Below are 144,179 nucleotides of genomic sequence, written 5' to 3'. Positions count from 1 at the left end.
AGGAATGCAGAGAAATTCATAAAGAGTCCGTAAGGATTGTGTTGAAAATATGCCTTGATCTTATGGCATCATCTTTTAATTTACTCTTTATGATCCTCTTCTTAAATGGAAAGATTATAAGAAGACTGCTAATGACTCTTAGACTATTTACAGTTGATCAAACTAAGATCTTTTTTACTAAAGAGTTGATTAGAGTAAAGCAAAATACATAAAACATAAAAACAAAGGTAATAACTCTGGAAACTGCTAGTACTATGAAAATAGAAAATGCTATGAGTACTGGATTTTAAACTACCGGTTCTGGCCCACTTACTGAGATGTCTAGGCACTTCCTCAGTTTGAAGTTACAAACTAATCTTGAACATATCTGGGTGGAACACCAAAAACCTTGTGAAGCTTTACAAAAAAACTAGCGCAAAAACAATGTGAGCTAAAACACAACCGAATCTCTACAGGTTCATCAGTCTTGATTCTGACCCCGCTCTATTCTGTGCCCCGCAATCATCATAGTTGCCTAATAGTCACTCGCATGACAAAAACACAAGGTGTCACTGTTGAGGACATAATAAAAGAGAAGCAGAAGAAGAAGGATTACCAGAGACTTTAAACACAGTTAAACTTAAATTTGCATGATCGACATAATGTTTTAAAATCAGTATTCAAAGTGATGCTGTTGAGCTGCCTAACCCTAATATGAATGATGATAACGTTCTTTTTGTCTATCATTGAATGACCTTGCTAGTGTCAGCGCAGGCTTATTGTTGAATACAGAAATTAAACATTGATCTCAGTCTAACAGCTTGTATCTAAACCTGCAGGGAGAGTGACTGTGGAGGTTGTCTGGAGGTGTATTGGCAGACTGTGGGATCTTATTAAACATAGCTATAAATACAAAGAAGTGTAACGTCCTCCAGGAGGGAAAAGCCCTGTGATTTCTGCCCTCCTCCTGTCAGCAGTTTTCTGCAGGCGTGTATTAGCGTTGTCTCCTCTCTGTAAATAATGCGTCCTCATTCAGTCACAGTGAAGAGAAAGAGCATTTGACTACAATGGGCTATTATTGGCCATAATAAGGATGAAGCAGACTCTCAGGAGAGACTGGGAGTCCTGTGAACTGGAAATGTCTGCTGTTCATCACAGCATTTTACAGCCAACGTTTTCTGTGCAAGAGCAGCATCACTGCCCCAGGATAGTCTGCACTGATGCCTCACTTCATTTACACACAGCAGTTTTGCTTCTGCCTGACCAGAAACTGCTTTTGGGTGTTGGGGAAAAAAAAAAACTAGACAACACGATTAGAGTAGAGCACCCTCCACCCCCCCCCCAACATCTTCCAAGAAAGGAAGCATTTCTGCCTTCCTCAAAATTTGACCAATTCCTCTTTAATAATGAGGATCCTCATCTCTGTTCTTCCTCCAGCTGAATACTGTTGTTTGGGTTTCTCCACCGTTTACTCTCTTCTTCCCATGGAAGTGCATTGGAATGAAAACAATGCCGAAAAGGTAATTTATTTTATAAATTCATAAAAAAAACTCATTTATTATATAAATTCAATATACAGAGAGTAATATAATGTAGAAATTTATTAGATGATAATGGTTTACAGCTTCTGAAGACCCAAAATTTGGTTTCTCAGAAACTGTGAATACTATATAAGACCAATAAAAAAATGGAAATAGGACTGTTAAGTTTTATTATGACACAATAGAGAAGCTTGTTGATTTGACAGTCGTCCAGGAGACAGTCATTGATAATTTCCTAAAAGGTTATATTAAAAGATGCTGGTTAGCTCCAAACACAAGACGCAAACATAAAATGATAAGTTCAGTGGAAGGAAAAAGTGCTTCAAAAGGTGCACAGCAGGAACAGCGATAATTTTAGCCCTAAGAAGAGCATAAAGCAAATTCAGTTCAAGTGTTTTGATGCATTTTTCATTTCAAGGTCCCAGAGTGTGTCTGAAGACTGAACCGAGCAAAGGAAAAATAAATCCACATTGCTTCAGTTCTGTTGTAAAGTTTCCTAAGTCAGTCTTGATTGAGAGACCAGAGTCAACACAGCCTAATTTTAGGGCATTTCATGTTTCTGCTTCCAGTAGGCTGGCTGTCTGCATTATTTTTGTTATTTAATGTAATATCCTAACAGAAACATTTGCTTTAGATATATCACTGACTCACCTGTCACCTAAGTCTCCATATATGTGACATTTCTGTATGTATATACAAAGAAATGTATATATAAATATGTGTGTGTGTGTGTGTGTGTGTGTGTGCATGTGCGTGTGTGTGTGTGTGTGCGCATACTTTTACGCACAACACTCCACCACAGCACCCTCTTAAGTTACATCTTATATTTTATCTTCCCTGCTTCCTGCTTTGAAGAACCCCCCTCCAGCCCTCTATTCACCACAATCTCCCTCCTCTGTCTCCCCCCCACCCACCATACTGACCCTCCTCTCTCCACAGCCATGCCTGGACCCGTCTCTCTGGTGTGGGGCCTTAGCTGTCAGGCCCTCTCCTGTGAGCGCGGCTGCTGTGATTTCCTCTGGGCCATCAGGTGGGCTGCTGCTAACTAGCCAAGCCTGAGACAGGGTGACCTCAAGCCTCAACATGATGGGTCTGAATCAACAATGTGTTCGCCTAAACAGGGGAGGGAGAGACCAAACAACTTAGAGGGCTGCCTGCCAGCAAAGTAAATCAACATCGCTGCCTGTCAAACGTTTCCTCTTGCAAAAATGTTTACGTGCAAGTAAGCATTTAATTCCTTTTCCCTAAACGTTGCGACAGGGTCTAAATGATGCCTTTTAAATCCATACTAAACGCTTTCCATTTGGATGTGTTTACTGCAGTGGTGCCTCACAGAAGGTGTATTGTAAATCAACCGAATGCTGCATGAACTGTCATTATAGTGATCATTAACACTCGTGATATCATCAGCGCATGGCAGATACTTAATTATCGGATCCCTTCTTCTGTTTCAGGGGCCCTGGTGTATTCTAGTTTTTCAGAACAATTTCTGATGTCTGCAAAATCCATACAGGCTGTCTGATTAGAACAAGCTCGGCTTAATGAGTTTCTCCTGTGCCACCGTTTTCAGATGGATCTCATTAAGGGTAATCATACTGTAGTATGAGTTCTAGGAGGACTTTCTGCGCAGACCAAGGCTATCTAAATTGATTTTCCTTCTTCAAATCTGGTATTTAACAGGTGTGATGCAGTTGGTCACAGGAAAAAAAAAATTTGTCATTTTAGTCAGCAGACATGAGGTGTGATCAAGTAAATCTTTCTGTCAAACTCCACTGTGGTGTGACTGTACAGAGCATTTGCCAGCATTTAGGTAATAATCAAATTTAATGATGGCATTACTGAGTAGCTGAGGCTTGATGCAGTCTCTCTCGTCTCTCCTGGGTCCTCCTCAGCTCCTCAAAATGTTCCAAACTTTTCCTCTTCCACAATTCCCCAGAGCTAGCCTCCCATCATATCTGAAATGCGCTTACAGCAGTGGCCGTCTTTTGCTTGAGAGCTCTTTGCCTTATGCTTCCATCAGAGGAGACTGAGTCTCACAGATGCACTGCTTAACAATGCCATCCCCTGCTCCCATCAGAGGGGGGAAGGTTGCGGAGCTGCGCCCCGCAGAATAAGGGGGGCAGGTCCCCTGTGATTGGCGAGAGCTGAACATCGATGCCAGCTTCCATCTGTCATGATAGCCTATCTCTGAACCTTCAATCTGTCAAAAGCTTGCTGCCTAGTTGAAGGCTCCGGGAGATTTGGTGTGCTAAACAGATTTGACAACAGGCATTATCACTGCGAGGGGGCCAGCGAAAAACGCTATCAACGTGTTAATTGTGGCTGGAGATGTAAGCTGTCACTTCTCATCTTATTTAACACTTGCTTTGCCAATATCCTCTCACCTCATTTTCGTCAAGCCACTAAACATATGGATATGTTTACATGGACCCTCTCAGTTGTTGAACAGTGGTATCTGCTTCAAGAGTCCCGCAGCATAAGCCGGTATCTCTTGTGTAGCCTCGATGAGTACAAAGTGGGAGAAAAGGGTAACATTTAAAAGAGCAACTTTAATGATTTTATTTTTCCATCTGGCCTTCCTCACCCCATAGTGTTCAACGTTGCCTGAGAAGCACTAAATAAAGCCAGAAATAAATAAAACTAATAACCGCTCACTTTTGTGCCATTGTGTGAAAACACCAGCAAAAAGCTTAATTTCAACCACACATGTAAATTGACAGATACAGAAAAACAGCACAGTATGTCAAAAATATTATCAAAATGATCATTTTAAACTTTTAAAGAAAAGTTTTCCCCAGACTTCCATGTCAAATTTCCAAATCAAGTAATTTTAGGATTGATTCTGTTTTTACCATAGTAGATATTCAGGATGTACAGCTTTGGTGTCGTGCAATTAATGTGCAACACACTTTGCTCAGCTCACGCTTCTACCAACATTCTGAGATGTGGAAGTTGTTACTGAAGGGATAAAAGCAGTTGTTATCTTTCAGTGAAGAGTTTGAAATAAAGTCAGTGGAAGTTCACAGATAAATATAAACAGAATCTATTTTTTCTATGTTTTGAAACATTGTCTGGTTTGCTAAGGCTGCGAGAGAGCGAGAGAAAGCAAGACCACAAAGGAAGGGCTGAATGTAGCGCTGCAAAGTTCCTCTGTTTTATTTTTTTGCGTTTTAAGCCTCGGTCAGTTATGGATTTGGATAATTTGAAAGTCTTTTGGTAATCGTAGAGCTCCACAGTCTCTTGCGAATACACACAGAAACTGTCAACAGAAGATGTTGTCTTTGTTTTAAAATAGCAAAATCCTGTTTTTCATTGACTGCTCTCTCAATCAGACCCTGATCAAAAATTGCCATCAAAATTCTACATTTATTTATTATTTATTTCTTATTGAATTAAAGTAAATAAAAATATTTTATATTTTATCTTAATTATGTGGAATTTGATAAAAAAAAATAAAAATAGGCTACAACTATTAATAAAATGGATTTTCGTTTGTATTTTGCTTCTCTCTGAGATCTCAGAAAAGTCAAGCCTCCTCCTATCACCGCTAATTGATTATTCTCTATCAAAGCACCTAATTATTTGTGAGTTGTAGCGATCAGCCCTATTATTTGTGGGCTTTCCCCCTGACAGGCCTTTAATGGTGATGGTTGGTTTAACCCCCGGGCCTTGCTAATAGGATTTAGCAGCAGGTGACTGGTAACACAGACACACACACCCTCTCTAACCCCTTCACCCTGAGGAATATCAGACCCTCCCACTGCCTGTTCAGTGAAAGGGCGCACAAACACAGCTCTAATTCAGCCACGTCATTCATCGCATCTATATAAGCAGCAGGGCAGGACTGTGGTGTCACTGGTGGATCTCCTCCTTTTTATAAGCAAAAAAAGAAAAAAAAAAAAGGTTTCTGTGGAGTCAGGATATGTGAGGCAGCAACGTTTGCAAAAGCTGATGCAAATAAAGCTGCAGCAGACAAAACGCCATCTTGGAGATGACAGACGCCAGCCAGACGAAGAGGCCACAACCCTGACACCCTGGTTGCTTCCTGACATTGATTGTTGTTGCAAGCACAGTATGTTGCAGTCTCTTCTGTGCAGGATTATAGAGGTTGCTGACACTTTTTTTTTTTTTTTTTTTTTAAGTTGAATGTTTATGAAAGAATAGATCTAAATTACTACGCTGGATTAAACAGAAACCCGTTGTTTTTAGACATGTTCTCCTTTCTATCTGACTAACAGTGCTGTCAGAGCTGCTAGTTTATCCAGGTAAAGGCCTTGGTGTCATAATAATGCCCCTGTCCATCAGGATCACAGCTGCGAGCAGATTCAGGGTCACTCTCGCAGCTTTTATCACTTTATTTGGTGTCCATTCTTCCACTGCCTGCAGACAGCCACAAAGGCCATTCATTTTTACCCCTACGCCGATGGTGAGGAAGAGCAGCAGAAGCCCGGGAGGTGGAGTCCCTGGCTGGAGGAAGGGGGGGGGGGGGGGGGGGAGAAAGTAACGTGAGGAGAACAGGACAATGAGGAGCAGGGAGGGGTTGGGCCTGTTATCCTGGTAATTAAGGACAGAGTGGTTTCCACGCTGGGTGTGCGGACAGGATGTGGCAAATTACTGGAATCTTTGCGGAGAAAAGCTGCTCCCTTTCTACTCTGTCTGTTCTCAGGGGACCTCATCATCTTCTCTAACAGTCAGGATGGGATTTTGTACCCTGTATTCCCTCACCTTCTCCTTACCTCTTTCTGTCTCTCCTTTCTGTTCCTCTTTCCTTCCTCTGTCACCCTAAAATGTACCTCAGACTTTGTAAGTAATGTTGCAGCATAAGAAACAGGTGACATAGTAAAAAACCTTAGCGGATATTTGTGTAAATAGCTTTTTTTGTTGTTTTTTGTTTTTTACCGCATGCCTTCAACATAAACCACGCTGTCATGTTTGGAAAATGAGAGTGATTTCAGCTAGCAAATTAATCAAGCTGTAATTAGACAGATTTTGATAATTAACTGTATGCTTCTGAAGGTAATTCCCCTGATACAGAAAGCTGGAAAGAGAAACAGACAAACTGTAAACGACACATTTTTCTGTCTTTCAGAGAAGTGTTGGTTAGACTGTTTGGAATAGTCTGGTATGTTAGATTGGTTCAGATCGTACTTTGCAGCACAGGGGCTACTTTGTTGCTCTCAGACTTACATTGGCCATATAACAGAAAGAGTACATGTGAGGTTCCTCAAGGCTTTATTCTCGGGTCGGTGGAGGTAGCATTTAGTTTCTCTGGAGCCAACTACCTTAAAATCTACAATGTGCAGAAACCATTGGATCTAGATTGAAAATATTGTTCTGCTGCATCTTTCCAATGCTGAATTTCTGCATTACAACAGCACCATGTCAAATTTCTTGTACGTAAAAATTCTTGGTCAACAAATTTGATTCTGAATCTGATTCTATAAAGCATACAGATATTTTAATCTGTTCACCTTTATCAGGGCATAGTTTTATAGGCTTCTCTTAATGTGATGCTTAAATGTTGCTGGGATTTAAAAAAATATATATATGTTGATCTTTATTTTCTTTTTCTTGTTTCTTAATTTTCCAGTATCTTTGAATCACCTTGCCTATTATTTGAACTATGCAAATGAACTTGCCTTGCATTGAGACAGGGAGTGAAACGAAGACGTTGTGCATTTCCTTCTCTTGACATTTTGCTCCAGGCTACAGACCTCAGGTGGGGCAGAGGAAGCGGTCGCCCTCACAGCAACACAATCCGGCAGCCAGCAGCAGCCGCCGCATGGCAAAGACAGCTAGAGAACACTCTGGGGCTTAAAAGTACCCAAAGCATCCTGGGTAATTAGCCATTACAGCGCTGTCACAGAGGGTTCTGCAGTCAATACAGAGATAATTTGGGCAATGGTGAATGACAGTGCTGTCCAGGCTTTTGGGATGATCAAGGACAGATCCAGCTGCACCAGGCATCTGTCAGGCCCATGAATCACTCCTCCAGCCAGCAGCTGGGTGAGTGGAGCAGAGAGAATCATTGGAGAAGCATGTGCAGACACACAAATAAACATGTTCCCGCTCTCTCCTCTCGCCACACCGGGAAATGGCTATTAAAGGTCTGCCGTTACAGAGCACCGAGTGGAAAAGGCTTGTTACCTTCAGTGGCAAATGAATGACATTGGGAATAAGGTGAGGGATAAAAGTCGGACCGAGGGGACATTTTTCACAGTTATTTCAGCTGTATGGTGAAAAACAGAGGAATGCAGCTGGCATGCAAAATCCCATCATTTATTTTTTTCACATTTCACACTTTAGATATTCAGTAAACCTTACATGTTATCAGTATGTAGACATTTTATTCTGATGTCAGAAAACGGCACAGTAAGAGAACAGGAGACACTGATTACTACAACAGATTTGAGTTTGTCTGCCTCAGCATTTGTTTGGACACAGCAGCGTTCAGCAAATACTGAATATTTAATGCATTGTAAATTTCTGCTCAGTTCTGGTGATCAAATCCAATCAAACACATTATTTTTTATCTCCACATACCTCCACTCAAGAGAACAATCATTTTAATATGTTGTATGTTGGAGAATGCATTTACATTTTCTAATTAGATGCCAAAAATATTAATTTTGCTAAAAATAAATGTAATTCTTTCCCTGTTCCTACCAAAATAAGGCTCATGTCAATGAGATTGTTTGCTTTCATTTTGAAGCCTAATGTTTTTTTTTTCCATACCATAGTAAGTTTGTAATAAAGAAGTTTATTCACTTATTATACATAATACAAAATAAATATCAGAATCCTCCTGAACACGCTATTCAAAGATGTAAATAGTCTCTTCTTTGAAGGATGAATGTCTTTTTTAATTGTAGCAGTCAAAGAATTAATTTTATTTTCATTTACAGGAAGTAAATAAAAACACACATTTTCTATTTTAATGTATACAGTTAGCAGGTGATATCTGATTTTTTTAGAGTTTGATCTGCTGATTACCTGTCAAATGTAATCAAGTCAAAAATATCCAAATTTGATCACTGACTGATTAGTGCATTGCTATTTTAAACAGCAATAGTCATTTCATTGTATTTAGAATTTAGTGCAATAGTAGACTGAAAAGAAACAAGAATCATACTTTTAGCTCAGCTGTTTTCTTCAACCTCACATTGTGGTTAAATAATTAAATATTGTGGTTTTTCATCTGGCCATGTGTTGCCTTGTTTCTCATACTCCCGCCACATTATTACGAATCTGTTTTGAGTTTCAGTGACATGTGATGATGTGTGGCTTTAAGCACATAACCGTTCAGCGGTCGCCTTTTTATGCCTCCCATATCAAACCGCACAATTTGGTCTCCAGTTGCTGTCACACATTTTCAGGACCTGTAAATGGTTGTCAAAGCTTAACGACGCCATGTTTATCACACTACTGAGAAACTTATCTGGGTGCTAGTCAACTGTTACAGGAAAGATGTAACAAAAACATTCTGTGGTGTTACACTCTACACTATTCTGACACTTTGTTTACACTGATGAAGACTGCACAACTTAAAAATGCTTGGAGTGACTCCAACAGCCTTTTGATTAATACAGATAAATGTTTATTTTTATTTATTTTTTTTTTTTTACCAAAGAGGAACACACAAAGATATGCATAACCACTGAACCTTCACAATCATATAGATAGACCACTATCAAGCATAAAAAAAATTAAAATAAGCACAGATGTTGACCCTGTTGCAAAAAGTAACTTATTCTTTCAATACACCACACACTGGTTCCAATCTTATACCCTTTATCCCAACACACACAGACTATACAGAATACACAACACATATTGATTCATTTTCCACAAGATAATTACTGATTGTAATTATAATAATTTCATCTGTAACAATTGCTAATGCTAATTATTTTAATGAATAGATTTAAATGAAAATATTAACACTGGTTAAATTTAGTAGTAAGTGCTTAATGTATATGATAATAGCTGCTGCATTAACTAGCTTTCCTATCTGCTAGCCTGCATCCCACTGCTTAACATGCGTCGCACAAATTATCTTGTGTAGCTCGAAAACATTATCACACTAGTAAATGTGATGGGGGGGAGGGGGATGCTCGTTTGGTGTCCGTTTATGCTATTTATGTTTTTTGGGACTCAAAATATTTTGAACATGAAAATTAATTTGTCTTGCCTCTAAGCGAGTAACTAGTCTGCTTTCAGCACAGATAAAAGCTTCTAGGGACAGAAAACAGAAGTGCTGAAGGAGCAGTTACTTACTTTGGCATCTCATCGCAAAAACTTTATACCACAACGATGAACAACAACAGGTTAGCAGTTTTAAACCACAACTTTTAAAAACCTTGGCATACCTAGACTGAAGTCTGCCACTAATCTTATAGGATTGGATGTAATTCATACTGCATCATTCATGCTGGTCTTAACTTAATGCCATTCTCTCAAATGTGCAAATGTTAGGTAGATGAGTCTCTGTAATAAACATATAAATAAAGCATTATGACAATAGACAGTGGCGGCCCCCTGCATGAATGCAACCCTGGACAAGCACCTCCTTCTAACTAAGTCCACTAAGTTTTCCTTCAAAATACTGTCGAGATGTACAAAGGCTCCATGCTGGTGCTCTCACCTTCTCATGCCACCCTGGGCAACTGTCTATATTGCCCATATCAAAAATGATCCCTCATAGTAGGTCTTGGTTGAATATGTATTTCACAGAGTCAACATACACTCATTTCTTTTCAGCTGATTATATTAAATGCACAGAAAGTGTTTTAGAAAATGAAAGCCTCCTGACTTTAATGTAATCACTATGATTCATCCCAGACTGGAATTAACTTCATGATAGGCAGTGAATGTGCCTATCTATCTTTATATAGTGAATTCAAAGATGCACAACACTGACAGTCAATTAAAAATGAAAGATAGACCGCGCCGTCCTTCCAGGAATTTTCACTTCCACATGTGTACAATAAATGCCTGCCATGATTTTGCATCAGTTCTGCCATTTAATCTGTCTGTTCTGCCCCCCAACCCCCCCATGCAGGTAAAGATGACATCTGAACGCTTACCTGCTCCTTAGTAGTGCTAGCGGCTTCTTGTATGGCAACATTTTACTATTCCTGAGGGATCCGTTAGTGCATATGTGTCTATAAAGGGAATTTACAGAGAGCAAAGTGAAGATGTTATGTCGATCATTTGCCGCGCGAGGATGTTTTCCTTCAAACTGTTTTTTTAAATGCTGTGTTCCTCCCCATTATTTTTCCATTGAGAAAGATCTAAAAGCCCTTTAATTAGAGTGTCCTTTCTCTCCATCGATAGGCCACTGGTAATCACTCAGAGGACTAATGACTCCTAATTGAATTGCTTTTAAGTGGAACAGAATGGGTCCCGTCATCAACAACCCAAAACAAAACAAAACATTTGGGAGCAAATCCAAAACAAGGCTTATTTTTTGTGAAGCGTTTCTCTAATTGAAGTTACATATTTCCACAGAAGCAGATCTAACGGGCAGTGATGTCAGATCATATTCTTTTAATAGAGCCTTGGGAGGGAGGAACAAGATAGGGCCGGCTTGTGGATCATAAAAATCTCAGTAGATATTGATTTGATCTTTTCATATTGTCAAGGAGAAATCTAATCATAATAGAGCAACATAGCGTGATATCTCCCTCAAACGCTTTTTAACAGCGATTGCAGCTTATTATCCAGTTTGCCTGCATAAAACCCTCTGCAGCATGAAGTATTCCTGTTCTTTACCCTCACATGTCACCAGGGCTTTCTTCCCTGGTATGAACAATAAGCTCACTTGGTTTGCAGGATAGCTAAATATGGACCATAGTCAAGTACTTCTCTGATGGGTCAAGGTAGTAATTATGCAAAATATATCCACTAAAGAGAGTTAAAGTACCAACAGTGCATTGTAAAAAGTATTCTTAGAAGTTTATGCTTTGTGTCACATTGCAAGCACAAATTTTAATGTATTTTATTTTTAGGTATTTTATGTGAAAGTCTAAAAAAGATCATGCATAGCCATGAAGTGGAAGTTAAATTGCATGTACATGTATTTATACATCACCCCCTTCACTCTGATACCCATAAATAAAGTCCAGTTCTGCAAAAATGATGATCGCACCTAATAGAGATACTCCAGTGACTAACGTAATCTCTGTATAAATGCAGTTGTTCTGTGGAGGACTTTGATATTTATTAGAGAACATTAATGAACTAATTGTATCATAAACAAGGAACAACCAAACACATTCAAAAATGGAAAAAATAAAAATAAAAAAAGAAGAGCATGACTGTATCTCAAACCCAACATGGCTGTACAACTGAAATGAGAGCCCTGGTAAGGTAGAGTCTCAGCTACAAGGAACCTGGCAACTCTGGAGGAGCTGCAGAGATTTACAGCTCAGGAAGGAATATTCGTTAACAAGATTAGTATTAGTTATGCATTTCCCATTCATGCTAACAAGATCGCTGAAAGAAATCCACAAATCCTTTACATGGGACATGGCAGAGGCAGCATCATGTGCTGGTGTTGTTTTGCTTCCACGTTACTGTGGTGCACTATTTTATGTCGGTGTCTCACAAAAACCCCAACAAAATACATCCAAGTTTGTGGTCCCCATACAAAAAAGTCCAATGGTTATGACAACTTTCACAAGTCTGAGTGTTTCTCCGGCAGGTAAAGGTAGTAATTATGTAAAATAGGTCCACAGGTTGTTGTAAAGATAAAGTACCTACATTCTGACATCTTTCTCAAACAAAGGTAAGAGCTGCACCTTAAGTTAAGCAGAACTTGGGTGTAATGAAAAGAAAAGTTGTAATGAAACGAACGAATTTGGACGAGGAGAATCGTACAGATACACTGCACAGAGACTTCATATGGAACTTAATGATCCTATTTCCCGAAGAGTGTCATTGCAATCGCAGAAACTTTCTGTCCTAATTATCCATTTCAGCCTGTCTGTTTCACATCCCTGCAGTCCCTCATTATCCCCACAGCCACCTCGCAGTCTGCTCAATGTTACATTAGTAAAATTCAGCTTTTGATTTGTCCTCAGCAGCTTAGACGTTTGAAAAACAAGACGGGAGGGAAGTCAAACCTGAGACAGAGTAAAAGTCCGCCATGTTACTCTTGCGGTGGCCTTGAGTGTTGAATATATTGACCGTGTCACCCTCTGGTTTTAGAGGGAAAACTAAATTCATTGCCACACAAGGGATCTGATGCATCACAGACATAATAGGGTATATTTTGGTTTGCTCTCTGAAGTATGAGGAACATTTTTTTTCCCCCCTCCTGCTCAGATGTAGGAATCGCAAATTGCCAGAGGGCATTTGTAAAACAAAATACTTTACTTGACTGTGGAAACAATGAGTGCCCTCACCCCCCGTGGTTGTAATGATGCAGTGAAGACCAATTCTTTTCTCTTTTTTTTCTAAACAAAATTGGCCTTATCAAGAGACCCTCCTGCCCCCTTCATGCAAACATTACATTTTAACGTGCCGGCTTAAAGATATCTCGGGGTTCATATCTGCAACAATAGTGTGCAAGCTGCCAAGACATTGCACTGGAGTTGTTAAACCGCCATCACTACCTTGGCGGCCATGTTTGGGCACCGAAATGACAGCGATAAGAACCTGATCATGTCGGGTCACTCAGTTTGAAAGCCGATCTTGCCTCCGCTTCCCTTAATTAAACCCACACACTGCTCTTTTTGTCTTTGCATATTCTTCGGCTGGGACATTGATACTCATTATTTCCTTAGTCTAAACACCAAGACTGTGTCAAGAATGCATCCATCACCGACGGGCTGTTCGGAGTCAGCAGAATTTTTTTTATTTTTTTTCCACTCTGTCAGCAAATTTGGCAATTTGCAATTTTCTTTGTGCGCGGCTGTGACATGTTCTTAACGCCTAAGATGACTTTCAAATGCGGGGATCATGTGAATGCTGGCTTGTTAGTACTCTCCCCTGGTCCTTGGCTTTAATGACAGTAATTAACAGGGCCTCGTTGGAGGGAGAGACACCTCAGGAAAGCCTCTGAATGTTCATTTGCATTGATGCTAATGCAGCCTGTGGGAAAGACTCACCACAACGCGGCTCCGCCTGTCCGGCACACACCTCCTGTTCCTAACAGCGCCGGGGCCGGTTCTCCCATTCATTATGCGCCTAAAGCTTGAGTTATCCTCTCCTTGGTGCGGGGATGAATGTTATTAAAGGCAGAGCTAGCTGACACAAGTCTAATGAAAAATAGGATCTTTCTGAAGGTTATGTTGCCTCCGAGCTCGGAGACGCCTGCTTCATAGAGCAGTGTAATTCCCACCTCCTGATAGATATTTTTTCTATGTCCCTCTGTGCGAAAGACCCTTATCATAAAAAGACCTTTATTATGTGCTCCCCTCTTGCTGTAGATGCTCAACAAAGGGCGACTCTGGACTTTTTGGCAGACCGTGCAATTGTGAAAAACTATATCAGTGTTTTCTGAGGCAGTGGATGCTGCTGTGCGGCTCAAATTAAAAGCCACTGGTGTGTTTTCCATGCCTGGGTTTTCAGTTGTTGCTTAATGTTGTGTCCTGATTGGTTTTGTTGCTAATTGCACTTGAATAGAGCCAAGTGTTACAAACCTATAATATGGGAAGAGCTCGCCTTTTGGATGATGACAGTGAGAGACGACTGCTCGGGATCGGGGGTCAGATTGCACTTTTCAGAGCTCCGTCAAAGGTTGGCAGGTCACACTAAAGATGACCCAACTCTCCCACACCCCCACAACGACAGCCCCCAGCACTGGCCTCAAGTATAAATCCCCTCCATCCCCTCTCCTCTCACTCTCTGCTCTGTTCTGGCCTTACCAGTGCCTAACAGCCCGATCAGAGCCACGTGGGAGACCTCTAACAGACACATGTCTGTACCAGGGAGCTGCAGTTGAGCCCTGTATTCAAATGAAACGCTTCCTCTCAACACGGCTCTGCAGACATCCTTCATCACCGACGCTTGTTGGTGTTTTTTCACATGCAGAAAAAAAATTACTTTTGCAAAGTTTTTAGCATTAAAGTGAAGTTAGATTTAATCTATGAGGCTTTAATATGATTAGTTCAAAAGATTTCTGTGCAGCTGGTTTTCCTATTGTGTTGCATAGACTCCTAATAAAAGGGAGGAATATGAACAAATGTTAGCTTAACTATTACTGCTACTAAAAATAGTAATTACAATGAAATTATTATTATTATTATAAGTCAATAATAATTTACATTAATAATACCTCACAAAATATTTTAAAAGGCATAGAAATTTTAACTTTATTTATTGCTCTTTTTAACATAAACAGGAATGTCACATCCTTCACAAACCACTAAATGTGTTGTTTTCTTCACAAAGTTTAGACAAACAAACTAAAAACTTTTTGTGTGTGAAATTAACTGAAATTCAATTTATGCAAGAGAAATAGTCACGAGTCTGAATGTTGCTTAAAATAAGAAGATGCATCTATTTGAATGTCAAAACTCTAAAACTTCAACAACAAAAATTACTTCATATACGTTCAATTTATTTTTTTTATTAGCGTTGTTGTTCAAGTATTGTGAGATATTTTATAACTGACCATATCATTCTAAATCACATTCTTCCAAATTTGTAATTAACAATTTACAGATCCCTTGACACTAGTCTTTTTATTTGAATTTTAATTCATAATTTTAACCATTTTATTTTTAAATTAGTGTTATTATTTTAACATTATGCTGCCCTGAATTTATTAAACTACATTTTGTTATATTTGTTTTAAAAATGATATTGCAAGACATATCTTAATGAAATGTAGTTTTCAGTTTGAAGTGTAAATTGCAGTGATTTAGATCTCTATTAATATAAGGTGGACAGAATTATTTATAAATTTAATTAATTATGTATTGGAACTCTGCATTTTATAAAGTCATTTTACAACGTAAAAGAACAAAATCCAAATTGCCATTTAACATGAAATAATGAGACACCAGTCATTGTAAAATACATCCACAGGCATCCACGTTGGTTACTTTTGTTCCGAAACTCCGGTTTCTTTTTTCCGTCCTGCTACCTCGGTGTCTAATCATCAAGACATCCTAAATACAGATGTTTCATTGTCAACCAGCCAGACCTCTGACATTATGGTTTCACCACTCACTGTGTGTGAACCACAATCAAAGTCAGAGTCTCCCCCCCCCAAAAAAACTCGCTGGTACTTTGGTTCCCCGTCAAATAAAGGAATGAATGGTGGAGGCAGGTCGCTTTATTGCTCAACCTTTCCCACCTTCTGTTTTTTTTCTGTGCTGACCTCTGGTTGGCCTGTTAATACTAAATCCAAGGCAATTCAATATCAAATTTGCAGTGGAGTGTGTAAATTCACCCATCTAATGTCTTTTGTTGGACTTTGCGTTTCCCCTCCCCATTATATCTCGATCACCTGTGGAGCGTTAAAAAAAAAAAAAAACACACACGCACAGCCACTGTCACTGCCGTCTGGACCGGTGGTTTGTTAAGGCTGTTTTTGAAGCAGCGGCTGGCCGTGTCAGATTATGCCACATATCAATTTGACTTTCATAAGCTGTTTACGCTTCACAAATTGTGGCAAAGGCTTCTCTCCTGTGCAAAGGGCTTTTACATATGTTGTGTGTCTGGAAAATGCTGCCCCGGTTTATAACTATCATTCCCTTAAAGGAAAACGAAAACAACTTCAAAGTGTTAGTGCGACCGTGTCATCGTGTTTGCATCCTTGTCGCTGTTCAAACAAAGTGTGCGGAGATAATTCTCTGGACCTAAATGGGCTCTTGTTATTTCTGCTCCTCCATGGAAGAAGTGTGGTCTCCCGTTTCTTATTTTCCCCGGCTGTATTTATGTCTTTTGTTTAACACAAAGCTCACTAATAATGTGTTTAATGTGGACAATATTGCTTACACATGGGCTCTTATTAGTGAGAGCTAGTCTGGTCTCAGGATCAGTGGCAGTATCCTTCAGGGATGGCCTCTCTTAAGGGGGAAGGATGAAACAAGTGCATGTGAAAAAAAACCCAGCATGAGCCCTGTTCAAAGGCGCAGACGACTTCTGACTGGATTAACATTTATTGACCGCTCAAGCTGCTTTTTTCCCGCCTCTGCTTCTTTTTTTCTCCCCTCTTATTTTCCTTCTGGGCTTTTTTTTTTTTTTTTTTTTTTTTTTAGCTCCAGGACAAAGATTCAAACTTAATTGCAGTGGCTGTTCCACCAACTGATCACCAGTGTGCCAACAAAAGCCTCCCTAATAGGCGCTTCATTAAGGATTAGAAAGTCTCTATTACAAAACAAATTAAGCATGCTCTGATCTTAACCTATAGGTCGAACGGCATTACAGCAAAGTTTAAGCTGTTAGACGGCTGAAAAACTTATTACGGGTTAGCGCTGAGGTAGCAGTTTGGTATTGATTTTACGATAGCTAGGTATGATGATTTATGGAGTGCTTGTGTCAGTATAACAAGCTGAAGGACACACAATATCATCTCCAACATCATTAAAATTCAGAGGTCTCCAGAGCTAGCTCATCAAGTACTGCTCACCACCTCAGAATTTCATACAGCCACGCACACACACACGCACACACACTCTCACCAAGACACACACATATAAATATATATATAAGTACAGAGATAAGGTATGTATTCACTCCAGTTTTTCTCCACTTTCCGTCCCCTCTTTGATGAAACCAAACACCACATGTCTGTTTGCCTTTTTAACCATTTTCTTTCACCTGTTTTGCATTTAATTTGAATATCACCGCTTGCTCATATTGTACTTGCTTAATGTTTGTATCAATCGTATAACACAGCGGTTCAAAAGGTCCACTCTGAACACAATCAGTGGCTCTGGTCTCTGAGCTGCAGTTAACCGAGTCTTGGCAGTAAAAATGTGTGGTACACTAGAGCCCCCTGTGGGTATATGGGAGTATTGCCAGCTGGCAGTAATAATACTTCTTAAAGGAGGATTTAGGAGCAGAAAATTTTCCTAAACGGTATGGTTTTTATTAGCAAATTAATATATATTTAATTAATTGTTGTAAACAGCTTAGTACTCTATTGTTTTATGAAGTTGTACTTATTTTTTTTTTTTCTGCTGCTGCAAGCAGGCTTGCGTTGCACCAAGTTGTTTCCCGTAAACGTTTGCCGTCAAACTCTTCTCACTGTCCTTTCCTAATATTTCTTATTCAGTCCCAATATATATAACTCTTGCAAGTACTCGTACGGAAAAGTCAGTGTGGGGTATTTAGCTGCTTCTTTTAAACTGGCAGCTGTCAACATTAGAATATAAAAAGGTGCTATGTGCATAAAAGAATAACAAACCATCTACAAATAACCCCAGCTGTCATTTCACAGTCAGTTTCACCAAAGCTGAAAAACAAACTCAACAAGGAGATGAGGACTACCATATGAGGTGGAGTTGTCCGAGGTGAGCACCCGAGTCTCTGCTATCTTTCTGTCTCTCGGATTCCTCCGGTATCCGCCCCCCTCCTCGATGCCAGATTCTCTCCATCATCTCCTCCAACCGAGAGGTCTAAGCGGCGGGGCAGGGGCGTGTGGGCAGACATGCTGGATCCTGGCAGCAAGCTCCTTCTGCTCGTGAGTAATGCGAGTACAGAGAGGGAGCCCCTCCCGCCCTCCCCCCCCACACACAAACACACACTTTCCTCCCCCTTTCTCTTCTGTTCACTGCCACCACTTCCTTTTAAACACACACACTCCTAGAAAGACATGGGCCGTAGACAGAGTGGCACTCCTGCTGTGACTTGGCGCACCCCACTGGACATCTGGAGACTTTAGGAAACGGAGACTCTGCCAAAAGCACCTGACAGAGCGAGGGGAGGGCTGGAGGTGCATGAAGCTGGGCGAGGCCTGAGGTGGGTCCCATACCTGCAGCTGATCACCGGCCCCATCATCTGTAATTAACTGCACTTATATACCAGAGAGATAAACGGAGGCCCGGTGAACCTACACACACACACGCGCGCACACACCCTGACTTCAAGGTATTATTTTCCTTCAATGACTGTAACATGACATCTCCATTTCATATTGCAAAAGAAAACTAAGAACAGTGGCTTAAAGTGGCGGTACGGGGCATGGACCTGAAGGGAATCCTCCCACTTTCACAACATGAAGTAAAAAAAAAAAAAAAGGAAGAAGAAAAGAAAAATCACCATATTCACACAATAATAATAACAAGAGGAAAAAGATGTGATCTACTTGCGTTCAATTGAAACAGCTCAGTTATTACAACTGGTCCTACAATAACATGAAACTGATTTTTAAAGCTATAATTGGTATTTTGATTTTGATGAGATGGGGATTTTTGAAGTGAGGTTCTGTACAGTAAGACCATCAGGTGAACTGATGCAGCCGCCACTAAAATAAGCAGAGAAAACAGCGTCAGACTTCAGAACAGTCACTGGCAAAGGAATGGCTGTTTAGACATTTTCAATCTGAGATGTTTTGGGGAGAAAAACACATCTGAAAAACAAGGTGTTTCAGATAGCAAGAACCTTCCTGTAGCCAGTTAACCAACAATTCACAGCAACAGGTGGAGGAGGGGCAACATATTCTATATTGAGGAATTTTGAAGGTGAATCCCCGGCCTGGACTCTTTCTGCATGAAGATAAGCAGCTGTTACATGACCCTGGATAGCCTGTAAATAGTTATACATAATATGGATGGTACTAAAGATGTAGCATAGTAAGATGTCTAATATTATAGAGATGAAAAAGTTTTTTGTTTTTTTTAAATTGTATTTTTAATATGTTTCCAAACTTCAGTCCTTCAGCCTCACCACAGCTCAACAGAGATCCTGTTCCCATCATCCATGTATGAACTTGCAGCACTCTTTATTCTTTATTCCAGTTTTGATTAATATCTACTTGGATTCAGCATTCTGTGAACAAACAACTTCTTTAGCAGTGACCTTTTGTGGCTCCTTGTGGAAGATCTCAGTGACTGTCTCCAGGGTGTATCTCAAGTAAGCAGTCTACCTTCTGATTATTTTACCATATAGAGCCTCAGAAAACCTTAGAGTGTGTTTTAATTAGCTGATTAGGGTGTGATAACGTGAGTCTCCAATGTTGTATATCTTGGGATTTTCAATATTTCACTCTGTTTTGTCAATCTATGATTCACTTTCTGAAATGAATGAAAAAGTAGTCGTTTTTATTGACATGATTACTCAAAATATTTTACATTGTTTTCAGTGAGGATTTATAACTTTAGTGAAAGCAAACTTATGAAAGCCCTTCATCATAAAAATCCTGTCAAGCCGGACTCATGTCACGACGTCACGGATTGATGCAAGAAAAAGTCTGTTCATATAACAAACAGTGGCTCCTTTGCTGCTGCGGACGTCCGTCCAAATGCTTGCAACGTTGGCCGTGTCCCATTTTCTCCTCCTTCATTCTCAATCCAGCTACTTAATCTGGAGTCATCAGTTACTGCAGCTTATTACGCAGCCGCGACAGCATGCTTGAGTTCTTGATAAATGACACTGTTTGAGCCAGATTCAAAACATGAGGCTCAAATGGCAATTATCTATGCAGACCTAATAATAAGGGGGTCTCTTGTTAACTATCTGAGCTCAGCGTGAACATCATTTGTCATGAGGGCCCGTGTTTACCTCAGAGACAGAGGTTCCTGGGACCTCTGCCTAACATATGTAAAACCTGGATCTTTGTTCCCTCTAATAACCTTTTATTAACAGCCTGACATCATGATTAAGTTTGGTCCAAAACACGCACACAATGAGGTACACAATTACCCACACCCGCTTACAGAACTCCAGCAGATCACAGCGAGGGAGAGTAATGGATATTGAGCCGACGTTTGATCCATTCCACATCGAAAAGCCCAATTTGCTCGAGCACCTGGAGCTGCGCCACGGCATGCAGTTTTTTGAGGTGATGATGGATACTCAGGGGAGCTTATTTCCATGAATGCATCTTCTCCTGATTTGTAACGATGATAAGTGCTTTGACCTTAGCTCATCATTGCAGCTTATTTAGCGCTTTTGTTCACCGCACCTTATTGAGAAAAGGCGGTTTTTGTTGTAATCTGCACAAAAAAAAAAAAAAAGCATTCAGCTGAAAAGTTGAGAATGCTCCATGTCACCGTTTCAGAAACTTCTCTGAGGTCTCAAAGTCTCAGATTAATAAACACTCGCCATGGTCAGAAATGCAAAGCATCGCAGGGAGGTGAGATGCCTCCTGTCCTCTTTGAAAACAACCTTTGTGCAGCCTTGCCAAGTGGCATCAATACTCACTGGACTTTTAGACTAGTTTTATTTTTTTATTTTGTTATCACCATAAACCTTGGCATATTTAACTGGAATTTTATGTGACAGACAAACACAAAGTGGTGTGTAATTGGGAAGCAAGCAATTTTTTTAATTGTAGTAGTATGGCTTCCATTTGTTTCCCCATCACTTGTCTTCTTATGTAGTAGTCTGTAAGCATTGCACATCTACATAATGATTTTGCTGGTCCAGACTTCCCTGAAAAAAAAACAAAAAACAAACAAAAAAAAACAACTCAGTTATTTATATTGTAAGAGAAACATATGTGAAAATCTTTTGTTAAAATCTTGCCAGAAACATTTAGGACAGTAAGATCATTGTTAGACACAGACACAGATCATTGGTTTAGAACCAGTGATACGGTTCTGAACTATATCGCTGTAGCTAAGCTTCAATCAGGCAAAACTACACATTGACTTGACAGGTAAAAGAAAAATACAGACTGCGGTGGTTGTTACAAACCCGACAACAGGTTTGTAAGCTGGCTGGTTACAAACCAGATAACAGTTTAGTAAAAGACATTAAGCTTTTACAGCAAACTTTTTAAATATTGATCTGTAAAAGAGATCAGTGTAATCATGCACAGAAAGAATCATCATTTGCATCAGTGTTTTCCTTGCAGATGAAGTGAAATAGGAATGCATTCTGTAGAGGAAGTTGGTTTTTTAGTCTGTCTTAGACTTTAAACTGTTACTGTGCTGTGTAGCTGGATTCCCAGATGTTCAGTCACCTGTTCTTGAAGTTTCTATCAAAAGTGCAGATAATGGGGAATTTAATGGTGCAAGGGCTTTTTAACCAAACAAAACATGACTTTGATCTTAGAGTTGTTTAGCTGAAGAAGCAATCGGATAAGGGTCTGTTGATTCAACTTAAGTTTAGTTGAGAACCTATATCAGGGAAAGGGCCAATGGAGAAGAGGATTTTGTCTTTGGCATAAAGTTGAATTAATGAATCTACAACAGAATTTAATATTAATTTATATTAACTGGTTACCAATAACTGGGAGAGGCTGAGAAAGAAATTGTTCTGACTTCACACTCTGCATTCTCTCTGTGAAACTATGTAAGTGCTAAGAGAAAGAGCCATCAAAGATGCTAACACTATCAAGCCTTTCAAAAAGACACCCGCTGTTCACTGTGTCATAGTCCTTTGCCAAGTCAGTAAAAATGGCAGCAAAAGAATAAATTAATATTATAATATTAGGGTTGTGGTTGTGGGCTTAGAAATGATTAGTGATTTGGCCATCTTCCAACTGAAAAAAAGGCACCCCCCCTCACATCATAATTCCACCACCACCATGTTTCACTGTGGGCATCTTCAATTATTTTGCCATATTAGTGGAGCAATTTCTAAAGGTTTTCCACTCAAAAGATAATCCCATTTTAGCTGTGAATCTCTACATTTCCTTGCGTCTTATTGACTTGGCCGTTTTGCAGTTGTGCAACATTGATTTCCGTCTTTAGAAAATGGATTGAACATTGCTTCATTTGGATATTGATGCCCTGCTTTAAACGTCTCCACAGCTTTGCACCTGGCCTGCCAGCTGCTTATTTACGGGTAACAAAGTGAAGGGGGCTCAATAGTCCCCACTTTTGAGATTTCCATTCCTAAAATTTTCAAAATTATACATAATTTCTCTTACACTTCACAATTACTTTATATTTTGATTTGGTCTACCACAGAAAAGAGCATTAAACTACACTCTGATTGAAATGTGAAAAATTTCGAGGAGTTCAAATAGTTCTGCAAGGCACTGTAGCTGCCCTGCCAGCCACATTACAATTTCTGGCTCACAGGCCCTTCTTAGTATGTATTCATTTCCTGGGAAAAAGGCAAATAAAACATTTTCCAGGGCCGCCCAGCCCAGAGACTTTTGTCTTCCATCAAGAAACACCTTCGGCTCGTATAATCACAGAAGTTGTAAAATACTTCCAGACATCGCCTAGAACATTCCATTTAACCTTAGTTGTCCGGCGTGAAATATGGAGAGAGAGAGAAAAACGATAAGCATCTTTGAAATAAATAATTAATCAGTGTGTTTTCTATTATTGCTCAGATATGGAGTCAGTAAGAAGCCAGGTGGGGCGATCAGATCTTCACAGCATCCCTACTTTTGTGTCCCCCCTCAACAGAACGCAAGGCTGTCTCAGCAGCATCTGCTGAGGAAAATAAAGCCCACTCTTCCTTCTCATGTAGAGAGGATCATTTGCATAATATCCCCCTCTGTAAGGTGAAAACAGAATAATAATTGGTTTGCCCTTTTCTCTGTGTGTGTTGTAAAACAGTTAGGAATTAATTTGAGGATAACTGTGCAATTAATTCTAAATGCTAAAGATGGCGTGCGTGGAGGAGGAGGCGGTGGAGCTTTGATCCAAAGGAAGAGGAGAGGATATGCAGACTGAGGTCAAGAAACGACGACTTTGTGCTTCTGCCGCCACCAAAACTTACTCTGCCGCCGCATTAAAAACGGTGCAAATTGGGATTTGGAACGCTTCGCGGAGAAACGGGGGCAACGAGGACGCACATTTTACCACTCCACATTAAATATTGCTATTCCAGTTTGCTCCCAGCTTTACTTTGTATACTGTGCTGTTTGGATATTCTTAATGATGAATAATAGTGCAGCGGGCCATTCTGCATAAATACCGCGATTCATGAGTCTGTTTTAACCTTGTTGGAGAGCAGTGTAAATTCCTTATGCGTCCCCATTAAAGCTAATGAGCAGCACTGTAATCAACTTTGTGTTTATAGTTGGGGAACGTGCTCCGGCGTTCTCAGACAGATGTCAGTAACAACCAGTGCACTGCCCTTGACATCGAAACAGTGGAGCATGACAATAAAACCTGGTCTGAGGTTGAATTTACTGCAAGCTCTTATATGTTAAGTCTAGAATTAGCCAGGAGTGTGACATTAGTACATACAGGTAGTATTATTGCCGTAGAAGTGGCATGGACACGTCTGCTTGTCTGTATCCTGTACAATTAGGGAGCAGCGGCTTCATTCTCTATGCCTCCACAGAGGAAAGGGAACATGCCTCACCATGAGTCCCAATTACACCTAATGATGGCGAAAGGATGGAGCACATGCAGATTGTGCTGCTGTTTCTTTGTCACGCCAAGCGCAGGGTATAATCATTTATCACACCCGTCACATCCCACACTCCTCCCGGAGCAAAGAAAATGAAACCCGGCACATCATCTCTACTGTTTTTTTTTTTTCTCCTTTTCTGTGTTTAACTGCTGGGGGGGGGGAAAGAAGTAAAAACGTACTTAGAAGGTGTGTGAAGGAAATGTAAGGGAATAACAGCTCCTCAGCCAAGCTTTTGCTTTGGGTTTAAATTATTTTGTTTCCTGATCAATTTTGGCTTTGAAATCTAAACGAGAGGCGCGTAAGGTCTTTGCGTTACATGCTGCGGGGCGGTGGAGAGCTTAGGGTGAGATTTGGGCGGTGCTGAGTGTGCTGCAACAGAGAGGTGTCTCTGTGCTAGTCAGTGGCTTTTTCCTAATCCTGGTCTGATCTTTGTGTTTGATCCACAGCATGGTACTGAGACAGCATGAGCAGCAGCTATTGCTGTAATTTAAAGTCAATATTGTACTCATGATCCCTCTCCCTGGGCAAGCTGAACAGCCTCTTGCAGCAATGGAAAAACTCCTCATCTCTTCTGCTTTTAGGGGGGATCCTAAGCCTGAGTATTTCACTTTTCTCAGATTCTCAGAAGAAAACTATTGGTTTTTGTTCATGAACATGAGATTTCTTATTGTACTTAATTGAAATTTGAAATTGAAGTAGTGTATCTTGCACATTCAACAACAAGTTGAATGTGCAAGATGGTTTGCTGGCATCTTTTCGAGTACAGCTTTCAGACCAGATTCTGGAAACCAAACAAGAATTTGAGTGACTGGAAAGGGAAACAAAATGTTAAGTGGAAACAGGATGTAAAGGATTACTCAACACTATCGGTTTCCTGGGACATTCTCTTCAAAGTCTTGGACCTCAGCTTGGATCATAGGGTTAGGGTTAGTACCTCACAGTGTTGACAAGGAGCAGGCAAAGGAAATGGACAGGAGGCAGAAAACACAACACATATGATCGCGAACAAGGTCTTGAAATGTTCGAAGGCTGTGACACGGATGACGACAGGTGATCTTGCACTGAGTGAATGCAGAGCATGAGTTTATATAGGCAGCAGCACAGATGGGAGAAATCAGCAGAGGCGAGAGGGAAATCATGATATTTATACTCTACATAAAACACAGATTCAACTACATTGTGTTGGCTTCTCACATAAAGTACCGATAAAATACATTGACGGTTGTGACTTTAAAGTAAAAAAGCAAGAAGAAAGTCCAGAGTATGAATGTTTTTCCAACAACTGTATATGTGTTATCATTTTTTATTCCACACAAATTGTTAATAAGCGTCTTAAATTTGAAATCATTCCTCACAAAATTGCTATTGATCCATCTAACTAGCCCTCAGTGACATAAACAGCTTTGATGATTTATTCAGAAGCGCCTTCGTAGACCTAAGATCACAAATGGTGGTCTGCTCCTCGAATCTCCTCCTGTGTTATTTCACTCAGAGTTTAGATATTTATCCTTTGTGAGAGACATGAGACACATAAGGGTGGCTCAAGGGCCCATTAAATCCGTATGTGTCATGATCAGCAATGTGTTGCACTAAAACTTTCAACTGAATGCGTTGTTGACATCCACTCTGATAGAGGCTGCACAGAGCTGTAAATTTAAGAGCCAAGGTCAGTGAACTCTTTATGGAGAGAGGTGAAATGTCGACAATTGATTCTTCTAGTGGCCACAATTTTTTTCTGATATAGTGTAAATCTTTTTATTGTGTCTTTGCTTTGCTCTTTAGATCAGTTTTTTTTTCCACGCTTTTGTTTTAGATAAATGCTGTTTATTACATAACACTGTAATACTTCTCAATAAGCCTGTAATATAATAGACTAGTGAAGCTCATGATTCAGCAGCAGCTAACAGGCAGAACTGTACACTTTGAGCAGAGAGGTCGATACTTTTCATGTGAAAACTATGATACATGGGAGTGATGAAAAAATATCATCACTCCCAATTTTATGTCTCTCATAAGGAAGTTAAATATGGCAGCCAAATAATCAATTTGAATATAACATTTCATTTGTGTCAGGTGGAATGCTGCCAGATTTGTAGAAAGAAATCATGAAGAAGGCTAAAAGATCTCAAAAAGCAACACTTGATTTGATCAGAAACAAAGCCATTGTCCTCCGTTAGTCTGGAAAGGCTTACATCTGAACCTTTAGACTCCAGTGAAAACTAACATCTACAGGTGGAGAAAACAAGGAACAGTGGGTAATTCTCCCAGAAGTGACCAAAATTCCTCCAAGAGTGAACTAACAATTCATCCAGGAGGTTTCCGAAGCACATAGAACAACATCTAGAGCACTACAGGCCTCACTCACTTTGGATAAGCACACTGCTCGTGATTCAACTGCAAGAGACTGATCAATATGACATTCTTTGGAGAGTTTCAAGTTAAAACCCCAAAACTGACCAAAAATAAAATATTTCCTATGTTAAATATCCCAAAAGACAGTTGGGAAAATATTCTTTGACCATTACGTCTGGTTTCAGAAATAAAAAAATAATACTCACCGACAAACGTGGTAGCGTGTCGGGGCTGCTTTGCTGCTTCAGCTGCTGGACAAGGATCTGAAAATACACCGTGTCTAAAAGTCTCAATAATAAAACATAGGACAAGTCGTTCAGGCTCAGAAACTCTCTACAATGTGGTTGAATTAAAATTCTGCTAAGAACATTAGAGAGAGAAGTCATCCAGAGTAATATAAAAGACTGATTACCAGCTGTCGCACTTGATAGTTCTTGCAGCCAAGGGTGGCACAGGCTGTGAGCGAGTTCAGGGGAACATTACTTTTTCAGATTGAGCCAGTTTCTTTTCCCCTTAGTAAATTAAGTCATCATCTGAGAACTGCTTTTTTCTATTTGCTGAAAAAGCAGAAAATAGAAAAAAGATATAGTCTAATATCTTTGTCTGATATTATAATTATTTTGGTGATCTGACCAGTTAAATCTGACAAAACGGGAAAACAAGAGAGATCTTTAAAGGGGCTTTTCCATGTGGGTTTCCCGTCTGAGCCAGCATTTTCTAACAAAAGCTAAAGTCTGAAAATACTCAAGCCTTGAAAGCTGAAATGAACCAGTTGTCAAATATAAATAAATAAATAAAAAACTACCTAAAACAAAACATATAGGCTGCTTCTTTCAAACGTTCATCTCTAAATATGCTAAGCTTTCATTCACTGCAGTAAAACTGAATTATTATGCTCCCACCAGCTTAACCATCACAGCCCTAAACACTGCATAACAACAAGACAGAGGAATATGGAAGTGCCTGAGCTGGAACAGGATGTGAATATCAAGCTCAGTTGCCCTTGTTTGTTGTCATGTACGACCTGAACTGTGCAGTGAACTGCTGGGCTCTTCATCCAGGCTGTTTTGAAAGCCTTCTTGAAATATATGTAGTTGTGGCATTTTCGTTTTGTAATTACATGCAGAAGCATCTTGAGTGAACAGCACTGACACCCTAGGGTGCACCCAGTCTTGCAAAATAGCCTCATATTCTCTACCTATTATGAGATCTTACTGAGCTGATTATCCGTGCTAACGACGCAGTCGAATGACTGCTCTCACCAGACTCAACGAGCCACTTCTGTCTCTCACTTTTGCTTCCTAATGTGATGATGTGCATTTAAAAACACTTATGCTTGTGAGTTATGGTTTTTAGACCATTATCTAACATTTCCATTATAGTAAAGTGAATATTTATCCCATATCATTTTATTACAAATGTAATTATATCTCTTGAAATGCTTCCCATTTTGTCAGCAACCAGATATTTTGTTGTATTTCATTGGGATTTTATGGTACAGATCAACACTAAGTAATGGATAAATGTGAGACAAAAGGACAATTATTGTTTAGTTTTTTCATTTTCTAAATAAACATGCAAAGTATACTTTGTGGACACATCTTTTGCTGTAATTAGTATTTTGGAGTGTGTCTCTTGCAGTTCCACTGTTTGCTTCTTATTTTTTGCAAAATGACTCAAAGTCAGTCAGAGGGTATATCTAAGCATCTATATTCAAACATTTCCGCAGGTTCTCTATTATGTTTAAATCTGTACTTTGACTGGGTCATTCTAGCACATAAATATGCTTTGACATATACTGGTGTATTGTACATCTGACCTTTATTTCTTGGTCTTTATAATGCTGTTTATTTACTAATGTTCTCCAAAAAATCTCTAGGGCCTTCACAGAACAGATGGATTTAAAATGAGATTAAAGTACACACAGGTGGACTCTATTACTGAAAAGGTGACTTTTGAGCGCAGTTTGATGATTTAATTAGATGTATCAAATTGAAATAGGATATATATATATATATATATATATATATATATATATATATATATATATATATATATATATATATCCATACACATAAAACTTTTAAAAACCCATATATAATTTTTCTTCCATTTTGTAGACATGTAATATTCTTTTTTATTTGCCACTTAAAGTCCCGGTAAAATAAATTCCAGATCGCGGTTACGATGTGACGGAATCTAAAATGATTCAAGGCATGTGGGTATTTTTGTGAAGGTACTCTCTTTCTCTGCTGTTTTTGCCCTTATTGAATCTTCATGATCCTTTCATCACTTCTCTGTGGGTAAGCAGGTAGGCAGTGGATGATCAAAATTTTGATTGTCATCATGGATTTTAATCCTCAGGCTGTAGGGCACACTTTCCTCCATAAAGGAACTTAGTTTAATCAAAACCAGGCTAAATTTAAACCATGATGTCTCATAAAGCAGGCTGAGGTTAAAGCAGCTCTCAGTTTAATTCATATCTGTGTACTCAGACATACACCAGTGGCCCACTTATAACTTAAATGACTAGTTTAGTTAACCTTCCTGTTTAAGTTTAACTCATTGTTATGACAGCAGCGGTGCACTGCATAATTTCAGTGGCATTAGCATCAGTCATGGGCCCGGCCTGCTATAAATACACTTGACAGTGCAACCGTTTCCGGAGTGTTCTTCGCAGGAAAGTGCAGAAGACTCCAGAGGTGAGATGCTGTGATAGCGCTGCTCATGAAATATATGCTGACTCCTATCACCTGTGGGACTGCTGTTCTGATGGAGCCAATGATATGTGCCCCTATTAGTCTCTAAGGAGATTTCTTAGCCCACTTTCACCCGATCTGTGCCAATTAAGTGGCAGAATTATGTATATTACTTGGAGTCACTTGTAATTCTGCACAAAGAAATTCGTGTAGGGAAGGATGACAGAGCCATACCGTTGAATAATTAGAGGGAGATTTCAGAGCCCTGAAAGCTCAATCATACACTGACATGTGCTAACTATTTTTAACCTGTTCTTTCCTTCTCTTCTACCATCCTTCTTTCTTGCACTTTCCTGCAGAAATACAGAACAAACCAAATCTCTGTGCCGCTGCTTTGGCAGGAATGATTACTTAAAATCTACATATGAAGTCACAAGCCTGCCCCTTTGACATCTGAAGCATGACTGATTCTTTCTTAAATTTATTTTAATCGCAGCTCTCCCCCTGAAAAACAAAAAGGGAATAAAACAAGCAGGTTTCTTTCTCTTGTCTTATTCTCGCTTCCCTCCTCCAGTGATAAACAAGCAAATGGATCCTCCAAAAAGAAACGCTTGAAAAAACATTAATTGAGCTCCTCAGAGTTCCCGTAAACTCATTACACCATGCTTGGCTTGCCATCCATACAGTGCACACAGCGCACTGCTCCTCAGTCTTCCCCGCGTCTTCCGGGTGGTTTATGGAAACAGTGTGTCACAAGCGGACCTCTCATCCTCACACATACTTCCCACAGTCATCAGTATTCTAATGACGCTCCGCGGTCGTCCCAGGGTGTTTACTCTTAGAGATACCGAGATTGATGAGATGCTCATATCATCCTTAACCACCAACTAATTAACTAATTAGGGCATTCAAATGAAGACTTGCTCTGGATAATGCTGCATGGGAAAACAGTTCTTGATTCCAACTGCGTGACACAGCCGAGGCGGGTTCAGCATCACGGTCCCGCGCCTTTGCTCGGCTCATTGGTGCCAAATAGCTGATCTAAGTTATTGATGACACCAGGTATTGAACAGACAAAATTACATTATGTTACATTGGACTACCAAAGCAACAGCCATGACAGTGAACTTATCAACAGAACATATTTTATGCCCGTCAGCAGCGCCGTGCCAAAGCTTTGAAACACAGCTAATTTATTTTTTCGTGTCTTGCAAGAGATAAGTTTTCTCATAATCTTTTAAAATGGTCTTGATCCTTTGGTTCCTCAGGTCACTTGAAGATATATCTAAAACTTTCTCTGTTGTTGTACTCAGCCCCAGTTCCTGTATGTAAATGTGACAACACAATGTGTTGTTTGAAAAACGTGGGAAAAACTGAAGATGAAAGAAGGTTCTCAGTATCAGGTCTTACAAAGTTCCTACAGCAGATGGAGGTCAAAGCTGAAAAATCCAGCAAAGACCTAAAGAGAGCCTGCACAATCCATCAACAACCATTTTATGTCTGTTCTTCAAGTTTTCAACTAATAATTCTTTCAAAATTGTTTCTAGTCATTGACTCAATGAAGTCTTTTGTGTTTCCTCAGACAGAAAACATTTTTAGCCAATTTGAATGATAAGTTTATCATTCAGTAACAAGGCAGCTCAAATGGTTTTATTCCCTGAGGCCTTTTTTACTTGAAGGATTTATATATGATAGTTTCAGAATAATAACAAGAAATATAATCTTTACTGTTTTTCACAATAAGGACCATCGTGTCAATCACTCATTTATCGTCATTCTACAACAAAATCTGTCTTCCACCTTCACTGTTTAAAATACATGTATCCATTCTTCCATTTTCTGTTCCTGTATATCCTTACCGGCTCATGGGTATGCCTATCTTCAGAGGTCATTGGGCCCTGGACAAGGTCACCAGTCTTTCACAGGGCAACACAGAGTCATACACCTCAGGACAACTTAGAGAGACCAATTAACCTACTATTTTTTGGACAGTGGGAGGAAGCCGGAGTACTCGGCGAAGAACCCACGCAGCACCGGGAGAACGTGGAAACTCCATGCAGATCGACCCCAGGCCAGGGTCTGAACCCAGGATTTTATTGCCACAATGCAACAAGTGCAACCAACTGTCCCCACTGTCGGGAACCAATTCTGATTAATCCAAGATTTCCAATGATCTCCCCTCTCGCTCCGCTTAGTCCGACTTTGAACTTTGAGCTGCGTTGCTCTGGAGGTGAAAGGCCTTGAAAGCTTCTCAGAATGAAAATCTCCCAGTCTTTTCCATAATGAGATTTTTTGCCCCTCTTTATCATTGACTTTTCCACCCTTTCACCTTGCTCTCACTACGTTTATGTTCTCCATGGTCAGAGCCGTATCATTATCTATCTATTTGCACTGATTGTTAGCCCACCAGGCACAATGTGTCAGCATTTTGTAGACGTTAATTAGAAGTAGACATGGACCAAGGCTTATTGCTTATGTAAGTCCGTTTCCAGTGCAACCTAGAGCAGCTGGAGCAATTTTTCAACTTGTTTGGTAGAAAAAGAATAGACGCTAGAATTTGAGGGTGTGATCCCAAATGGCTCCATCTTAAAGGTTAATAATCCTTTTAATTAAAGGATAAGCCCTGTATTGAACACAAAATGTAATCACTGAAGGATTACCGAGAGATGTATATAGCCATAGCAATTAGTCCAATAATTAAGGCTTTAGTGCTGGACAGAGATGAGAGAGCTCTGGTGATGTGTCATAAAATTCATAGAGTTGTTAGAGCGGTGCAAACACATCCGCAGCAGCTTTACAGCACCACGCCTGCATGTGCACCCGGGGTGGTGGTGAAACATGGCGTCCCACCGGATGGAGCCGGAACAGCTGTTCTTCGTCTGAGCCTGGTGTTTCGCACAATATGATCGCTCCATCAGCAAGCCCGCTCTCCTAACAGCCACATCTGCATTCATCAAACACACTTATCAATAACCAGCAATAATAAATGATCTCAGCGGGAGCAAAATAGAAAAATGATTAAAAGAAAAAAAGGCGAGGGTGTATTCTTCAGTCACTGATTTTGTTCATCAATGAGGCAAAGTCATATGTTTTAATTAGACTTTTATTCACAGCAAATGTTCACAGAGCCTCGTTGTTTTTCTCTGCGTTAATGGGGACCAGTTGGGGTGGCAGCTGCTGATGACCGGTCTCCACGGGGGCCAACTTGTGTTTGTAATTGCATTTCGTCACCTACAGAGGGTGTTGAGAATCCTTGTTAAAAAGCTGGGGGGAAATCTCACACTAACAATTATTGTCGAGCAAATTACCAGGTAGGCAATATCTAAGCTGTCAGGAAAGGTTAGGAGAAATGAGGGGAGGAAGATGGACTATTCAGACATTCATCATGGCCATAGTGGCCACTTCCAAATTGAAAATTGGAGGGAATGCATCCTTCATTTTCTCAAAATCTGAATGAGTTAGCTCTGATTATGGCTGTGACTGACAGAAAGGGCCTGGATAAATAAATAGGTTTGTAATTCATTTCTCTGCTTTGTGTCTTAGATCCATTTCCACAGATAACTCCTCTCGGCTTTGGCATCAGCAACAAATGATGAACGAGATTTGACCAAAGTGGATCAGACTGCCCACCCGGACGGTGCATGTGCAACAGAAACACGACGCGTGCACATGAACACGTATTAATGGATCTCCTCGGGCTTCAGATGGTTTGTGGAGGATTTCTTCATTGGCACTGGCTGCGGTGGTACCATTGCACACTGCTGCCACATGAGATTTTTTTCCCTCCACCATCTGTCTCTTTCAACTCCGTATATTACATTTACTCCATAGGCTTGGAAATGTAGCTTCCTCCTTTTAATGGGGATGCGAGGCACCATAAAATAAATATTCTCAGTTTCCTCCAGCAAGCAGGGCCGTCGCTGCAAGCCAGAAGGCATCGTTGCTGTTTATTTGCAACAGCATTGTCCTTTGAATCCATTTATGGCGAGCTATAAATTGAATTATTGAAAAGCTATTGTTTGCCGCATGAAATCAGCGAAGCAGTAAAGGGGTTAAAGTCGTAGCGTGATAAAAACAATGAGCAAGGGTATGAAAAAAAATCCTCCCCAATCAGAGATGGGTCAATATTTAGCCTCTCACTGTGTCACAGGGTTTAATAGGATATGCTCCATGTGCATTTGTAGATTGCAGACTTCTGCTGAAAATGGGAAACTGTTTAAGCAGCAGTGATTCGATATCTTAAAAGTTTTATTCACTTACACATAGGCAAGTAGGTTTTGGAGCGGAAAGCTTTGAGACAAGAAAAAAAAACAGATTTGAGTGTGAGAAAAACATCTAAACACCAGGATACCTCTGACAGACCAATTTCTTCCAGCCCTGGGCCAGTTTTGACATTAACTGATGAGTTTCTCTGTTGTTTACAAAGATAACAGGAGTTCATATACATTCATCACTGGAATTAATATTAGTTTGGGGATTTTAACTATTGATTAAAAAAAAAATCAATAATTAATTCATTCAAAATATTACAATACATTTAGAAAAAAAAAACTTTGAATCTGTGGTAGATTTTGTGCTTTACATTCAGAAGCAAATATTTGTTTGAATGTCCCTTAACATGTTGTAGATAAAACAAGTGCTGTTTGAAGCCCATAACAAACAAGTTTCTGATATAATTCTGACTGAATATTTCACTATTCTACTTATTAGATGTGGTAGCCCTTTAATTAAATTTATGCATTTTGTCGATTTTTTTTTTTGTGGTCATGTTTTTAAGCACAGTCAGAGGCTTCATAGAAACTTAATGTATTTACCCATGTTGGAAAACCCAACTCTGTCCAGGTTTTAAGCACCTAGAACTGGCTCCCTAAAACCTTCCAAACTGTCCAACTTGAAATTTTCTGATTACTACATAAAGCTTCTTATGGAGCTCTATTGTATGTCTTTGGGGGGTGGGGGGTTGAATATACTTGACCCTAAATACATAATTTTCACCACAATAAATAATTAGTATGTATTCATCCACACTTTAGAAGAAGAACAATATAAATGCATCACTATGCACCCAAGATAAATAAGAACTATATATAAATGCATGTTAATTTCTGACTGGGGTCGTGTATGGACAGAGTACATTCAACTCACTTTCTAACTTAATATTCTGTTCTTGTCAAAGAAAAGAAAAAACACATTTTAAGCCCTTCAACTATTCAGAAAATTGCAAGGCACATATTTTATATTTTATTGAACATACATTTAAGGACTAATTCAAAAATGATACCTGAGAGATAAAGACCTCTCACAAGGAACAAAAAAAAAAAAAAAAAGCTCTTTTCAGTGTCTTAGCCATTTTCAAGCTGCGGGCATTGTTGATTCAAGGTAAGACCCGATATCATCGTCTTATAGGCTCGTATTTTTATTGTTGTTATCCTCAAGAATGGGCCTATTTTGTCATTTAATTGAGGCTCATGGGCTCGGCTGCGAAACGGCTCACGGGGGAATAAGACGTCAAGCGGCTGAATTTCCAGAGCCATTAACTGTTCCACACTCAATTAGAATGCATAGGATCCTGACATTTCATAACTTATGGGTCTCCAGGCTGATATAACCCCCGAGTATAAAGGAAGCCACAGTCTAAAGAGCCATAACCGGAAACTTAACATCCTCTTTAAGGCTTTAACCAATTGGTTTTTGAATCTCAGCAGTGAAAAATCAAGTCTGAAATGCATCATGTGATAAAAAAACCCACCACATAGTCTCATGTTATTGCTCCTGCTGCTGCTTCGGAGTGATGTCAACATATTCTGCCACATATGATAAGATGCCACAAGCTACAGTTTCTCTAACTATCAATTAGATCCAGTTTCATGGCCGCATTCTGCGTGTCTAATAAATCTTGCTTTATACAAGCAAAGAAAACAAGGCAGAATGCACACGTGACGAGTTTGTAATACAGCATAAATATGAAATATGAACAGCAGAAAATTGAAGCACTTAATAAAAAAGAAAACTGGGTTTGTTATGCTGCTGTGCGCAATCTTGGTAAAGGTGATGCTGACAATCAGAATTATGATGATAGAAATTTACTTTGATTGCTGTTTAATTTTCTTTGGTGATCTCTCGCCTCCACTATAACTCAGTTTGAAAACAGACAGGTTCTATTTGCCAGGTAATTAATAACAGGCCGCTGAGGCGAGATTTAGCTATTATTTCTAACATGGGCCGTGATTGTAAAAAGTACCTTTTCCAACATTACGATTGCATTCATTTATATCTTGTTATTCCGTGAATGCTTTCCCACAGCTTTAATTTGCACAAAACGAAGGCAAATTTTCTGCACAGCCGTCTGTGATCTAATTTAAAGAGAGTGCTGAAATCTGAAGATTTTCCAATTAATTCAAATTGATTGCCTGTATAATTTCGTATGTTACAAAAAGCAGAATTAAGCTTTCATTATACGGAGCATGACTGCTGCTCCTAAGAGTTTTTTTTTCTTACTTATAATTCATTCTAACACCTTGAAATAAGTCATATCTTTATTAAACTGAATCATCAAAAGCTTTGCCAAATGTAGAGGACATGAGGATTAATAGAGTCCCATCTGAGCATAAACAAAGATAAGATCAGAAAATTAAAGCCAGAGGTGGGCCAATAGATCACACTTTGTTGGGGGTCTCTGTAGGTGGCAAACTAATAAAACTTAAAATAGGTGATACCCCTCTGTCATGAAAGCGCCTTCAGCTAAACGTCCAAAATGGAGCCTCTCATAGGTCACCGCCGCCGTGACTCGTGACGATATGACAGATTAACGACAAGAGGTTGAGCCCTGTACTATGGGCCTCCCACAATCTCAATTATGTCCGCCTTAATGTACACTGAACAGCCACTATTGCAGGGCCATGGACGGGGTAAACACACATGCAGGAAACAGAGTAGTGACAGGATAATAAAGTGCCATGATTGATTCAAGTGTGCTGTGGGCCAGATCAGTTTATTGTGTGGGAGGAATGGTCCCGGATTGTACAAGACCAAGAGCTACAAGGCAGAGAGACTTCAAATACAAAGATCTGAGGGGGGAGGATGGGGTTTCATGTCGTTCGTTCCTTGATCACCATCATTGGCATCATATATCCCTGGTGTTCTTATATTGCAAATCCTTACAGCAGACCAGCCAAGAGACGGCCGTCAACCTGGCTGCTCTAGGCAAGGAGAACATTAATCAGGGATGCAACAAGGCATAGTGCACTCCCTCTTCTTGGTTTAGTATTCGCAGATTTTTCTCTGCAACATAATTCCAATAATTCACGTAAATTTGTGGATTTTTCCCTGGAGCTTAACTTGTAAATGTTTGACAGGCTACTTTGCATGCTATTGGCCGGCTTTTGCAAAGCAGCCAATTGAGGAGCGACATTCATTTTCTCTGGCAGTGATTGGCTGTACCTTCAAGAACAGAGATAAGAAAGACCCGGGATCTTAGCTTTTGCAGTAATGCAAAGGTGGTTTCCACTATGTGTATTAAAGCATATTAAGGTATATTTGGTGCCTGAACTGTTAATGTAGGCAGTTATGTTTTTTGAGGGAATCTCAGGTATTCACCGGTCTTAGCTATTCATAAGCAGTGTAGTCTCCAGACCTCCCTGGGGATTCACCTTTGTCCATTCCAAATCTGGAGGACCTACAAAGATCCCTGGCTCAGGTGGCATGGATCTGTTGAATCTGTTGAGAGGACAACCAACTATTAGCTTTACAAACCTGCCCTTTATGGATGAGTGACAAAAAAAAAGAAGACCACTGTTTAAAGAGAGCTATACAAAGTACAGTTTTCCACAAAGTCACTTAGGAGAAACAGCAAACACCTACAAGTGAAACACTACAGCAAAAACGTTTATTTGAAATCACCACTCCCATATTGACAAATGGTGATGGCAGCATCATGCTGTGGGGATGCATCATAGCAACCAAACAGAAGCTAGTTAGATTTTAATGCTGCTGATGTGGTTGCACGAAATATTGTTTCAGGGAGCTCTGTTTCAAGACTTATGTAAAAAATAAATAAATAAAACAGAAAACCATACTTCCCTTTTTTCCACTCAACATTTTGAATTTAATTCTGTTGGCCACATAAAATTCTAATCAATTCTACTGACGTCTGTAGCTGTGATGTGACAAAATATGAAAATGGTGTCAAAACCTCTCCTACCTACCTGACGCATTGCCAGCACCTTGTCTTTGTCTCTGCCCGCACACTGGAAAGAGAGTTAATGCATATTAATGGGACCTATAAAAGAAACTAATTGAGCATTCCGGATCTTGCTGAGTTGAGCATCTGTGAGTGACACTGTGCAGCTCCAGGACCTGCACCAGACTGCCTTTATTAGCTCTCTGAACTGGGATGTAGGTCAGGTCATTAAAAGCAGGAAGGGCTCTCTTTCACTAAATGCTGTTGTGACAGCAGCGATTCTGACACCCCAGTATTGCAACTCCGGTATACAGCAACTGAACGGTGGATGCATATTTCAGAGAAGGCTTCATATAATGGATTATTGCTCCGAAACGTTAATCCTAGTTTAAAGAGCTTTAATTAAGCACAGTAAAATACAGCCACATGAACCCCATAAAAATCAACAGTCCTCCATATGATTGCTGAGTGAGCACGCTGGTAAAGATCAGCTTATGAGTAATAATCCTTAAATCTGTTATTGTTTGGGTAATTTTGATAATGACCAGTACACAGATTTAGAGTTTAAGAGCTTTTTTTTAATAAGCTGTGTGGCTAATTACAAGGCACTGTAAGGTCTTAATAAGTCACTGTTGGAGCCACTTTATGTTATTTGTATTATTGTAACTTATCAGCAGAAGGGGGAGTAAAAAATGCTACCTGCCACTGTCTCCACTCCGGTTTAATCCAGGTGCATTGGTGCTCAGGTGTGATGAGGTGGGACAAAAGCAAACAGTTTTTTTTTTTTGTTTTTTTTTTACCATGTATCAAAACACTCGATGTGCATCGAGTGTTAATGGCACCTTTATGTGTCATTACGTCAAATGAATTTTGGAACCTTGAAATGGAAGCAAGTCGTGCAGGGACTTTCCTGGAATAAGGAAAACATAGACATTGTTTTACTACAAGAAAATGATTAGAGAATATTTATTTTATATGTGTCAGAACAACTGTAGACTCATCACCTTTGGTGGATGAGATTTGATCGGTGAAGTTGGGCCTCATAGTTACTGTTAATGTATTTCCTGGTTGCTGTGAAACTGTTGGATTCATCGAAAATTTTCTCAAAAGAGCATAAAGAAATGTATATCCCCTCCCCACACAGCAGGATGGCTGCCACCCAGGATTAATTTGGCTGTTTGATAATATTTCTGGTGGCTAAAGATATCTCAAGTCACTGTGTGGAAATTTGTTCACTCAAATTTCCTCCCATAAGCTTGAAACAAGAAATAGTAACCAGGAAATCACTGAACCATTTTAAGTGTAGCAAACAGCAATAATGTTTCACCAAATGACCGTTTTCACTTCATTTCGTGTTCACCTATGCTAGAAACTTTGACTGTGCCATTTCTTCCAGGCCACACAGTTAATCAGTGCAGTGATGAGCATAAACCATGTTAACACATGGAGCCTCTGTTCCTGAGCAAACTGGAGAACAGGTGTATGATCAGGAGGAGGTTCAACCAAATCCACGCTTGTGAAATTTATCTAGGAAACGTTTGTTATCAGCCTGTGTGGGTCATCTCAGGAGACATCCTTCAACCTGCTGGTCATAGAAGCCACTCAGCTACTATATAGATACAGTTACAAGTCATTTAAAAAAAATTCACCAGACATTCTTCATGTCAGAAAGATTTAAAGAACATTAACATTCCTCAAATTAATTTTGCAGCAGATCCATAATAACACTGATGTTTGTGCTGCTGCTGTAGAGCAGAGTAGCTGGAAGTGGTTAGAGAACGCTGAATCCTGCAGAATGATTTGTCTTTATCCTGTCTTTTTTTTTTTTTTTTCTGGATTCCCTGTCAGTATTGAAGGGAAAAGACAGATTTTTATTGAATAATTCCTTAGCAGAGGCATTATTCCTCCAATCTGAGCTGGATCTTAAATAAAGTTTCAAACTGGCACGATGTTCTCACAAATACAAGCATGAACTGAGCTTTAATCCTGTCTCCTCTCTTTGTTCAACATCAGGAAATTCAGTCAGTCCTCGTGTGAACAGGAGCGTGGCTGACAGGGGCAGCCGAGCGATGATTGGTTTACGGATCTCTGCTTTCTCCAGTGACTTTAAGGTCACTAAAATTTACAATCAAATGGCTTATGAAACTTTAGCGAAAGCCTCCCAAAACTCATGACAGCAAGATGAAAAACAGTCGGAGGAATCTGCTTGACCTCACGCTGTGGTCCGTGTCTACACTGTGCTGTTGTCTGTTTTTTTTTTTTTTTTTTTTTCAGATGCCCTGCATACGTACGGTACGCATGTTTGTTTTAGCAGACAGAAGGTTGTTAAGGACCGCATATGGAAAATGGATTTGATAGACAGACACTGTATGGTGTGTACAATGTTGCAGATAAGAATTATGGTGCATCTCAAGCTGCAGTCACTCTTTAAGTTTCAGTTTGCAAGACAATAGATCAACTATGGATGGCTTAAAAAAAACAATCTAACACACAATCGAGCTTCTCCAAGAATGATTTGCTTGTTGGAGTCTAGGATAGGTTATCACAGTTGTCATGAGGCATTAGCCTGTGAGGGATTCTCACAGAATAATGGAAAGTGTGTAAAAGTACCATGATGTCACTTAGCTTATTGACATAAAAATTTAAAAAATGTGTAATAAAGGTTTTTGGCTGCAGCCCTTATTTCTATCAGATTTGGTTTTTAACCATCCAAAACCATCACTTTTCTTTATCTGAAGTCAGCCATTTGTTGACTGCTTAAATGAAATTTGCTGTTATGCTGAAAAATTTCATCTTCAGTTTTCAACCAATCAACTGAAAGTTTTGGTTCAAAATGTTTTGAACTGTATTAAAATTAATACTGATTGGGGAAAAAAATATACAATTTTCAACTGAAGAAAAGTAACCATAGACCATAATCATGCCATTTCCATGCCTCACTGTTGGTACTTTGTTGCTCTTTTGGTGTGCTGAAAATAAGATATTTTTAACAGAAATGTAAGGTTTCAGAGAAGTGCTTTCATCTGGATGCACTCAATACATGACTGGTTCTTCTTTTGTATGAATTACTGCATCAGTGCAGCATGGCCTGGAGGCGATAAGCTTGTGGTTCTGCTGAGGTGTAGGAAGCCCAGGTTGCTTTGACATATCAATCTTCGGAAACCTGCAGTTATAAGGTTCGTTCTGGAGATTTCAGAATGAAACCTGCATTAAATAGACTTCAAATGTAGCAACTGTATGACTGTTGATGTTGTCCTTCCGAATCTGGAACTTTTCAAAACCTAGTTGTAACTTCATATTGCTGGATGATAAGTCTCTAACTCAAATATGTGTTATCTTGGGCTAAATAAAGTGCTATACAAGTACAAGTCATTTACTATTAATATTTTTTAGAATGATTTCAAATGTGGATATATGTTATGAATATTGAGAAAAGCCATCATTTTATCGTAATCTGGAAATTTTTGAAAAATCCAACATTATGAGTCAATGTATTCATTGGGAAAAATGCTAAGAAATTATTATTTTAATCTAAATCACTGGTGCCAGAATTACTGTTACTCTAAGTAAGTTTTCATTTGTGATCCATGAATTCACGGGCCCACTACTTTTAGGTTCTCTTCAAAATGGGAAAGAATAGAGGAGATTCCACATAAATCACCAAACAACATGTATTTATCTTGTAGTTTACACCTACTGCAGTACAGAAGCAAATTGTCAAAAGAAGCGAGAGTGCTTAGTTTTGACACCTTTAACAGGCGGAAAAAGTCTGCTTGTTTTGATCTGTTGATGTGAAACTTGACAGATGTGTAAATCTATATACACATACATATATATACTTAATGCTTTTTTCACACAAAAAGGCATTAATTGTCAAATAAGCAGAGATAATAAATCAAAGTCTATTAAGTAATTTTCCAGCCTAAATCAACAAGTACTCCCACAGAAAAGCTTCAGTGGCTGTAGATGGCGAAGACACAGAGCTAAACTGCAGTTTCTGCTCTTGAGATAGAAAGGAACCTGCTCGGCTGTGTGCAGCATCCAGCCATGGAGATTAACACGGAGCCATCAGCAGCATCGCAGTCCCTCCCTACCCTGCTTGTGCTGTCAGGCCGCCTCCTAGCTGCTTGTCAGAAGCTCCGACGAGGAGCTGTAAAAACCTTTTCCCCTCTCCTTAACAACTGCAAAACAACACGCACACTCTCCGACTGAGGTGCCTGCTTTTCTGAGGCCTCTGACAGGACGTGCTGCAGGCACAAATTGTAATTCATAAAGGTTAAGGGGGTCAATGCCTTTTATTACCAGTCTGAGTGCATCCAACTTGATGGGGCCGGCATGCAAATGGAATGTCTCACAGCGGTCTATGCAAGAACTCAGACAGCGAGTGCGTGCATGCCGGCTAAAGTGGGGGAAGTAAAAGGCGGGTAAAGGGTGGCGTAGTGTAGTGGGATGGGCTGCACTCTCCACCTTCCACAGCCATGTAGGGACCACACAGCCGCTGGCCGGTTAATTAGATAGTATGACATTGACCTCAGGTAGTTAATGGCCACTTTGATATGTGCTGTCTTGCAATTAATGCAGTGTAGATGTTTATGTTTTACCATTTGGTTAGATGTGACCTATAAGATGCTGCATTACACTCTGGCCTAGTGTTCACTCTTTGGTTTTACATCTTGCATTACTAGAAATGAAAAAAAAAATAATAATAATTGAATATATTTTATGGTAATTTTGCTTTGAAAATCCTCTCGCACCACACACAAAAAAATAAATCAAACAGCATTGTAGATTTTAGTATAGAACCAAATTCTGAAAGGGGAGGATAAAACTTTTTACATTCTTATGTTAATACTGAGATAAGTAATACAAATATTCTATTTTCTCGCCTTCTAGAAACATTTTAAAGGAATAAAATCATGTTGTTTCATCTTGTAGGTGCAGCTACTATAACCCCAGTAACAAAGGCAACGAACACATCAGACACCATTACGCCCTCTTCTGGATCTCTAGTAGAACAACAATACTCTTTTTAGTTCTAAAACTGTTGCTAAAGTTTATTAATCGTTGACAAATACGGAAAAAAGTGAGATTGTACTGATAAAAAAACCCCCAGAGAAAATAAAACTTTACTAGATGAGGTTATAAACTACAAGGACTTGTAACTGTTATTTAGTTCGTCATAATAATGCGGGGGGAGCGGCGGGGGGGGGGGGGGGTTGTGTTTTATTTTTTATTCTTTATCTCCATAGAAGTAGGCAACCTGTGTGGCTTAGGTATATGCAATGGTTGAATAATGAAACTTTTCAATATTTAATTTAAATGTTTTTTGTTCCTTTATTGTTTTGTTTTACACATCTTAATATAAATATACAGATTTAAAACAGCACTATAAAATTCAGTTCTCTAAATCATGTACAAAGTTTCAATTTTATATGTAAAGTAATTGATATATACTTTACATTTGAACTTAAGGAATTTTTGGAGCAAATCTAAGAGCAAGGCAATGAAAATGTAAAGTTGTAAGTTTTACAGGTACAGCTCAATAATTTAGAAAAGCTTTAAAAAGAGAATTTGTTTTAGTAATCTTATTCAAAAAGTTAAAGTCATAGATGCACTGAAAAGTTAAGTGGCACAAAAATGTCATAAAAAAAGTGCATATGAAACAGGGATAACTGCAGTATTGAGTGGGTCAAATGAAAACCAGTTTTGCATCTTGTGTCAAGGCCCTAGAGATCAAAGGAAGAGTGGAAAGTGTAGAATTTTAAAAACTAACAGATTGTTTTATTAGCTATTAAAATGACAGCAATAAAGCTAATGAGTATATTTAATAGCTTCACTTTTTGAAGCGACACTTTTGACCTCTTTGCTGACATTCCAATTTTTTAAAGATGCTCCTGTGCGCAAAAGGTTCTTTTGGGAGAGACCTGGTTATCCATGCTTTGTTTACCGTTGCAAACCAGCATATCCTGCAAAATAAACTACTTTCTCACATCAGACTATGCAGGTACATCACTGAAGGCCATGTTTATTATTATTGCGATTCATTCTATTGTGTAAACTTTACAAAATGAACAGGCTTGGAATCATGTTAGACCAAAGATGAAATAGAATGAAATGGTGAGAGCCAGAAGAAAGAAAAGGAAAAATAAAGTAGAATAGTGTTCAGCTGTTGTTTGCTATCTTAATGAATAAGATCTGTCACTGTCTTCTACAGTGCTTGGTTCATACTGTGTGTGATGCACCAGCTGATTCTCCTCACTGCCTAAGAGGTTAGGAATCCGTGGCTTTATGTTCACTGTGAAACTGAAAAGATCATACCTGAGGAGCCACTGGGACTCTCCTCCCTTTAAGCCTTGTGTGCAGCAGAGGCAGGCTCCCTTTGCTCATTACCTTTCCATCACAGACCAGCTGCTGCGGAGTCATTCATCACGATTTTAAATCTGCCTACTGCTGGTAGCCTACAGCTCCGCCATCAGACTGCAAGTCACAAAGATATCACCGTGAGCCATCAGCCACTCCGGACACAGTGCTAAATTAAACAGGTGCTGGTTAAAAACATGTTGTTGTTGTTGTTTTTTTTCTTGTAGAAGAAAAAAACTAAATTCTGAGACTCAGAATCCTGCATGGTTTGAAGAATGTCTTTAGAAAATAATTAAATTGGACCAGTGTAAGACATGGTCGATAAAAGAAATATATCTAAAGAACATGAATGTCGAAAAGGTCTTGTCTTAGGAAACAACAGCTACCTGACACATGACTGAAAGATGCAAACATATTAGTGCAAGATGCCTGTATCTGATTATTCAGATGTTGATGAGAGTTGCCACAGATTCGCCGATAATGAGAAACCAGCATTAAGTTTACGGTTGTGAAATAGACAGAAAGTGAGAGAAAGATATCATTTCTTTAGAAATTTATTGCTGCCTCCAACAGTGTTTTTTCAGTGTTGCCCTGTCATATGTCTTTCAGGGTCTATAGCATGCATGTTCCTGATAAAGAAAAGCATTTCCAGTGGGTAGAGTACACAAAAACTTAATTACTGTCAAACTATTTTTAATCAAGTAAAGGTGAAAAGAAGTTGTAAATAACACTGAGTTAATTTCTTTATTTGCTTGCATCCCTTTTTTAAATTTTGCCTTTTTTAAATTTTAACTATGATTAACTTCCCGTTTGATGTTTGTGTTTTGAAGGGACAGTTTCCTGTTTTACTGTTAACATAAAAGCAGCTTGATAGGAATAACTAGACCCTCTGCAAGTTTTTGTTCCCTTATGCTCAGTCTTCTGAAAAAAAACAAAAAAAAAACATGGGTGGCTCTGGTCACTAGCTTTAAGACACAATGGCCAACTAGCTCTAGGGTTCACAAACCTTCCAAACCTCTCAGCTTAATTCCGACCATTCTTTCAATCGATCTTCCAACCCCCCATCCAAACTGCTTTCCAACCCCAGTTACAAACATAAGTGAAAGATGTTTAAAGAACAAAAATGGCCAAAGATGAATGAACATTAATGTTCATTTGAACAAAAATGGCCATGAATGGTCATGAAGATATGAACATTCATCTTTGGTCATTTTTTGTTATTTAAACGTCTTTCACTTACAGGACTATGTTGCTTTGTCCTGTGTTAATTTTCAATAAAGTTTTGGTGACGTGACCTTCCACTTACATCCGGGTCTCTTGTACATCACGACGCGCAGGCGCTCTCTCCTCCACTGTGGTTCGACCTCTGCAGTCGGTAAGTCTGTAATGGCAGTTTGAATGAGAAGCGAATCTTCATAAATCTATATTCATCCTCTCGCTTAGCTTTACTTTGCTCTATAGAAGTGTGAACAGCATGCAGGATGGATGTGAATAGACATTCAAATGTCTTTATTTTGTAAGTTGGGTATTTTTACAGCCATTTGACCTTACTTCTCTCCGCTCTTCCTTCTTCAGAGAGACCCGGGCTTCTACCAGATTTGACCGAACCGGTTAAAACTACCTAAAGTACAAGATGTATGCCTGTGCAAAGTTTGTGTCCACGCCGGCTGTGGTGAGTTAAAAATCTCCTATCCGAACTGTTTAGTTATAGTTACGGTTTATCATGTAGGCCTCCGATTGAACTTGACTAGCTTGATGCCAAGGGTATCCGCCGACTAGGCCTGCAGGGTTAGCCAGCAGCTAATGCTAAACCTAGCCCAGGCTCTCTCACAGAAAGCAGTACATCAACGTTTGCATGAGCTGTGTTTTAGGGCTCTAGGGTTAAAATGTTGTACTACAATTGCTCTTACTCTTAGCGGACATCTTTAATGAATGTTTTTGGGTAAGGTCATTCAAACTCATTGTTAGCCCAACGTAGCTAACCGTGCTGCAAGAATTAAAAGCATTTACATTCAAAGTAATTAGTTTACATGTTCATCGCTTATCTGACCATACTGTCAGGTGTTTGTAGCCCAGACACTTTCCTATCTCCAAGGTCATGTTACCGGATACAGATCTTTTAATAACAATAACAATAATATCTAACAAATTCTACAGTAATGGAAACTGAGGACATTTTAATTGCTGATCTACTATTTAACATAACTAAATAAACTTGTTAGTGTAAACAACATTGGGAGGCTGTTTGAATGCCATACTTGGCATTCAAACACTGGCATTCAAGGTGCCTTTCATATGCACTTGTATGTGATAAAAAGGACAGGGTTTTTGCCATTAAAATTAATTAAATGCAACTTATTAAAAATTGTTTTGCATGTTCTGTTTTTTCAGGTGCGTGCTGGTTCCCGGGCTCTTTACAGACCCCTGTCTGCCTCTGTACTGTCCAGGCCTGAGGCCAAAACAGAGGTCAGGATTCTAAGCTTTTCACCAGCTGTTTACATTTTTATATAGTATTTTAATGTTTGACAATATTTTCTCTGCATTCTAATGAAAATGAGTTGAGTAATTGTGTGACTTAATGAAGTTGATGGAGGAAAATGCTGTATTTGTTTTACTCTGGTAAAATTTCATATTGAAATGTTGATGCATGTGTCCTAACTTTAAGTCATAACTGGTTCTTTCGTGGTTTATCATATTCAACTTTGTCATTGTTGATCTTTTATTGCACTTAGACCTTAAAGAAGACTGACATTTAGTTCTTTCCTGCTGCAGAGCACGGTTGCTGTGATGCCACAGAATCCCCTCACCCAGGTTTCTCTGAGAGGCTTCCAGACCAGTGCCATCAGCCGGGACATTGACACTGCTGCCAAGTTTATTGGAGCAGGAGCTGCCACAGTTGGAGTTGCTGGATCTGGTGCTGGAATTGGGACTGTGTTTGGTAGTCTCATTATTGGCTATGCCAGGTTTGTTTTTATTTTTAGCAACAAAAATAAAAATATGTAGCAACAGTTTACACACTAGTGTTTTTATTGTATTGATTTACTTGTCGTCTACAGGAACCCATCTCTGAAGCAGCAGCTGTTCTCCTATGCCATCCTGGGGTTTGCTCTGTCTGAAGCTATGGGACTCTTCTGTTTGATGGTCGCTTTCCTTATCCTGTTTGCTATGTAAAATCATCCCCCTGCAACAGTTTCCTTCCACAGATGTGACTACATATTTTATTGTGGCTACCAAAATTGTTCCGTGTTGGTGTCATGGAAATGTACATTTTTCAAGTCTTTCAGACACTGTCCAAATAAGCAAAACATGTATTGTACAAATGTAAGATCTTACACAATTAAAATACATGGATTTGACTATTTAGTAATGGCAGTTACTTTTGTCTGGAACATCACACTGTTCAAATGGGAAGCGTTTAGCTTTTGTGAATGTCATCTTTTTCAGTGTAGGATTTGCTTAGATCTGCCACAAATCAGCCTCGTTTTCACCTAGCCTTTTGGGGTCCACCTTAATGACTTTGACATTCAGCTGCAGTTAATACTGTAATTAGACAGCAAGTGGCAACTTGCTTTTGTACATGGCACTGAATAAACTTAGATGATTTAATTGAGTTAAATGTTTCCTTTTCCTTCGCCACCACAATGTTTCAAAAGCTACAAAATAGTCATTAAGCTTGACTGATTAGCTCTTCACTGACTAATTAGAAAAAAAATATACTTTAAACAGTGAAACTTTTGTCCAGTGCTTGGGGAACTCTTCAGGGGCAGCTTGAAGACTATATTTTGAGCTCTATTGTGCACAGCTGCTTTAGTTTCAGTGTATGTTGCACTTCATTCCAAATCATCAAAGTAAATGTCAAAAAGAGTACTTTAGAACCCCCATACAGATTCCTACACAAACATTTCTGTTTTTGATTATTCTGCCTTACAGCTAAATGGGAGGGGAAACAAATCCAGCTTCTTTGAAATATATAAAATATTACAGAGATGGTTTACATGAACTGTACTGCTGTATATTACATCATATGGGTAATATATATATATATATAACTTAAATTGCTGCATTGGCTAATCACTTTGGCATTACTATGCCAAGCACAGGTTCCTCTTGGCAGCCTTCAACCGATCTACATTGTTGGTTCGGGTGTCAAACCAAGCCAGTTTGCTGGCTAATCAGACAGTTATATGGTTGTTGAATCATGTTCCGATACTGACTGCAATGCAAGGCCTGCTTTAAAATGAAGTCTCTAAAGCTTGTGAGCAATGTAAAGCATTAAGTACCAAAAAAATATCCTGGAGAATGATTGTGCTGCTTCTTGATTTGACTAAGCCTGGTGGACCAACACCAAAATATGCCTCGCTTAATCATCACCAACTGTTAAAACATCACAATTGGGGCCATACTGCTTGGATTTTTAACTCTCCTCTCTTTTCCATGGACCAGGTAAGATTCTTCTATCGTTTTACCTTTAGGAAGGATTTAATGCAACAAATGTGAGTTCTGGGTATATCCATGTGGTGGTTCTTCAAGAAATGACTCCATCACAAGTTGACACCTTGTGAATCTCCCCCAATGGTATTTTCATCACAATCCTCTAAGACTGTGACAGTACCTCTTGTTTGTGCATCTTCTTCCACACCTTTTCCTTTCACTCGATTTTCCATTGATAGGCTTGCAGCAATCTGTTAGTTACTTTTGCCAGTGGCAGTCTGCTGGACACTGAAGTAAGAAATCATGTCCAGCAGAACTGCTCTATGATAATATACTAGAGCAGCTCTTCTGTATTAAAAATTTATTAACATTCTTATGTAGCCGTTTTGGGGTTTTAATTTCTTGTAATCTATTAATCCTCAAATTGAACTGAAATAAACCTATAAATTGTATCACTTTGTGTCTAATTAATCAACATACCACAAGTTAAACAGGCTTATCTAACATTTGAAGATGTTTTATTAATCATTCCTTCATAATCGTATCTTGTACCTTCTCGTCTCTTCAATGAGAATCGCTCTTGTGTGGGTGTAAGGTTTACGGAAGACGTCGACTTGCTCTCGCGATACTTTGGACAAGCCGTGGGATTTTAGAAATCGAGGGTTGTGGCAGAGGGGTAAGTGACTACATAAACTGATAACGGACGTGTTCTCAACTGTGTTAAAATACAGCATCTGAGTGACCGTGGGCTACTCTTGTTTGGCGCAATAAACCCAGAGCTAAACTAGACGCTGACGTCTGATATGTTTACAGTGACAGTTAGCTTCTAATATGGCGACGACTGTGTGTCAACGCAGGGCTAAGGCTGCTTCATGGAAGCGACTGGAACCAGATGAACCTCTGTAGCATCCTTACAGCTGTTCTGTGAGCGCAGGGTGATTATTTACAGGTCAGATATGGGACTCCCGATAAAACAAACTAACTTTTGTGTTTGAATAAAATTATCTTTACGTTTTCTATGAGAACATGGACTTGTAAGCAACCACCGCAACCGCCCCTTATCGATAAGGCTTTGTTCAGATTTGCTCAGAGCCTTCACATTTACAATCAATGCTGCGTTTATTTACATGTTAGTATGAACTCTGATCTTTGGCAAAAATCTAACTATAGCGGTAAGGTTGTTTCACGGCAACATGTATATAAAAAAAGGAAATTCGTTCCCATATTTAGATCAAACTTGTTTTTTTGTTTAATTATAGGTGGAAGTAAAAGGAACTCCTTAATATGAGTGATGATAAACCTTTCCAGTGCACTGCTCCTGGGTGTGGACAGGTAAATCCCTGGAGTTTTCAGTCATTAAAAATTGCATTAAAAATAAATAACATAGACTTTATATACCTATGTATATGATCCTTATCATGTGTCCTCATTCATATATATATATATATATATATATATATATATATATATATATATATATATATATATATATATATATATATATAAAGTGTTACAGTAAAAAGTAACCAAAATGTTTTTTGGGGGGGTTGGCCACAAGAAACAATTACATTTTTATTATGATGCTTTTATTTTTTTATTTTTTATCACTTTTATTTGTACCACACATAGAGATTCACAAATGAAGACCATTTGGCTGTCCACAAACACAAGCATGAGATGACACTGAAGTTTGGCCCAGCAAGAAATGATAATCTTATCATTGCAGGTGAGTGCACTACTAGTTTCAGGTGGGCTACTTAAATGACAAGTATTTTATCCCCAAGCCAGTTTACTTACAATAATGTCCATTTCAGACCAAACTCCTACACCCACCCGCTTTTTAAAGAATTGCGAGGAAGTCGGTCTCTTTAACGAACTCGCAAGTCCTTTCGATCATGACTTCAAAAAATCGGCCGAAGATGACATCAAAAAGGTGCTAAACTTGCTTCCAGATCATCTTACTTTAGGGTCCATTTTGAACTTTTTTCCTGATCATCCTTATTCTGTTTTTGGTCCTTGTTTTGCAGCTACCCCTGGATTTGTCACCGCTTGCTACACCAATTATACGCAACAAAATTGAGGAACCCACAGTTATAGACGCACATAGAGACAGTCCACTGCCTCATCCTGAATCCACTACAAGTGACGATAAGGTAAAGCTTAAAAAGCTACCCCTTGTTGACTTGTGGCTTGTGATTTTCTCCTGATTGTCTTATCAATTTAACTGCTGTATAGTTTGTGGATTTACTGCTATGAGCTCCTTGAAATAGGGTACTTGTGTAATGATAACTATCGGGCCGATGTTGTGCATTAGCCCGATAGTTATCGAGCCAAAGAAGATTTGCTTCTTCTCCTGATAAATGAGTGACTCCATCATGTTAGAGGTGTACAATTAAGTGATCTGGTGTTGATGACGCATTCCTGCAGCTATGGTCTTGTATGGTGTTTTCAGGACTTATCTTTGCAGCCAGCCTCACTGCCAACATCCACTATAGTCCACCCTGCATCCCTCCAAGTTCCCAATGTACTTCTAGCAACCACAGAGGCTAGTGTTGTAATACAGCCAGCTCTCCCATCGCCAACATCTAGCTCTGTTATTACTCAAGTCCCCTCCACTAATAGGCCTATAGTGTAAGTAACAAAATGCGTCCATTTAAAAAAAAAAACATCTTAGTTTCTACAAAATCACTTGTGCAGTATATTGTGGTGAGCTTGCATTTTCTGCGGCATGCGCTTGTTCTTTTGTTGTTGTTGTCTTTTTTTTTTTAATTCATTTGCATTCTGAAAAGTTTTTATTTAGCTGCAAAGAAATTATGTTCCATCAAGTTAAAAGAATATATATATATTGGTGTTGTTCAGATACTGTGTTTATTTTTTTGAGTGAGAAGTGAAGTAAGAGATTGGGTTTTGTATTTAACCTTCACTATTAGGAAGCACTTTTCAACCGAGTTCCCATAATCTTTGGCTGTTTGACAAAGATAAAAAGTTAAAACTGACTGGGAGTCATGATGGTTAAACATTAGATTTTTTTTTTTTATTACAAATTTGCTCTCAGGCAGAGTTGAACAAATCAACTGAGTTTAGACTGAAAACCTAGTGTTTCATTCAGAAGTTTTAACACTTCCATGAAGGTCATAAACTGTGATTTGGGCAAATCACCATTAGCACAACACTGAAGCCTGATCTTGAAAGTGCTACCTTGATCCTTGACATTTTGCACAAAAAAGGGGCTAATTTTAAGCAAACACTGATTCTGTAAGGACGAGTTGAGAGATATCCAACCAGAATTATTCCAGAAGCTTGTTGACGGCGATAAGAAATGTGTTTTCAAACGACAACTAGCAAAGGGACGTTCAACTGAAAATGAAAAAGGATGCATTTGAAGCATGTTTGTATGTTTTTGATGCTGGATTTGAACACAAGTTTGAATGTATTTTGGTTAGAATTCTTGACGGTTCTTCTGTGTGTGTGTAGCAAAGCTAAGTATATAAATTTTTGCTAATCCTACCTTTACCTTTGTTCTAAGAATATAGTACGACTTGAGTATAGGAAGTAGAAAACCTTTTGAATTCAGTAGAGTTGTGAAGAAGAAATTTATTTTCTGGAACGAGTATTTATGATTGCAATGAACACCAGAAGAGTTTGACAAACTCAGTTGATTCTTCTGTATCTGCCATATATCACTGTATCTGGGCAACACCGATCATTATCAGGTTTCATGTAAAGTCTTTTTTTTGTCGAGTTGTTCCTGTATGGTCTGTGATATTTGCATTTTAGAGTAGAGGTTTAGGAACTCATTTTTTTTTTTTTTTTGTTTCCTTTATCTCATCTCTGTCATCTAAGTATGTCATAATTGTATGCTGATAATCACTCTGTCTTGTAGGGATTTTTTTTTTTCCAAGTCAGGTTGTGTGGAGTTGTCAGCAGTCAGTATTTTACATTCAGTAGATTGTGACCACAGTTACCGTAGCTTAAATACATACTTTTGACCAAAGAGTGGATAAAATGACTTGGATCTGAAGCGGACATGTTCTAAAATGAATATCTTAAAACATTTCCAGCCCCAAAAAGCTAATGTTAATGGTGTTTTTATGAACCTTTACCCTGCTGTCTCTTTTTTGGTCATCTACTTTAAAGTTTCTGGTCTTTAAGAAAAAGTGTTAAATTTGAAACTTGCATTTCAAATCATGAGGTGATTCAGGTTCTCTGTTACGTCACTTAACCTGCTTTGTTTAGCTAAGCAGGAGTTTAATTGACAAAAAGCATGGATGCTCAGTTTAAATAGCTGATTCATGCAAATCAAATAACCGTGTAAGATTGGTACTTACCCTGGTATTACCAGTTACTAGCACCAATCAAAATTACTTTCTTTTTCTTTCGATAAGACTTGGGCTACTGTTTACAGCAGGTAAAGCACTGGCTGTTGACAATAACTCTGCAAAACCTGAATTAAAATTGAATCAGTTTATTCCTTCAAGACATCCTGTTTATGTATTGATTGCACAGTTGTTTTGTGTTTTACTTAATTGTGGTTTCTTTTCTCTTTTAGCCCGGTGACTGGTACCTTCCCTGTGCTCTTACAGTTGCCTAATGGCCAGACCATGCCAGTTGCAATACCTGCATCAATTACAAGCTCAAGTGTACATATCCCAACTACAATCCCAGTGAGTGCTCTGCCAAAAATAATTTGCTTAATTTGAGTATTCCCGAAATTAGATTCTGTGTCGTATCAGCTCTTTTGGATTTTCTGTATTTTCTCCCGTACAAACGCAGAATTCAATCGCTTTAACAAATAAAGGTACTATGTAGAGGTTCAATCGTCCTGTAACTGGAATCAGCCAGCTTTTAGCTTGAGGAATTGGCTGGTTACGGGTCAGCACCGAACTGAAGAGTCCTATGTTTGGCAAACAGTGAGGTTTGCTGACATGCTAGCTTCTCTTTTTAAATGCAAATTAAATTACTCGGAGCATATTCTTGTTTTAAAATTGACCTGGATACACATTTAAGTAAGTGCGAAGTTATCTCGCCTGAAATATTGCTCAATAACGCATAAAACACATCACATTGTACAGAGGTACTGTGAGACATTCTCGTGATTTGGCAGTCACCTCAGAGAATGAGAGGTTGAGGGAAATAATGAACTTACAAGTAAAACAGTCTGTTAGTGCTGGAAAGAAACAGGATTTAGCTAAGCTGCTTCAGGCTTGAGGCCAGGATGCCTTACAGAGCTCTGTCCTTGTAGAATTAAACAACCAGATTTTCATCTCTGGCACAATTGAGAAATGTTTTTTTGATTGTTTCAGTAACACAAACCTCAGGTGTGGTCTGAATAGTGCAACTCCCTCACATGGATGCCTGTCTTATTTTGCGTTGCCACCACGATTGTCTGCGTGGAACGCTGAGAGGCAGATGATTATCTCCTGATAGAGGCACAGCAGGGAGAAGTCTCCATCTCCCCTGTCTGCTGGGGATAAGGAGAGCCTCTGACAAGTAAAGAAGGGCAGAAATAGATGGAGAACACGAGCCACCAGTGGGGCTCCCTCTTCCTCGATCATCTCCTCCTCCCCACCCCTCTCATGTGTTCCCCGCCTCCCTCACTGTCTCGCTGTCAGCGGCTGTGAGAAGAGGCCTGAATTTGGCCTTCTGACTCGCGTCTCTCCATCCTCTCCTCAGCTTCCCTGTCCATATGCTCTCACTCAGGCAGGCAGAGGTTCATTAGCGTGCACGCTGCATCTCCATGTGGCGCTGCCTCCGCAAAATAACAGGCCATCCAACCTAATGAGGCTGAGAGATGGGGGGGAAACTCTGAGAGTCTGCCATAGCTGTGAGTGTTTGTGTTGCGGGGCGAGGCGGAGGGGGCCAACACCAGGCTTTTTCCCGCCGAAGACTAATTTTCTCTGGTCTGATCTGTGTCTGTGTCTCTGTTGTCAGCTTGTCAGACCTGTCACCGTAGTGCCTGCCGTCCCTGGAATCCCTGGACCTCCCTCGCCTCAGCCTCAGCCCGTCCAATCAGAAGCAAAGCTGGTATTTATTAACTCATTTACATCGGATATAATTTCCATGCTGTGTCTGTTATTTCCCATCTGAGGGAGATGATAACAGCCAAGGCAATAAGAGGTTCTAGCATTAAAGGAGTAATACAATGGTTAGCCTTTTTCCCAGTAAGATTGCTCCTTTTTTCAATCAACAATTCTTCTGGAGTTGATGCCCTTTGATAATCAAAAAATAGTTTTAGTCATTTATAAAACAGCATGTCACACAATATATTATAACATCTTTGGCAGAATGATATCTACAAATAACAAAAATGGTCATTTAGAACTTTACCAGAAATACTTTTAGAACATAAACTAGAGTTGGACTTTAAAATTAGCTGGTTAATGGTATTAGATTATTTTGAGCTGAACTAACCAGCTGGTTGAAAACTCAAAAATCAGTTTTTTTTTTTTTTTTTCAACAACACTCATCAGAGTGGAAGTTGCAAAAAAAACTTAAAACCCGCTTTCATATCATTATTTATTCTGTGATCGTCACGTCTTTTACACCTCAGGTCTTAACACAGAATGGGGATTTTAAGTCGGACAACCAAAATCACTTCCCTGATCCACCTCCGAGGTTTTTCCCGAACTTCTAATTATTATGAACTTAAAGCAGTGAAAAATATTTCTTTAAAGAGTATGGAGTAGTGATTTGAAAAAAAGTAAAAACAGCAGCAGCACAAGTTTCTCACCAAGTAGCACAGATTTTCCTGTGTCACTGGTCTGAGAAATATGATGACCAACATGATGAACTAAAGGTTCGGCGCATGTTTCCTGAACAGATCATGCAGTGACACACACAGTACAGATCGATAACCACTACAACTCGGGCAACACCACAAAGTTTCACTTTATGCAAAATGAAGTTTCTAAGATGCAATAAACTTTTTTTTTTTAAATATATATATCATTTTAACTGACCTATTGGGAACACCCTGAAGTAAACATAAAAAATTGCTTCAATAAAAATAATGGATTATTAAAATTAAGATGTCAAGAGTTGTGGTAGGTCATTAAAAGTGCCTTAAAAGTCTCGAGGCAACTATTAATCCTTTATATGGGATCAGGAAATTATTGTGTTGTGTAATCCAGTATTGTCCCTTACAGTTTGCGGGGTCAACTTTAACTCATCATTTTATGTCAGGCCCATTCAACACATGTAGATAAATGAAGTATGAACTGAGAGACGCTAACCTTTAACCCTTCACAATTAGAAACGCTGCAGGTGTGAACAGCAAATTTAAGGCGCCTGAAATGTCAAGACTATAATTATTTTGTCTTTGCTCATAAAACCTGGTTTTACAGCAAGTGTTATTACACACACAGTTACTTTGCTTTGGGTTCGTGTATAACTAAAAAGACTGCCTTTTACAGGATGTGTAGAAAAAAAGCAATTTGAATGCTGATGAATATTTTTATTAAAGAAGAATTAAAATCAACTCCATGAGAAGGTAAAGCCTTTACAAGATCTGCAAAACAGATATTGACCATATATCACTGACTGAGACAAATAAAACCATTTTGGAAAGCGTTCAATATAATTTATTTACATTAAGTTGAAAGTATAAATAGTTATTAATAATAGCCCCATGATTAATAAAATAAATAGTCAATTATTTTTCAATCTTAATCTAGACTGACCTTTTACTGGTCATAGTTTCCCTTTATTTTTCTTTCTCCTTTAATCTCAGGCATTCTTAATATCCTTTCTCAGACACATAAGTCACGAAAAACATGACTAAAATTCACCAAACATAGTATCGGATAAAAGCAACATGAAACAATTTCTCTCCTGTTTGAGAGAAGACACAGTAGAAAAACAATCATGGTGGGAATATTGATGATTTGTTTCAACATTTTCTAAAAAAGAAACCTGTTATGTGCAACGTCGTATGACTTCTCCCTGGAACTCGGATAACTGTACAGAAATTATTTATTTTTTTGGCATCATTTTGTTTCATTCCCAGCTCGAACCACCTGCTGGCAACTATCTCTGAAACAACATTCAAATGAATAAGGCATTTGTTGTTATGCAGGTAATAATAGAGGAAAAAAAAATTTGTACCTTTTTTCTTGTAGTTCTTTTACTTCCAACAATTACATTTTAAAAATGGATTTCGTATGGTGATAATTAGAAATATTTGTGCTAAAGAAACACATCATATTAACCCTCTACGGTGTGAGGACGGTCACAGCAGTCCTACATAGCAGAAGTGATAGTTAAAGCCCACTGTTCTGAAGTGTGTGGGCGGGAGATCAGAGGCAGTATGATGAAGCATAGATCACAGAACCCGTGAACATCGTGTAAGTGTTCACAGCGTGCTCTGCCTGTGGAAATTATCAGCCAAGCCGTAAAGAAGTGTGCATGTTGAGTGGGAAGGACTGATCCTGACTGGTGGGGAATAATAAAGGGCGGGGCAGCGAGTTATTCAAGATCACGCGGAGCAGAGATGACAAACGCCGAGACATCGTTTTGCACAGCACGCCGTCACCAGGGCCAACCTGACGGGAAGGAGGAGGGGCACGGGGGGGGGGCAACGAGCGAAAGCCAGCTGGGGGCATCCTGGCAAACGCTCAGCGAGGCACATTAAGTCAGCCTCACCCTGCATGGAACCTTTTGTTCAGCAGAATCCTGCCTGACCTGCATCCCCCTCACCCCCCACCACCACCACCACCTCCTCTTCCTCCTCTTCCCCCCTCCTCACTAGCGGCGCCTCCCACCGCACTCGGCTCATCAGCAAACACCTAATGAGCCTGCATCAAGAAAACAGACCCCCAGCTCAACCTGCCCGCTTCCCACCCCCACCCGGCTCTCGTGAGGAGGGGAGCCGGCGTAGACGGCACTTTACAAGGACTGATGATGCTGCAAAGACCACAATAATGATAATTAACTTGCTGAATTTAGAAGATTATGCTGTTAATTAGTTGCAAAATAAAGATAAGTAATATAGTAGCAGATGGTTGAATAACACCCATGAGATGGAGGGTTATTACACTGATGAGGTTTCCATGGCAGAGATGAAATATGGATCTGACTGGCTTTTCCCTCATTCTGCAGGCCATTCCAGGAGAATAATATCTTGTTTCTGCCAGAAGAGCTTCTGGAAGGGTATTACACGATAAACTAATTTGGTAGATAGATTGGTCTGGCAAAGGTAGCCGTTGGAATAATGCGGTGCTCTGTTTTGCCATGTAAATGTGTTCTCTCTCACTTTGTTATGGCTTGAACAGCCTCATTCACTTTCACCTTGTTTGCCGAAGGTTTGATGTTGGAAAAAAAAAATTGACCTGTGAATTTCACACACCGGCTTGTAGAGGAAGAGATCCCGCAAATAGACAGTTTTTATCTCAAGTCATCAGTGGATTTCGCCAAACACCCCTTTTTGAGTCACTACGAAACATGCGATGTAATTGTGCGGAGCCTGACAAGTCGTGGTAAAAATGGGGAAGATGAGGTCTTTAATGGGTCTTTTGGTCTCTATCACTTCGGCTAACCAACAACATTTAATACAGTTGTGTGTGTGAAGTAATCCAGTATCGTATACACGTGCTAAGCCTTCTCTGAAGCAAGTTTTTAAGAGCTACTCACTACATTTTTTTTAACCATTTTTATTTCAACTTTTCCAACAGAGCTCTCTCTGACAGCATTCTATCTACAGATAGAAAGTAGCCTTCTGGCTAATTCTGGCATTTTTATATTGATATGATTATCAATATGCATTTCCCCTTTTAAATTTTTAACTAACTTATAGCATTGTATGACTCTAGAAGTTAGTAGCTAATATAAAAATGTCCATAATCTTGCTTATTTATGGCAAATGCTGCAATTTCTTACACGGCAACTGCAGATGAGTAAAAAGCTTTAAAAGTAATGTATTTTTATTGCAGAATCATAATATTACACTGGAAATATGTTGGAAAAATACAAGGCTATGATGTGTGCAATAATTCAGAGTTATTGGTGGAGCCCGCTAATTATTTTCCACAAATTCTTTCTTCCACGTACGTTACCTCAGCTGGCTGAGAGGGACAGCTGCATGAAGGGTTTGATGGCTGTATTGCCAATACGCATTTTGTTTAATGTTGAGAATGGTAATAATACTTTTTAACTTCCCTTTATTTCTAAAAAATAATTGAGAACAATGAAAACAACTTTAATCATTTGAGAGATGCCTGTCCGATTTCCTGTCTGATACAAACTCTCTGGTTTATTAAAAAATAATTTTAAATCCAATTATCTGAGATGTATTAATAAGTTGGGGGTTAGCTGTGTACACATAGTTTTGAACCAGTTCTTGTTTATAATAATTGTTTGTCAAGCTGTTTAATGACCATCTGACCTCTTCTGTTCGCAGAAACTGAAAGCCACATTAAGCCAGCAGCTTCCTCAGGTAACCAATGGAGATGGAGGCGAGGTCCAGAGCAGTGCAGTAACCCACACTGTTAATCCGGCTTCCCCTGCTCCGACCCCGACTCCAGTCCCGACTCCTCCAACCCCGGCGCCGGCTGCGATCCTAACTCCGGCTCCCCAACTGCCTACAACTGAGGAAGCCTCCACACATTCCCTCCAGCAGCCAGCCACCTCCACCACAGAAACACCTGTAGGTTTTCATGCCAACAGTCCAACTTGTATCCTGAGAACACCCCACTTAGTGGCAGAAGGTTTTATTGAGGGGTATTTTAATGACGCTCTGTTTGCATAAAGCAGAGTATCAAAGAACAAATTTGACAACAGCTTTGATTATTCACACTTCCCTAACTGTAGTGCTGAAGTTTTCCCATGAGCAATCATTGAACATGTTTTTAGAACTACATGCATGTATGTCCTTCCTATTGTCACCTTCCAGGCTTCCCCTGCTCCCCCTGTGCCAAACCCTCAAACCACCGGGGGCCGGCGGCGCAGAACCACAAGCGAAGACCCCGATGAGAAGAGACGCAAGTTCTTGGAGCGCAACCGGGCCGCAGCGTCTCGCTGTCGGCAGAAGAGGAAAGTGTGGGTCCAGTCTCTGGAAAAGAAGGCCGAGGACCTGGGCTCCATGAATACACAACTACAGGTGATCCCAGACACCATGCAACAATCTGTTTGTTTTTTTTTGTTTTTTTGTTATTATTTTTGTGTGTGCTAGCATTCAGATTCATAAATATGTGTGTGTATTCACCGTGCATCATGAAGAGATGTTACACACCCTTTTCCTCCTCTGCTGTGATGAAGTCATTAAAGCCGATTAAGCCGAGCTGCCGCGTGACAGCAGTAGAGTGTGAGCCCTTTACGTCGATACGTCCCTGTCAATAAAGATGTATCCTCCAGATGTCAGCCGCACACAAGCGTGTCGCCGCTTCTGTCTCGGCAGTTTACCGAATGGCCTCAAAAATCTCCCAGGGAAAAGGTGTCTTTTTGAACCTTCATTTCGCAGGAAGCAATTAGGATCTGATGCTGACAAGTTCGAAACAGTTCATGTGTCTGCTGTCTCTGTTGATAAGTGTGAGTCGGGGGTGCGGCACATCGGTGTTCCAGACAATTAAATGAGATGTGATGTTTACTTGCTTACCGTCTTGTTTTTTTTTTTTTTATAAAAGCAGAGTGAGATATGGAGGAAAGAGGAGGGGCCTACTAGACAGCATTAAAAAAATGCTTCAGAATGAAACGCCATTCAAAATCAAGTTATCGCCACGTTTCATGGTTGTTCTGTCTGAAGTTATATTTAAGTGAGAGAGGATCAAAACCAAGACATAGGTGAGTAAGAGCAGGTATATAAACAGAGAAAAGTGTCCCTAGAAAAGCTAGCTAAGAGGGGAACAACATGTGGTAGAGAATATAAGGCCACTTTATATCAAAGCATTAATCAGCAGAGCAGCTTTTGTGTGGAGAGAAAAAAAAAAAAGGAAACCCATGCTGACATGGCCCAGCTGATCAGCGAAACTGCCTCTAATGATGCACAATTATTTTAACATCATCCTTAACTGGCTTTTTAATGAGGTGTCAGACCAGACAGCTCATAGGGCTCTCAGCATTACCCAAGGCCCAATTGCTCACTTTCGATTAAGTTAGAAACGAGTTTTAACTCTCCGTTGTCCTGTTTAGGTTACTTTAACTTGTAGCTGTAGTGTAATTCGATGTAAACGATCCTTTAAAGTAAGCGGCGGATCTTCCGTCGTGCTCCCTGTGTCACTTTTTCAGCCCAAAACTTTATCTCTGTAATAAATTGGAAGGAGTATTAAAAAAAAAAAAGAGCCCACCTGTATTTATATTAGCTTTAAATGGCAGCAGACATGCTGGAAGCATTCTGAATACAGTGCTGGCTACATGTGATACATATGCTCCTTCCAGCTGTGTTTAAATCTGGCTTACAATAGCTCAGCCCTGCCAACACCAGCAAAACCAAACAGATGGAATCAGATAAATTGGCTGCTTTTAAACTAATAGATTAAGCCACTCGCAGTCCTTTAAAGGAGAAGAGAAGGAGCTTAAATCTGCCACTGGTTGTTGCGCGGGCCCCTGGCCGCTCTAAATCCAGTTAAAGTCACCTTCAGCGTAATGTGGCTCTCTTTTACGACATGCAGAAATCCTCAGCTCTCTTGGGAGCTGTAACGACACAGGAGTGTAAATCTCTGCAGCCTCTACGAAGTTGTACTGACAACCCTAACAGCTCACCTCTGACAAATGTGCTGGTTGGTAGCCAGTGAAGGCCCATAATTATTGTGCAGCAAGCAGTGTTTTATACTTTATCCTCTATTAATTTATTATATTGTTTCTCCTTTTTTGTGTTTGTTGTTTTCTCAGGGGAAGAAATGCAAGTTCCCCGGAATAATGCACAGCTCTAAAGTACAAATGGGGTCCTGAATATTGTAATTTAATGATTTCGTCATTAGCTCTAAAAAAGTGTAGCTATTCCTACGGGATGAAACAAAGGCAGTACTTGTGTGTGCATGTTATTATTCATGTTTGCTGCATGGATGAGAGAAAAAGCCTTTGCCTATTCTAATGACTATGGTCATGGGTGACATCTTGTGTCATAAGGTGCAGATTGCAACCACATCAAAACCAAATATCTGCCTTTTTTAGGTTCAGTCCAGCTAGAGTACGAGGCTGTTCAAAAACACTCTCATTTAATGGCTTATAATTATGTGTAGAATTGACCAAGATGTCGGCTTACAAGAGAACAACAGAAAATAAATACGTAGACATTGTCTAACAGGCAATTATAAGTGTGAAATAGTAGTACAACATCTAACACACAGATATAGAATTTTCCTTCTTGGAAGCTGCTTTCTGTTTTTAAATATTTTAATACACAAAATCTGTGATATGCTGAATTTTGATTCCCAAACTCCAGAAGGGAAGCTTTGACCTGCTAATACTGATTTTAGCCTATTGGGATTTTTCTTTAAGACAGTAGAAAAAGATGAAATAACAGCAATTTAAATACATGTTTTATCATTCTTGGTGTGACTTATCATATTAGAAGTAAGGGGAATGTTGCATCATGAGAGACAGAGGATTTGAGATAAATGTGGTTCAACAAATATTTCAAAATGAAGACAAATTGCTGATCATTTTGACATTTTAAGCTTTCTTTGGCCGATTAGAGGTGATAAATCTGTAGTCTCTGTGTGAATTCTCCAGAGAATGTAGGTCCTTATCTACATATGAGATTTCATTTCTGAATTCAGTGTGTTTTATGTCAGGCATGATTTGTAAAGCCAAAAGCTTAAAGCTGAACAACGTTGTAGTCTGTTCAGCCTTCCTGTTATCATTTTGAAGTCTCGCTGTCTTCTTCTGTTTCCTATAAAATACCTCTGTTCCGATTTGTAAATGCTTCATTGATACTGAGCTTACCAAACCAAAGAGTGTTGCTCTTAGTATGACTTGGTAGTGATTAGTATGAATTAAATGACTGGGGGGGGGGGGGAAATCTAATTGTTTCCAACCGGTCAGGTCGATCAAATTGAAAATTTTTAGATTGTGCTCACCAGCTGTTGTACTGGAGCTCCTCTAGTGCCAAAAAATGCATTTCATTTATTTTTATTTTTATTTTTTTATATATATATTTCTAGCTTAAGACATGTATCTACTTCAGAAAAATACTTGAAAAGCGTTGGTCTACATCTGCTCTTGGTGTTGTGGGGAACCTCCTTTCCGAAGAGAGACCATTTCTTTGACTGTCATCGTGTGTCTCTTGTTTCCCCAAGAATGAAGTCACCCTGCTGAGAAACGAAGTGGCTCAGCTGAAGCAGCTTCTTCTGGCTCATAAAGATTGCCCTGTAACCGTCATGCAGAAGAAGTCTGGCTATCACAGTGAGTAATGTTCCATTATTCTCGGCCTGAGGCTGCATGCGAAACGTGTTTAAAATGAGCTCCAGCTAAGGACACGTCTTAGCAGAAAGAACCATCGACATGCTAGGCTCTATTCTTCTTGCTCTCTGTAAAACTTTTCAGAACTTTAGATCTTTATTGGTGGTGCTGCTGTTCCCATCCTTTCAGAGGCCACAGCTGGCGTGTGAAGTGTTTTTCCGTCATCTGGCGCCCAGATAAACATTTGTGAGCTGACGTTAAATGTCTGTGCTCTTCAAGCAGGGTGTCTTTGTGTTATTGCTTCACCTGTATGTAGTGATTAACCCCCCCCACCCCCCCAACCTTTAATGTTTTCAGCTTACAGTGATCATCTTTATCAACACTTAAAGACGGTGCTGATTCTGAGGCTCTTCATTTAAATTTCTTGCCGTCGGCTTACTCTGCAGAGCATCGTAACACGTTCTCATTTAGAATCATTTCACCGATTTTTCTTCGTTTCCCTCAGATGGGGCCTCTTGTCATTTTGGTTTTGTGGTCATAACTCACCTCCCCTCACAGATAAGCCACTCTGCAAAAAGAGATTGCAACACACCCCCTCCTCCACACTGTAGCCCTAAACACATCGCCTGACTTGTATTGACAGTGATTGCCACTAAAATGAGTCCATTAAAGCGGCAGGCTTGTCAAGACTGCAGAAAATTTTCATTGTGGATCGTCCGCCAAGCAGCCCTGCATCATTATGCATCTCTTATTGCCTACCGTCCCACAGACACACTTCCTGTGTATGATGGGACTCGGGGCGTCCAGGCTGGAGTTGAAGGCTCATTTGGTGTGGTGCAGATGTTGTTCTTAGTGGCATCCACTAAAGAATGTGGTCATCTTTCCTCTCCAAGATCTCTACTCTCTCACTCTGGATATTTGTAAAGGTTGACACTTGAAGCACTTTTTGTCCTGTTTTGGAGGAATCGCCCAGATACGTCAGTCGATGTGGTTGACAAGACAGATTTAATACGAGCATAAACAAAAAAATCTAGTTCATATAGAGGCTGGACAAAAAACCTGAGAGGAAATATCAAACATTTACTCTGATATTCATCCAAATAACATTTTTAGAGTGTTTGAAAACTATTAAAACATTGTTGGATCTCCTTTCTTAGACTTCTCACTGTTATATATATATATATATATATATATATATATATATATATATATATATATATATATATATATATATATATATATATATATATATATATATATATATATATATATACACACACACACACACATTGCATCAACAGAACTTTCTTTACTCTAGCTTTTAAAAATGTCTAATGTGCTTTTATGATATAAATTCAGACATTTAATCTATAATTAAATTTGTTCATACATCTTCTGTATTTTAAATAGACAAATGAACAGCAAAGTCCAATAATGTAGAGTAAATGTAAATATTTCTTACAAATGAAAATCTGAGAAGTGTGGGATCAAATTTTGATTTGGCTCCCTCAGTGTTGTGGTACTCGAGATCGGTCTTGGTCTCGAGTCCGGTCTTAAGACCGTTTTCTGATGGTCTCGGTCTCGTCTCGGACTCGACCGCATTTGGTCTCGGTCTTGTCTCGGTCTCGGGCGCTGAGGACTCGGCATTTTATTTCAAGACCAGTCGAGACCGCAACTGTGAAAATATCACTAAACGTGCAGCATACTGTCCACTTTATTTGTTAACATCTTTGTTTTCAGCAGATGCAAAACGCACCGATTAAAATCCAAGCAACTACCTGTTTCTGTTACTCCTCCCTCCTGCTCCCCTCCCCACCTTTCACTCGCGCGCGCGGCGCTACTCCCTCCTCCCCCTCCCCACCTTTCACTCGCACGCGGCGCTCCAGGACATGCGCAGTGGTTTTCTCTCAGCGGCAGAAAATGTTTGTCTAATCGTCAGTAATATAATAGCGCTGCATAAATAGTAAGAAATCCGATGGCCAGAGCTAACTCAGCAGCGCTTCGCTTTCAGAGACGATGGGGACAACGTCTAACTATTTTCGTCACTTAGAAAAGTAGCTCAAAGAAGGTAAGCTCCGTTAACGTGATGTTAGCAAAGCTAGCTGCAGAGACACATAAGCATTGTAATGAAAAAAAGTCACTCACTGTCTGAGTTATTGTGCGGAGATGTTGACTGTCTTGTCGCATATATGGGACAACGCTATGTCCAAAAGTCTGCAATATAGTGATGTGACATTCAGAAACAGTCGATTCTCCTCCACGGCTCTTTACTTATAGATAGGACTGGAGTGTCACTCACTGAGAGCCGTTGTTCTATCAGATAGCCATACGCTGTCAGAATAGCATACATGCAGTGAGTACCATGCCTGCGCATGCGCATTAAGAAGTCCGACCGTCAGAGGAGTTGTCAGTTCACCACATGCAACAAGTTATGACGAAAATAAGTCATTAAATTGTTTTCAATGATAACTATATAGATATACATGTGTTGTCATGGTTTCAAAGTGTATTTAAAGCAGGTCTGGCTGCAGCTGGAGTCAGCTACAACACACGCCCGTGTAAAACTCACTTAACCGCTAAGTCAGGACGCCATACAACTGTTAATATCAAAGTGTATGACGATCTACGTCATGATTCTATGTTACTAGCATACATGCAGTGAGTACCATGCCAACACATGCGCCTTAAGAAGTTCGACCGTCAGTGGAGTTGTCAGTTCAGCATACGCAACAAGTTATGACAAAAATAAGTCATTAAATTGTTTATAATATGACATAATATGATAACTAGATAGATATACATGCGTTGTCATGGTTTCAAAGTGTATTTAAAGCAGGTCTGGCTGCAGTTGGATGCCATACAACTGTTAATAACTGTTAATAATGATCTATGTCATGATTCTATGTTGCTGATTAAATAAAATCATATGGTAATGACAGCGTATGCATGTCTGAGCTAAACGTACGACTATCTGACAACGTATGCTGATCTGACAGAACACCGTGAGTTTGTGCTAAGCGTATGACGATCTGACCTGACAGAACACCTGTTCTTTGTTCTTGTAATGCTCTGTGTGCACTGCATCATTATTTTATTTAATTATGTACGTTGATATTTAAATTAACAAATAACTAAAACACAAGAAAGAAAGGGCATGCACTCTTTGATTGTTTTTGTTCAAAGTGGCAACTGTAATGTCTGCCATGGTGTCAGACTACCTGGCTTCATGTACTGGGATAGAGAGTGAAAACAGTCACGATGAGCGCCTTCTGTTTGGTTAATTCTTGCTTGTTGCTCCTTGGTCAGTGTTGGTAGTTGAGCGTTATTTACCGTCAGGGCATTGCCTCAATTGCTATGTTTAATGGTGCAGACAGTGGTGGTTTCTTACATGAGCAATATGGGCAAATGCCCAGGGTGTTATGTTTTTAGGGATGGCACGAGACCATCACACATTTTAGCACAGAAATGGAATATTTAATATTGGTAAAATGTATTAAGTATTTAATATCTAGGTGTTTTTTATGGGAATATGGATCTTTCAGATTATTTTGAGAAGCAATTTCGATCATATTTTACATTTTATTGTATCATGTAGCGTGGACCGCTGGTCTTGGTCTTGACTCGGTCTCGACTTTCATCGGTCTTGGTCTTGACTTGGTCTCGGACCCTAAAAGTCTTGGTCTTGTCTCGGTCTCGATACACTCTGGTCTTGGTCTTGTCTTGGTCTCGGGTTAGGTGGTCTTGAACACAACACTGGGCTCCCTTTATTCTCATACCACCAAATAAAACCTTCTGCCACCAATTACATTCAGAAGTCACATAATTACTAAATAGAACATATGTGTGTGTTTAGTTTAATTTCAGTTTTAATCCAGATTTTTTTTTATCAGAGAGGTTTCTTGGAGAACAACAATGGACAAACAGCATCATGAAGAGAGGTCAGAGAGGAAAACTTGTGGCGACATTTAGGTCTTGAGGCGAAAGGTCAAGGTTCAAACAGCTCAATTCACCAGCTGACAATTGAAAGCATTAAATTAAACAAAGAAATAGAAGTTCATTGTAACTTTGAAGGTGCTGAGATCTGAAAATCTGTCGAAAGGACAGCAAAACGCTGTTTAATTCCACAACTCCCGATGATTGTTCAGTATTATTTACACTTTAAAATATCATGTGAACACCATGAACAAACCGTCCCCAATGGAAAACCAACTTTGGTAGTGGCAGCATCATCCTGTGGGTATGTTTTTTTTCCACAAGGATCTGGAAGCTGATTGGATCCGATGGGAGTTAAATACAAGGTAATCCTGGACTAAAAATATATTTGACCAGAGCTACAGTGGAATGATTTAGATCAAGGCATATTCATGTGTGAAAATGGCCTAGTCAATGTCCACATTAAATTCAGTTGAACAATGACAAAACGTGGAAAAGCTCAAAATGCAGGATTACTGTTGCAAGGCACTGAGGACCTTCCCTTGTTGGGAGTCACTGAAATAATCTACTTTGTTAATGAGTAAAGTCTTTTTATTAAACTCTGACCAATCCACTAAAGATCTCATCAAGCTTTATGTTTTCCCTGTTACAAATCCCATAAGGCCGCTCCGCCCTCCAGACCCTGTAATACCCTTCATCGTCTTGCCCAGGCGTAGCCGTGGCAGGTGGAAGGGAATAGCCCAGACTGCCCCGCAAACAAGCCAGGACATGGTTTCGCTTGGCAAGCCGAGCCGTCCATCTGTTTACGGCGAAGGCCCGCTTAAAAAAAAAACAAAAAAACAAGAAAAAAAAAAACAGGGGAGTGGAAATGAGCCCTCTTTGCCCTGGGAATCAGAAATTTAGAGTATTATGATAAATCCACTGGCCACCACTTAGTGTTGTTAAAAGCAATGATGTTCACTTGAACATGAAACAAAACTCACCAAGTTAATTTATTCTGAAGTTAACCTCCTGAAACAGAATAAAAATTAAAAAAAAACATTTTAGGGCAGGAAGGAGGCTGAAATCTCACCTTTTTTATGGAATCTTTTACATTCTCAGAGACCCAGTCATTAATTACAGAGAGCCATAACAAGTGACTTCATATCATTAGCCATATTAATTATCATTGTGCTCCTTATTCCTGTATGAAACAGAGCATGAGAGTGGAGTCTCTTTTTTTTTTCCATCAGGATCCAATTAATTCAAGCCAACTGCCTAACAGCTGGTGGCATTTCGACTCCAAGTCTTCCCTACTCTCCAGTGTGAGCATCATTAAAATCAGGTGCTGTAATCATCTGTCGCTGCAGTAGTTGGCAAGGTAACAAGAAACAAATGAGAATGCAGTTAGGGATGGGAAACAGTGCCACATGCCCCAGAATGTAATGCACCCTTATGATGTGGGTTTAAATTGACACTGGAGCGTTAATTAAAGGAAAGAGGTGCAAAAGTAGCATTATGGGGATTAATGAAATGGTTTGCAAACTCCACATGCAGATAGCTGTTTTGCATGTAATTAGGCTGCCGCAACAAAGCTATCCGGAGCCTTTTGGGTTCCACGTGCTAGGATGCAATCCAAGCGTGCGGTAGGCAACGTAACCGAGTGTTTCCCGATGCCTTCACAGTCTCCGACAAGGATGAAAGCTGCGAGGAGATGTCCGTCCCCAGCAGCCCGCAGAATGAGGCCATCCAGCACAGCTCCGTCAGCACCTCCAACGGGGTCAGCAGCTCCTCCTCCTCAACGACCCCGGCGGTCTCAGCCCCACCCAGCGCCGCTTCGGCCACATCCAAGCAGAGCACAGAGGAGAGCCAGCCGCGGAGGGCCAGCACCCGGTCCCAGCCTTCAGGGAGCTGATCACCCCAAACCGGTCCGGAGCATCCCACACTGGAGTGCTAATGGCTCTCAAACCTTTTTTTTGTGACAGAGGAAAAGGCTTCTCTCTCAGCTTCAGTTGTGGACCATACACTTTAATTTATTCTTGATTGTTTGGGTAAATGTTTGTTAACTTTTGTACTTGATAGTCTATGCTTTTAAAGATGCAATGTTTTCTCTTCACAAAAGAAAAGCACTTTAGGTGTAACTTGTAAAAAAAAAAAAAGAAATGTTGCTTTTAATTGTTTTCGTATATGTTTGACTTATTTATTTTGTACAGCAGCGAAAAGCAAAAAAAAAAAAAGGTATTTAACAAATTAACATTTTCTCAACTATTCTACTTCTAACGGGGTTATTGGGATGAAATCCACACCAGATGTTGGTTGCAACCCAAACTGTGTGCACATAAGAATTATTTTTAATAAACTAAGATTTAGTTTGTTAACTTTGTAAAATTGGACGGACCGTAGAGCAACCTTTTTGGTCATGACAGCTTCCGAAACAAGAAAAACAACCCACACCGTCAGGCTCCTACCTCCAAACTTAGCTGCTGGTGTGGCATTTTTGGGTTGACATCCAAGGCTATTTTTCATCGGAACATGTTGTGTCCAATGGCATCCTAAGAGTTTAATTTTAGTCTGATTCTCACTGTATTTCATTGACTTGCCCAAGTGTTTTACAGTAAACTTTAAATGAGCATCAGAATGTTTTTTTTTTTTTTTTTCCTTCAGCAAAGAAGTCTTGCACTTGCACCCCGGGTTGAGTGACTTATTTTTGTTTTCAGGGGAAAAGTGAACTTGCTAAATCTATCTGGATTTCTGTTTGATTGGTCTTTTGTTCTTGAGCAACTCTTCTGATTATTCTATTGACTCCTCTGTCATCAACTCAATGATGAGCCGAAGTGCTAAAACTCAAATCGGAGAAATGCAACTGCAGTGAAATCAGAATGTTTTGCAGCAATAATGTTGGAAAGGTCTTGAGAAAACTCTTGGCTTTTATCCATCATGAGATGCGTATTCATATGCCATTTAATTGGACTAAACCTAATGATATTGATTTGTACTGATATGGAGGATGGCTTTCTAAATACTGGCAGATTTGTTCTGTTTTCTTGGCTTTCTGTGACTTTTTTTTTCTGTTTAATGATTATTCGCTCCCACTGCATCTTATTACACACGTCTGAATTTATATATCTATTCGTTTTGATTTCTTTCTATATTTGCATTATTTTGGTTCTCACTAACCTATGGTGTGAATTTCATGCAAATATTCCCATTTGAAAACTACTTACTGAGAAAAAACGTTAAGGTGTTTAACACTTATATTACCTGCTGTATCTTATTCTTTTTCAATTGAAGGCAGTCATTTAGGCCATCATTAAGTTTACCAAAGTGCTAAGAGGTTCATTTGTCTTAATTTGATTTATAAGCACTCTCTTTGATGGTTTTTTTTTTTTTTTTTTTTTTTTTTGTATTTTTTGACCATTTTGCACATATGTAACAGATGACGGGTTTTACTTTTCAAGAGTTTGTTGAGCACTGGCAGCTTTTTAGAAGTAGATTTTTGAATGCTGACACAAACATTACATAGCTGAATTTGGCTGAGCTCAGCCGTAGTGTTGTAGTGCAAAGACTGAATGTTTGAGCTCACCTCTGCATGTAAAATAGTCTGAGGGAGGTGAGCTGCTTAGATCTGTGTGTTTTCTCATTAACATTCCAGCTGTAGCCTGATTGTCCCTGAAGCAGTGATTGTAGGATTGCAGTACTTTTTTCTTTCTATTTCTCAGTCTGTGGTGATGTTGACCTTATTCAGTGCCATTAATGTATTTTGCATAAATACCTTCTGTAATTTTGTTTTCTTTTGTTTTAAATACCAATTAAGCTTGGGTTGATTGTTGTTTTCCCAGATTTAAAGGGTCCCATGAACATGTTTGATCTGCAGAGATTTTCCTGCTTTGTAAACTGTTTGCTTTGCAAGTGACTCTTTATGGCTTTAGCATATAATGCAAAACTCTTCAGAACATTAAGCTTTCCATGAACAAGAACATTTTTAGGAAACATTGTAAAAAAAAACAAAACATCAACGTATCATATGTGGTCCTTAATATTTGATTTGATAGGGCTTTAGGATCTCAGCTCCATTAGCTGTTAAACTGACTCTTTAGGATACACATCGTATTGCCTCAATAGGGTTATCATGTAAAATGCCATCTTTCAGATGTGAACTGGAATTACATCAATTACATTAGTTACACTACAGCTAAAGCTCCTGAATAATTATGACTATTGAAGTAACCGCACGAAACAAATTTCAACTTTAAAAGTCAGTTTGCCTTTTCCTTCTTAGTCTGTACTGGCTTACTACTGTGTAGTTTTATAAACAGCTAACACATTGTTTTCTTAAAATGTGATTTTTAAGGTTTTATTGTTATGTGCTATCTGCATGAGATAACAATTCTCTGCGAGAATTTTACTGTTTATGTCCGAATTAAGAAAACGATATGAAACAAGTTATTACAACTTGACTTGTAGAAGCTTCTGTGATTTTTGATTTGGTTTTTGTTTTTTTCACCCGAGCTGTATGGCTACAAACGGGTTGTGATACTGTGTTGACAGTGTAATTGTAATGTGAAAGTTCTGTAAAAAAAAAAAAAAAAAAACTGATAAGCTGTTGTAATAAACCTTTTAATAACTCTTTAAACAGTTATCTGCCTTACATTTGGATGCTTTGCATTTAAAACATCAGATTTCTTTATTTGATTTCATAAAGGACATAAACAGTCGTTATGGGATTGGTATTGAAACAATAACCTCCACAGTAGTTTGATTGTTGCTCAGACCAAAATCCTAATGAATATTTACTTTGGTGTAGACTGCCACCTGGTGGACAATCATAGCCCTGGTTTATTGTCTGCACTGACAAGCCTATATTACGTAGATTTTGATACGGTTTGCTTTATAAGGATTTGAGGAAATGCAGGTTTTATTGTCCTAATGGCAAAAAAAAAAAAAAAAAAGTGGCCACAGCAACAAGTTAAATATCTGTGTTCCATTATGGACTTAGAAAACCTGGCACTGGATCAATGAAAAAGTAGAGGCATATTAGTCAAAACAATATTTGAACCTTGTGGAAAAGGAACATATTTTCTGAGTTTTGCTGTATAACTTGCAGATGTGGGGTTAAAAGTGTAGCAGAAACAACCGAACAATTTGACCTATTTCAATTTTGAACTATATTTCCAGGACAGTTCAAAGTGCTTTAGATCGTAAAAACATAATATAATAACCAATTATGAGACGGCTATAAACATTACATTTGGTCAAATGCCATCACTAACTGAATGTTGTACAAGTTGATTGGTTGAAGAAGCACAAAATATGCAGGACTCCTGGGGACTGTTCTCAAATGTGTGAATAGTTTACATAATTCATGTGTGTACAACTGTGTTTGCAAAACTATGTGATGTGCATAAATTTAGCATTCAGTAATGCACCTGTGGCTTTCAGTCCATTTTATACCTGGTTTTGTTTGCTTCTGGGCCAACTGTATTTTATTAAAAAATAAAACTGTATTTTATTAAAAAATACAGTTGACCCAGTTAAAAATTGAATGCAATATTTAATGCATTAAAACAAATGGACAAATGGACTAAAAACTATTTATAGTACTTTCAAAGATTTGAAGTCTATTTAAGACTGAGATATAGCGCCTGTGTACTTGCAACTATAGTTTACAGAATGTCCTTGAATGCATCACTGTGAAGGCGGAATATCAGAGGAGCATTTTTCTGCTAATCATCTCTCGCTGCGGTTAAAATGAGCTGAGGGCTAATTGTATTTGTTCAAGTTGCGTTGTAGCACCTTTTATGTTTCTTGTTGTAACCCCTTTGTAATAATTATATACGGTGTTTTTTTCAGCTCTGGTCAGTTGTGCTGTTTTTAAAGTGCTTATAAGCCGTACAATGAGCCTACAGTAGGCTTGGTATCTAACGAGGTGGTTGAAAGTGTCTGACTGTCCACAGCTTTATCGATCCTCACAGAGATCATGAGAATTTTCTACACATATTTACCTTGTGTTTCTTGCCAAAATCTGGTAAGATCAATTTCAGTTAATCTTCCCAAGGAACGAGAATATTTTTACTCACAATTTAAAGCTCTTGTTATTTCACATGCACTAGGCTAGAGTGCCCACCAGGTGGCATCCTTTTCTAACTCGACGGAAGTGACTGACTGCCATGGCAACAGCATGCTGCGAATAGTTAGCAGTAAAACGTAGCACTTTCTCGCTTTTCTCTCAAGGAAACAAATATTTAAATTGTGCTCGAACTTCAGCCGCCTTTCAGAACATCTTTTCATCCACTCACTGAAGGAGTTCAGTGCATGTTTATTTGGACAGTGACAGTGTTTTATAACTTGTGTTCTACTCCCACACCGGAACCGGAATAAAACAACATACCATAGAATATAGCATACTGTCAGCCTTATGCCTAAACAGATGAACAAATAAAAATGACTGTAAATGAATTAACAATGTTGTATAAATGTTACAAATAATTAGCAACCATTACCCAAAGTCTTGAACAAAATGCAGGCTTTAATTCTGCTTTTCTTAGCATTCCTGTTTGATTGTAGTCTGAAGTTTAGTCTTCAGTAAGGAAATCGTGTTCTTTATTTGGCAGGGTGACTGAACATGACTGAATCTGAGCTGACAAATGGACCAACACTTTTCTCTCCTCTCTGCAATGTCCTCCATTATAATCCACAGAATTTGTGGATTATGTCCGTGTTCCAAATGCTCTATTGACACACATCATTAGCATGTAAATCATGTAAAAGTAATTTCTACAACTGCAGTCTGAATATGTTTCAGTAAACAACAAAGCTTGCTGCTGTATCTAAGTACAAGTTGAGGTAACTGTGTGTGTTTCCTGTGTAACCACCATGGTGTGCTTTCCCTGCCAAAGCTCCAGTTGGTGGCACTCTGACACTCTGTGATGTTGCCTAACTAGGGCAGACGTGATTAGCTGCTGATCACAGAGCAGAGAGTCATTAATGGTGCTATGTAGGTCACAGCATTGGCCAATAACAACACGTTTTACTTTATGGATATTTAGAAAGCCTGACATCACGTGATTTCATGGTTTAAAAAAAAAAATCTGTACCTTTGATGCTGAATCAAAACACTAGACAAAGATTTACTGACTTCATTCCTGTGACATGCAAACTATTAATTCTGATTGTTTGATTAATTAAATCCCCCCCTGGCAAACAGCTCCTTGGTGTTAATTATTCATTCCATAATGATTTTAATGTAAATTTCATGATGGTTTTCATTAATGGATGCTAAGTGTTTAAACTTAACCCCATTTTCTTGTTGCAGCTGCACCATGAAACCCATCTTTGAGACAGATCTGTTGTCTTTGTTAAAGAGAAACTTGGTTTTGGAAATGAAAAAAATGTTAGGATATTTTTACAAACACATAGAGAAGTCTGAGCTGTCACCACAAAGAGATTTAGAGTAGATGTATTCAACTACATTTGGTGGTTTTGCAGTTATGGTCCTCGATAAATAAGCAGGACAATAATGTGGAGCTGATCTGCTGACAGCCGGGCTGCTCCAGCTGTTCCCATAAATCGACAGGTAGTGGAGTCCAGCCCTTAGCATTCCACGGAGGCAGACCGGCACTTAATTAGGCAAGGATTAGGGGCCAAACGGCCTCATTTACGTGAATTGTATCCTAAAGACAAACTAGCTGCTCCGTCTCCTTCAGGGAGCATCTGGGGTAAATCTGAAAAACGCAGAGGTTGCTGAAATGAAGCTGCTCCAGGCCTACGAGTACAGATTTCTTGACAATGAAGAGCCCCTTTCCCCCTGCTGGGGGGGTTGCTGTTTTTGAACGCTCGTTTTAACCCCTCCAATCTGGGGAGAGCCGAGATGAAACAGCTTGATTTACATTTAATTCAGATTATGTAAATACTCTGGTTGTGTCCCAAATCAAACAGGGGACACAATGCAAGCTGCCTGCGGAAGAAAGCAGAGATGGCCTCCATTGTCATTGAAATTAGGGGCATCTAATATATATATACATATATATATATATATATATATATATATATATATATTATGCATGGGGAGGACATTTAATTGAGCTCTTAGTGAGATATAATATGTTCCGTGTACAAATACCGATAACTTGTCATTATTCTCGGTCTGCAGCCTCCACACACACTACCAGGCAAACTGAGTCTGTTTGCTCTTGTTCTTGGATGAAGGGCAGCCGGGCATCTGCCTCTGCCACCGGGGATGTGCATCTATTTAATAGCATTAAGGTGGTGTATCAGCTCAGCCATCGCTCAGTTCGCGAGTGGATGCAAATCCTCAATGGTTATGCGCACGTGCATGCAGTGATTTGGACTGTGCCAATCCCTCCCCTGGGCATCAGCTCTCCACAGTGTGTTTGGCGACAGTAAGGCGCCTCTGCTGACATTAGTATGCTCTGAAGGTCTTTTCACACTGAAGGGGCTGTTACCCTATAGGCAGGTCCTACTCCCCCTCTTAGCCTTGTTTCCCATGTGATTTAGCTTATTTTGTTATCAATATTTAATGTCGGTCCAGTGCACTCTGAATGATGATGATACAAGGCTGCACAGTCTGCTGGAACTAAGAGGTTGTAGTTGTTTAGTCAGCACTTCATTGTTTGCCGGAAGAAATATTCAGAGCAACAAAGCATTGCTTTAGGTGTTCCCTCAAATTAGGTCTGTGTTTCAGACAGAGAGGTGCCCGTCATTGTGCACTCAGTTTAGGCATCTCTGTCTTGTAGTCATTTTCATTTGCTACTCTGTATCAGAAGTAAATTTTCCTTTAAAAATAACTTTGATAAAATACCTCACCAGTGCATATGTCTCATATGTTGATTGTCCGGTTTCTCTCTGGACTCTGTTCTTCCTGTCACTCTGACTGAGACTTCTCAGGTCATCCCACAATTCAGATTCATCCGAGCCTCAAGAACTTCTTTTGGATTCGCAATTTATCACAAACTTACCAACAGAAATCATGTTAACCTCTTTCTACCATCCTAACCACGGCCTTTGGCAGGATAACTCGATTTAGGAATGATGGATGACTTCCTTAGCATTACATCTCCAGACCCTTCCAGACATTTCAGAGCTGTTAATGTCTCTTCCATATCAGATCCATGTCTGCAGCTGTCCTGTAATCCCTCTGAGGTTGGTGTATGGGGAAAATGTCTTTTTTTTTTTTTTTTGCATTTATTGAAATACGTAAATGGATAATTTTAGGAATGATTATCTTGTCGTGGCTTGAGAACAATTTTGTTGCATAGCAAATAGCCCAAGAAAGTATTAGAAATTTGTCAGAGGGGATATATGTAAAGTAGAAGATTTATGTAGAAATGTTTTGGGTTGATGAATATTTAATGCTTTTCACAGCTTTAATTGACTCTGCACAAGAAAGCCCCCAATAAGAAACAGTTATCTTATTGATTTCTGCCGTGATTATTTTCAGTTGGCCGTCTGTTCGCCTGTTTTTCCGTCCAGTCAGAATATCAGTCAATCTAGCAGAGAGGTTTCATGCCCTTTTTTGAATGTTAAATTTTGTATGGACTTTTGATTAATTAAATCAGAGGTTCCCAAGTGGGGCGCGCCCCCTAGGGGAGGGCGCGGGAAGCGGTCTGGATGAAAAATAAAAACAAAACATGAACACTGTATGCGCTGGGTTTTTACCTTAGAATGGCCAGCTCTCTGTTATTCCTATGTCAATTTGATACAGTAGAGGCTTCCACACTTACCATATTTGTGTTCTCTGTCACTTTTATCACCAGTTAAAACTGTTTAATCCGTTGTTAATATGTTGTAACCTGTTTTTCCGAGCCGCCTTTAAACGCAACATGAGCGCTACGACGCTCGCGCTGGGCTTACACCAGTGAAGGAGACCTGCTGCTGCTTTGCAGAGCTACGTAGGTTTGTGTTAGAATCACGGCAGCAAACCAGCAAAACGCAAATAACTTTTCACAGTTTTTCCCTCCAAACTAACCGACTGTGTTGAGTAAAGCTGCTGGATGCAGGTAATGTTAGCTAAAAGATGACTAGCTAGCTAATATCAATACAGCACCTTAAGGTTAACAAGTACCTTGTAGGCTACCGACGTTGGTGTCTATTTTCAGCTACGTACATTCATTTTGCCTCCAAAAAAAAGCGTGTGAGGCCATGGGGTGGGGGCGCAGAAAATGTTTGGAAACCACTAGGGGGGCGCAGAAGAAAAAGTTTGGGAACCACTGAATTAAATGAAGGTTTGAATTGCACTGATTTTGCAATGTATAACATAAACCATTTAAAAAGAAACAAGAATTTAGTTCACAATGTGGAATCACAAACTGGAACCGTTCGACAATGCTACGACTAACCACTAGAGCTGTTAGTCAGCTGTAATGGAAAATCACCCAAACTGGTGGCTTGGTGGTTCCTGGATTGTTCTAGAACGTCCTAAGCAGTTCCCTTTAAATCACAGATGTGCTCCAACAGGATGTAAATTGTTAAGAAACACTGCAAGAACAACGTCCGACCTGAACCCTGAAGAAAAATGTATGTTTTGATTAATAGCCGGGTTTATTGTGCATAAAAATGTTACCAATTCCTGATAGGAGAGTGGTCAAGGATCTTACCAAAGTTATGCCTGAAGCTTATTGATTGACTATAAAATGTTCAGAGCATTAACCCCCCAGAGAGAAGCCAACCCCAGTCTCCTCAACACTCCCTAGCCCGATGTAGTCTTTAGTCATTGAGTAATGCTACAGATTCAGACAGGACGATGAGGTAGAAAAATGTCATACCAACATGAATTATCTGTATTTTGTCTGTTTGCATTTCTTCTTATATTGAGCTCAATAATTGTCTTTTCTCAGTTTTTTTTTTTTTTGTTGTTTTTGTTTTTTGGGGGGCTTTTGCTGATAAGTGTCATCTGTTTGTTATGCCCATGTAATTAATCCGTGAGCTTTAGCAGAGGTCAGCCTGTTTTCTGATGACGACCGATGTGGGCTGGTACCTGGAAGAAGTGTTTGAACCGGAGTGTTGTTTGACCTTTGGCTCCACAAAGCTTACGCAGGAGAATCCTCCCCAGGACATGCTGATCAGTGCAAAGACTCATCGACCCTCAGAAAGGATTGATTGTACCTGCAGGGTGGTTTCAATAGACGTCCCTATTAACAGATGCTGTCGTCATTAAATTATATTCAACTTTTACCACAAAAGCTCAGATTTCCCAATGACATTGCTGTTTTAAAACCAGAAAAGGATGATTGGTCTGACATTGACTTTCATTACAGAATCAACCCCTCTCCCTCGTCTCCTCTGTCCCCGGTTACCCTCCCCCTCCTCTGCTCCCTGAACACTGACCAGCATTACTGATTGCTCCTGTATCACTTTAGGCACCGTTGTGTTGATTTATTGGCCCTGCAGCAATCTTGATCCCCCTCATTAGCTCCTTCATTACACCGTCGATCATTTTGTGGCGGCCCATATTGTACTCCCACTTTTATTCGGCTTCATTGCCTGTGGTTATTGTGCTAGACTTCGTAGAATCTTCCTTTTTGTTAAACCTGTGGCCTAAATCCCTCAAAGCCATATTCCAGGCTTTAAAGAACCACCAGACTGGAAGGCAAACATAATATTCAGCTACTAACTGTCTGTATTGTGACCCAAGGTGTGCACACCATTTGTTCTTGCTCATCCTGCATCAAACATCATAAACATTAAAAAAGCCCAAATTGAGCTTAATGTGTTTTACCACAGCAACTCAAATGCAAACAAAAGAAGTTTCCAAAGAAAGTAAATGTGTTAGTTATATTGGTATCGCACCGTCACAACTGGTAAAAGTTCATAAGTAGTTTGTATTTCAGGAATATAATCTTTTTTTTTTTCTCGTTTAGCTGTTTCTTTAAGCACCTCATGCAGTCATGTGAAATATTGAGATACCCTAAAAACATGTCCAAAGAAAATACTTATTTTTTCTTTAAAATAATTTTTTTTAAAGAAAATACACAATTTTCTGATGAGGCATAAATTAGGCTACGCCCACAGTTATTACTACTTAAAATGGCAAAACCTGGGCATTTCAAAACAGGTGCACATTATGAGAACATTGGGACTCAGCATTTTGTAGGATGTGTGTCATTTTCTACTCTTCTTATTGGTGAAATGTGAGTGAACATCATTCTGAGATTGAAAGAGCTGTCTGAGTCCTTCAGGGAGTTGATTGTTGCAGCTTATGAGTCTCATAAAAGACTCATAGAGGTTTCAAAACAAGTTGAAATTAGCCATTCCACTGTATGGACAATAGTCTTCAGGTGGAGGAGTTTTGAAACAACAACATGTGCCAACCTGGTCATGCAAGCAAGTTTACCTTAAGAACAGACCGCAACATGCTGAAACAAATCTCTAAAAAACTGTAAAGAGCGTTAGAATAGGATGCATAGCAGACTCTTGGTGCAACACTGATTTAATAGTAACATTCTCAGCCTGATGATCAGCCGATGTGGTAAAGTGAAGCCCCTTAAGAGTCACATTCCTGGTATTAATAGGATATTTTCGAGTGAACTCAAGTTTAACTTATTATTTTGAGTTTGTGTTGGAGTTTCTTATACCTTGTACATTATGCTATGTAATCAATGTTATAGAAATAATCATTATTATTGACATTATATTGTAAATTTTTATTGTTTTATATTATAGACATTAATTCTAGATTATTTTCCGTGTACTTTTTATAACTGTAATAAGGATGTGAAATTCCTCTTTGTGGCAAAAATAACAAATATTCTATACATTTTAATTATCTTCTGTTTTAGATCAAGGGGTATCACCATATTGGTATAATTTTAAAGAAGTAACTAAATTCACTTTTAAGGACTACTATTCATTAAACAAATATTGCTAAAGGATAACTATAAGCTTGTGCAATCAGCTTCAGAAAACAATGCTAGTAGATTTTATACACAGTGAGATGCTAACCATTTCTGTTGACTTTAAAATGTATTATTCAAAAAGACAGGATGTTTAGATATAGAAAACTTTGACAAACATTGTAGTATTTGGTCATAATGACTCTTAACATTTTGCCATTTAAGGAAAAGTGCAGCTCTAATGTTAAATGCTTAAACTGTAAGATCCACCAAAATTACTCTTAAGAACTAATAAACCAAATGACTTTATGGTGTCTCATCGGTATACCACAGCGATCTATGTTTTTATTTCTCTCTCTTCCATCATCTTTATAGTCGTCAAAACCCATAAAAAATCGTCCATCTTTGTCGGTTGTGTCTTCTTGCGTCAGCTGCACCAACTCAGTCAGTCACCCTTTAATGGGATTTCCATAAATCTTCTGAATGGTGTTAAAAACAGATTTGCCTTCACATGAATTCCCAAAAACCTCGTGGACTTTTGGAGATATTTTCCAGATGCACACGATTTGATAGAATTAGCTTTCTTCCAGTAAGCTCCTCCACCGTCTCAGCCCCATTTTTTCCAGCGACTAAGTCTGGGCTGAGCTTGATGAAGTTAATGGGATTACAGTCGAGGCTGCTAACCTAGGATCCGACTGTCAAATGTTTAAAAGCAGCACTGAGCTAATGAGGATCCTTCTCATTACACACGAGAGGGAGCGTGATTATTTTTGTTCAGCATTTCACCTCGGGGACTGTGGGGTTGCTGCTTTCATTGTCTGTATTTAAAAAAAAAAAAAAAAGGTGCAATTTTTCATTCTCATCAACACAACTCGAGACAAAACACCACTTTAGTCGGTCTCACGGAAAAACAAAGGCGATGCTGTCCCAGGCAAAAAAGTGAGTCATAAAGCAACTTAATACCTACACTGAGCAATCTACATTTATTAAAAAGTAATTTTAAAGGGTGCATAAGATTATTCAATAAAATCTGTACTTCTGCAACCTAAAAAACAAAACATAAAAAATTTAACTTACCCCAAATTCACATCATTAAGCAGTACTTCTTCAAGTACTGTTATATAAAACTGTTGGGTGACACTGAAGTCGTGGCGTTTCTAATTTATTTAATTGCATAAGTGGAATAGATTTACAACTAAATAAACTGTTGAAATATTTATTGCTATAACCGGATTTATCAAAGGAATATTGTTTGATCTGGGTATTGGTAATTTACCATTTTTCTAACACCGATTTGTATTTAGTGGTTCATTTGATTGTTCACGAAATGTTTCATTGATATCCTGTCACCTTAAATGTACGTATAATGATAAGGAATGTGAAACATGTTCAGGGTTTTTTTTTAATTCAAGAAAGCTCGGTTTCACTTCACAAACAATTTGCACATCAAACATGTTTTATACCCGTATCTAGGTCATGTTGCGTGAGTGTTTGCTTTTATTTACATGCCTCCGTATTCTACAGAGATGTCTGCTAGCATAAAAGCTTAAGAAATACATTTTACAGAAGCTTACCACATGTATGAGAGCAGATGGGCTGAACACCAGGATCAATCCACAGATGAATTAATAACACATTTATATATGGCTGTTAAAAACTATTAGTCTTCTTTCTGATTTCTGTTTAATTTTGTTGTTTTTGTCACTTTTACATGTTTCACATTATCAAAAATAATTTTAATGTTAGACAAAGAAAACTTGTGTGAAATCAGGTTTTCAAAATGATTTATTCCAACGGGGAAAAAAACTATACAAACATATGATATGAAGCATACGGAAGCGCATTGCTATCACGCAGGAAAAAAAAAATTTCGAGCGCTATCACGTTATAACGTGATACGTATCTCGTTAAAACGTGATACGTATGTCGTTAAAACGTGATACGTATGTCGTTAAAACGTGATACGTATCTCGTTAAAACGTGATACGTATGTCGTTAAAACGTGATAGTTATCTCGTTAAAACGTGATACGTATGTCGTTAAAACGTGATACGTATCTCGTTAAAACGTGATACGTATGTCGTTAAAACGTGATACGTATGTCGTTAAAACGTGATAGTTATCTCGTTAAAACGTGATACGTATGTCGTTAAAACGTGATAGTTATCTCGTTAAAACGTGATACGTATGTCGTTAAAACGTGATACGTATCTCGTTAAAACGTGATACGTATGTCGTTAAAACGTGATACGTATGTCGTTAAAACGTGATAGTTATCTCGTTAAAACGTGATACGTATGTCGTTAAAACGTGATAGTTATCTCGTTAAAACGTGATACGTATGTCGTTAAAACGTGATAGTTATCTCGTTAAAACGTGATATTTATCTTGTTAAAACATGATAATTTTAGGTCCAGGAAGTGGCGGTATTATGCTAGGCTAGTACAGTGGCTAACATGAATTGGTCAGGTTTCCTTTCATGTTTGGTCTACAACATGTAGAGATACGGATGCTGCTTTGCACTGTGGTTAAAGCCATTAATAGCATGCGTACTCTGAGCAGGATCCTAAACAGAACGGGACTGCACCGAAGGAAACGTCAGTCCGGTCCTCTAGCTGTAGCGGCGTTCCTGACTGGATCGAAGCTCAAGTTGGCTTCCGATTGTAGCTTCTGATTTGGGAAATGGCTAAAGGGAGATTATAACGGAGGCTCAGACGTATTTGCTGAACAGTTTCTGTTCAGATTTGTTTTAACAGTACACCAGCTGAACAACGGCAACGGCTGTTCGTAACCAAGCAACCGAAATCAACAGAAGGCTCAATAGTGGCAAAAGACAAAACTAGATCCTGTTAAGCATTCTTCAAAATAAAAGACTTCCTCTCTCCAAAATAAATCATACAGAAAGCTTTGAATTTAATTATTTTTCACGTCACCTTTTGGAATTGTGTACAATCAAGTTAAATTCGGTGAATAATAATAATCATGTAAATTATACTTAACATATGACTTGACATATGACTGTAAATAAGTAACTAATCATGGAAATTATATTTAACATATAAATGTTAAGAAATAATTTGTTCTGCTTTAAAAACGAACATACATCGACACTTCAAATCTGGAGTAGATTATTCTAATCTACGCTAATGGCAGAATATTTCAAACCTAGTTTGTGATTTGTGAAATCTTTATCTGAATTGAAACCTCAGCAATGAGAGATTTAAAAATATGTTTGCATCTGGAATGCATTAGAAATAAACTCCTATCACATTTACAATATTTGTTATTATTTTAACCTTCTGTTTTCTTTCACTTTTTTGTCCTAGAGCACCTGCCTTTTTGTGTGGCTTACAAGGATCCATCAGCTGGGATAATAATGCCAACAACTTTTCAGATTCCGATTTATAGTGATGCAACGTAGCATCAGAGATGAATAATCTATTCCAGATCAGAAGTGTCTAAGTATGTTAGCTTTAAAAGTTTAATAGTTAAAGATGCTACTCATCTCCTTAATTGGTCACATCAATATTATAAAAATTACAATATTGCCAAAATTCTTATATGTTTTCCAATCAGTTTCAATTTCCTCACTCCCCTTCTTCTTTAAGGAGCTAAATATAACTTTTTCCAACTTCACTTAAATGGTAAACGCCCGAGAATGAAACTGTCTCTCTTATATCTGCCATATGACAGAGGGTGTTAACAATTATCAAACCTATTATGTTATTTCAACCCAGATCAGGGCAGCAATGTTTTACTTTACTTCCAGACAGCCCCCAGCATGGGTTACTATTGTGTCCCACTGGATCTCTATGGCTATAGACTTGTACATGTACTCATCAGGCAGGAAAAGGTCAATTAAGCAAACAAAATACCCATTTCTGAAAAATACAATGATGATCTGGCAAAAAACACTTGATTATTTGGGAGAAATGCAACAACTATCCGATATAATGTTCATCCATGTAGAGCAGGATTTAAACTGCTAAGAATATAACTAAAGTGTCTGATCTTTTTTCAGGGAAGGTATTTATGTAACTTGAAGAAATTAAAAACAAACATGATAGTCCTACAAAATATTTCTATAACTATCTTCAAGTTCAGAGTTTTATTTTATCAAAGCAACACAATAATCTTTATCTACCCTCTTTGTCTCCATTAGAAAACATTATTTTAAGTCACCTATATGGTAAAGGAGAGATGTCTCTTCTTTGCTCCTTGTTTGTCGACAAATATTAAAAATTGTTGACCAATATTTGACAAATATTATTATTTTATTTTTTTTTATTTTATTTATTTTATTTTATCAGGTAAACCACGTTGAGATACACATCTTATCTTATTTTCAAGAGGGACCTGGGTAGAAGTCTGCAACACACAGCAACCTGGTTACAAAATAAAATTAATTAATGCATATGCAGAAGTGTAAAACAGTAGAAAAGAATTTAAAAACAGTGACACCTTTTAAGAGAATATCGTCTGTTTTTAAGAATTGCTCGAAATAAGTCCAGTGAAACCAGCTTTGACATCTTTATTTCAGACTGAAGCTGATTCCAGGCTGTAGGAGCCATCACACTAAAAGCTTGCTTCCCTTTTTCAGTTCAGAAAAGTGAAACATGTAAAAGAAAAATATTGTTAAAACGTAAAGAATGGGAATTAACAGACCTATGTAAAAGAAAGTTTAAGGATGCTGGAGCCAAGCCGAGTAGAGATTTATGAATCACGATCATTAGGTGATTGTTTCTCAGGACGTTTAAAGGAGGCCATTCAGCTTTTGCTGATTTATGATTTATTTTGGAGAGAGGAAGTCTTTTATTTTGAAGAATGCTTAACAGGATCTAGTTTTGTCTTTTGCCACTATCGAGCCTTCTGTTGATTTCGGTTGCTTGGTTACGAACAGCCGTTGCCGTTGTTCAGCTGGTGTACTGTTAAAACAAATCTGAACAGAAACTGTTCAGCAAATACGTCTGAGCCTCCGTTATAATCTCCCTTTAGCCATTTCCCAAATCAGAAGCTACAATCGGAAGCCAACTTGAGCTTCGATCCAGTCAGGAACGCCGCTACAGCTAGAGGACCGGACTGACGTTTCCTTCGGTGCAGTCCCGTTCTGTTTAGGATCCTGCTCAGAGTACGCATGCTATTAATGGCTTTAACCACAGTGCAAAGCAGCATCCGTATCTCTACATGTTGTAGACCAAACATGAAAGGAAACCTGACCAATTCATGTTAGCCACTGTACTAGCCTAGCATAATACCGCCACTTCCTGGACCTAAAATTATCATGTTTTAACAAGATAAATATCACGTTTTAACGAGATAACTATCACGTTTTAACGACATACGTATCACGTTTTAACGAGATAACTATCACGTTTTAACGACATACGTATCACGTTTTAACGAGATAACTATCACGTTTTAACGACATACGTATCACGTTTTAACGAGATACGTATCACGTTTTAACGAGATACGTATCACGTTTTAACGACATACGTATCACGTTTTAACGACATACTATCACGTTTTAACGACATACATATCACGTTTTAACGAGATAACTATCACGTTTTAACGACATACGTATCACGTTTTAACGACATACGTATCACGTTTTAACGAGATACGTATCACGTTTTAACGACATACGTATCACGTTTTAACGAGATACTATCACGTTTTAACGAGATACGTATCACGTTATAACGTGATAGCGCTCGAAATTTTTTTTTTCCTGCGTGATAGCAATGCGCTTCCGTAGAAGCACAATGAGAACTACAATCTTATTGAAAAAGTAGGTAAAACTGAAGGTCAAATTTTAATCACGTAATCTGAAATTCAACACAGTTTTGTTGTTAAAAATAGCTAAGCTAAAGTTTCAGTTTGAATGAAGATTTACTTCAGTCATTACACTTTTTCAAATGAATTTTACAATTGTTACATGAATTTCAGTTTTTGGTTTTTCAGTTTTAGATTTTATCATGTCATGTATTTTTGTTGTGTTTTGTTTTTGTGCTTTCAGTTTCAGACTTTGTCACTTTCTGATCTGCTCTTTTACACTTTCAAGTAATATAGTTTCAAATTTTTGACTCTGATCTGGTTAAAGGGTGGGACATCAACTCAGAGGTTGTGGGAATAATAGCCAGCATGTCTGGGCCATACAGATATCACAGTAATCTGACACTGAAATAAATAAGTATATGTATATAAGTATATGCCCAGGGCTGGACTCTCATAGGCTTATCTTACACGCCGTTAAGGGACTGACGGATGCTCCTGAAACTGCCAGAGAATGAGGGACTCATGCAGAGGCGTTGCCTCACAGCGAGAAGGTTCTGTTTCTGTTTAGAGCATGGATGTTCAATTTACTGTATTAATATTGCATGTAAAATATGTTTTGATCTATTAATCGTAATAAAGTAAACAATAATCATGAATCTTCTTTTTAAATAGGCATGAAGTAACAGAAACCCTTGTTTTTATTTTTTTTTTATTCTCCATGACAAATGTATTAAATTAGAAAATTAGAAAAAAATAATGTTATGAAGTTTCTCAATAAGTAATGGTTTCATGAAAATTTGAGACTTATCAGATTTTTAGACGCATCAGCTTTATTATTTTCAATCAATGTGTTTTGTAATGAGGTATCTATTTGTCGCACTAGACCGTTCTAATCTATTTATGTGGAGCCCGAAGTGGGTACGGACAGGGAGGTGTATTCCTGACACAATTGCAAACACAAAAGACAAAGACATTATTATATTTTGCTCTCAGAAAAATCTCCAGGACTGTAAGGGGTTATGAATTTATTCATGTCCTTAAAATCATGATCGATCTCTGTGTGCTCAATATCACTCACTCACTCCAGATGGTGGCAAAGATTGCAGGGTTTTTCCTGATTGCTGCTGCTGATTACAAAACATGTGCAGCTGCTTGCTTTCATGCCAGCAAATGAATTAATCAAGGCAACAAAGAAAAGCTAATCAGTGTTTTAACATTTGCCTATTAAAATAAAGTGATGTCTAATTATTACTTTTGCTTTCAGGAGGCTTAAATCTCATTTCAAGTCATGTTGGATTTTTTTATTTTTTTAAGAATCTCTCATCCTGACTAGACACTGATATTAATCCTTTTTTCTGTTTATGTAGAAAGACATACAGAATTCATCTGACTTTACTGGATCCATGAATTGGAAAGTATGCATGTGTATGCTTGTTATCTTAAAAAGTTATCTTAATCTCAGTGAATCAAGCTGTTTAATTATTATGAAAGTAAAGTTTCTTGTCTTTGTTTTTCAATCTACCTCTTAGAGTTATAAATTAATGAGGGAAAACTGGATCTTTCTAGGATATCAGCGCTATTTAATCACTTATTTATTTCACCAAGAAATAAAAACTGCACTGAGTAAAACCACTTCCATTGTATAGTTATAATCACATTGTAGCAATTTCCTCAGTTGGCATTGTAGATTAGAGAGTGTATTATCATCGCCAGCAATAGGATTCCTTTAAAGTTTGGCATTGAAAGACAGTGAATACTAATCCTATACTTAAATAGAGTTAATAAAATCAGTTGGCTGAGATGCTACATGACAATTAACATGCTCACTCTGTTTGGATATGACTTCTTGATAATTAAGGTTATAACTAAATCAAATGTAGTTTGCCTCAGTCCTCGCACGCACAAGGGTTGTGACCATTGTTAGAGAAAAAAGTGTCATAAATTGCTCTGTCTAGTACAGGGGTGCCCAAAGTCGGTCCTGGAGGGCCGGCATCCTGCATGCTTTAGGTCTCTCCCTGATTTAACACACCTCGATCAAATGATGGCTCATTAGAGGCCTAAGAAGAACATTGACAAGCTGAAAAGGTTGTTACTACCACCAGGAAGAGAACTAAAACATACAGGATGCCGGCCCTTCAGGACCGACTTTGGGCACCCCTGGTCTAGTGCTTTGTTTTCCCACACTAAGATACATATTTGTGGCTATCAGAGCACAGATCACTGCAGGTCACAAAAAATCACACAGAAAGAAGAAAGAAGCAGCCATTACAGTCTTGACACTGTATAAATGCTTATACAATATGATACCTGTGGTCAGACTGGTGAGGTCTATGTGGTTAAAAGCTGGTACTTTGACATTGGTCACATTAAATGCTACTGATTTACTAGAGCTACTGAAGAAAGAAAAACAGAAACTCAATATAGTTCTGACTCGGAGGTAAGTCAGAAATCCAAATTTTTCACCAATTTTTACAACTAAATCCTGTTTAGAATAACAAAACTGTAAGCTGTAAAGTGTAACGTCTAAAAAACAGATTTTCATGCATCAGATAAAATGTAAGTCTTTCCATTTGATAATAATGGACAGTACTATTGTTTAGCCTTTTTATATTTATGCTGCATGGTAACTGTGACGTGATTTTTTTGATTATTTCTCTAGATGTTCATGGTTGACATGAATCCATAATCTTTAATAGCGTTTCAGGCTCCTGTCTCTGTAATCCTGACAAAGCAGTGCAAACATGCAGCTCTGGTAAACAGAAGCCTGACATTCATTGATCAGTCCAGACACGGTGATATTTTCGTGCTTTTATTACATTTATATCCCACAGCAAACAAACCCGGTGCCTCCTTCTGCTGGGTTAAATCTGAAATTACTCTCCTTCGCGATCCCCGAGTCTGAAAAGTAATAAATGGGCATTATGATGATTTAAGGTAAAATCATTTCATCCACCTGATAAGACAGCCCTTCAGCAGACTGTCAGAAGCGTCTGCCACAGCTGACCGCACAGTCACGTAGGGTTCATACAAAAGCATGGATTTTTTTTTTTTCCCTTCCTAACACAATTGTTTGGCGTCTCCGACATGTCTGCATTTTTCATTTGATGCGGCTATAATCAGTTCAGAGCATCCTGGCAGAGCAGGTTGGTAAATAACCCGAGTGGGATTGGCATCAGTTTGTCGTGCCTGACAAGATGAGAGGCTCGGAATGAGCAGAAAGAGATAGGCCTGATCATCAAAATGAAAAATGCTTTCCACATCAACGCCTCTGTGTTCTTCACCAGAATGAGCAGAGTCATTTATATTTCAGTTCATATAATACAAAAAAAGCTTTTATATTTGGTTTGTGCTGCTATGATTCCACCAGAGGCGGAGCTGCTGCATGTGAAGCCCTCAATGCATCAATGCTCAACTTAAAATAGAACAAAGTCATTATGTAGAAAAAAGAAACATTAATATTTAAAACATCTTAATATTTCAAATGGATTGGAGAAGCATGTTTCGTCTTAGTAAGTAAACTGAAACCTGCTATAGCATGAATTTATGTCTTGTAAAGATCATTTTCCTTGAATTTTGTCTGCTTATTTTAGCTTGTAAACAAATGTAAGATTTTATTTTATGTTGTATTACAAATAATTTGATCCATAGGCAGGTCTGACCAGTTTCAGACATTTGTAATCATGCTCAGGAAGTAAAAGACGAGCTGTGTAATATCACGTTTCTAAATTGTGTATCTTTTTGCTTCAAGGGTTAGATCATATTTTTTAAGTGGGATTCTTTAAAAGGTTATGAACTACCAATATTTTATCTGATATGAAGAACACGTATAAAAATGGTAAGAGAGAATCTTCTGTTTCAACTGAAAGAGCCAGTGATAAGTTAGTGGTTTTAGAACTGGGTCATAGTTGTTCCCATGAAAGAAACTGCAGAGCTGCGTAAGCAGACAGCACACCGAAGTCAGTGTGTCAACAGTAAACACCACTGTCCCTCCTCAGCTCCTGAATGAGATTATGCACACCGAGTTTTTATAGTTTGGGGCAAGCTTTGCAAATAAGCGACCTCCCTCGCAAATATCTTACTTGTGTTTTGTCTTGCCAACGTAGAGGGAATTCACTAAGTGTTGAATAACATGGTGCTGGTGGCTCGGGGGGCAAGGGCCACTTCGATGGAGACAAACAAAGAGGAACTCTGTCTGAAAATCTTGGCAGATTACACCCATTACCTCACTGCTTGTGTAATGTCCTCTACTGTGTTATGTAAAGAGGAAGTGGATGTTTTGTATACTATATTTTAAGTATTAAAAAAAAATCTGTCCCCAAAAATCTTTTTTTTTTCCTTTGGTAAAGGGTAATTTTCTCTTTCTGCCTGTAAAAAAACACATTCCTGTCTTTGATATGCTAACAAGCAGGCAGTGCAGCAAAGACAGCAGTCGAGCAGATGTCCACCAGTCACTCGCTCTGTGTAATTTGGAGGGATTTTTTTATTATTATTATTCATGGCCTGCTGATTTGGAAACTGCCTCCAGCCAAATGCCTTGTTTGCAACAGAAATAAATTCATATGCTTTCATTTTTATCATCTGGCTTGTTTGGGTAGCAATCACTGTCAATCACTTTGCCTTTGCTAGCTGCAATGATATCATAACAATGTAGAACAAGAACCAAAATTGCTGGTGTAGCTTTGGCGCTATTGTTTCTATTATGTGCTTATTTCTTACTTTTGAAACAAAAGATACATTTAAGGACTTAGAATAATGTTGTTTTTCAAGAGTTGACCCAACATAAATAGGCAGACATGATCCCTGCAGATGATAGTCATGAATATGTGCGCATGCACTGGTATTAATACCAGTATCTTACACTGGTAAGATAATAAACAATATAAAAGTAAACAATTTAAAAAATGTGGGAAGAGTTTTCTAACTCGTTATGCACACTTTCTTTTGAAATGAAAATGATACAATTAGGTGAAAATAAAAATGTTTATATATATATATATATATATATATATATATATATATATATATATATACACATATATAAATATTAAGTCATTACTGTTTATAATTGTGTCCTTATTATGTTGACATTTTTTTTTTATAATTTTTTTTCAGTATTAGTGTTATGGAAGTTAAATTAATACATAACATCAGCTTAAAGTACCTTTGAGGGCTGAACAGCATATCACTGTTAGGAAAAAGTAATTGGACTTACAGAGTTTGACTTTCTGACCAATGGAGGTGGTACGTCCACAGATGCATTACTACTGTGAGATTTTAAGCTGCTTCCATTCACTCATGATATGTTTTGCCCAACTAGTGCATGGCTTATAACATAAGGTATTCTGTTAACATTTGTATTGAGAAATTAGAATTGTAGCAGAAATCAGAAAATTCAACCGAACGCTGGAATAATTTTAGTTTCTTGAATTACAGTTTTTGTCCGAAGTTCTAATTTGTTGCTGTGGAGATTTATTGGTAGAGTGGAAAAAGCCACAGAGCATTTTTAAATCCAAGCCGCTGCTGCTCTCAGGCAACATTTCCCATGGTCCCATTCATCATCGTCACAAAAATCCCCATACAAATCTTCACTTTACTATCTTTTCTTTGCCATACCTCCTACAAATTATGTATTTCCTTTGACCTAAATGAAATATCATAATCAAGCTAAGATCAAATTGTTCCAATGACCCTCATATGCCATTCAGCACAAACACCCAAACAATTGCTTTATGGGCTACCCAATCTGTTGCACTGAAGACAGTTTTCCATGTTCAGAGCATTAATCAAGTTATTCATACACAAGCACCTATGAAATATCAATTACCATTGTCTGCTCAAGGGACTGGTCTTTGAAATTCAGATGGTGAGAAAACCAGTGGTGGGTGAAAGGTACAGTTCTCTTGGGAACGTGACACTCGAAACAGATGTTGTTCCTACACAGAAAGTGAAATCCGGTAAGACACAATATGGTCCCCTCAGCACAGGTTTGTGTCCTCCAGTCAGAGCAGACAGGGAGCAGGCTACTAATCAGCGAGTCAAGGCCTGCTGCCAAAATGTTAGTCAGGGCCACCTGGCTCCAAACACTAGAAAACAAGAGTTTTTTATTTATTTATTTTTTTATTTATTATTCAGTGTAGGAAGAAGAACATGAACTGCCCTCAGAATGTTCAGGTATGTGAGCACAAACAGCAGGTGAGAAGCAGGTAAGGATTCATGTTTTTGTCTGCTTCAGAGAGGCGACAACTATCCCTTTCTCCATGACTGTCCTTTCTGCAAAAAACAGTGTAAGGTGGGGGTGACAAGAACAACAAAAAGCTTCTGTTTCCTGTCACGATTCTGTCTTCACCTCAAACAGTTTCTTATTCTTATTTTTCTGTTTTTATCATTTACCTTCGTGCGACTGCATGCTGTGGTTTGCCATTCACTTTTCTGCTCATTCACCTGGATTTCCTCACTGAGGGACAATAAAGGATATTTCTTTTCCATTATATTTTAATGTTTTTGCGGTTGTTCCTTCACTAGCCCGGTTAATAAAAGCAGCTCTTGTCCTACACTATTTGCTTCGTACAGACTGCCTGGGCTGTCCACAAATGATTTCTTCCTGAAGGAGATTTCAGCAACGGAGCAGTTCAAAATACCTTACGTGTTAAAAACAAATAGTCAATTATTAAACAAGCAACATACCTTACACTTGATCTGTCATCAAATGTACAAGTATATTAATCAATGTTTCAGTTCTTCTTAATCAAAGGAAACTCTAAACATGTGGCTTTGAGTTAAAGAAACTCTGTTTCAGATGTTTTGCAGGTTTTCGATATGTAGAATATCTGTTCTTTTGGTAAAGTGTGAATATTGAACAGCGTTAGCTCTAGTGTTAGCTAACTACTTAGCAGGTAAAAGTTAGTGTTATCAAAAATGGTTAAATAGTAAAAACAAAAAAAAAAACAAACTCATTCTTTAGTATGAACTAAACAGACATTTATATAACATTGATAAATTTACAATTTTTTGTCATCCTGTTGAGAAAGTCGAGTGAAATCTGGTTTGTAGATCAATATGGCGGCAATGAGACTCCTTCTGATATCCTGTCTAACCCTACAAACTAGCTCGCAATTTCTCGCCCAATGTTTGACTAAAAACTAGGGATTTCTGTCCAACAGCAGAAACACATTTGGTTAAAGAAAACAAATCCAGCATATTTTCTGTGAGCTTGTGTTGCCCTGTTTTCCGTTCACAGTTATCTTTATGTTCACACAATATGTTGGCGCCTTAAAATGTTGGCTGTATGTTTGACAGAATTGAGGTTGGTGCGTGTGGTAGATCTTATTTTAGATCTCTTGTTAACTTACATCTCATTCTTTGGAGAACTGTCTTTAAACTAGTGCAATAAAGGTCTTGCTTTACACTTGTACGCTGACATTTAGGAGGAATTTTGATTCTTAAAATTGTTTGTGTAATCTTACTGTAATGAAAAGAGTCACTAATAGGATCAAAACTGACTGAGCTGATTAAAAAAAACTCTTCTTGCAGGAAGCTGCAGGGCATGTCAGGCTTTGTGTCTCCAAATATGTGGAGGAGTAAAGTACGGTTACATAAGAGTGAAATATTTAGCCATTCTATTCATCAGTGGTTATGAGAACACATCATCAGGGGGCATTCATAAAAATACATTTTCATGCTGACGTTCAACCCATTCAGAGACAACTGAATGGAAACTGCTCCAAACTCCCATTGTTTTAAAATGATTGTTCTCTGAAGAGTGCAAGCAACTGGGTGTACATTTATAAAAAAAAAAGATCAAGCAGAGCTCATGGCCACAAGTCTGCTGGTTTTAATTTAAAAAATATGTATCTATTCTGCACGGTTATAAAATCTTTAAACACAATGTAACATTCAATAAAACAAAATGTGCTTTTCCAGTCCTGTGCGGCTTTTGTGGCATAACAGTATCTCTTTATTTTCCACAGGTTTGACTTTTTCCTGCTCAAGGCTCAGTAAATATTTAAAGGCGCCAACTAACTCTTTTGGCCCTCATATCACCTCTCTGCTGCACAGACGCCTTCAGCACACTGAGCCATTTATCTTGCTCTGAAAAGAAATGTGCATTGTTATTCAGGGAACAAGTCCTGTGCAGAGCCACACACTGAGTAAAAAAAAAAATTATTAAGCATTTCAATTATTCTTTGCAGTCATTTGTCATTCCATCTAATCCACAGTCATTCTTCATAAACGTAGGCGATTACCTTTAATAATCTCTTGTGGTTAATGAACTGTTTCTCAGCACAGGGTTAATTAAAGCATTTGCACTTTATTGACTGTAAATGTGAGGTTGCTTCTAGATATTAGACCCCAGAAACAACAAAAGCCAAATTAATCCAACCCTATAATTTTGCAACAAACTGGACTGTTTCTGATGAAATTATAAAATGACTGCACCCATCACAGTTGTTTTGTGATCTCTCTCTTGTGATGTTTCAATTAAAAATACAGCCAAAGCTTTTGTCACTCTATATTATGCACACGCATTGTGTTGACTGTGTTCTATGCCTAGATTGACCTTGGAGTGTGAATAGCAAAGTGTGATAGCAGCCTACCATAAATCATTGTCAATGCACAGACGGATCCCATCCAAGGTAATCTATTTGTTCGGGTAAAATGTGGTGTAATTTGTTCTGCGTTTCTTGCAGGCGCAGCAGAAAAAGGGAGAATTTGTGCAGCATCTTATGCATATGTGGTATTTCCCGGCAGTTACGCTTTAAGAAAGCAGACTCTGTTTCACACTGTAAAGGTTTCTGTCATTTTGAGGAAGAAAATCAACAACACAATGTCTAGTTCACATTCTTTGTGCTAAAGGGGAAGACAATATGTTTCTGTGTCTGCTTTTCCTGGACTCTATTCACAGATTTATAAATGTAGACTAAGAAAGCATTAACAAAACTCTTGGCATGCAAGTTTCCTATTGTTATGTCAAAGGGCTGTGAAGGATCATTAACCTGTTGTAAAATAATAGTATAAACTTTTACTCCTTAGCTATGTTTCACATTGTATGATATTTGCTTCCCAAACATTCACATATTTGACTATATTTGTGGCATATCAATCCTCATGCTGGATTGCAATAAGACGGTGCATCACCACTCTAAAGTCCTCAAAATCTTCTTAGAAATTGGATTTGCATGCTTGGTTATCTTAAAAGTAGCTCTTTCAAAATGTTGCTCTCTTTCACATCAGCCCAGGAACCCCCTGTCCACTGTTTTGATTGCTACAAGACATGGTAACATTACCTGTGTAGCCTGGATATGCTTAATGTTGCTACATTCAAATGTGGAAATAATTAGTCTCATAATTTCTCAGATGAAATTTGTCTCATGAATTCATTCTTCAAAAATCACATTGCACTATTCACCAGCAAGGCATTCGAAGACGTAGGGATGTTCAAAAATGCTTATCAGAACTGAGGTTTATTTAGTCAATTAAATTAACTACTTATCATCATCACAACTTATATTAATAATTGCAATAAGTGATCTAATAAGTAAATCTAATTTACAGTGACTTAATAGAGTAAAGGCAACACAAATCAAACAAGGTACAACAAACCTACCAGCACTAATTCTGCAACCTACTTTTAAAGAGAACGGGTGGCTAAGACATGAATGTTGACGATGTCATCTAAGCTGATTGAAGGTTCGACTTTTTTCAGAGTTTACATGAATTCGCAGGTGATTAAAGGAGGTTGTGTAGCGTCATGGCCTATCGAGCTCCAATATGACAATATGACGAGACATCTAACCCAATAAACTACAACGTCCACAAGAGACAGGTGATGCTACCTTGGGTAAAAAGTTACCTTCTCTGAATCGTTTGCGTTTCTGCTTCAGGTTTCTGCCACATTAGTGTTTTCACTCTTGATACTAAAAAAAACACGTATTTGCAAATGAGCTAACGAGTGCTCAAACTACAATGTATGTTACTGAATATTGAATATAATGCATTTAAAAGTTGCAAAGGACAGAATTAGCATCAGTCTTTGTTAACATTCAGGTTTTGCTGAACGGTTTGTCTCGCATTATGTCAATTAAACTACAGTTTTCAGAATTATGTAACTGAATTTCCAACACTTTCTGCAGCCGCCTTACATTGATTTAAAGCTTTCCGTTGGCTTTTCTTCATCATTCGCTCTGGAAGTGAATTAGAATGGATTAGTTTGGCCGTCCCTCTTTAATCACAACCACTGTTATATGAATGTCTGCACTAGAAATAGCACTCATTGATTCCATGAGAATAAATGGGTCTTTGTGTCATTTTGGGTCGGCATTGCAATCACACCAACACTTCCTTATGTAACAGTTCCTGAACCCAGCAGAAATGTTCAGCCACAGCTTAATGGATTAGAAAAGATTGGAAGAAAAAAGAAAAAGGAAATAAAGTTTTTCAGGTTGTATTTTTTTGGGTTAAGTCAGAATTAAACTAGATTGTCAGGACTGGATTATTGTGTAAACCCTGAACGCAGAGGAGTCTGTCCAGGCCGGACACAGATGGAGAAGCGCCACATCCTGTGCATCTTTCCTCAAGGGTCCCATCTCTGGGCATGTTTGGGGAAACAAGAAAATCAATCAGTGTCAATTAGAGCTGCAGTCAAAGTGAGCCACATACTGGGACAGAAGCAGTCAACAGCAGGAAACACAATTACTCTCCAAAACCTGCAGAAGCTGCTCCAGGTGTGAGGAGGACGGACCGATGCATATAAAAGGCCCTCACTGTGTTTTATCCATCGCTCTCAGGTCACCCGCGTGAGCGGAGACTTCAGTGGAGCGAGCTGCTCTGGAAGGAATCTGCCTCGCAACTTTCATGTTTCAAACCCGTCCCTGTCAGAAAGCCCAGTTTGGGATGCCATTCTACATAATCACTCTGATCTTCAAAGCCTCCTTTCTCCTCCTCTCTGCTGCTCATACCCTCATGCTGAAATCTCTCCAGTGAAATAGGAGCAGCGTGAACTCAACCCATCGACCTCTTGTTCTCCAGTCTGCATCCAGTCCCTTCCTCCGCTGCTGTAAAAAAAAAAAAAAAAAAACAGGTGAGAACGTCACCTGTTCTTAACCCTCAAACGTGGGAGTGTAATCACATTTGACTTGAAGTGCGAACAACACGGGCAGGCTGAAGTTTCTTTTCTTCCACATTGCAATCACAGTGTTATATTTGAGACTTCATCTGCATGCGGAGAACACAAAGGCTTGCGTCAGCAATATACCTCAAGGAAATGAACAGTCAGACAAAGCCTGCAAAGAAAGAGGACGGCTCAGAGCGAGCATATTGCACGGCTGGCACAGACAAATGCCGTTTAATTCTTTATTGTATATTTTACCATAATTTAAGGGCTAGAAGGAGATTCTTAAACTGAATATTTATGTGCAATAAAAACATTTTTGGTGTGCTCTTGCAGTGATTTGAAAATGCATCAACTCATTCTGGGTTTCCATTGTTATGGTTTACATAACTGGCATTCAGGCAAATAGTCATTGAACAGATAATAGATTTAATTTAGGTGCCTAAATTAAATGAATGTTTATAAATCAATTGGCATCAAAACTGACCAAAAATCCTGGTACTTAGAAATGTTTAGGATATTTCTATGTCTCAGATTTTAAACTTTATTCAGCATAAATAACAAATGAAGCAATCGAAGCCTATAAGAATCATTAACAAGAGCTACAGAATTAAACTGAATCAATAATTTTATTTACAATTAACCTATTCCATTTGCTATTTAAGCACACAAAAAAAAGAAAAAAAAAACACAAAGAAGAAAATCACCACTTCTACTCTCCAGCTACAGGTTAAATCTGGGTTTTTAAATTCCTGCCCTCAAGAGCTGAGGTCCTTCAACTTTTGCATGTGTCTCTGCTTCAGCGCACTTGAATCAAATGATTAGATCATTAGCAGGTTTCTGCAGTAGCTGATTGTATGCTGAGGAGCTATTCCAGCCATTTTATTCAGGTATGCAGAACTAGGGTCACGTCTAAAAGCTGCAGGACATTGGTGCTCAAAGATTGGAGTGAGAGACTACTGGATTAAAAAATGCCATTACCAGAGAATGAACACTTAAAATAATTATTGAACTGGATAATAAGAGTTATCAGGATCTTTTTAAGTTCCCCTGCAGAAAGCAGCTTTACGTCATTATTTTGTTTCTAATTTCCACTTTAACCTGAACCAGATTTTAAGAGATTTATCACCAGAACCTCTAAATGGAGCAGGAAATAAGAACCTTACTGAGTCAGATGTGGGCTGTGTGACTTTCACAGGACTAATTTTTGCTAAGGCAGTTCTCCTGCAGTCGTCTCTAGAGGATGATCTGCGCCAACGGCTTCTCTGTCTGCCAAAGGTCATTCTGAAACTGGCTTGCTGTCCATTCTGGCACAGCGTTCGGATGTCTGGAGGATCCTCACTCTGGTTCACCTACTGAACTGGATTGGACGCTCAAAGACCGTTACTGAAGGGACACTGAGCACACATTGAATTTGTGGAGGAAAAGCAAAACAAAAAAACAAAGCAAGAACTTTGCACAAAAATAGATGGATGCAACCTCCAGTGTGATGCAAATAAAACAATTATCACAGCTGTGACTCAAAAGGCTGATGGGTCCTTTCTGACCCGGGGAGAACCTGCTCTCATGTTTTACTTCAATTTTTTCGTTTTCATTTTTTCCCTGCTGCGTGAGGAGGCAGCACAAGGGACTGATCAACCAATCAGAAAGCACTTTAACTAATGGAAGAGATTGAACTACATACCTGTCCTAAGTACTTGTAAAGTATTAATTTTACCTCTTTTACATCACTGTCTTTCTAAAATGCGTCACTCCTTTCACTAAGTGACAGATCTGCATTCAAGGTTTTATACATCCACAAAAAAAAGAAAAAAGAAAAAATGAATTGTACAATTAACTGAGGGTTGTTTCAAAGCTTTTTTTTAAATTTTTTTTTAAAATGTTAAAGTAGTAAATAAAGACCAGTCATTTGAAGGTGACTTGGAGATGTATCCATAGGAAATTTTACAAAACATTTGGATCCTAACAACAAAGCAAGGTCATGTGCTGCTCATATTTTAAAGACCGTGAGGAGTCACCTGCATGGATGAGTTCCTGCAGGTGGACATTCAAATCTGGCAGGACTTGCTACAAATGATTTAAAAAGTAACGATTGTGTAATTTACAGAAGTTACTCTCTGACAAATTTTAGTTTGAACTGTTTGAAGTGCGAACTTTAGTTGCATCACTCGGCATGATGGCGCGCATCCATGTGCTTCCTGTTTCTGTCTGATGCTTGGAGCTTGTGCGTCTTTGCCCTTGAAGGCTCCAGTCGTCACCGGTTTCTGTGGCAACCCGGTTTTGAAAATAGCTTCGCCTCTAACGGCCCACATGCTGTCGCAAGTTCTCCGGGCTGGAGCCCACTCTGGATGCATGACTCATTCATTGCTCATTATCGTCCCACTCTCATTTCATATCATCCTGCTCGAATGGCGTGCGTGGGGTGGCGTGGGGGGAGGCGGAGTAGCGGCTACTACAAAGCTGGTGTAGCCACGCTGCGATTGGCTGGTGGGATCCATTTAATCTTCTGCCACTACTAGAGGGTCCACCTCCATCCTCCTCCCCCTCTCTCGCTTTCAGCCCGCCCCTGTCAGCATCCACACACAACAGTGCGCCGTCTCTGTTCCAGGGGAGAATATCAGCTCTGCGCAGGGAGGAGAGGATTAGCTCAGCCACTCATCTCATCTGCATTTACGTTCCTAGGGAAGCACATGAGCATCCAAGGCTGCACCCCTTTTGCATAAAACCTGGCACTCCAATCATAGAGGCTGCACTTGATCTGCTGTCTTGACTGTGTGAAGATTCAAAGACTACAGCTTTTTTTCTTTCTTATTTATAGGGGTTTTGTATACTTTTTCCATCATACTCTAAAAGGACATTTATGTTGGAGATGCGCTTCTTTAACTGGGAAAATGCAAGTCATATTGTTTGACAGTCACTTCTTTTAAAAAAAAAAATCAAGGAGACTATCCTCATTTTTTTGGGACTTTTTTTTTTACACTTCTTTTATCTTTTTTCCCTTTTGAAGACTGAAGCTTCAGAATGCCATCTCGAGAGTCCTACGACGTACAAAAGAAAGACAAGCCTCTGGTGCAAAAGGCCAAGCGGGAGGCCAATCAGGAGGACATTCTGGCGGCGGCTCTGGGAATGAGGATGGGGCCACAGAAACCTTCAGCCACTTTTTGGCAACCACTTAAACTGTTAGCCTACTCGCAGCTCACCTCACTGGTTCGCAGAGCCTCGCTGAAGGAGGTTGTCCAGTCGCCCAGGTCTGAAAAAGTCCACAACTTTAAGGTAAGATGTGTGCAAAACTGTGTCTTCATGTCATCATGTGTGGCCGGAGGGCTGCTGTTTGTGGGGGATGAGGAGGGCTTGTGGGGGTGGAGGGGGGGTGAAAAACAGAGCTGTTTGGTCTGTCCAGAGAGATTTTATCAAAAGAAAATCTGTTGGTCGGGCTGTAGAGCGCTGCTGTCAGTTAGAGCACCAGATGGGGAGATTATGATGCTGGATGAGGGTGAAACAGTGGAGGACAGCATCCCTGTTTGCCTTCAGTTTTGTTTTTATTGGGACAGAGAACAGCAGCAGAATTTGACAATGTTTTTTTTTGTTTTTTTGTGCTGGTCTCTTCCTGCTGCTTTGCCATTTCAGTTTCCTGATTGCTGCATTTTATCCTTTTGCATGTGTGAAGTTTGTAATTATGCACAGTAATGATGGTGTTTTGCTGGACTAAACATAAAATTGTGCAACAAAGCTGAGTTTTTTTTTTTAATTTAAACCCAGTTAGGCGTCTTGACAATTCATTAAACTCAAATATATTTTGGATTTACAGAAAAAAAAACCAATGTTTTCCTGTTCGAAACATAAAGTAAAATCCTTTTGATTTCATGATTTCTTTATCAACAATTACATTTAAAACAAAAATCACTGCTTGAAGTTCTTATCTCAATTCATTATTTGTGATTATGATTTCTGCTTGCATTTTATAGGGTCTTTACATATTAGTCTGCAGTTAAATCTGGTACAATGCATCTCTAATTCATCAATTAAATCTCTGTTTGTGTGGTGGTTTTCATGCACACTGAGGGAAACACAAAGTCCTTTGCATCAGCTAGAAAAAGGAAGCAATAGCAAAGAAACAGACAATGGCAAAAAACAAACAAGGGTAAAGAACAAGGAGAAACATAGTATTAAAAATGGAAGAAACACTTTGTTGTTGATGCAGTTGTAATAATGAGCAAACACAAGAAGCACAAGATTGCAAGAAGCATAGAGACAACAAATCTCTATAAAAGCATTAAATTATTATGTGTTAATGAAAGGTTGTTTTTTTGGGGGGGTTTTTTCCTCACAGCCTCTGACAAATACAAAAACACATTTCCGCTTGTGTCTTTTATTAACTAGCTGCCAGAAAACTGGCTGAGCACAGTTTTTTTTTTTTTTTCTTGTTTGGTTCAGGGCCCTCTCTGATTGGCTGGTCTGTTGTTACCCGCTGGAGTGTGGGAGCAATCTTTGCCCCACTGTTTCCACTGAAAAGTCTCCCAGCAACTTATTATACGGCCACTGTGTGAACATCCCACAAAGATGCAAGATTGCCCATCACTTGTCCACAAATGTCTTCACCTTCTTCTTTAAGACATTTACAATATGCCCTTCATACTTGCAATGATGATTAGCTTAAACTGAAATACTTTTACTAAATGCTGCCCTGGGAAATGGCGGGTATGCAAAAACATTTTTTTTTTAGCATTATCATTTTTAAGTGGCCAGCTCGTTATTTTTGTAATGGTGACAATAAAAGGTGATCCTGATTTCATTGAAAAAATTATTCTATATATATCTATATCTATATCTATGTGTATATATATATATATATATATATATATATATATATATATATATATATATATATATATATATATATATATATATATATATATATATATATATATATATATATATATATATATATATATATAATTATGTGTGTGTGTGTGTGTATATATATATATATATATAGGTTTGCTCTATTGCATGTTTTGAACTACAAATGATCAAATGTAATCCAAATTCCTTAAAAAACAATAAAAAAGCTCTTATATGAATTTAGCATCATTAACATGCTATTTAAATTGCCTCATTCTCTTACAATTTTCCATCCCCAATGACTTGAAATCACAAAAGCAACTGAAAACCCATTTGGACCCAAATGATAGATATAAATTCTATCAATCTGCGATGAGAAGAAGGGGAAGGAGGGGAAAGAGGTCAAATGTTTTTTTGTGTAAATAAGATAGATTAAATGACTGGACTCGTCTGACTGTCCTCCTTCCTGCTGCAGGTCCACACCTTCCGGGGGCCTCACTGGTGTGAACACTGTGCCAGATTTATGTGGGGGCTGATGGCTCAGGGGGTCAAATGTGCAGGTATGTTCAATTCATCACTATAAAGCAACATTATATAAACTGCTCTTTACCGCATTTCTTTGTTACACTGGTGTTGTTCAAAATGAGCATTACGCTATATAGGTTACTTGGTTTACAGTGCAGCTGGAGCTGGATTATTGAATTTTAATCCAAAACTCTCAACTCTTGTTTGGGGATTATTGATTGTACAACAAAGCTGTGATGCAACATATATGCAACGGGATCTAAAACCTTATTTTCGACCTACTTTTGTTTGCACTAAGTGGTATGGGGATCAGTCATGTGGAAAATTTACTTTCTGGGATAAAAATTCACAGCTTTCTGGGGCTGAAGATACAAAATAAGTCAAATAGAGTCGATGCATTGTACAGCTCTCCTCATCATCTCCGTTGATGGATTATGCTACCCAGGCTGAGCACATTTGAAGAGCATTCACTAGAGAGGCACGGATCCATGACCAGTCAGTTGGAAACTCAAAAATCCCGTATTTTTCCAGTCTGTGGAGGTACCATACTGAACACTACCAGGTCATGCTGACAACCGCCTTTGGTGTGGAAGTTGTTGCTGAGGAATAAATATGATCAACTATTTAATAACTTGATCTTACTTTAAAAACAATTTACTGTGAAAGGTGGTTGCTCCAAATGTAAAATTACGACCTTTAAAGCTATAAAAAAATCTTTAAAGAGCCCTTCTTGAAAGCTGCAATCCATATGAGCAAGTCAAAGAAAAAAAGGTGAATCAGAAGATATCCACACAATTCTGATCAACTCGTTTTGCATACTCACCCACTTTGTGCAGTCATTCTCAGTCTTTCTGAATTCGCTCAGTCCTTTAGTTGCGAGTAAAGTTCCTTGAGTGCGTTTCATCTCCAACATGTCAAATACTCCAGGTGAGATTTCTGTCTCAACACTACAACCCAGTCTGGTGTGCGTCTGTGATGTTTTATTGATGCAACAAAGTGTGTCACATAAGTCTGCAAGAGATCTGATATTAATTATTAACAACTTGATGCTGAGCGCTGACAACCATCTATATAAAACCTCATATGGTGGGAGCTAATCTTTATCAGCCACTTACAGACGGACACATCATTCCTTTAGACTCAACCCCAGCCTGCCGAATCTGGGGCAGCGATGTCTCCCACGATTCTCACATTTGCATACCAAAAAAAAAAGAAACAACAAAAAAAAAACGTCGCTGTTCTTCCAGCCCCCCTGTTTTCTTTTTTGTATGTGTGAACAGTTTTTGGCCCAGTGCCAGAGAGCGAGGCTCCGCTTGTGCTTGTTGTGGCACATTTCCTCATCAGAGTAAAACCCTCCCACCCGCCGACCCACCCAGCCTCATCCCATCATGCCTGTGAAGGAAAACAAAGCTGGCATATCTCTTTAATGAGGTGCAGAGTTGGGACTGTGTGGAAAGAAGCTTTTTTTTCCCCACTCACACACACACACACATTAAAATTCAGCCCCTTTCAGTCATAGTGCTGGGTCAAGCCCTATTTAACCTAAACACTTTAAATAATATATATAAAAACGAGACCAGCCTCAAAAATCTTTCTAGAGAGAAAGGCGTCCAATACATTTTCTAGACTGGGATGATAATGTGCCGATAAGAAAATTAACAACCCCTCTCTCAAATGGGAGAATACCAAGAGTCAGAGTCTGGACTCCCTTGGGATCAGCCTCCCCCACCTGAGACCCCAGACCACCACCGTCCTCACACGGACAAGGGTAGCTCAGCAGGCTTGCAGCCGATGACACACGCACCTCCCTGTTATACGACCTGTCTCATGTCTTTAAGAGAATCATCTCTTAGGGTAATTACATTTCTGCATCAATGCATATAAAAGCAGGCGGTGCGAATTTCTCCGGGGACCCATATTAATCAAAATATCCTCAAATGCTAAAAGCTTCCGAAGCTTTCACAGCTTTTTTCTTTTACAACGCAAAAAATGCAACATTTCTCTCCTGGTTCTCGAATGTATATTCCTTAATAGCTTTTTGTTTAAAATGGCTCACTGACATTTGCGAAACATGCCCCCCTCCATTACAACTTGAAGACACAAGCTCATCCAAGATCTAAGGAGCTGAAGAGGTGGCCCATTTTAATCTGGGAAAGTAGGTCTTCTGTAGCCCGCAGCGCCTCAATCGCTGCTTCCACTGACAATGAGTGCAAGCTTAGATTTGGAAAAGAATAGAGCCCTGCGCTGACTGGCCTTCCTTTGGGCACCAGCGTTTTCACTGAGCCTCTAACTCCCTACATGTGTCCCTGTTAAAGAGCAGATCTGCAGCCTGTCTCTCTCTCCCTGCTGATGCTCTGTTCTCAACACAATGAAAGAAGCTGCGCCTCAAGGCCTCGTACGCTGCGACTGACAGAAAGACACAATATGTTCTGCTTTTCCTGATATTCCCCTCAAACACCAGTCAAAGAGCGTATTACGTCTTGTAGATATTTTTGGGCAGCCAGAACATTGCACGGCATATTCCCGTCTTGTTTTTTTTTTGTTTGTTTGTTTGTTTTTTAGCTCATCTTTCTTTAATTGGTTCATCTGAATTCATCTAAGGCCATCTGGACGGGAATAGATCTATTCGGTACTCAAGGTTACTCCGATGCTGTGAGGAGATGAAACAAATTCTCCAGAGGTGCTGTGACATTTTAGAAGCTAATATGAAAAAAATAAACAGTCACAAATCATCCAGTGAGATTTGGATTCTATTTGTTGCCAAGTGCATTCAAGCAAACAAGACCGCCATGTCAAAGCAACTGCTTATTAATGATTCGACTCATCTTCTTTTTTTATAGACTGTGGTATGAATGTTCACAAAGAGTGCTCGGCTCAGGTGCCCAACGACTGCAAGCCCGACCTGAGACACGTCCGTAAGGTTTACAGCTGCGACCTCACGACCCTGGTGAAGGCCTACAACACAGCCCGACCCATGGTGGTGGACATGTGCATACGGGAAATCGAGTCCAGAGGTTAGTTTTTATGCATTTTATACACAAGCGAAAACGAGAATGACTTTTCGCCTTGACGTTTCTCACAGTTTGTCACATTACATCCATTAGTCATTATTGGGATTTTGTGTAATGGACCAACACAGAGTGTTGACTTAATCATAAAACTAATCAATTAAATTGGCTAAAATACAACAATTGTGAGTGTTTGTCTTGGAGTGTCTTTACAAATATTGCTACTGGAACAAAACAATTAAAAAGGGGTTTCTGAATAGAGCCACCAAACACATTAGGTTTTCTGGTCTTATTTAACCAGAAGGCCTTTGTCCATGTGTTTGGCCTGTCCCCTACATGGGCTGTGGCCAATTTTAAACATCATATGACTTTCTTTCAACATCATGTTAAAGTGCATCTCTGATAACTGATAATATTTGGTGTTTTTGTACTAAGATTAAATAATTATAGACTCTGATGGTTGGACTAGATTTTATTTGGTGGTGTCAGAGCAATGGTGGCTACAAATGCACATCAAACTTGTCAGATTTCTATTTTAAAAAATAAATAATGCTTAATTTCCTTCTGCAGCAAGAGTGAGCACATTTTTGTGTTTCAAAAATCACAAAAAAATCCTTTGAACTTGTGGTTTCAACATGGCAAAACGTGAAAAAAAAAGTTAAAGTGATATGAATATCTTTGGAAGGCAATATAAACGGGTAAAAAAATATACGGTAGTAAAAGATGAAATAAATAGAAATGTTAAAAGTTATTTGAAACTTTGCTGTTATTACAAAAAACCTAATTTGGAAACTTAATTATTTCATTTAATGAGACTCTCTGCTTCCGTCAGGCATTATTCCAAGACAATAAAAACAATTTCATGTTTAACTTGTTTAAATTGATCATTATACTTGAATACCAACTCTCCTTTTTTTGCTAATTTCTTAACAGATACAGTTTTCTTTCAGCTCACCTTCATTGTCTACCCTTTTGGTTGTAGTGCTTAAAGTCGGATTCAATTACAGACTAATTTAATGTTTTTGTTTGCAAGCGGAGTCTGAGTGGAGTGATGAGATTGCTGGTAATTGTAAATGTGTAATGAGGAAAACATTACTCTGTTTCCTGCTGTCTTAGCTGATTGCATTTCAGTTAAATCATTCAGAGAACTCTCATTGTCTCCCTTCTAATGTCTGTCTGCACCTAAGTTTGATTAATGGCTTTATTATTTTGCCCAGTGATGCAGAAAACTGTTTCCACAGACCCATGTTTCCTTTATTGCATGACACTGAGGATGTTTTGACTTTAATTTCCTCTGAATATTTCAGATTTATTCCGAAATTAGATGTCGCCAAATGCAGGTGAAAATGGTCTAAATCTCTCCTAAGAACTCATTTGATATTTGAAAGTTTGCATGTTTTTTCTTTAAGGACTGAAGTCAGAGGGCCTCTACAGAATATCCGGATTCAGCGATTCGGTGGAAGAAGTCAAGTCGGGATTTGATAAAGGTTTGTCTTCTTTGTTTTATAGATTGTCAACAAGTAAAGGATGACACTTAAAGCCTGTTTGCATATGTCCACCAGACAGTCAGATCTCTTCAGATTAATGGAAAATTGACAGGATTAGAGTCCATCTGGGAGTGCAGATCCTGACATCTCTGATTCCTGTTGAATTTCACTGTGTGGACAGATAAGGAGTTTCCCTCCGAGGGGTCACACTGTCTTAAACGTGGCTGCGTTGGGATTCAGTAGTCAACTTAGTGAGAATAAACCTGTCGTGGCCGAGTGCTGTATGAATTTTAACTGTAAGAAAAACCCCACAGCAGCGGACTGAATCCTGAGCCAGATCCGCATGCAGGAGATCATCCATGACAGAGTGTCATTCCAGCTCACAGCGCTGTGATGTTCAGTCTGCCAGCACAAGTAGGCCACGCTCTCCTCTGAAAAGCATGCATAAATGAGCCAAAGTCAGAATTAAACAGGCCAAAGGCATGATAGCTGATACTCCGGGAAAAAAAAATAAGAGAGAGAGCGGAAATTGATTTTTTTTCCCCCCAACACCATTAAGCAGTGTGTCTTTACTCCTCAGTTCACACTGTGGTGTGAAAGTGCTGATGTGAGCCATTTTCAGTACATGCACTCTCATTTTCCCATTCTTGTCTCCCTTATCCTGCCACATATCTCTGCAGATGGCGAGAAGACAGACATCTCGGTGAACGCCTATGAAGACATCAATATCATCACTAGTGCGCTGAAGCTGTACCTCAGGGATTTGCCTGTTCCTGTAATCTCCTACGATGCCTACCCCATGTTCATCGAGGCCACAAGTAGGTTTAAGAAGTCATTTAAAGCACACAAATATTATTGATGAAGAAAAACGTTGCTTTTATTTTGCACAAGATCTCTAGATGGAGCAAATGTGGCAGATCACATCTTTGATAAGTACACAGAACTTTTATAGCTTTTGCTAATTTTCAGCACTGAAGATCTGATTATATAAAAGCCCCATTTTGATTTTTACATAATCAGCACAGCAACATTAAGATGACCAACTAGTTAAAATTACTTTAAGCTACACAATAAAACCCATGTGCATGCAGTGCAATAAGTTTTAATTAACAAACCAACTACAAAACTGTCAAATAAAAATAATTTTATGGCATATGTGATCTGCATCCGGACACAAGGAAACCCATCTGAAGCACATTATATAGTTCTACCTTTTAATATTTATTTCCCCTAATTTACTTATCGTAACTATATCCATTGTTGGTGCAGATTGTGCATTTTACTTAATTATGTTCTCCCAAAAAAGTGGCCTTGCCTTGCTTTAAACCACTGATCTCCAACAATATCGCCCATTGCTCTTTGATACAAATGGCTTTCAGCCAACAACAGGAAGTACTTTTATCCCTCACTGCTTCCTCTGAGGGCAGAATGATGCCTGACCACTTCTAAAGGAATAAATCATTTAAAATGCCAGATGCCTCAGTAGACAGTTTTATCTAGCTTTAGCTTTTTATTCATACCAAAAGATGTAAACAATTTGGAAAACAGAGGTTTGCTGTTTGTTTTGGTGCTAACTACTATTATTAGCAAAAGAAGCCAGTGACATGATGTTTCTCTGCACAAGATGAACATGACCATTAAATGCATATATTTGCTTTTTTTTATTATATATTTTCTAGATTTGTTCCATATGCTACCATTAAATGTAACATGTGCTGTAGTACGAGTATTTTCCTTATTTACTTTTTTGGACAGGATTTGCTTTTCCCTGTGGTTGTCTTTCTGTGGGCATTTCAAAGACTTTCCAACAAGATATCTCTTAAATAGAAACTCTTACATGTAGATGTTTTGAGCCACTTTGCCCCTCGGGCCCCTGAGCCTGTGCCCCTGTGTCCCTTTCAGTGATTTTTTCATGCTGATCACGTCACCCTCTCTGTTTGGCAGAACTAACAGATCCTGAGAAGAAGCTGGAAGCTTTCCGGGAGGCTCTCGCTCTGCTGCCGCCATCACACAAGGAAACTCTCAAGTACCTCATGGCCCATTTAAAAAGGTGAGTAATGCAAACAAGCCCTGTAACAGCTAATGGATAGAATGACATTTAAAACAACTTGAGAGAATGGAAGAGGAGTGAACACAACACCAATGTTATTTTCATTCCTCTCGCTCTGGCATGGAGTTGTGTGTATGTCTAACTGTAATAAATATTTCAGGGTAACACAGAATGAGAAATTCAATCTGATGAGTGCGGAGAACCTCGGCATTGTCTTTGGGCCCACCCTCATGCGTGCGCCCAACCAGGACGCCATGACAGCACTGAACGACATCCGCTACCAGAGGCAGGTGGTGGAGGTGCTCATCAAAAACGAAGACGTGCTCTTTTAAGCTCTGATAAAGACTGTTTTTACGTTTTCCAGCTGTTCCCTTATGTGAATACTTTTTTGTATTATGATGATGGATCCTTTTTTTTAATGCCTTCCATACAGACTAACATCTGTTCTCGGTGCACATGATGCACCTTACACCTATTTACTGACTCCCCATTTTTGTCGGGGGGTTTCTAGGAGCTGATAGCCCCGCATGCATGGTGCGAGGTCTCTTTTGATTTGCTGTTGTACCCTAGCTCGTGTTAAGATTGTGATTTTGCGTTAGTCCGTCCTGTAGGTGGTAGTCGTCGTCCACATTCCTTTCTGCTGGCTCTGCAGTTACTTCTATGAGACTTTATACATCAAGATGGAAATAAGCTACTAAATTTTCTTAGGTGATTTTTACGACGCTGTATTTTTTTACCTCCTTGATCGTTTGTAAGTGACCCACAATTTTTGGCTGAATTGACTTTCTGTATGTAAACGCTGGTGCATTTGCCTGATGGTAACATTTTTATTGTGCTATAAAACGGCATTATTTGTGAAATTAATTTTGTACTGTATTGTTTTTTTTTCTATACAACCTGTGCATGATCACTTTAATTTATTAAACCCTACTTTGACAAACTCTTTATGAATTATTGCCTTAATAAAGAATCAACATCATACTGGTGATTAAAGAAGTATTTCTTGTTAATGCATTTCTGTCTTGTTAGTCTTTTGACTGGGAAATGACAGGAAAAAACTGCAAGCTATTGGGTATTTGGCTTATGACAAAGACACAACTGCTTCCAGTAAATAATACTCAACTATTGTTCATACATCTGATGCTGCAGCAGACATGACACCAAACACATTGTTTGTATTTTACATAAATGGTACCTAAATGTGAGGGCAATTACCGAGGGACAATGTTCCTGGATCTCATTCTCCATTATACAGATGCTCTGTCTGCACTGATGAAGATTTCTTTATTGTAGCAAACCAAATAATTTAATTGGCTGGCATGGCTAGAGGGTGAGTTCTGTTTTTCTAGCCAGTTAAGCAGATAACTGGGGGCAATCAAAGGCAGGCAGTGTGGAAGACACTAACACTTTCTGCACAGAATGATCTGAAGTATGAGAAATACTAAAAACGAGTCTGTGGTGTCTAGGAAAATGTTACTTGTCCTGACATGATGACTGAACTTTACGCCTTTCTAACCAACAGGCTACATGTAAAACATGCAAGAAAGGAGCATCGTACAATAAATACATCCTCCAATCATGTGATGGCACACAGGACTGAAGTATGCACCCTTCCCCCTTGCTTTCTGCTGTTGCACTACTGCTCCTCCCCCACAGCAGACTCTGCTCTGAATCCGCAACTTTATGTTGATCCTTCGCAATTTGCACAGCAACAATCTTGAGTGTGTATGCTCAAGATTATCCATCTCATATTATACCTTAAGGTCATAGTGACAATAAATATGTTAAAAACATATTTTCATAAAAGTTATCTGCTGCAGCTTTAATGGAGGTAGTTCAAACATGCATACACTCAGTGTAACTATAACAAACCCACAAATCAATAAAGATTTGGCCTCTTTTTCCCCGACACTGAATCAAGTCTGCTCAGGGCCTTACACATGAATAAATCATTCAGTTGGAAAGCTACCAGTGGATTGTTAGTCCAATATAATAAGAAAATAATTTTCCAAGTCTTTTGTTCTGTATCCCCCAATTTCTACAAGAAATTTCTACAAAGATGTGCCTCCAGTGTTGCCAGGTTTCAAAGCAGAAAGGCTGAAAGAAAATAAGGCTGCAGACACCTGGAAAATGAGATAAGATGCATTAAAAAGTTCCTGTGCAAGACTGAGACAACAAATGATAGACAATTTTTAAATTTGTGGAAAAAAGAGCATCTAAAACCCCCCACACATCAGATGACTTTCCCAAAAGACACCCTCAAAACATCACTCACATAGATTCCCTGTGTGATTAAAACCTGATCCTTGTTACCTGAAGCTACATTCCTGTGCTGCTCAGAGGACTTTAATTACTGGGTAAATATGTAAACACTGTCACACAGAATTAATAATGTCTATCCAAACGATTTGCAAAAACCTGTCGTGCTCATAATCTGAGCCTTATTATTCAATTTTTATTCATACTATTGAGATTCAGAACACATATGACAACTGGTAGACAGTAATATTTCCGGTTTATTTGGACATGTGGATATTTAATGTACATTTTAATAACACTGTAAAATTCAAGTAATATGTAACATGATAAAAATGTGTATGTATAAATACACGGTCATTTGAAACAAATCTTATAAGCAGTTTGGAGAGTCAGCTACACAAATATCAATTTGATGCTACCGCAATTATAAAACAATGCACTCAAATGGAGTTTATTTAGACAAATGGGTAAAATCTGTTCTTTCTAAGGTAACCAGATGATTGTATGAAGTCACAAACGTTGCAGCAATTTCTCCCTCCTAAGGAGCTGTCTGAAGCCTTTAGGAAGAAGATTATAGCAACTAATGAACCTGGAAATTGGTTTGTGTTGGTCTTACAAGAGTTTGAAAAAAAACAAACAACTTTGACTGTATGAGAAATGATCTATGAGTGAAGGACATTCAAAATAAATACCCCCATGCCCCATGCTCTAGTTAAAGTCACTTTGACATGAAAGAGGTTTTGTTGGTGGTGGTTTTGATATATGTTGATCATGACTGATTTGTGAAAACATGCATTATATATATTGTATATTATATATACAATATTATATATATATATATATATATATATATATATATATATATATATATATATATATATATATATATATATAATTGACAATGAACAAATGATCTGTCATGTCAAATTTTTCTTTTGGCAGCTGTTTCTTTAATTTTTTATTTTTTTGTACTTCTTTTTGCAGCATTTCAGCAGCAATCAAGACTTGACATTTAATCACTTGGCTGTTGGGACCACATCACATTGAGTTAACATAAGTCAAGCCCAGGCGTGTCTCTCGATTGTGTGGCAAAATTGGATTTTCATCCAACCGTTTAGCCTGCCCTTTCTATTTTGAATATATCCTACCTTCATCCATGATCTGCACTGACTGCAAAACGAAGCAAATCACAGCAATAAAGCTATCAGGGTCTTCATCTCCCAGGCAGATAATGCCATGCAAGAGTGGTGTCTCTTCAATGTACTGTGCATTGGATGTGCATCATTCACGGCAACATGGCAATGAAAGTAAATTTAAAAAGCTGTGATCCATGAGAAAACTGACCTTTTTCTTCTAACTTGATGTTAATTTCTCCTCCCTGCAAAATCCTGACTTGAAAATATGCAAAGTTTTCAATTTTACAGATTGTATTCTTATTCTGTTCAATTATTTTTGCCATCATATTAAAATTATTCATACTTATAAACAAAGCGTCGCCTTTATGGTCTGGCAGCTGAATCCACTAGAGCCGTCAGATTTTTGTCAAAAGTTGTCTTATGTCCCCATCTCATCAGTCTTGAGTCAATCCATCTTTTAAATCCAAAATTCATTTTTTTTATTTATTTTTTTTTTTTGCAGTGGGTCAGTAAAATTCCAGTTTCTTTACAAAATTACTTTTAAGAAAGTCATCTGCTTTCTTTAAAGGGCCAGATGGCAACATATAAATGCTCACTATTTTTTGTGTTAATACAATAAAACAACCATAAAAACACCTATTTGGCATATTCTCTATACAAAGTACGTTTTTGTTTAAAACAACAGAAACAAACTAGAGGTCTAAAGGAGCCTCAGTGGCTCCTTTAGACACATCCTGATCCTGATCCATGGCAGTGCTTTTGTGTTTTAAGGAGGTGTGGCTCTAAACATGCTGTTTTTGTCAAAGCAGAACATTTCACAAATTATCTATCTGCTCTGAAAAACAATGGAAAGCTCAAGTGTATTTTATGTCTCTTTTCTACATTGGAGGTTTTTTAGATTTTCTGGTTCTAAAGCACATAGTCAGTCCTCAGGGGCCGGGGTTCTGCATGTTTCAGATTTTACCCTTTTTTTCACACATCTGAATGAAATGAATGGTTCATTTGTTGGACTCTGTAGAGTTAAGGAAAAGGTTGATGAGGCAATTCAGTCATTTGAATGAGCTGAATGCATCTAAACCTGCAATGCGTTGAGGGCTGGAGTTGGACAACCCACGCCAAAATATCTATGACATAAGTAATAAAGATGTTGTTTCTTTATTTCTATAAGAACACTGTGTCCTTTACATTGTTTAACGAACGTTATTATCTCTCCAACAAAAGCTCTTTAATCCTTTTAATCTCCATCCAGGCCTAAAACTCTAATGTGTGTAGTTTTCATCAACCCCCTGCAGATTGATGCTTCTATTCAGATTCAGTGAACATTTAATCACTTTAGAGCAGATGTAAACACATGAGGTACAGTCCTCCAGAAGGCGGAAACAGAGAGGGAGCTATAATCAGAGCACCAAGCATGTCAAACATCTGAACACAATAAAACGTGAGACATGAGGCGGGCTTGGATATAACTGGAGCTTAAGTGCTGTGAATTCAGGTGACCAGAGTGGTTGGATAGAGAGGAGGAGGGGGAAGGGTTAAGCCAAGTCTTTCTAATTCAAATGTTGCCAAAATGGTCATTTGTCACTAAGTGAGATGAATGAGGCCTGTGGATGAGTGACTGGCTGATTGAACAGATCGAGGATGTGAGGAAATTGAGTTGCTTGACCCGTCACAGGCCTGACGGAGTGGGCGGGGCAAAGCAGAGGAGTGACACGCAAGCAAACCTCCTGGCCTCTTGGAGACAGAGGTAGACAAATAAATCTATTATATTGTTTATTATACTTATGCATAAAGATTTGTAGGTGCTGTAGGAATACTTTTAGAAATAAAAGAAGGTATACCTTCACCTGTAATTAAGGTTGCAACTTGTGGACCATCTGTAGATTTAAGAGATTCTACTCAAACTTTGATTTATTTCAAAGTCAAACCCTGTATTATTCTAGAAGACACATACATGAACCTTTGCTGATGTAAACATAAATCCTCATGTAGGTGCAACAGTTGAGCTTGTCAGATAGTTAATGAAAACATGAACACTACCATGTTTGTTTAAACTACTCATGTTCTGAATGCCTATTAATCATTGACTACATGCATTACCATGTAAAAAAAAGAAGAAGAAGAAAGAAATCAAAATTTAAATTAGTATTTTGTTTGACCAGTTTTCCATTAAAACTTAATCAGTTCTTCTTGTAACACTCAGATACATATTTTTTTAAACAATCAGATTTAGGCTGTTTCTACACATTTTTGGAAACTAAAGTCTGATTTTCTACAAATGCAGGTTTCCTCACAATCTTCTGTCTTTTCTTGCAATCCGAGACTTGGACAGTGATGCTGGTCATCGTGAGGCCGGGCAGAGGTGCATTACTGGGTATCTACAAATCTGCAAACCATGGAGGAGGTTCCCTGTGAATTTCAAAGTGCTTTTCTGTAAACTGAGCTCGAAATTTGGAAGAAAATTGTGTTTTTTATTTTTTCTCAGTCGTGAAATCTTGAGTTTGATTGGTCTAAATATATTCTGCAGCAGGTCTACAACTCGAAACATTTCTGTATTATTTTTTCGGGGGGTTAGTGGGGTCGTTTGATATCATGCAAATATTAGATGTTATGATTTCATTGACTGTAAGTGAAAATGTAACACTTTATGCAGAAATGTCCTCTTAAAAACATCAGTCTGTGCGTAATTACTTTACGTAATGTGTTTTGCTTAGTGAACTGAGAAATATATTTTCAATAATATTCTAATATATTTGATATGACTGTTCCCTATGCATATTTTTTTCACACCTGCCTAAAATCTTTGCACATTGCTGTATCTCCACATACTAAATAGTAATCTTTTTTTCAAAAATCTTTCACCAAAAAGCAGCTTTCTATGTCGAGGTGTAGAACCAACAACTTCCTATACTGTGTCCAGCAGAATTCACCTTGGGTCCTTTATTGGAACAATAATAACAAGCCTGCAGTGGAGGGAAGAGGATTATGAAGCTATCAAAAGGATCTCAGTCCTATCATTTGACATTTGATGACCAGATCTGGTTCTCCACAAGAAGCATGATGTCAGGCTACATTTAATCCAGATCATGTCAACTTTTCTCTCACAGCTTATTGTTTTCATTTTAGTCAGCTTCATGTGACCTGCAAATCGTAACCTTTATAAACAATATGCATGTATGTATGTATGTATGTATGTATGTATGTATGTATGTATGTATGTATGTGGCTCAGATTTGTCTGTTTTGAAAACCCCCATCGTCACCAGCAGCCCACCATATGCTGCCTCTGACGATTTGCTGCTTTGCATCAACAACTTGTACTCTCCCTCTGGTCCTCAGGCACTGATGTCTCTTTACATTAACATTTAGGTTATCATTTCTCTTGTTGATGAGTTTCTGCCTGGAGTGCCAAATTTGCAATCCACCTGTACTTATGAAGACCTACTAGGAAATAATCGAGATGCTTTTCCTACACAACTCTAGATTTATTTATTTTGTTGTCCAGACTATATAATCTCCCCAATCCTACACAACAACTTAATCCATATGTAATCACTTTCTTGCTGTCAGTCTGAGTCACGCATGTTTGTAAATATGATGCTCAATCCAGCTTTTCATAAATAGGTTAAAACAGAAGATTGAAAATCACGTGTTTAATAATTACATCTCATTTCATCAACATGAAAATTAGCTTTTTACTCAGCTGTTGTTTTGTTTCTTGTTGCTTCATATGAGGAGCTACACTGAACAGATTCACAGTTCCTGCTGAAAGGAGAACTACTGACTTGATTTGTATATCTAATAAATCTGTATAACATGCAGGTCTCACTCATATAGATTTATTACATGCACTGTGATGTATTTTAAGGATTTGTTTTTGCGAATTTTGATGATTATAGTTGATGAAAACCCAAACTTTACTCTGGCTGAAATTTACAATCATAAGATATACAAACTCTAAACAGAACAAGTTAAAAGTGGTGTATGCTTATGAAAAATAAAGCGTAAAACGATTTTTGTAAGGTGCTGTAGCCACCTGTTTACATTTGTGCACATCCTTGCTGGTAGTGCTGTAAGTTTTCTGCCAGATGGCAATGACTTAAACAGTGAGTGAAGAGGATGAGGAAAGTCTTCTCAGACCTGAGCAGCTTTCCTCTGCATGATCCATCATATAATTACTGAAATGAGAGCTGTTTTAACTGATTGAAAACACAGAAAACACTTTAACCGTTTACATTTATAATGCAACATTGTCTTTTAGTGATTTCTCTCGACTTTTTATCAGTAATCAGAATAATGTTCTCTAATGTTGAATACTGCTAGATACAATGAGAACTTACCCTTATTTTCTAGGTTTAGTTTTTGTTACCAACTCTACATTTGGCTGGTGCTTGTATTTAATCCTGTTTATCAGACTAACTGCCCCCGCATCTGCTGCTGCAGGAACTTCCCAGCTTATGTGCACATCTGGCAATGTTCCCAGTGTATAAGGCCTGCCTCATTACCCAGTGTCCCTCTGCGCTGTCATGTCTGAAAGCAGGCCTTACCTTTAATGTATAATACATCACTCGATCCCAGTCTCTGATATGGCTGCTGACAGGAACGTGTGGAGGAGAAGCCAGCTCAAGAAGATGCTCTCAATGGGATAACAGCAAAACAAGAAACAATATGAACAAAACACTTCTGTGTAGTATGCCAAAATAGGGGTTAGGGTCATTTATTATTTTAGAGCTTAGAAAATAAAATTGACTTCTTACCGTGTAATTATAATTTGCCTATGCAATAAGCAAAGCAATGATTTTGGTGTGTTAGTTGTAGAGGGTTTATTTATTTATTGATTTATTTTTGATTGGATACGAGAAATAGAAACATCTGTCCCTTTCAGCGATTCAGAGACATCGCTCGCAATATCCTCAGATCTCCATATTTTTCTTAGAAAAAGAAGTATGATTTAAAATATTTACAATATGTTTTTTTACTTTTTAATGTAAATCTGCTATCATCTCCCCATGTATATTAAATATATAAACATCAGAACTTTCTAAAGATTAGATAATAGTATGTCTATTATCTTTGTTTAAACATATCACAAAACGACAATAAATTACTGATAAACAGCTAAAAGGAGGACTTTGAAATCAACTTAGCAATTCCTTTCTGCTTCCTCTTTAACATGGACCTTATGCTTGGGATCAACCATTTATCTCCTGTTGTGTAACTGCACACAAGTGCAGCTTAATATTCTAAACATTCATAGAAATAATTTTTATTTATTTCAATAATTCAGTTCAGAAAAGGGAATCTGTTTATTATATCTATTTATTACACATTTCAATATATACTTTAAAAAGTTATTTTATGATCATGTAATAGCCTTACACGGTCATGAAATACTGCTGACATGTATACTTTCCATTTCAATACCAGAAAAAAATAAATAAAAAATCGGTCAAGTTTTCTATGCTCTCGACTACATGCTCAGTTTGTGACAGAAAAGATTAATGTCAGACAAAAGTAACAAGGAGATAGAAGGAAGGAAGAGGTAAAGGTAAACTTTAATGCAATTTTGATTTCTTCAAGCTTTGCAGTCATATTTTCTATATTATTCTGCCCTCTAGTGGCAGCCTACAGAACAGATGCGTTGCTTTGTTCTGTTTTTCTCTTCCATCTGTTCTATTTGATATTGACATTTAATAAGTTGTATTTTTTCTTTTAAAAAAAGTGCACGTGTATTTAAAGATAATAGGGAAGGTCTACAGTATGCGGCTTTGGAGTCGGAAGTTGCAGACCCCCATCTAAAGTATGCATATTGATTTACTTGGCTACACAACTTTGTAGAAGTCCAAAGAAGATCTTTGTTGCTTACATTAAATAAGACTGATTTTTTTTTTCAATCTTTAAAGCAGACCTCAATATTGATTGTATCATTTTTGTTCCGGTTTTGCATGACTTTATTTTCTTGTTGGTTTGTTTGCTTCTTTGTTAAATCCTTATATTTGACCTAGAGTCACAGCAGAAAAAATGTTATAAACTCAATGGTGCAAGACAGTACAGCATATAATAGACCATTTAGCAAGTAAATAACCAGTTTTTTAAATCTCTTCTCATTTGTTAGTCGAAATGTGTCATAAAAATATTAATTGAGCCAATTATCTATTTATTTATATTTGACTTGATCAATGACCATAAATATCAGTGATAAGATACTTTGACAGTCTTCAAATTGTATTTTAGCATCAACAAGGTGGTTCCTAAACAGCTCATAACATTTGGCACAGAGGATTAAGACGTGGCAGTTTCTGTTTTAAGTCGTTGCTACATTTCTTCCCTCTTTTGTTAAGAAATGACTTTCTAGCTCTCTTTCAAAAATAATCTTTACAGCTTTGTCACTTCTTCTTTTGTCTTCCACTTCACCACTTCCTTTTTAGGCACTGCATGAACTGCCGGAGTTTGACTTAGACCCATGTTTTCTAACGCTGGTCTTCAAGGCACACTGCCCTGCATGTTTTAGGTGTTTCCTTGCTTCAGGTCAGCTGATTTCAATTAATGGCTGATTAACAGGTGTTTACTGAACTGCAATCAACTGAATTCCGTGCATTAAAGCAGGAAAATATCTAAAAGCACCAGGGTTGGGAAACACTGACTTTTAGACAGTCTGCCATCTTACAGCTGTTTCAGGATTGAGCACACACACACAAAACGCAAAAGGTTTTCCGTAATTTTCAACATTATGGATAATTGTGGAATTTTGTGTTTCTTCTGCATAAATCACTGATGGTAATCATGAAGAAAGCTAAAGAGCTCAATGTGTTTCAGGTTCTCCACATCAGTGTCAAGAAAAGTGTTTGATATGCTGAACAATCTGTGATTAAAAAGATTTTTTTTAAATTATTGTTTTAACAAAACACTGCATCAATTTTACAAAAGTGTTTCAATGTGAAATGTAAAATGTACAAGACTTAAGGCTAGCCAACTGTTTGATTATTGGTAGCAAATTGTTCCAAATCGGAGGCCCATTAAAAGAGGAAGATTGTTGGCCAAAATATGGCATCTGACTGCAATCTCTGTTTCCAGCTCTCCTTATCTTCCTGGTGGATACATTTGACAGTTAAATCAAAGTTTGTCCTTTAATAAGGTAAACATAGAAAGGCTGTAAAGAATGTTTGTCTTGCAGATATGGTTCTGCAAATAGTTCTCAGCTAAAATGGTTAGTTGAGAACCTCGTTTACTGCAGTGTTGCATATTCTACTCTGTAGAGTATTTTATTACTAATAAAGTATTTGTCTGTAACTCTCCATTTTTTTCCCTCAGTTCCGGTTATCATCACTAATTTTATAACCAAGTATGATAACACTTGAGAGGGTGCGCTCGTTAAGCCCCGCCCATTCGCTCTCTCTGATGAACGTGATTGGTCGGGTTGCGTGACAAATCAGAGATTAAGAACAACACAGGCAGTGACGTTACCCAGTGACTCCGTATGTAACAGGGAACATAAACAAGCTAGATTAATTGTTTCTTAACCACTTTCCGGACTGTGTTTTCGGAATTTAGCTCTATTTCATGCTTTTTGTTCCTCCAGTTAAAGATTAGCTGGCTATTTTAGCTCTCAACGGCGGCTTATAGTGAACTACAGAAACCGACACATGGGGCACATAGGAGGGGACATCGGCTGTTACAAAGGTAAGAGTAGATATTTTTAAAGACATAGCAGTTTAAATTAGGTTATATATTTTATACGTCGCTTTATTTATTAATATTACGGTGTATATTTGAGGAATTATTCAACATAAAAAAATATTTTTTTGGTTACCGAATAATCTTAAAATTAAATCAGAAGTTGAAAGTGTCCTCCTCTCTTTCTTCCTTCCGCCTTCAGTGTCAGGTCGGTGAACCTCTCCACTTTAGCATGATAACGGATCACTTTTGACAGAAAACACACAAAGACATCATGGAGACAGCAGGCGGCTACAACGTGGAGGGGAGCCCCAGCCCTCCTGCTGTGCCCTCCACCATGTCCATAGACAGGCTGCTACCTGCTCTCCTGGAGTGCTTTGGGATCATCCTGTGTGGATACATCGCAGGAAGGACCAACATCATCACCTCCACTCAGGCCAAAGGATTGGGCAACTTTGTATCAAAGTTTGCTCTCCCTGCACTCCTTTTTAAGAACATGGTGTTACTGGACTTTGGGAACGTCATCTGGCCCTTCCTGTGGGGGATCCTCATCGCTAAAGTGTCTGTATTTTGCATCGTTTGCTTCCTCACTCTGATAGTGTCCAGTCCTGACAGCCGCTACAGTAAGGCTGGCATCTTCTCAATATTTGCAACCCAAAGCAATGACTTTGCTTTGGGCTATCCAATAGGTAAGTGTATTTTTGTGTAAACATCCATCATATATTACTTTGGAACTTCAGATGCATTTTAAAAAGCACACATTTTGACTCATTAAGCATTTTCAGAATGGTATTCATTTCCAAATAGAACATTTAGCTGAAGATTGCAACTATCTGGCTGTTGATTTGAGGAGAAGTTGAAAAAATACCCTCAGCATGATTTTACCACCACAGAGCTTTACCGTGAAAACAGTTGAGTTATATTTGAAAGCTTCACCATGACTGCTTCTAACATACTTCAGTGTTGCGGCCAATTAGCTTATATGAGGTAAAATTTCTCTACAGAAGTCCAGGTTCTCAGTTGCAAATTCCAGTTGTGCTTGAAAGTGTTAATTTTGGAGGAGGGGATTCAAATTGATGTGGACTTCTATAAACCACACATAATTTTACCTAACAAATACTATTTGTGCCCTACCAATATTTTTCTACTCTATTTAAAATGGAGTTTAGGACTGCATTATATTAGGAAAACTTTTAATTCCCATAAAATTACAGAGTATTGCAATAGGAATACTATTGCAATACGATGTTCTCTCTTTTCCTTTCCTTCATCATGATCTTTATTGTACAACTCTAGCAGCATCATACTGGGTTTGCTTATCTGCCATTACAGGTGCATTTTGCAAAATGGTGGTTCTAATGAAGATGAAAAGCTTCTTTTAAAGTCTTCCCCTTCATACCAACAGCTACACTTTAGCAACTTTTCAACTAGATATTCAGTAAACAGAATCAAAGAGACTAGACCAAATTCCAGTAAAAAAAAACACAGATGTTGGTTATCATGTAATCATTCCACCTAGACAAATTAATAGTTCAAATGCATCTTGAAAGCCCATTTGTATGAATCTCTCACCATCACTACAGATGGAATTTCAACAACAACAATCAAGGATTGATTATTTCAATCAGCCCTTGATTGAAATAATCTAAGCAAAGAACAAAGTTTAGTCTAACCTAATAGATGAAACAAGTGAATAGAAGAACAAGTGAATGTGATGGAAAAACGTAAAATGCCTGGCCCCTTTTCTGTGGATTGTGACTCAGTTTAGCAGTTGGAACAGGATGAACCTGTTTTAAATTCTTTGTTGAAGCTCTAGCAATATTTTTGCATACAGTTTCTCTTTGTGTTGCTGCCAGTGACTAACGCTTCTGTTTAATTTGCTCAAGTAATTAAATATGTCTGAAATAACTTTTCTTCTACCAGAATTGGTGGGTTTATGTTTCTCAACCTGATTTTCATGAAAATATTTATCGTTAATGCTGCTTGCATGTGTCTAGAATGATTTCAGTTCAATATTTTAGAGTAAAACTAAAGACTTGATCTTAGATTTGCCTGTTTTTTGTCATTTTTCTTTGACCCTGTTGCCTTCATCTGTGTCTGCAGTTCAAGCCCTCTACCAGAGCACGTACCCAGAGTACCTCCAGTACATCTACCTGGTTGCACCAGTGTCCCTGATGCTCCTAAATCCCATCGGCTTTGCACTGTGCGAGATCCAAAAGTGGAAGAATCAGGGAAACCACCAGCAGAGAAAACTGCTGATTGTGGGACATGTAGTCCTGCAAGTCTTGAAGAACCCCATTGTATTCATGGTTATCGTAGGCATCATCGCCCACTTTGCCCTGCACCAGAGAATCCCTGCTTTCATGGCTGAGTTCATAGACGGCTTGGGCAACTCTTTTGGTGGCGCAGCTTTGTTCTATTTGGGTCTGACCATGGTGGGCCAGTTGCGGAAACTGACCAGATCCACTGTTGTGACACTGATTTTGCTCATTACAGCCAAACTGTGAGTGGAATTTCATGGCGCCTGATGGATATTTTTACTAATAAATGCTTTACCATTATAGTGATGCATGATGTTAGAGGCTGAGTAAACAGAAGGGCTCCCAATATGTTTTGTGCTAATGGTTTAGATGACTCAGACCTTCTCAGACCGTAGGTCATTATAGAATTACATGTCTGCATTTTAACCACAGTTATCTAAGTGTTTCAGTTCCTCCGGTTTGCACTTTTAACTATTTCATATCTTGTTGTTTTTTTTGGACTTCAAGGCTGGTAATGCCTCTTATCTGTAAGGATATGGTGGATGTTTTGGATAACAGCAGCAATACTACAAACCACTCCAGCCTCTCAGATTATGCCTTTCTTTACGGAGTCTTCCCCACTGCACCAAGCGTGGCCATATATGCTGTTTACTACAACGCAGAACTAGAAGTTGTGAGTTACAGCATGAACTACAGCTCAACTTTCTTATTTGCTTGCAATGTATCTTTTTAAAACTTTCCTGGACGTGTTTTTCATTGTGTCAGGTGACCTCTGGGATGGTGATCAGCACTTTTCTCTCGGCTCCAATAATGTACGTCTCAGCCTGGCTGCTTACCATCCACTTAATGGATCCCCAGTGTCTGATGGATTCACTTGAGAGTGTCAGCTTTAATATGAGCATAGTGAGCTTAGTGGCTCTGGTAAGTAACTGTGTAACATGCACAGACTCGTTCATAACTGGCTGTACAACAGATTGTTACTTGGTTTCTTTGTTTAGTTTTTATTCGTCTGAGAACTACCAGTCAATCGTGGCTTGATAAATCAACCCAGTTTAGCGTTTGCGCCCGTCCACAGTAATATCACTTCCTCCTTTCAAAGGAAGTGATGTATACTTATAAAATCTTATTTTTTTCATGTTTTAAAATACTAAACAATCTGTCTTCGGGAGGCTCAGCTGTTCACAGGATGAGTTGCCTCACTGGTTCATCACTCGCTCAGACCCGCTTCCTCATTCTCACTTTCAGTGCCACTTTAAGAAACATGTAGCCCTGTCGGTAACTAACCACTTCTGATTCTGCATATCCATTTAGTTTAACCGCTTCACTGTTTTCTGAAAGACAATGACAATGCTTCCTTGTTTCAGTCCTGTTGTGGCTTGAGGTTCAAGATGGATATTTTATTTAGAGGGCCAACATAAAAAAAAAATCTATACAAGTAAGAAAGGCAGCACAAGAAGCAGAAGCTAAAGCCTAAGGAATGATGTACATAACACTAAACTTGAGCAAATGTGCATTGCAAAATGGCCACCCTAGAGGAAGATTATAATAATAAAGCTGCCAGTTATAATGTGACAACCATTATAATGATTTGTCCAGTGAAGAGGGAGAAACGCCTGAAAGCAGTAGATTAGAGATCTAATAGACCAGCACCCTATCAGGAATATAGCAGTACTCTATTAAATTACAGGATCCAATGTACATGTAATTTACCACATGCCTGCTTGAAATAAGAATAAAATAATATAAAACTCTGATGGCATTCAGTTAGGAAAGGTTTACATCTGAGGATTTAATTGGACTAAAGCAATAGCTGTCAAAACACCACCATCACCATCAAGTTATCTTTGGTACAACAGTATGGTATTTGACCCTATAAAGTCATTTCCATCCATTTTTACGCATGTGGTGTGTGAAAGTGCATTTGTGCTGATGAAGTCAAAGCACTGCCATGTCCTTTGTTGATTTAGCTCAGGCATTGAGGGGGGAAAAAAAGCTTAATCTGATTTTTTTGTAGGTAAGCATTGAAGTACAATGTACCAAACCAGTTCTCTTTATAGTGTCAAAGGTACTTGTGTCATCTCAAGATACTTTACAAAAAATGTAATTCATCCCAATCATGCATACATTCCAGCTGATCCTAGTCGTCAAACAGTCAAGTTCAGTTCATGTTTAACGTGTTTTAAGGTTTCCATCTAAGGAAACACTGCAGATTGCCTTAACAGCATCTATCTATCATACTGTAGCACATGCACATGTAGAAATGGTGGAGACGAAAAACTCCCCTTTAACATGAACGGTTATTTGTTTCCTTAAAAGCAAAATAGCAGCGTTTCAGACAGAAATGCTGTTTGTGATTTTTAGCAGAAATCTACCATCTTCACACAGTAACTCACAAACCTCAGCCACCTTCCTGCTTAAAGGATCTGTGGGCAAACCGTTCTTCATTCTCTGACGTTTACAGCTGACATGACATCATCTATTTATGGCTGTGTCTTTCCATTTTAGAGAGGCATGTCTCTAAGGAGACTACTTAATCTGCCTTGACAAAACCAATGTTGGCTGTGATTCAGCCATGTGTCATATTTTCATGATTTTTTTTCTGTAAATTTTTAAATGTCAAATATTTCCACGTTTTATTTATGTTTAGTTTCAGCAAACAGAAGAGTTTAATAAGTATTTATTTGCATAACTGATTTTAAAATGTTTTTATTTCCCGCCAGCTGTGGACAGTTGCTGTCATGTTTTTAAGTAAAAAGTTTAAGAGACTTCCTCACATGTTTACAGTCAACCTGTTCTTGGCGCAGGTAAGCAGACAGTCTTAGTTTCAATTGTATTTTCATTTGAAAAAAAAAAAGAACTGCAGCTCCAACTAACTTTTATCTTCAGCAAAGCCGTTAATTGTGCGTTTGGTGATGTGGTTTTCTAGCTGTTCAGCTGCATTGGGATGATTCTGTGGAACTTTGTGGTGAAGGAAGACAACTTTGTCGCGCAGGTCCTCATTTTCACGTTGCTGTCTACTTCACTCTACAGCAGTTTTATGTGGCCAGGTGAGCCGACAACACATTTATTCTCATGTAGAGTTAGTGCAACTCCAAAATCAGAATTTGATTGTTATTTTTGTGAATAAAATGTCTTTGGTTTTAGGATTAATAGCACTCTCAATGGTGCTTATGAAAAAGTATGAGGATCTTAGAGGAGCACCAGGTGCGCTGGTCATCGCAGGCTGGGGGTGAGTCACCTCTGATTCACAGAGAATTAAATCCAGGCTATGTCTCGAAATATAACCTGGATTGATATAACAAGCATCTGGTTTCTCTAAGCGTATTGTATTAGTTTGTGTTTTCTCAGCCTCAAGTCTGTGCTTGTATATTTGTTTTAATGGACTTGGAACTAAAAGCTAAAATGTGTTTATCACTTTTTGGCTGGTTCAGTGATTATGAACATCATTATCTGCATATTGTTTTCTCTTTTTTTCATTCCTCAAACATATTCTCATTTGTATAGGTAACTTGTTATTTATACAGGAGAATATAAAGAAATGCATTTACAGGCACAGAAAAGCTAGAAAACGTGGCAAAAATAAAGTTTGAGAAAATTATCTGAGTCATCCAATTTAAAAAAAAAAAAATGCAAAGAAGCAAGATAAATTTCATGGTTTTATGCATCAATTTAATTGTGTTGCATTTCTGTGTTTAACTGTGCTTTGTTGTTTCAGTCCTGCAGGTTTTTAATCCAGATCAGTGCCACGGCTTCATGTTTTATGGCAGTGTTGCTAAGCTGTTTCTGTTTGACATTTTAATTACGTAAACAAACTCATGTTTTACAGGATTCCCGCTTTGCTAACCTCTATTCTGCTCATCTTCGGCGAAAAAAGGTCTGACGCTATTGATTCTTCGTTCTTCTATGGCAAACTACAGGTATAAAACACACAAAGGAAGAATAATCCTAATGATTTTTGATATTCATAGTAAAACGTCAAAGTTCCAAATTTTGACACTTTTTTTTTTTTTTTTCTTAGATCATTTGCACCACAGTAGTGGTCAGCTTCAGCATACTTCTTGGAGGATTCTCTTTGGTGTGTCTTAGTAGAGGAAGTTGGGAGCAAGATGAAGAATACGAAGACAGAGAAAGTTCATTTGAACCTTACCAGGATCAGGTGACCGAGGTCGAACCAGAAACTCAGACTCTCATAGAGCCAGAAAACGGAACAGGAGGAGGTACTTTCTACTCTGAAAATGTTTTGGATTTGACTTCTTTTTGTCAAAAAGTATTATTTGAATGAATACTTTTATTGCCATTGCACCTGCAGTGAAATTAATTGCTCTGACGGAAAAGGTGTAAACAGTTCTCGCACCATAAATGGAAAGCAAATGATCTAACAACCAGGCTGGTCATTTCACCTCATTTCCATTTTATAGTTCTGCAGTCTAGTTCTTTTCTGATTTACTCCCCTGGATGTTTGCAGCATGCTACTTTCGGGTTGAGTTGCACAAGCTATCAAATGGCAGCTTTGATGCAATATCTGATAGTTTGTAACATTTCAGGACTCCTGTAGTAAACCCAAGGTCGGAAAGCTAAAGGGAACAGTTGAATACATTATTATAACAGGAAAAAAAGAACAGACATGAAACTATGTTGAGCACAACCAATAACATTTGACAATGATGTTGCATTGTCTTGTTTTTCTAATATTATGCAGCCTTACTTTTATGCATCAAAAACTATCTTGCCAAAATATCCACAGTTGGTTATTAAAACACTTGAGTACTAGCAATAAGGGCAAGAATCAGTAACGCCAATTAAGATTTATCAATGAGCTGCCTTAGGGAAACAATTACAGTTTAGCATTTTTTCTTGAATATACACATTCTGTTGTGTGTGTGTTTTTATACCCTTAAACAGAAAGTAAAATGTGAGTCATTTTAGCAGAATCACAAGATTATTTCACCACTGAGTGCATGATCGTGTTCAGCTGTACTTACACTGCCTTGCAAAAATATTGATGTCTTAAATCTTTCAGATTTTAGCATAAAACAACCACAACCTTATATTAGTTTGTAATTACAAAAAAACCTACTGTAAATAATACAGATGCAAAATGTAATATCATTCTTCATTTTGGTTGCTATCAGAGTGTTTCAGATGTGCCTGTGCTCCAGCCACGCCCATGCCTGACATGATCATCAGCACAAACGACAGCCTAAGCTCCCTCCCAGGTATTTCCACTGACAGCCCACTGTCACACATTCTCTCTTGCACAAATATTTTAATCTCACTAAAACCCCACTGGGGATGCCCCAGACCTGAATCAACTTCCTTAGTTTTTAACATTTTGCTTTGAGGACTGTAAGGCCACATTTGGTGCAACAGTCCTCTCTCGTGGGCCGTTTTGTTCATTTTCTGTACGCTGCTGCCCTCTACAGTTCATTGTGAGAATGGCTGCGAGTCGACAGACTGTCTCCTTGCTCAGATGGAGGAGCTCCAGCAGGTGAAAGACAGACAAGTGGTCCGTCATGTGCTCCTGTGTCTGCTCCTGACTGTCTTCCTTCTGGCTGTGAGTAAAAAAACCGCAATCATCACAAACCATACAAACAAAGGGTTAATTTCCAGCTCATTTCAGAAAAATACTCCTGTTTTAAAACCACAATAGAGATACCTTGGTTTTCTATAATTTTTTTTTCAGCTGAAGGCTTTATTTGTTCCTGTAGATCTGATAATAGAATAACTAAAACAAAACGCATGTTTCATGTTTCAAAAAAATAAATTATGTAATTATTTATACAAGCTTGAGCTGACACAGGACTGACCTATTTTTCAAATATACAGCTGTGGACAAATGTGTTTCCTCTCCTGAAAGATGCACGTAAACTGAGTGGAAATAAATTATTCTTTTATTTCAGTAGCATAACCTGAAACTGTAAATTTTAGAAAAAATCCAGTCTTTAATTCATGTTTATACTCAGAATTATAAAATTATTGTTTTTTTGTTTTGTTTTTTTGCACAATCTGTGCAAAAAAAAAAATCCAAAATCTGTGTTTCTCCTCCTGCTAATACTTTTTAAACCCCTGCCTTGCTATTATTAGGCCAGCACTTGATCTCTTCCTGTAACATTTCACATGGTTGGACTAGAAGGAAAGACCTTTGACCTGTTTACAAAGTTGACATTATTCAAAATGTCTTTGTTATGACAACTTGACATTAACCAAGAAATCATTACTGTTATAAAAGTATTACTGATTGCACTTTAAAAATGAGGTAACTTTGTTATTAAAGGTAAAGTTTAAACAGTAATGATTTCTTGGTTAATGTCAAGTTGTCATAACAAAGACATTTTGAATAATGTCAACTTTGTATTAAAAGTGTCATAATTTACCGAATGACACTTTATGACAACAGTCATAAATATTCATGAAGGCTTATTCATGTTCATGACAGGTGTTATGTCATGTTTATGAAAGTGTCATGACAGTCTTATTCACCACCCTTCAAATAAAGTGTTACCAAACGTTTTTCCCAAACATGCCATGCAAATGTCTACATCTGGACATGGAAATATCTGGGGGAGGGGGGAGGTTCTTCTTTCTCTATTTTTTTTTTTTTTTTAAAACCTTACTTGTCATCTTTATCATTAGTTCCTTGTCTAGCCTTGTAGCCACTGGTCCAAAGAATTAGACCTCTGTGTCATGACATACAATTATGAGTGAAACACAAAGTAGTGGATTATTAGTTGGAAGTTTTTTTTCATCAGTTTTAAAAAAGTCAAATCTAAATTAAGTAAAATTAAAAAATTGTTCACAAATTTAATGCTTTTTTCCAAGTGATGCAATGCAGCTGAAATTACTTTAAGATTTGATACACATCTTTACCAGAGCCACCAGTGAATCTGCAGAGTGTAACCTATCTCATGTTCTTCTAACCACAGAACTTTTCCAGCGGCCTGTGGTTGCTTTACAACCACCTTCATGGGAGACTCTACTTGGAGCTTCAGTTCTTCTGTGCTATAGCAAACTACGGACAGGTCAGTCTAATAAATACAGAAGTCCCTAAATCACGTAAATTCACTCCCACACAGAAGCACAGCAATAATAACCCCTTCTTCCTGTTGGCAGGGATTTATCTCCTTTGCTCTTTTCGGGTTGGACAAGAATATTATTTTACTGCCATTGAAGAGGTAATGTAATAAATATGCAAATTTGTAAAGAAATTTACCTACGCTTCCCTGGTGCGATGGTGGTGGTCAACCTGCCGGTGGAGCGCTTCTGCCCTAGAGCAGCTGTGGCTACCATCCAGTAGCTTGCCACCATCAGTCTGTGAATGTGTGTGTGAATGACTGAAGTGTAAAATGCTTTGAGGTCCTATAGGTTTGATAAAGAGCTATACAAACACAAGACATTCACCATTAGCAGGAATGTCATACTAACTTCAGATTTTTACCAATTTATTTGACGTGCTATTGAATCAAGTTGGATTGATTTTGCTACATACCACTTCAATGATTTTTGAAAACAAGAACTGTAGTGTTAAAATGTAAACAGAGCCCCACAAATTATTGATGACTTGTCTCTTAAGTTGGAGAAAACCCAAAAGCTTCTTTTAGCTGTTCGCAGAGTACTGGAATCAGTCCAGTTGTTGTTTTGTGTCAGAAATGCCAGAACTTATAAGTCGGTTTAAAATTTTCAGACATTTTTAACGAGGTTCACATCTTGGCCTGTTACTCTAAAAGCAGCTCTGATGGATGTTTGAAACCTCAGCAGAGTTAAATGTTTGTCTCATTTAGCCAAAAAAACAACATTTAAGTAATTTGACATTCTTGCCAATGATGGATGTATGTGAACTTCTGATCAGAACTGTATTGTACCATATATATTGTATTAAGAACCTAGATTTATTTATTTTTTATTCTTTTAACGTGTTTTTCAGGTTATACAGTCGCTGGTTTGGAAAGAAGAAAAAAGAAGAGCCGGATCTGGATTTACCAGACGACATCAGGATGACCTGCCTCCAGTTCACCAAATACCACAAACAGCAGTGTTTTCATGACATCGTTAAAAAGAGAAGGTGAGAGCTGCCCTGGTCTGAAGCTGATTAGAATCCGTCTTGAGTAAATGTGCTCCCTGGTTTATGTTTGTAAGACATTCTTGGAGGTTATCTAAAAATACCTGTGAAAATATTCCTTAAATATTGACACTCTCGCGCTCTGCCTCGCATGCGTTTATGTCACTCAGCTCCTTCCCTGTGTCTGTTCAGTGCAGCAGCAGCTAAAAGCTTCATTGCCTTACAGGTGTGGTGTGAGGACCATGCTGGACTGTTTCCGTGGCTGTGAGCTGGTGGATTGGCTGCAGCAGGTGGGCTTGGCACAGGACCGCGGCGAGGCGGTCCTCTACGGGACGCGGCTGCAGCAGGGCGGCGTGCTTCGGCACATCAAGCAGGAGTACAGCTTCGAAGACAGTCCGCTTCATTACTACTTTACTGCACCAAACTAAGGCATCAAAGTTGACCATTATTTTCTTAAAGGGACACATTTCAGTTTAGACATGAACGATGCAGTCGGCACACTGTGCAGAGCAGCTCTCTGTGAAGGTTTCTGCTACGTGACATTAAAGTCTAGTAGAGTAACAACAAACTCTTACTCTGCAGTTTATTCCTATTAAAAAAGGGAAAATAATACACATATTAGAGTATTTTTTAGAACCACCTCAGGCATTTTATCTAACATTTATAAAATGTGGAATTTTAGCTGATTGACTGTGATTTGGCTCAGACGGCTATTCTTTCAGATGATCAGGCATTTTCAGTAAATCCTTCTTTAGCCACACAACCAGAGCCACTTATTTGGAGCTAAAACTGAATGTGCACATACTGTAATTATTTCAATTATCCTTGGTTGTGTGGGGGGGAAAAATGCCATAAGAGTTTTTACATTACTGTAGGGGATTATTTGTCCTGCGAGGTTTAAAAAAACTCTCAAATGAGTTGTATCACTGTGAGATTGGTGAAGCACAAAGAAGCCAAGCTGATGTTGCAGGGAAAAAAATGCTGCCTATCTACTGAATGTATTCATTTTTTAATAATCTGTACACGCATTATAATTCATCGACCTAAAGCCAGCCCCCTAAAACAGGGGTCTGCAACCTGCAGCTCTACACTTGTAGGTCATCAGATCCTCTAAAGTGGCTCTTTATAGCTTAAAATGCATGGAGTGACATAGAAACAAGCAAAAATGATGTAAATAAATGAAAACCAGTAGAAAACGCACATTTTTGGAAGCATTTCAAACATTTCCTTTGAATTTATAAAGCGGAATGACACAATATGAAACTTGATTTTTTTTTTTTCTTCTTAGTCGTGTTGTCATTCATCTGCAAATTGTGCTTTATTTTATTTTTAAGTGACCAATCATTTCTAAATATACTAAAAAATGTATTACTCTCTTGCAAAAAATCTAATGTTTTTGTTCTAAGACCTAAAATTAGAATCGAAATATATGGTGGTTCTTTAGTTTAAAATTATTTGACAAAATCAATTATTTAAATGTTTATTTCACTTAATACATTTTTTTAAAGGCAATGTAGGTTTTAAAGCTGTAAAAAAAAAATGTAGAAGGAAAAAGTTTGAAAATGTCTGGATTGTAAAGGCTGATAAACCCTGTCCTAAAGTGATAAAGGGAAGACAGGATTATATGTTCAGCATTTATTAAAGTAAGCACGGGTATTGTTAAAAGTTTGCAGTTTTCTGAGCATTATAAGAAAATGCTCAGAAAACTGAGCATCTTAGAAAAGCCAGAGTAAATGTTTCTCAGGCCATGTTAGCAGTGTTTCTAGATAGTGTTTTAATTAAAATGGTAAGCTATTTGATAGTCATAAACTGGGTCTGCCTGCTTTACTGGATGCACTGAAAGTCTCTCATGTTGCACAATTTAGATCAGTGGAACAATATTAAGCTGTTGCTGTGAATTTCTCTTTACTCATTTTGAATGTTTATAGAACTGCTGTCCCATATTCTGTTAATTAAAAATATTTAATTTCTGGGGATAGTGGAACATCTTTTTAATTTACACATTCATGTGTACCATTAGGGCCGTCGTAGATAAAAGAAGAAATTAATTGACCACAGAGGAGCACATTTCTGTCAAAAAATCTCAGAAATTTTCTGATTAATTTCACATATTAACAAGGAAAAAAAACAGTATTTTCTGATGTTGAATAGTTTTAAATTTATAAGGAAAAAAAATACTGTTTTCTGTAATTAAAGGCATTTAATTACAAGGCTTTAATTACAAAAAAAATTGTGGATTTTTTTTTTTTTTTTTGAAAATCTGCAACTTTTTGCAGATTTTCAACAGATGAATTGTCTGGCATCAGAGTATCTACTTTTTTTTCTTGTAAACATGCAAAATTAATCTAAAAATTGCTGTTTTATTTTGGGTACAAATATACTCCTCCAAGGAGTGCAGCTAGATGGATATAATTAATCTACAATCGCCCCGATGCACCGTTACTACTGTATTTCTTTCAGCACATAATACTGAAATCTTCATATTCGTTATGTTAAAATATTTGTTCTTGAGGGAAAATGTGCAGCTTCTTGTCCATGTTTGTGGAAGATGCATTTAAAAGAAAAAACCTTGACTGATTTGCAGCTGAAGACCAAGACAACTAATATGTCCAACTAGTCAATCTGATTTGAGTTGTAGAAAAATGTTCTGCTGTGTTGACTTGAAAATGCTCATCTTGACTAACCTAACACATAAATCTTGTTAAATAAAGTTTAATGCTGCTATTTTAATTATTTCAAATAAAGAGATGAATTGTCTGTTTTTAAGTTTGTTTTATTAATTTTGTTGCAAGTTTTGAATAAATCCTTCTTTAATAAACCTCCAATGAAATTTGTAGTGTGTTCTGCCAAATGCTGCACATCTGTTTAACTATAATATAAATTAAATATACATAAAGGTTTTTTTTCTATACTTTTACAATCAATGTAAAAGTAACAATATCATGATGTTGGATTCATGTGCAGTTCTGTGCAATGATTTTATTAAGTTCAGTTATATACTGGTTCATCCTATATGCACGTTGGTAATTAAATCTGGCTCCAAGCAGCACATTAGGAAATGCACTGCTGCACTTTTTTTTTTTTTTTTTTTTTATCTCACGCAGCTCTTTAAGTTTTGCTGTAAACACTCAGCTCCTCCTGGACACACTCGGAGAACAGGTTCACATAGTCATCAGGTTGTTGCACACCCACTGCGAGAATATTCTCCATCTTTTTCATTGCCTCTTTTTCAAGCTGCCTCAGATTTTCTGTGATTTTCTGTCCTCTTTCCTAAAAAAAATAAAAATAGATTAACACTAAACCTCTCTACGATAAACGATCAGGTAAGAGCTTTTCGTGGCTTTTAGAGTGACAAACCTTGTAAGATTCAATGATGGCGGCGATAACCTCGTGCTTCACAAACAACGGATGTTTGCGGTCTGGTTTGCTCTGGAAGCGGGGTTTCTTCTTCACGGGATCATCTGGACCAAAGCTGGGGGAGGACGTCTCCTTCAACTCACGTGCGTTTTTCACAAACACGAATGGTTTGAAAACAGACCTGTTGAACAAAGACAGAACATTATAAATCTTCTGTACCTGCAGTTGTTGCTCATGAACTGAAAGGCTTGCAACCGAAGCACCTCTCTGGATCTGGAGTTCCTGTGAAGTAGTGAACTCCTGGCAGAGCCGAATTCGTGGGTACCACAGACACCATGCTTCCTGTTGTCATGAACATGCCCTCCATGTTGATGCCACTGTCTTTATCTCGCAGAATATCCATCATTGCCTCTGCAGTAATGTGGCCTTGAGATAAAAAAAAAAATACAACCATGAAGCCTCTGTCAACGTTTCCAAAATTCTTTCTGCAGAGAGTCTAACAAAACCAACCGTTTCTCTTTTCCAACAAGCTCTTCCCCTCGCAGTACCGAGTCCCAGCAGACTCTATCCTGGCTGTCGTCAGAAAGGAGTAGACCGTGGCAAAGTTGAACTCTGACTTCCCGTCCCACCATCCTTTGCTCTGAGCGTATACCCTCATTCCTGGATGCTCCTTGTCTATCTTCGTTGTTATTCCATACTGGTTGGAGATGTTCCGATATCCCTCTGGAAACAAGCCGTGAAATTATGAGATTCACCAGTAACTGAAGCAACGTGTCAAAGCTGGACCTAGATAAGGGTTCAGACATTTGAACGGCTGAAAATACATTTAACATATTACTGATTTGGTAACGTAACACTGTACTCCTAGAAAAAAATAGTGATTTTTTTTTTAGATAAATTCAGGTTTTGCAGTTTCTTCATTTTTTTGCAACACTTTTTTCATGTCACAATCACAAACTTTATTCTGACAGGATTTTATTGAAGAGACCAACCCAATAATAAAGAAAATCTTAACAAAACTACATTGGGATTTGTGATTGTAACATAAAAAATTAGAACATTCTTAAGGGGTCTGATAACCTTTGCAAGACGTTGTGAACGATTATGACTAAAAGTGTGGCACATCTGTTGGGATGCAAACTAAACATTTTCTTTATTTCCAATTGCAGTTTTCTGATTACCTTCCACTCTCTCTGCTGCCCAGTACTTCCCGGATGTTTCCAGTACCCACGCTTCCTTTCGGTCTGAGATAAGGAAGCTGTTGTGGTAGGTGAACTCACTCTGATCTTCCATGCATGAGCCTCCCTGACCGTACTTCTCCAACAACGCAGCGATAACATCAACAGCTTTCTCTGCCGTGTCAGCTCGCTCAAGACCAAGTCTGCAAAATTGAAGAATCACAAATCACTTTTTCCTTTTATTTCACAAACTTGATCAGAAATCATTAGAACACGTGGAATAAGATGCAGATGGTATTGTAATAGTGGTCAATTTTATTTTTCCGATTTGTCAGATAGCTGTAAATGCCAGTACAGATCAATTCATAAAATACTTTAAAGACTCAGAGTAGACTGAATACAAATGAACACCACAGATTTTCTTTTGTAAAAAAGGAAAAAAAACAAAATTATAATTCATTTTTTCCTTCATCTGTATGGGTTATTAACATGTCTGCGTGGCATTTTTACCTGACAAGGTCCATTCCAAGCAGAGCCTCCTCTCCATCAGCGCTCTCTCTGCCCCACACTGCCTCATTCCCAATGCACACTTGATGCTCATTTGCACCCATCTCAGCCCCCCACAGCCATGCTGGCTTGCTCAGCACAACTGCATAGGTGTGGGCAACCTGCTCGATCTGTATGTATGTGCACTTTTTCCACAAAAAGAAATGGAGATTTTAAAAAGTTATGAAGTTTCATACTTAGCGAGGAGAAGTCATGAGCAACTAAATCAATGTGACACGTACCTCAACCTTCTCCTCTGGACCATAGTCTCTGGCAGGGAAATGCACAACCTCTTGGACCTCATCGCAGGGTCTGTCCGAGTTTTTCCCAAAAATGATGCGCTGTCCCTCGGAGGAAGGAGGCAGAGCCACAAAGGTGTCACAGGAGGATGGAAACATTTCAACCACAGACTAGTAGGTAGGAGAAAGTAGTAAAGTTTGTCAACCCCTTACTTTATGACAATCCCAACAAATGCAGCCACTTGTACACGGCAAAGCAACGATGTACTTTTAAACGGGTATATAAGAAGACCATACTACCTGAGGAGTCGTCTGGCAGCTGTCAGTATCGGTTTCTATTCTTGCTCGCCTGCAGGATTTCAGCAGTCAATCCACTGATACGGAAACAGGTCTGTCACGTGACAAAAAGATGAAGTTAGGTTTAGATTCGTAGTAAAAAGAAACTTACTTCTCCTTATCTTCTGTCTTATTCGGAGTAAAATTAAATATTAGAATAAGAATGCATAATGATAATATATTAGAATACAATCATTAACCATGATTTAATAATCATCCCTAGTAATTATGCACTCAAAAATGGACTCAATAACAACATTTGACTAAAACAAACGAAAAGGAAATGTTCCATTAAATAGTAATTATTATGTGGTGTGTATAATGGAAAGATAAACTTCATATGAATAATTATCTCATAATATAACATAAAACTAGTGGTGTGCGTTTGATGACGAGTTTTACACGTGACCTTATTTATACCAACATGAAACCAACTTCATCTCGCTCATTGGGTTTTATTTACAAGGGAAGGGAAGCTAAGCTACCAGTGGCTACTTTAGCTCAACGTAACGCAACAGCTTACTGTCTTCTTACAGTGCTTAACAGCTACCATGGGGAAGTCGTTTGCTAATTTTATGTGTAAAAAGGATTTTCATCCTGCTTCGAAGTCGAATATTAAAAAGGTAAGAGTTAATTCACCGTAAACGTTAGCATAGTTGAGGCTAAAGAGCTTTAGCTTAGCCATTTAGCTGTAGACGTGCTACTTACGATCAGAAACAAAAGCTAACATTTCACTAATCACAAAATATCAGGAAATACACATCAGCTGCTGAGGTGTGTTTATTGTGGTCTTGGTTTTAGGAATAGTTTAGCAGATTAAATTTAATGTTTTAACTGACGAGTCAATTTTTGAAAGATTTGCATCATAACAGCAGTTTGTTCTATTAAATTGAAAATTATTCAACCCTTAAATAATATAAAGATGTTATCTATTTAAGTTTCATACCTTCATTTGAACATTTAGATATTTTTTTCTAAAATAATGTCCAAATATACACTTCCTAAAATATGAAAAGTCTAATTTTTAAAGACTTCATGTGTTTAATAAACAACCAATTAGTAGTACCAACAAAACACATTTCATGCTTCAAATGCTTTTCTTAATTAATGCCATGAACTTGTTTATTTTATTCTTAAAACGCAGTAATTGTAATAAAGATTATTGATGAGTACATCTTCAATATTTTTAGCACTGTTTTGGTCTTAAGAGTAATTTATGTTTTTGAGTTTTTTTAACGTTATATGTATGGAGAAATAGAAAATCTGCTATGAATACTCCTGTCTTTTTCTCCTGTAGGTATGGATCGCCGAACAGAAACTAACATTCGAGAAGAGGAAGCAGGAAGACCTTATGCAGGCGTATTTAAAAGAACAGGACACATACAATAACAGGTTAGTGTTGGCCTTTTGAAACAAATCTCTCTCAAGGACTCCTCCAACTTCATACATTGTGCACCTTAACTATGAGTCCTTAAAAAGAAGTGCAATGTCTTTTTTTTTTTTTTCTTTTAACCTGCAGGTTGTTGATGGGAGACGATCGTGTTAAAAATGGACTCAATTTTATGTATGAAGCTCCTCCTGGAGCATCCAAAGGTAAATTATCTCTTGCTCAGGGCAGCTCTTCAAAATATTATCGCTGCATTTCAACTTCTTGTTAAGGTGAAGACTTTGTGTGTTTAATATTTGTTTTTCTTTCTTTAATTCTCCAAAACTTGCTTCTGACCTGAAGAGGAAAAGAAAGAGGTAAATTAAATAAAATTAAATAAAAATTGAGGCTTCAACTTTATATATTTCTCAAATTAAGTAAATAGCCATGTTGTAATACATCCCTTATCTCAATGTTCTTATCACTTACAAATAAGTATTATAAACATGGTGTCACATTTTTGAACAGGATGTAGCTTAAAACAAGCCATGTGCTAAATTTCCTCTAAAATTGAATTTTAGGGGAAATTCAAATGTCTTGCAGATTAAAACATTATTTTATAGTTTAGATTGTAAAATCATGTGAGTAGTAGCAACCACTGAAGAAAAATTAATACCGAAAGAGTTTGCTTCCTAGGAAGGAGAAGAAGAGTGCAAATTTGAATGGCAGAAGGTGGCTCCTCGAGAGAAGTAAGTGGCGGTTTGTAATATTTGTAGTCAGAATTTCAATCTGTTGTTTTCATATAATCACTTGTTGTTTTGTTACCTCTTAGGTATGCGAAAGATGACATGAATATTAGAGATCAGCCATTTGGTATCCAGGTAAGAGATGATTATTTTAAACAGATTTTCTCATGTTAAAATTAACTATAAACTTCTGTAATCAGTGAACTGATAATGTCACAACAGAGGTGGGCCAAACACATTCCACCCAAACATGTGCACAATAAAAGTCCAAGGCCTTGCATCATTGTCCCACTGTGTTTATCATCACTGTCTGCCGACAACGACGTTAGAAAAGTTTACACATTAGTCTCACGGAGAGCTTAAACTGAAGTCATACCAGCTGCATTTCCATTAGAAATTAGGGCTGTGTAATAATATCAATTTTGCGATATATATTGATATTTTCTTTCCTAGAAAAAAATTCGATATTCATCCGCAAGTATCGTAACATCCAACGATGTTGCTCACTCACTGCTTGCTTCGCCGGGAGAGTGATTAGGTCATCAGGCTTGGAGTGAAGCCTGATGACTTCACTCTGTCATCAGGCTTAGAGTGATGACTTAGCCTTAAAAACCTTGACCTTTTTTAAGTGTCAAGGTTAAAAAAGCCATCAAACTATTCAAAGCAGGGTACTTGGTGCACTTTATTTACTTTACAAATGCATGTAAGCTACAGTTTGTACTGTTTCAACTAAAAGAAACATGTTTTCTCACCACTTCTTTGATTCATTTTGTCCAGCTGTCAACTTTAAGTCTGTGTCCATGTCCAACCAGAGCCAGGTATTGTGTAGTTGGTGCTTTTAATCAGTTTTCAGTTAAATTAATTCAATTAAACTCTATAACAGTCACAAAATGTCACCAAAATCACTGTGTCCCTCTAAAGGTTTTCAGAAAATCGCAAAAGTGTATTGAATTGTATCGTTTGCTGAATATCGCAATATATATCATATCATGTATCATATCATGAGATTATTGTATCACTACAGCCCTGTTAGAAATGTGCGCAAAACTTTTCCGATATTTTGGTACTGTCGAAAAAACACAATTTTGCGATGGCGGTTTTATTTCCATTAAATAAGAAATGCCATTAAAATCACACATGAAAAGCCAGATAACAAGTTCCTTCTTTAACGAGCATGGACACACTGACACGTGATTCCCACTTGAACAAATAACATGCAAAACCACTTTAGTCATGCAGTTAAATGTAACAAACCTTGACTTTAAAAGGACAAAAATGCGCCTCGGGTTCCTTGATGGAGAGAATAGTTTTGTTTAGACAGGTGAAAACAGACTAACAGAAAATGAAAGGATTACACCATTAGCAGGCAACTAAAACCTTTATCTAATTTCTACTAACCTCAACTGAATATTTGGTTTGTTGATCCATTTACAGACAAAGAAAAAGTAGAAGTTTTCTGTTTGGATATTTCACTTTTGAGTATTTTCTTTTACAATGGTAGTTCAAGGCAACCATGGAGAACTCTGCAGCTTTAAAATGTTGCCAGATCATCACTGAAATAAGCGTAACAGCACAAAGACGCAACGGTTCTAAAGTTGAGAAACTATATATAAATATATCTATAGAGGAGGAGAAAATCCCTGTCAGAACTAAAGCCAAGAAAGACCTGAAGGTAATTGAGTCTACAAGTTCAGTAGAATTGGAGCAGAGCGCAGAATAAATATTCAAGCTAAAAAGGAATGGAGTTCCAAGAATGCTGGAACGGCAATTTATTTAGCATAACTAGATATCTGCTAATCCAGTTTTATTTATACATGTCAAACCAAGCTTTTCACCACAGGACTCTGCTTCATTACCACGTTTGCTTAACTTTTATTTTTCCAGGGGAATAAAATCAAGTTTAGTACCAACAGTGGACAGGTTACGACACATACACATGATCAGCGTTTGCCTCAAAGTCATGGAAACGTCCTTAAAACGTATTCTAAGGAAACCGCTACAAACATTGAGTTTGGTCTTTCTTTTCCTTTGTCCATTTACATTTGAAACTGATTGAGCATTTAAATGCAACATTTCCTTTCATAAAGTTACCATGTTGACACAAAGTGATGAAATAATGCCGAGAGCAAATTTGTTTTTTTTGTTTTTTGGTGATGCACCAGTTAACGGGGCAGAGATTGGATTTAGTCAGTTTTCCATTGATTGCTTGGTCAACATGTCTAATACACAAAAACACAAAAACAAAACATTAAATGCTTCCAAACTCTCCCCAGTCGAAAAATGACGTATATTTTCATGCATTTAATGTCTTCAGCAAATATCATGGATTTATGCTTCAATGTATAAGTCCATGAATTCTTTCATTGTGGGTTGGGTTAAAAGGTACTGCGCTTCATTAGGGAACCTGCAGCATGTTTTTCTTGCTAAATATTTTATAGTCCTACAAAAAAAAAAGTAGAATCAGTTAAAGCTGAAATCTGGGAACCAGTATTTTAGTGGGAAAGCCTGGTTGTGCATCTCTGCTTGTATTATTGGAGAGAGTTAAGTAATTTTGACAAACCCTCTGGTTTTAAGAGCATGATTTGAAACAACTACTGAGCTCGTTCTTGTTTTTAGATTATATTACCTACATCTTCAGTATTCAGATAGTTGTATTAAACTTCAGCGATTTCTTTTTGTGCTATAATTAGAAACTAATTGTATGTACATAATTCTGGCTGTAAGATTTGTCTGTATTTTGATTCAAATTTAGACATTTTTCATGTAAATTTAAAATGTTTTTCTTGTAAAGTGTCTTGAAATGATGTTTGTTGCTCTGTAAATAAACTAAACAGGATTGCTCTGTTTCTCAAGGTGCGCAACGTGAGGTGCATCAAGTGTCACAAGTGGGGCCATGTGAACACGGACAGAGAGTGCCCGCTGTTCGGACTGTCGGGGATCAACGCCAGCTCAGTGGCCACAGACGAAACAGCAGGTAATGCAGGTTTAAATATCCTCCTACAACATTGTTGTCATTTTTATCGTAACTCAGCCCAATGCAAGCTTCAAACAAGTAGGTTTGAGTTTATGTTACCGTATGGGTGAGTTATGAATGATGAAGCATGAGGTCTGCTGACATGTTTCTGCAGCATGCCTTGTGTCGGTGAGGTTGAGGAGCCTGCACATGGCCTAGCTCTTTCATTCTGCAGGAGCTTTTATCTGTCTGGCTTCTTGCTGCACTTTCCTCCTCAGCTTCAGCTCCCGCTTCCCTGCCCTGAGCTGATTCTGAGTTCTGCAATCAGCGAATTGAGTTGTAAAGTAATAATGTTTACCCTGGGAGAGTCCAGTCAGTGGGGCTGATGGTGGAGTGCCGTAATGGTCCCCCTCCTGTGCCGGGAGAAGGAAAAAAATGTAATTATTGTGTATTCTGATTCCCTTAACTGCTGCTTTGGCAGAGAATGATATTGTATGATTTGCTCAGCCGGAAGTGGAGTGAGTTGATTTGATGTCCCATTTTGTTAACAAAGCCGCCTCTGAAATTCCCACTGTGGAGATAGCGGACTGTATGCGTTCCCACATCAATGGGACTCTGAGGCTGTGATTTGTGCCAACAGGCCCGTCGATGCACCCCTCCGAGTTAATGGCTGAGATGCGGAACAGTGGCTTTGCCCTGAAGAAATGTGTCCTTGATAGGAGTTCTACTGTTTGTGATCCAGCACAGGTAATTGTCTCACTGTCACCTCGGTGTGCACAAGACGATATACAAACACGCATACATACAGCTTTGGAAAAAAATAATAATAAGAGACCACTGCAAAATTCAGTTTCTCTGATTTTACGTTTTATAGGTATATGTTTGAGCAAAATGAATATTGTTCTTTTATTCTATGAACTAATGACAACGTGTCTCTGAAATTCCAAGCAAAAATTTTGTATCTTTTTGCAAAAAAATGAGAAATGGTCAAAATAACAAAAAAGATGCAGTGCTTTCAGACCACAAATAATGCAAAGAAAGCAATTTTGCATTCATTTAGAAATAATACTAATGTTTTAACTCAGGAAGAGTTTGGAAATCAACATTTGGAGGAATAACCAGGAGATTTTCAATGGTTTTCAGTGTAGTAGTCTCTTAATTTTTTTGAGAGCTGCATAGTCGTACACCCTAAACATAGACGACCTGCTCAGCTGCTCCATGAAGCCCTGAAGCTTGTTAGAGAACATTAGTGAACAGATGGCATCATGAAAACCAAGGAACACAGCAGACGGGTCACGGAGGAAGATGTGAAGGAGTTCAAAGCGTAGTTGTGGTTTAAAACCATTACAGAGTACTGCCCAGTTGTCATCTGAAACCGTAACGACTGATTGTCATCTGAACTGTCCAGCCGGGCCATAAGAGCGTTAATCAGAGAGGCAGCCTAGAAGTTGATGCTAACACTGGAGGAGCTGCATGGATCCACAGCTCAGGTGGGGAACTGGGTGCCTCTTAGTGACCAAACATTCATTATTAAAATAAAACCATCTCTGCATTGCCACAAGCCATGTGGAGAGCAGTCTCTATGTTTATATACCTAGTAGGAAGATATCCCTAAAGCTTAGTGGACATGTTTTCCTCTGCTGAACAATTGTTCACTTGGCGTGTGTTGCTCCAACATCTAAAATACCTACAAATGCATAAAAGTTTGTGGGATTTCTTATAAAGTGCAAATGTTATATGCATCTGAATGTGCAAACTAATATTCTCCCTGTGGCAATAATTTAAATGTTTATGCTTTATAAGGAATATGTTGCCAGCGATGAAGAAGATGATCCAGAGGTGGAGTTTCTGAAATCATTAACCACCAAGCAGAAACAGAAACTGCTCAGGTAACAACAAATTTGACATTTTCTTGTGTTTTTTTTTTTTTTTGCTAACCTCTTTGATTTCTGAGAAAGTATATCAGAAACCCTCATATTGATAAAATACACAATCACGTTTTTGGATCACAAAAAAAAAATCCAATCATTAATAAGTTTGTGTAATAAAGATGTATTAAATCTTATTAGGGGGCTTTTTTGTAAAGAGATTCTGACTTTATTGTGGTTTTCCATCTGCTGTAAACATTTAGTAAATTTTGAGGTCATTCATTTAAAGTAGAAAATTTAAAATAATTGTTCTTTGGGGGTTTTTTCCCCACCGCATTTTACAGAAAACTTGACCGGTTGGACAAAAAGAAGTCCAAGAAGAAGAAGGGCAAAAAACAAAAGAAGAAAAGCAAAAGGAAGCACAAGAAAAAGCAGGATAGCAGCGACAGCTCGAGCGACTCCTCCAACAGCAGCAGCAGCAGTGACAGCGACTCCGATTCAGACGGCCACAGCAAGTCCAAGGGCCAAAAGAAGAAGAAGAACAAGAAAGAAGATTCCCGTCGGGATAACAGCTCAGAGAGCGAGCGAAGAGTCAAGAGTCAGAAAAAGGCCTCCTCTCACAGAAGCAGGTCACAGAGCCCCCACGCTGGACAGAGGAGGGCTAAAGAGGACTCTGGAGATTATAGACAAAGAAGGACAGAAAGGGGAAGGAGCAGGAGTCGCAATCGCAGCCCCGAGAACAAGATCAAGCTGGAGGGTGGTCAAGAGAGAAGGAGGCACAACAGCAGAGACAGGCAGGAAGTCAGCAGCTCTACGGCTGGATTGGACAGAAGTAGAAGCCGCGAGAGAGGCAGGGAGGACCGGGATAAAGACAGACGTCACAGTGGAGATGGTGAGAGGAGCAGAAGAAGCACAGACGGAAACAAAGGCAGAACAGCTGCTAGGAGGAGCAGAAGCAGAGAGAGGAGAGAAGAAAGAGAAGTTCGGGGAAGAAGTAGGAGCAGGAGTAGGGATAGGAGAGAGAGAAGCAGGGAGAGGATAAAAAGGAAATATTAATTTTTTTTATCTAAAATGTTCTCTTTATAATTTTAATGCAAGAAAATGCAAGCATGTTTTCGTTTTTGTGTTGTTTTACATGATCGATAAGAGTTGGAAATCCTGTAGGATCTTGGAATCTTTTTTGTGCACAAACTGCGCGTTAGTCTAGTTTATCTCCACTAGGGGGAAGCAGTGAACAGAAAATGTCAACAAGCGCCTCGGTGCGCTCTCAGCCGTGATTTTATTAGAGATGTATAAACTGTTTATCATTGGAAACAATTTTGTTCGTGGAATTGAATTTAATATTTATCAACAGTCTTCATGAAAAACAACTTTCTGTGATTTATTCTCCATCTGTGGTCATTTTTTTTTCTTTTACGCCTCAATGCAGCATGGAAGCCTATTAATTCCTTTCAAATAAATACGATACATTTAACGTGGAATGATTCTGATTTTTCTCTTATTTGCGTTCAAAGGAATATATATAAATAACAGAAAAAATATGAAAGATTAATAAAACAAATTGATAAAACTATCTAAACAATGTAATATTTAATGTAAAACAAAATTATTTTTTATATATTAAAAAGTCTTAGCTACTGAATACAGGTGAAATGTGACGCTTTGTGTGTTTAAAATTTAACTGGTCCAATTATTTTTCCTCTCAAACCAAATGTTTAATGTATTTTTTTAGCATTAAAAATACATTAAGAAAATCGCTGGTTTTAAATATTTTCTGCAGGTCACAAAGTAATTTTATAAATACACTTTGTGCAATTTTTTGCTGCATTTTTAAATATGTTAAATAATCGAGCTATTAGCAAAAAAAATTGTGTCAATTGTAAAATAATTTTGATATTTTGCTAAGTCGGCCAATTGAATCAACAAAATCACAGTTTTTCTTTTGTGTTTTTTCTTTTGTTTTTTTATGTATTTTTGCTAAGAACAAATTGAATGGCTAATGTCATAGTTTTACAATCTGGCCGCTTCCTTTTAAAAAACGCAGTTGCACAAAAGGAAATGAAAATAATTTCCCTCCCTATTGCCTTCTGCTCAATTTAACATCCTACTTATGGGGGGTAAAAATGGAGCCTTGTCTGGGTGAGATGCTCTTCCATGATGTATTCCCAGTCCCGGATTCATGCTGTAATTATTCCCCGTCTCTCCCTCTCTCTCTTTTTCTTTGGGAGTCGGACGCTGCACTGGGTAAGCACAAAGAAGTCAGAGAGCATCCTTGAACCTTTTCAGTGCGGGGCCACTGATATTCAAATAACACACAGGGACCATTTGAC

At 38.4% G+C, this 144,179-nt stretch overlaps 6 protein-coding genes across 7 annotated transcripts; 5 read left to right on the top strand and 1 right to left on the bottom strand.

Annotated features, from left to right (window-relative positions):
- Positions 1-44,844: 44,844 nt before the first annotated feature.
- Positions 44,845-46,912, top strand: atp5mc3a (ATP synthase membrane subunit c locus 3a). Its single transcript, XM_014998164.2, has 5 exons — positions 44,845-44,931; positions 45,132-45,228; positions 45,948-46,022; positions 46,329-46,519; positions 46,613-46,912. The coding sequence occupies exons 2-5, from the start codon at positions 45,190-45,192 to the stop codon at positions 46,725-46,727; spliced, it is 420 nt and encodes a 139-aa protein (XP_014853650.1). The 5' UTR covers positions 44,845-44,931; positions 45,132-45,189; the 3' UTR covers positions 46,728-46,912.
- Positions 46,913-47,056: 144 nt separating this feature from the next.
- atf2 (activating transcription factor 2) lies at positions 47,057-70,869 on the top strand. Of its 2 annotated transcripts, XM_088001009.1 has the most exons (14): positions 47,057-48,663; positions 49,247-49,319; positions 49,617-49,713; positions 49,802-49,920; positions 50,015-50,140; positions 50,440-50,618; positions 52,537-52,651; positions 53,919-54,011; positions 54,538-54,602; position 54,662; positions 58,381-58,626; positions 58,873-59,079; positions 62,216-62,321; positions 67,916-70,869. In XM_088001009.1, exons 2-14 carry the CDS (start codon positions 49,272-49,274, stop codon positions 68,143-68,145), a joined length of 1,632 nt encoding a protein of 543 aa, XP_087857135.1. In that variant the 5' UTR covers positions 47,057-48,663; positions 49,247-49,271; the 3' UTR covers positions 68,146-70,869. The 2 variants fall into 2 exon arrangements, with proteins under 2 accessions (XP_087857135.1, XP_087857132.1); XM_088001006.1 differs by lacking the exons at positions 47,057-48,663; positions 54,538-54,602; position 54,662 and having other exon boundaries at positions 49,257-49,319.
- Positions 70,870-98,087: 27,218 nt separating this feature from the next.
- chn1 (chimerin 1) lies at positions 98,088-108,818 on the top strand. Its single transcript, XM_014998160.2, has 7 exons — positions 98,088-99,239; positions 101,284-101,368; positions 104,174-104,347; positions 105,751-105,828; positions 106,509-106,646; positions 107,773-107,878; positions 108,039-108,818. Exons 1-7 carry the CDS (start codon positions 98,988-98,990, stop codon positions 108,208-108,210), a joined length of 1,005 nt encoding a protein of 334 aa, XP_014853646.1. The 5' UTR covers positions 98,088-98,987; the 3' UTR covers positions 108,211-108,818.
- A 9,881-nt stretch (positions 108,819-118,699) lies between these two features.
- Positions 118,700-132,090, top strand: gpr155a (G protein-coupled receptor 155a). Its single transcript, XM_014998156.2, has 16 exons — positions 118,700-118,949; positions 119,146-119,632; positions 121,047-121,446; positions 121,712-121,877; positions 121,970-122,125; positions 123,925-124,008; positions 124,131-124,251; positions 124,349-124,433; positions 125,031-125,121; positions 125,223-125,421; positions 126,337-126,420; positions 126,628-126,758; positions 128,128-128,223; positions 128,315-128,376; positions 129,126-129,263; positions 129,487-132,090. Exons 2-16 carry the CDS (start codon positions 119,218-119,220, stop codon positions 129,686-129,688), a joined length of 2,430 nt encoding a protein of 809 aa, XP_014853642.2. The 5' UTR covers positions 118,700-118,949; positions 119,146-119,217; the 3' UTR covers positions 129,689-132,090.
- Positions 132,013-134,987, bottom strand: scrn3 (secernin 3). The gene is made up of 8 exons (XM_014998159.2): positions 134,881-134,987; positions 134,584-134,751; positions 134,306-134,487; positions 133,799-133,998; positions 133,128-133,340; positions 132,881-133,043; positions 132,618-132,798; positions 132,013-132,530 (listed from the first exon to the last, which is right to left on the bottom strand). Exons 2-8 carry the CDS (start codon positions 134,737-134,739, stop codon positions 132,369-132,371), a joined length of 1,257 nt encoding a protein of 418 aa, XP_014853645.1. The 5' UTR covers positions 134,740-134,751; positions 134,881-134,987; the 3' UTR covers positions 132,013-132,368.
- Positions 134,988-135,334: 347 nt separating this feature from the next.
- On the top strand, positions 135,335-143,330 carry cirsr (corepressor of RBPJ and splicing regulator). The gene is made up of 10 exons (XM_014998157.2): positions 135,335-135,539; positions 136,214-136,308; positions 136,436-136,509; positions 136,646-136,659; positions 136,979-137,031; positions 137,115-137,163; positions 139,882-140,002; positions 140,622-140,728; positions 141,785-141,870; positions 142,194-143,330. Exons 1-10 carry the CDS (start codon positions 135,468-135,470, stop codon positions 142,903-142,905), a joined length of 1,383 nt encoding a protein of 460 aa, XP_014853643.2. The 5' UTR covers positions 135,335-135,467; the 3' UTR covers positions 142,906-143,330.
- The last annotated feature ends 849 nt before the right edge of the window (positions 143,331-144,179 follow it).

The sequence above is a fragment of the Poecilia mexicana genome, unplaced genomic scaffold (genome assembly GCF_051168715.1).
Source record: "Poecilia mexicana isolate PSO_F unplaced genomic scaffold, ASM5116871v1 scaffold_2, whole genome shotgun sequence".
Classification (NCBI taxonomy): domain Eukaryota; kingdom Metazoa; phylum Chordata; class Actinopteri; order Cyprinodontiformes; family Poeciliidae; genus Poecilia; species Poecilia mexicana.
The sequence above is the reverse complement of the archived record's forward strand: the minus strand, read 5'-3'. Positions and strand labels throughout refer to the sequence as shown.

Bases quoted from the DNA above. Each gene is read 5' to 3' on its own strand.
- gpr155a (XM_014998156.2), top strand. From the start codon at position 119,218: ATGGAGACAGCAGGCGGCTACAACGTGGAGGGGAGCCCCAGCCCTCCT. The intron at 121,878-121,969 runs GTGAGTTACAGC...TCATTGTGTCAG, and splicing joins ACAACGCAGAACTAGAAGTT to GTGACCTCTGGGATGGTGAT. The intron at 125,422-126,336 runs GTACTTTCTACT...GGTTGCTATCAG, and splicing joins AGAAAACGGAACAGGAGGAG to AGTGTTTCAGATGTGCCTGT.
- atf2 (XM_088001009.1), top strand. From the start codon at position 49,272: ATGAGTGATGATAAACCTTTCCAGTGCACTGCTCCTGGGTGTGGACAG. The intron at 49,714-49,801 runs GTGAGTGCACTA...TGTCCATTTCAG, and splicing joins TGATAATCTTATCATTGCAG to ACCAAACTCCTACACCCACC. The intron at 54,012-54,537 runs GTATTTATTAAC...TTTACACCTCAG, and splicing joins TCCAATCAGAAGCAAAGCTG to GTCTTAACACAGAATGGGGA.
- chn1 (XM_014998160.2), top strand. From the start codon at position 98,988: ATGCCATCTCGAGAGTCCTACGACGTACAAAAGAAAGACAAGCCTCTG. The intron at 105,829-106,508 runs GTTTGTCTTCTT...ATATCTCTGCAG, and splicing joins CAAGTCGGGATTTGATAAAG to ATGGCGAGAAGACAGACATC. The intron at 106,647-107,772 runs GTAGGTTTAAGA...TCTGTTTGGCAG, and splicing joins CATGTTCATCGAGGCCACAA to AACTAACAGATCCTGAGAAG.
- atp5mc3a (XM_014998164.2), top strand. From the start codon at position 45,190: ATGTATGCCTGTGCAAAGTTTGTGTCCACGCCGGCTGTG. The intron at 45,229-45,947 runs GTGAGTTAAAAA...CTGTTTTTTCAG, and splicing joins TTGTGTCCACGCCGGCTGTG to GTGCGTGCTGGTTCCCGGGC. The intron at 46,520-46,612 runs GTTTGTTTTTAT...TGTCGTCTACAG, and splicing joins CTCATTATTGGCTATGCCAG to GAACCCATCTCTGAAGCAGC.
- cirsr (XM_014998157.2), top strand. From the start codon at position 135,468: ATGGGGAAGTCGTTTGCTAATTTTATGTGTAAAAAGGATTTTCATCCT. The intron at 140,003-140,621 runs GTAATGCAGGTT...TTGTGCCAACAG, and splicing joins GGCCACAGACGAAACAGCAG to GCCCGTCGATGCACCCCTCC. The intron at 140,729-141,784 runs GTAATTGTCTCA...ATGCTTTATAAG, and splicing joins CTGTTTGTGATCCAGCACAG to GAATATGTTGCCAGCGATGA.
- scrn3 (XM_014998159.2), bottom strand. From the start codon at position 134,739: ATGTTTCCATCCTCCTGTGACACCTTTGTGGCTCTGCCTCCTTCCTCC. The intron at 133,341-133,798 runs GTAATCAGAAAA...GCTTGTTTCCAG, and splicing joins GGCAGCAGAGAGAGTGGAAG to AGGGATATCGGAACATCTCC. The intron at 132,531-132,617 runs GTTTGTCACTCT...TATTTTTTTTAG, and splicing joins CCATCATTGAATCTTACAAG to GAAAGAGGACAGAAAATCAC.